This window comes from Lemur catta, chromosome 26 (assembly GCF_020740605.2).
Source record: "Lemur catta isolate mLemCat1 chromosome 26, mLemCat1.pri, whole genome shotgun sequence".
In the NCBI taxonomy this organism is placed as follows: Eukaryota; Metazoa; Chordata; class Mammalia; order Primates; family Lemuridae; genus Lemur; species Lemur catta.
The window spans coordinates 7,856,827-8,001,005 of record NC_059153.1 but is presented as its reverse complement, the minus strand read 5'-3'; the positions used below and the strand labels follow the sequence as shown (position 1 = coordinate 8,001,005).

General features: G+C 39.5%; 2 protein-coding genes, 1 long non-coding RNA gene and 4 other non-coding genes across 7 annotated transcripts in view; 5 read left to right on the top strand and 2 right to left on the bottom strand.

Annotated features, from left to right (window-relative positions):
• The window catches only part of LOC123627656, a 9,698-nt gene extending 1,246 nt beyond the window's left edge, over window positions 1–8,452 (bottom strand). Inside the window, exons 1-2 of the long non-coding RNA XR_006731399.1 lie at window positions 8,160–8,452; window positions 8,000–8,058 (exon numbers count right to left, since the gene is read on the bottom strand). This is a non-coding gene — a long non-coding RNA (uncharacterized LOC123627656). The remainder of the gene's footprint in view (window positions 1–7,999; window positions 8,059–8,159) is intronic.
• Window positions 8,453–23,027: 14,575 nt separating this feature from the next.
• On the bottom strand, window positions 23,028–45,967 carry LOC123627643 (synaptonemal complex protein 2-like). Its single transcript, XM_045537319.1, has 11 exons — window positions 45,800–45,967; window positions 34,365–34,458; window positions 33,780–33,877; window positions 33,217–33,274; window positions 33,035–33,119; window positions 29,110–29,158; window positions 25,902–26,049; window positions 25,268–25,323; window positions 23,329–23,458; window positions 23,222–23,244; window positions 23,028–23,095 (listed from the first exon to the last, which is right to left on the bottom strand). Exons 1-11 carry the CDS (start codon window positions 45,965–45,967, stop codon window positions 23,066–23,068), a joined length of 939 nt encoding a protein of 312 aa, XP_045393275.1. The 3' UTR covers window positions 23,028–23,065.
• A 380-nt stretch (window positions 45,968–46,347) lies between these two features.
• On the top strand, window positions 46,348–70,661 carry LOC123627642 (synaptonemal complex protein 2-like). Its single transcript, XM_045537317.1, has 12 exons — window positions 46,348–46,497; window positions 47,664–47,888; window positions 59,232–59,325; window positions 59,813–59,910; window positions 60,416–60,473; window positions 60,571–60,655; window positions 64,531–64,579; window positions 67,640–67,787; window positions 68,366–68,421; window positions 70,231–70,360; window positions 70,445–70,467; window positions 70,594–70,661. The coding sequence occupies exons 1-12, from the start codon at window positions 46,348–46,350 to the stop codon at window positions 70,621–70,623; spliced, it is 1,146 nt and encodes a 381-aa protein (XP_045393273.1). The 3' UTR covers window positions 70,624–70,661.
• Window positions 70,662–113,654: 42,993 nt separating this feature from the next.
• On the top strand, window positions 113,655–113,761 carry LOC123627783. Its single transcript, XR_006731492.1, has one exon. It is a non-coding gene; the product is annotated as a U6 spliceosomal RNA (small nuclear RNA).
• Window positions 113,762–123,466: 9,705 nt separating this feature from the next.
• LOC123627781 lies at window positions 123,467–123,573 on the top strand. The gene has a single exon (XR_006731491.1). It is a non-coding gene; the product is annotated as a U6 spliceosomal RNA (small nuclear RNA).
• A 9,704-nt stretch (window positions 123,574–133,277) lies between these two features.
• On the top strand, window positions 133,278–133,384 carry LOC123627780. Its single transcript, XR_006731490.1, has one exon. It is a non-coding gene; the product is annotated as a U6 spliceosomal RNA (small nuclear RNA).
• A 10,083-nt stretch (window positions 133,385–143,467) lies between these two features.
• On the top strand, window positions 143,468–143,574 carry LOC123627779. Its single transcript, XR_006731489.1, has one exon. It is a non-coding gene; the product is annotated as a U6 spliceosomal RNA (small nuclear RNA).
• The last annotated feature ends 605 nt before the right edge of the window (window positions 143,575–144,179 follow it).

Genomic DNA, 144,179 nt, shown 5'->3' with positions numbered 1-144,179 from the left:
TACCTGGATGTCTTGTCCTCTCTAGACCAAGTTCCTAACAGCTAAGATCATGTCTTACCCATCCTGGCATCCTCCACACAAGCCAACTCAAAGGTCTGTAGAGGAAAGTGCTCAAATGTATGCTCACTAGTCACTGGAAGTCATATATATTCTTCAGATTTACTTCAGTGAGGACAGTCAATGCAATGGCACTGAGATCCTGAAAACGCCCACTCACCAGAAACTGTGAGCCCTGAACTGGATATACCTAAGTGGAATGAAGTTAGTTAACCTCATTCATTTTTTTACCTTAAACAATAAGTGCTCTTACACTTTAATAAAGCCTACAATAAGGTACTAAAACACAGCTCATTAAAAAAATTCTAAAGAAAACAGATGACAAAAGTGGAGTTATAAACATTTGTTTCAGGCAAATTAAACTAGAAATTAAACTACATGATGTAACTAAGATCATATAATGAATAAACTGTGAAGTCGACAGTCTTTAATTTCACTTATCCGATCACGAAGGGATAAGATCATGATGACTTTGTAGATGATCTTAAATTATGTAGGTTTCATTTTTCTAAAATAAATTTAAACACTCAACTGTATATGCAGTTTCTTGCACTCAAGCTTCACTAGAGCATTTATTTAGTAATTATCACATGACAAATATTTCTCCTCTGCTAAAGATGACAATTTTGTTAAAGTGCTGGAGAAACTAGAATGTTTCCAGATCAAATGAGACCTCCCAGTAACTTTATTTTCAAAACATCAACACCATTTCCACCTCAACTATTTTCATCATTTTCAAATTAAATTTCTCCTTCCAAGAGAGGAAGACATTTTTCAAAAAATCAATTTTACTTTTAAAATCGTAAGAAAGAGAGACCACTCCAAGTTGCTGAATATCCTAAACTTTTTACTATCAGACCAAATTTTAATACTAAAGGTTAACTTTTATGAACAAATGGATAATAACACAATTATAACTACCAACATGCTATATTCTATTCCAACTCTGCAGTTCCCAGGGATTCTGTTTGGAGTGGAGCAAATTGAATGAGCACAGAGCCCCAAAGGATGGCTTGTGTGGCTGAGCCAACAGCAAACTTGCTTTTTATCTTCCTCTTTGGGCGTTCAGACTGGTGGAAAAGGAGAATGGGAATTAGTCAAGGCTGACCTGCTCATCTCTTGGTCCCTCAGAACCCAGTGAGCCAATAGGAATGTCATTTCTTTTTGTTGGCTATGGCACTAACTCAGAAATTCCATGAAGTCGCATCTTACATTAAGGCCGCTGAGAGCTCAAGTCAGTGCCCCAGGTGGAAACTGCCTGGCATCAACATTATCCCCCCCAAAACTCTTAAAGACGTGCCACGTTGGAGATACATATGCCTTCTCTTGACAGTCTAACACAGCAAGTGGTTTTTCCTCGGGTGTTGGAGAAAAGACAGTTCTTGGTTAGGGCATCAGATAAAGTGGCTGGCCTGGCTTCAGGTGCCACACTGTTGTTGTTAATAACCAGATTGGCATTCAGCCTAATTAGATGCTCATAAACAAGAGGTAGGTAGGAGCTGATATCAACTGAGGGAACAGATGCTCCCATCCTATCCAAACCCCAGGGCACATGCCCACGGAGAATAGCACACAGAATCTCCATGTGATTTCAGTTATTTCTCCATGTTTTCTGTGTGCAGCACATATAACTTAATTCAGGCATGGCAGACATTACTAGTTACCTACCCAAGACCTATTCTCCCCTGCTTCGGTATTAAGAGAACCCCACTTTTAGGGGGTGTGGTGACACACTCAGTCAAATTCTCACCTCCCTACATTCCTTTGCAACTAGGGCGAGCCATGTGACCCAGTTCCGGCCAATAAAATACAGACAAAAATCTATGGGTTTGGGCTTCCAAGAGAAGTGCTTCCAATTTAAAAAGAGGGAGGTGCTGGCACATGTATTTTTCCTTTTACTTTTACTCAATCCCTTCCTCCTGCCTGGTGTGGCAGAGAGAACTAGAGGTAGAGCAGCCATTCTGTGACTACACAATCCCGTCCCACAAAGGATGGCAAAACAGAAAGCTCAGAGAACTGCAGTCCCTGCTGCCGCACCACCAGCCTGGACACCTCACTCTGAGATGCTTCTCACAGGGGAAAAACAAAACCCCTATCTGGTTTAGCTGCTGGAGTCCAACTTCTGTTACGTGTGACCAAACGTAACATGTACCTTAATTCGCAGTTGATCCAATTCTCCATTAGAACTGGGATTTATTCCAATATTTTTAGTCCAGATTAGTCTTTTCTTCATAACCTCTTTTAGTCTTATTTTGATTTGGAGATTTATTATTCTTGCTTCCTCAAAAGAAAATAGTATCTTTTTCCAATAATGTAAATAACTCAAGATATGCGTGCAATGGTATTCACTACAGGATTTTCTGTTTTGTTTTTTGTTTTTTTTTGAGACAGACTCTTGGTCTGCTGCCCTGGGTAGAGTGCAGTGGCATCATGGTTCACTGAAACCCAAACTTCTGGACTCAAGTGATCCCCTTGCCTCAGCCCCCCGAGTAGCTGGGACTACAGGCCTGTGCCATGACACCAGGCTAATTTTTGTATTTTAAGTAGAGATGGGGTCTCGCTCTTGCTCAGGCTGGTCTTGAACTCCTGACCTCAAGCCATCCTCCTGCCTCGGCCTCCCAGAGTACTAGGATTACAGGCATAAGCCACCACACCCGGCCAAGGATGGGCTTTTTTACACTACCAATTTTATTTCTTTATTGATTGCTCTTCTTAAGTAACTTCTGGTAATGCATATTCATCTAGAAAGTTATGCATTTCATCTAAGTTTTCAAATTTATTAACATCTTGCTGTCCTTCATCTATGCTTATGACTTTTAATATCTCTATAAATATGTTATTTGTACATTTCATTACAAATTCCAGTCGTGCCTTTGATATAATCATTATTATTTTTCCTTGCTTTCTATTTTGTTTATTTCAGATTTAAAGATTATTACTGCCTTTTCAGTTGTTGTGGACTTGCACCATTGCTTTTTTTTCTAATTTGTCAATCATGTCTTAATTTTTGCCCCAGGCTTGCCCTTATACATTAGAATAATCAGCTTATCAAGTTTCAAAAAAAAATCAAACCCTGCCAGGCCTTTGAGAGTGGTGGATTGAATTCCTTTATTAATTTAGGGATAATTGACACCTTTATGTTATTGAGTCTCCTTATCCACTGGTCCTGATTTTACTGATAATGCATTTACAGTTTCTCTATCAAGCAGAACACTAGCTTTGGGGCTGAGATTTCTCATATTACAGAATAACTAGTTACTATCTTACTAGGTTTTATAAAAATTCAAAAGCAGATGTAAAATACTTCTCAAATGCTTTTTGAAATTTATAAAGATAATCATAATGATTTTTCTCCCTAGATCTATGACTAATTAACATATTAACAGATTCCCTAATATCAAACTATCTTTGCATTCCTGGAATAAATCTCACTTGGTTATGACATCCTATTCCTTTCATAAGCTCCTAAATTCTGTTTGCCAATTTTTTTTTTTTTTTTTAGAATTTTGGCTTATTTTAAGTGAGATTTTTCTGTACTTCTTTGTGTAATTTTTGTTGGATTCTTCTGTGTGCTGGAATGGTTTCAACAGCACCCAAATTATCCTTCTTTTAAGGATGAGCAGAGCTCCTCTGAGCTGCTGGGTGGTTCAGGAAAGCACAACTTTGGCAACTTTCTCTATCTCTTTTACGAACATTTGTCTGTTAAGGTTTCTCATCTATTCGGGAGTCCGTTTTGTTAAATTGTATTTTCCTGGAAAATCTTCCAGTTACTCCAGGTTCTCATCAAAACGTGGATGTGCACAGACACCTGACAGTTAACCTGTTAAATGCGCTACAGTTTCTGCTTGATCCACACATTCCTCCCACCCTGAGTCTTCCCTCTCTAACTGGCAACACCATCCATCTCACTGCCACAGGCAGAAACCTAGGAGACATCCTTAAGTCTCCTTCCTTTACTTATTACTTCTATCTATCAGTGATTTATTAATTCTAGCTCTAAAATATATCTGGAATCTCTCCATCTCTCACCTTCTCTACTGCTACTCTCCTGCTTAGAGCCACCATCTTGGACTCCAAAAGCCTTCCAGCTGGGTTCACCTCTTCTATTCTTCACTCCTCAAACCAATTTTCAACACAGAAGGTAGAATAATTTTCGTAAAACATTAATCAGATTGTATTGCCCTCACCCAAAATGCCTTTGCTTAAAACTCATGTACATTTTCCCTCATCCTTAGTGTAAAATTCAAACGCCTCAACATGGTCAATGAGGCCATACCTCATTGAGAGACTACTATGCTCCCAACTTCAAGTAACTGTCCCCCTCACATTCTCTGTTTCTCAAAGACGTCAATTTCTCCCCCAACCAATCCCACTGCTTTAAACTGTCCCCAAGTCTCGTTCCTTCTTATCCTTGGGACTTCCTCTTAAGTGTCACTTCCTCAGAGAGACCTTTGATAACCACCCTATTCTTAAGGTGACACTTCACACCATCGCTCTCTGCCAAAGCACCTCGTTAGGATCCCTCAAGGCACTTACTAACCTGCAATTATTTTATCTTTTTTCTGTCTTCCTTCAAAACATTTATTTTTTAATGGGGGCAAGAACATGTCTCTGTGTGTTAACCATTATACAGGTTGAGCATCGCTAATCCAAAAATCTGAAATCCAAAATGCTCCCAAATCTGAAATGTTCTGCATGCTGACTCAAAGGAAACGTTCACTGAAGCATTTTGGATTTCAGATTTTCAAATTAGTGATGCTCCATTGGTACTTATTCTGCAACTATTCCAAAATCTAAAACAATTCTAGTCTCAAGCACTTCAGATAAGGGATACTCAACCTGCTTCTCCTGTTTAGCACAGTGCTTGATGCAGGGCAAGCACTCATTTATAAATGCCCAGACCCAAAAGGATAGTTTCTGGGATGGGGGAGATTGTGAGAGAGGAACAAGTTCAGCTGCAGAAATGTAATATGGAAAAAGCAGTATGGTATCTTTCAGAACTTGTTTTCCTCCACCCCAATTCACCTTGACTGAACAATGCAAATCTTTATACCTACCTGAGGGATGCAATAATCAAACCAGGCTTCGGTTTTCCTTATGAAAACTGCATTGGATTAAGCCTGGAAGAAAGTGGTCCATCTCTTCTTATTATATTCACATTAGGCCATTTTAAAACAAGAACATACATCTATGTACATACATTTATCACAGAGTTATTTCACAGATCATTTATTACTTGATAATGGAAGAGGAACAATTCAGGATATCAACATCACTGACCCACAACATTTGTAGAGGTATTTCATGGCCACCATTCAGAGCACTGAATTCCTAATTCCTTGTAGCTCTGTGCTAGGGGCCGAAATAATCTAGTGGAGGGATGTTCTTCTCATTTCTCTTTCAAAACAGTTAAGGCCATCATCACTGACATGAAAACATGGTAGAAGGACAGACACTGAATACCTGTTCGACCTTGATTGAGCAAATTAACCTCTCATAAGGCCCTCGCACAAGCATGCAGCCCAGGGCCAGGCATTCACAGGTATTCAGGGTGAGCTAAGAGAACCACCACCATCCCTCACTGGCAAAGCAAAGGGCAATTTTTTTCGGTGTTTGCCAGGGAAGAGAGCAAAGGCAAAACCCTGAAGGAGGCATATTTAGAAGAGATGTTTTCTCTGAGGTATTCTAAATTCACACAGGGGCCTCTTATCAAAGGGAGATAAATACAAATAATGATTAATATCTTACAACGTTAGAAAAGACAATTGCCTAAAATTTGAGGTTCAGCCAAAATAAATGAATTCTACAGGTTACAGAAGACTAGGGGATATAATCTTCTCCAAAGTTTAATGGCTTTTTATCAGCCATTGTCAAAGTGTAGTCTGGGAACCCCCTAAGGAACCAAAGGTTCTGTGAAGTCAAGACTATTTTGGGGGCCAGGTGCGGTGGCTCACGCCTGTCATCCCAGCACTCTGGGAGGCCAAGGTGGGCAGATCCTTTGAGCTCAGGAGTTCGAGACCAGCCTGAGCAAGAGCAAGACCCCCGTCTCTACTAAAAATAGAAAGAAATTATATGGACAGCTAAAATACATATAGAAAAATTAGCCGGGCATGGTGGTGCATGCCTGTCCCAGCTACATGGGAGGCTGGGGCAGGTGGATCACTTGAGCCCAGGAGTTTGAGGTTGCTGTGAGCTAGGCTGATGCCGTGGCACTCTAGCCCCGGCAACAGAGTGAGACTATGTCTCAAAAAAAAAAAAAAAAAAAAGCTATTTTGGTAACAATGATAATGGCATTAAGACATTATTTGCTTTTTTCATTTTTACTGTCTCACAAATGTACAGTGGAACGTCCGAGACGCCAGAAGACTCACAACAGATTAAGCTGAGAAGCAGATACGACAATCCAGCTATCTTCTATGAGCCAGACATCAAAGAGATTCAGAAAAACAAAAAGCAATGCTTCTCTTCTCACATGTTTATTACACAAAGTCGTTATTTTTCATAAAAATGTTATTTCTATCAATATGTAAATATATTTTTGAAATCTCAGTCTCAATTTTTAATATGGAGAATATTCACAGATATAGCCCACAGAAGCAGAAGCTCCTTGGGGATCCTGCAATAAATGTTAAATATGTAAAGAGTTCCTGACTCCAAATTTGAGAACCATGCACAACCAACCATGGGCCTTCAATGAAGATGTTTTAAAAGGGTATCATCAGGCCAGGTGTAGTGGCTCATGCCTATAATCCTAGCACTCTGGGAGGCCAAGGTGGGAGGATCGCTCGAGGTCAGGAGTTCGAGACCAGCCTGAGCAAGAGCGAGACCCCATCTCTACTAAAAATAGAAAAAAATTAACCTGACTACTAAAAATATACAGAAAAAATTAGCCAGGCATGGCGGCGCATGTCTGTCGTTCCAGCTACTTGGGAGGCTGAGACAGAAGGATTGTTTGAGCCCAGGAGTTTGAGGTTGCTGTGAGCTAGGCTGATACCACGGCACTCTAGCCTGGGCAACAGAGTGAGACTCTGTCTCAAAAAAAAAGGGGGTATCATCACCTTTAATCATGTATAATGCCAGAGAGAGAGAGACAAGGAGAGAGAGAAAGGATTTTGAAAATGGTCCATACAGTCATTATTATTAATTGTGTTAACTGAAATAAATGGTAGGATGGATAAGTCAAATTTGAAGAGTTTTTTTTTTTGGCTTTAAAATATATGGCATGACCAGAATTATATCCTTCCTAAAACCATCTGAATTTCTGTAAAAGCAGCTTATTCTTAACTGGAAGATAAAGATTGAGCCATGAAAAATTTATAGACGGATTCCTTCTGATTATTCAAGTGGGGCGAGAACACTAGAATCTTCCCTGAGGGCAGAGATAGAGACGTAACAGTCTCCACTCTCTGTTTCCCCAGAAGAGAGGGCAATATTCCAGAGGGACAGACACAGCAGCCTCAGGACGTACACTAATTACAACGAAGGGAACTGTGGTGGGTAAAACCATTTGTTTTTTAAAAAAATCTGTGCATATATATGTTGAAAATATATACAAATATAAACAAAACATACAGAATATAGCCTGTCAAAAGCACAATTTGATGTATAACAAAAATCAACTGTTTACTCAGAAACTGAAACATTCTGCTCAAAATCTAATCATTTTAATTTTTTAAAATACTGCTTAAAAATAAACTATTGAAATCAAAAACACAGAAATTTGGATGATCCTGGTGGGCTTTTCAAAATTTCCCATTCTCCACTGGTATCATTGGCCACACTCTGTCCTCATGGAGGGGCCTCAGAAGTGGCCAAGTTTGAAAAGAAGTAGCTACTCAGCTGCTTACATGAGTTGTACCAATACCGACAGCCCATACTCTAGCTAAAGCACTACCTCATGCTTCAACTAAAATGCTTCTAGAAAGAACACTTTCAAAAGTACCTCAGCACTTGCAGATCACAGAACAATTTCAGATCAGCAGACTGTTTCCCCTCGAACTCCTAAAATTGAACAAAAGATTTGTTTAAGTAGTTAGCAGTTATTTTTCTCTGGAAAAGATCTTCTCAAAGTACAGAGAACATTCCGAACAAAGAGAACTTACCAGAGCGTCCTTTTCAAGGTGTTCCAGGGGCTGAATATCCTTCTCAAGATTGCTCAACCCTTGAAGAACAAAATTCTGAAACTTCTCTAGCTTATTGAGTCTGACAAATGTAAAAACCAACAAACTTCATTAGGACTACTTGGATGTGACAAAAGATACTCTTAATTAATCCTCTAATTATAAGATTAATTCAGATTCCTCTCCAGACATTAACTGTCTTGAAAACATGTGGGCATTTCCTGTCTCTTCCTGCCCTTCCCTGTTCACTCATTCCCAGCCTCAGAAACCTAACCACAGTCTTTCAGCAGCAGCGCAAAGACAGCTGGTGTTTCAACATTAACTCTTAGCAGAGCACAGGACAGACGACTCCATGGAAGAGGAGTGGAGGCCGACCATCCCTTCCTACCTTCCACTCACTCCCCTTCCTCTTGCCTTACGCTGGCCTGACAGCTGTCGTCAGGTAAGGGCTAATACATTCTTTTCCCACCTCTAGGTTTTCGCTCTAAAACTCTTAACAGTTGCTATTCTGTGTCTGAGCTCCATGTACATTGCTTATTTGCTTATTGTTTGTGTTCCCCATTAGACTACATGTTCCCTGAAGACAGGAGCTCCTGGTGCTTGTCCCTACTGCGCTCCCACGTGGAGCACAGGGCCTGGCACCCAGCATTGCTCGGCGTGCCTTTGTTGAACCAATACATGACGGAGTGTATCCCCACCAAAGATAATGAGAATTCCACAAATCCAAAGCCCTTCTGGGGCTTGTTTCGACTATCAAATGACATTACATGTATATAAGAATTTGAAAAGTCTTACAAATTTCTATTAAAACCATAATGGTATTATTCTACCCCAAGAAACTTTCTCCTTCAGTTGAATAAACTGACTCTTCATTCCTTTCTTCCCTTCTTTATTTAGAGACCATTCTCCCCAACAAGGAGCAATTTCTATACTCACCTTCCCTGTACCATTCAAATTTTCGTTTCTAGAACCTGACTCAAGAAGTGCTTCCATTGTAATGGCTCTGGATTAACTCTGATCACTATAGGCACCGTCCCTCTACCCCCTTTCACAGCACTTTGGTACATGGTCATAAGGGTGTGTGTGTGTGTGTGTGTGTGTGTGTGTGTGTGTGTGTGTGTGTGTGTGTGTGTGTGTGTGTGGTGTTCCCTCTATCCCCTTTCACAGCACCTTTGTACTTCTTGCTATATGGTCATAAGGGTGTGTGTGTGTGTGTGTGTGTGTGTGTGTGTGTGTGTGTAGTATGTGTGTGTGTGTAGTGTTCCCTCTACCCCCTTTCACAGCACCTTTGTACTTCTTGCTATATGGTCATAAGGGTGTGTGTGTGTGTGTGTGTGTGTGTGTGTGTGTGTGTGTGTAGCATTTCCGAACTGGGGTAAAATATACATAACATAAAATTTACCCTTTTAACCACTTTTAAGTGCACAATTCAGTGGCATTACCTATATTCACAGTGTTTTCCAACCATCATCAATATCCATTTCCAGAACTTTTCCATCATCCCAAAGAGAAACTCTGTCCCCATTAAACAATAACTCCCCCATCCCCCAACCTCTGGCAGCCTCTATTGTACTTTCTGTCTCTACGAATTTGACTACTTAGGTACCTCACATAAGTGGAATCATACAATATTTGTCCCTTTGTGTCTGGCTTCTTTCCTGTAGCATAATGTTTTTGGGGTTCATCCATGCATTAGAATTTAATTTCTTTTAATAACAGTCCATTGTATGGATATATTAACACCATCATTTATCCAGCATTTTTTAAATATACATCCGTGCTTGCCCTGTCTTTACAATTGGATTAAAAATTCTTTAAGAATAGCGTTTTAGGATCATACAATGGTAGACCACGAAGAGACTTAAGGAGGGCATTTAAGTCACCCCCTCTTCATATAGATGAAGAACCACAAACCTAGAAGGGCTAAGTGACGTACATGAGATAAATGCTGTTGGTGGGTGATCACACATCTGTCACCTTGTTTTGAAATCTAATACTTACCTGCACAGGTACATCTGGTTTAAAAGTTTCATTATGCAATTCGGTGCTTTCTTTGCATCTTTTGAATAAAGTGGACTCCTTCTGTACCTAACCTAAACCACCACCACAACAGCAAAATGATCACATTTTGGTTAAATATAAATATGTAAGTTGAGTGCATGGTTTGTGTTAAAAAGACGCTGCCAGCACATGGTAAATATTCATAGCTAGCATCAGTGTTCAAGAACTATGATAAGGCATCCCCCTACACACCTTTCAGGCATTAGCAATACAGAACAAGCTAAAATGGGAAAATTTATATTCATGCTACCAATACGCATATTGAATACTGTGAACAAATACCCATAATAAATCGGCTTACTTTGGTATCACAGAAAGTAAGACAGGACTTTGAAGATCTTCCAAGTTAGTTAAATGAATTTGGTTAGGATAAGATACTTTTCTCGAAAGTGCTAATAAGTCATTAGAGATTTATAAATAACAGGACAGAAAAAGGAGGGGACTAAAATGGCTCTAATGTTCATCCCGTAGACAAGATTTTAGGACAACCTGTACATGCATGTGTCTCAAGACCTGCCACAACTCAGCTGACCAACCAGCCACAGTCTACCTCCTTCTTTGTCCCCAACTCCTCTCCAGTCCCTCGCTTGGTCCCCTCTTTTCTCTTCCTTATCTATTAGCATGACCAAATCATTGTTTTCCGGTAGTTCAGCTGTGTGAAAACACTACCATTGAAACCAAACCATGCTTCTGATTTCCACATAGGTCCCTTTGGTCCTATTGGAGCAAATGGACATGGAACAGATATAAATACAAACTACAATTCACAAAGACATTAAAATCAGTGGTCACATCTATGACAAATACTTCTCCCCAAAGATGCAGGAGCATCTTCGGATAACACCATTGATGAATGACATGAACTTGTGACTTTAAGCTTTTAATGAACTAATTTTTTCTTTTTTTCAGCTTTCTGGAGGTATAATTGACAAATAAAAATTATATATGTTCAAGGCATACATATGATATATGTGCACTCTGTGAAGTGATTACTACAAGCAAGCTAATTAACATATCCATCACCTCACCAAACTGTGTGTGTGTAAGAATAATGAAGAGCTCAAATCTCAAGTATACAGTAACATCACCATTAACCACAGTTACCACACTGTACATTAGGTCTCCAGAATTTACTCATCTTGTAACTGAAAGTCTGTACCCTTTGGCCAGCATCTCCCATTTCTTCTACCCCAACCCCTGGCAACAGCCCTTCCACTCTGTTTCTATGAGATCAACTTTTTTAGATTCCACAGGTAAGTGAGCTTGTGCAGTGTTTGTCTGGCTTGTATTACTTAGCAGAACGTCCTTCAGATTCATGGCAAGTTCGCTTTCCACTTTTAGTGCTATTAGGACTATTACCTTGTATTTTCTTCTCAGTTCTCTAGTGAAGTTTTCAAAGGTTGTGAGAAGGGCAGACTCATTCAAGCTCTCTGGCACAACTTCTCAGGATGGAGTGAAGATGCCTTATGAACAACAAACATAACACATTACATAAAACTAACCGCTTCTCCATCCTCAAGGCCTGAGGTCCCCCCAATGCCCACACTGTGACCCTGCCCAAGGCCACCTCTCTGGAGGATCTCCTCAGTTCCACGCCTTCGACTATCAGCTTCTCACCCTCCCTCTCGCCTGAGCTCTCGCTAGTGGCAAACAAGTTCCCAATGGACTGTCGAGCATCCCCGTCTCAAAACCCACCCAATTCTTTTCTTCCCCATCTAAACCGCTCTCTTCCTTTCTATACCCTCAGCTATGACATCATCTCACTTCTTCTTTCTTCCCATACCCACCCTATTCACTACTGATTTTCCCTTTGAAAATTCTGGAATCCAATTTCACTAAATCACTCAATGAATATTTGGATGTTACTAAGCACAAGGAGTTGTGTACTGGGGCCAACAGGCAGTGGGCAGCAAAGAGGCAAGTGTCCTTTCTTCCCCCTGCTCCTGCTACCCTGGTCTCCCTGTGGATCCCCGGACACGCCAGGCATATTCTCGCCTCAAGGCCTTTGCACCTGAGGTTCCTTCTGACTATAGCACTTCCCCATACATCTGCACTAAGGACTTCTCTGGCCACGCAATCTAAAATTTCAACACAGCCTCCCAACTTTTTAAACCCCTTTCCCTGCTTAATTTTTTCTTAGCTTTCCTCATATAGAACATACTACATGTTTTACTTTTCTTGTGCATTATCTGTCTCCCCACTGGGAGGTCAACTCCAATGAGGGCAGGCATCTTGCCTGTTTTCTTCCCTACAATATCCTTGCCACCTAGAAAAGTGTCTGGCATGGAGTAGACACTCAATAAACATTTGCTGAATAAATGAAGGAATACCCAGCTCCTACAAATAAGATACTGGACATGCCCAAAGGAGATCTCGATAAAATAGACAAGAATTGATTTCAGTTCTCTTATTCTGATTCTCTTACTGGTGAGGATAGAGGTAGAGAAGCAACACAAAATTTAGAGACCTAAATACCAACTATATAAACAGATAAACAGAAATTAATAAATTTGGTATTTTAAGATCTACTAGAACTACTTTTGGGGGAAAGCTCTAAACATACTAATTTTTAGAACTTGCACCACAGCAGGAAATACCAGTTACCAACTTCAAGGTGACAAAACGAATAGGAAAATTGTGTTAAAATTATATCAAAGAACAGTCAATCTTAAAATAGTTCATGCTCTGTGGTATATATATAATAAAGGTGTTTTTTTTAAGAAAAATTAATAACCTAGGTTTAAATATCAAGTTAGATTATTTTTATTAAAAGGAAAAAGAAAAACAAGAGAGGTAATAAATACTAATTGAGAGAAGGAAGATCCAAAAGCCAAAAGGTCTAAACTAGTAATAAGAGATATGCAAATAAATGATCATATATGAATGATCAACTTCATGAGACACCTTAATTTGTATTCTATAATAGAATTATCATAAACTAGAAATCTCACTAGAGATCACATTCCTACTCTGCAGAACTTGGAAGAGCCAATATCCAGCGTCTTTGAAATAAAAATATAAATTAATAAAATTAAAAACATAAGAAATACTCTCAACTGTGAGAGGTACTTTATACAAGTTAGTATCCTGTTCTTCTCACTGTACTTATATTTAGGTGTGTTCATTTATTTGAAAGGTTTGGATGGATATTTTCTATAGGGTCACATTGTTTCAAGAGCAAAAGATTTTGAAAAATCAGTGAAGGAACCCAGGTACAGCTCCATCCTCCTCTTCCAGACTCAAGGCAAACAGCACTCATGCCTGAATCTTCTGTGGTGTCTATACCCCAAGTCAGGGCCCAAAGGAACCACTTAGAAGGGATTCCAGATAGCCTCAATTAGGCACCGATAAGTGACCATTGCATTTCCTTCTTTGCTGAGTGTTCTGCCCTTTCTGGGACATTTTATTTTCTTCTTCTTCCTCCTTTATAGCAAATTTGTAGCAAAAGCCCAAAGCACAGGCTTGAATTTGGACATATCATATCCATACACTACCCAGGGTAAAGCAGGGCATCTGCCAGCACAGATACTAGTTATATGCACCAGAAAGAGAAATCCAGGAACACAGCATAAACAACCTGGTGAGCCCTTGAATTAATTATATGGAATTTGTGACCCTACTAACTAGGATCATCCAGACGGATGACTTCATGGACGTGGAAGTAGTCTGACACACAGAACCCTCCTCTGAAGTGGCGATGCTGGTACAGTGCTTTACCAGTACCCAAGGTATGGCTCTCCAGAGGAACCCGTGCTATGTCATGAAAGGCTACAAGTCCTAAGTGATGTCCTTGGCTAGGTTCTGTTTCCATGGTAACTGCATACCTCTTTTAACCAGCACTTTTCAGCATTCTCAGAGAAGAGTTAAAGCTACACACGGAGAACATCGCAAAAATGAACACAAACATAGTAACGGTCATCTCCAAAGAATGCGAAATCCGTGTGTTTGTTGGTGGCTGGCAGAGGGGGTGTGTCCTTGCTCTCACAAGAACAGAGCTTTCTTTATTTCCATGATAACTGAAGACTTTGGCAATCTGCGGAGCTTCTGAACTTGTTTGGGGTGGCCTCCAAGACACAAGTTTTAGAGAACACAGTCTGGTGTTCACACTGCATTTTTAAACTCATATTTCTGGCAAAAACAATTGTTAACGCTCGACAAGAACCAATCCTATGGTTAACAGCCAGGTCGCCTAAGTGAAGGCATTTTTTTTAAACATTGCTCTGAAGCGACACCGTGTGGCACAGAATGATAAAGGCCAACAGAATAGCGTCTTCACCAAAAGTTCTCCTATGTGATATTTACAGCACTTCCTCACTGCCAAGTCCTTTGTTTATTCTACCAACGTTTATCAAGTGCCGAGAATATGAAAAATTAAGGACCCTCTTTACCATTGAATTACTCAGTCTGATGGGAACTGCTAAAATATCTTTTGTATGCATTAATGCATTTTAAAAATCTATAAACCAATTGACAAATATTTGTGACCACGTATAATTGCTTATTCAAATATGGAATCATGCAGAAGTACATCATTAAATGTTGGGTTTTTTATAAGTTTCTTACTCGGTTACCTTGGCAAATACAGAATGCCTCTACATGGGAGGCACTGAACTAGGCATTCACAGCACTGAATGGAATGAAGGAGCTAAGCACCTAACTCCTTTCTGATTCTGGGGGCCTCTCTAAGAAGGCAGATGAGGGCAAAATGCTATACCATAAATAAAATTGCCCTGCTTGCTTTCAGTTCTGGAAGCACAGCACATCAAAAGTTCTAGGGTAAACATTAAAACACAAGTAAGGCTGGGTACAGTGGCTCACACCTGTAATCCTAGGACTTTGGGGGGCTGAGGTCAGAAATTTGAGACTAGCCTGAGCAAGAATTAGACCCATGTCTCTCCAAAAAATAGAAAAATTAGCTGGGCATGGTGGCACATATGCCTGCAGTCCCAGCTACCCAGGAGGCTGAGGCAGGAGGATCACTTGAGCCTAGGAGTTTGAGGTTGCTGTGAGCTATGATGATGCCATTCACTCTAGCCCAGGTGACAGAGTGAGACCCTGTTTCAAATAATAATAATCATGGTGATGATGATGATGATTATAATAAAGACTTCCTATCCCCAAAATTCCCAGGTAATTTGACAGGTGATTTCTACCAAACTTCTAAGAAACAGTTACCTTATTGTAGATGAACTTTCCCAGAAAAGCAGAGAGAGAGGTGCTCAGCCTCCCTCCACAGGCTGCTGTGACACCGATTTCAATGATAGCAGGAGAAAAGCTTAAGTCTGTTCCTCATGAATGTAGATGTAAAGCTCATTAATAAATTATGAGCTAAAAACACCCAAGAGTATATATTTTTTTAAACGCACCATGATCAAGTGAGGTTCATCCCAGGAACACAAGTGTGGTTCGACAACATAATACCTATCAGTGTAACTTGCCACATTAATAAACAAAAAAGACCACCCCTCTACTCTTTGTTTCTATGCGTTTGACTTTTTAAAATTCCACATGTAAGTACAGTCATGCAGTGTTGGTCTTTCTGCGTCTGTCTTACTTCACTTAACATAGAAGGGTGGTTACTAGGGCCCAGTGGGTGGAGAAAATGGGAGATATTGGTCAAAGGGTACAAACTTTCAGTTATGAGTAAGTTCTGGAGACTTAATGCACAGCATGATGACTGCAGTGAATAATAATGTACATGGACTTAAAATCTGCTGGGAGAGTAGATCTTAACTATTACGACACACACAGAAAAGATAACTATGTGAGGTGATGAATATGTTCGTTAGTTTGATTATAATCATTTAACAATGCATATGGATATCAAAACATCACCAATACATACCTTAAATATATACAATGTTTATTTGCCACCTATACCTCAATAAATTTGGAAGGAAAAAAATGAACTAAAGGAGAAAATTCATTTGATTATCTCAGTTGATGCAGGAAACACATTTCGTAAAGTTCAATACTATTTATGATTCAAAAAAACTCAGAGCAAATTCTGAATGGAAAGGAACTTCTTTAACTTGGTAAAGATTATATACCAAAAATATACAGCAAGTATATATTTTACTTAACGGAGAGACTTCAGATTCATTTGTTACAAAGTTAAAAATAAGAAAAAAATGCAGACTTTCACTGCTATGTTTAACATATACTGAAGATACTAGCCAATGCTATGAAGAATGGAAAACAAAAGATCTAAGTAGCAGAAGGGGAGAGATAATCTCTTATTTTTTGCAAATAATAGAATCATCAACTTAGAACCAAGAGAATCAACAGAGAAATTATTATAAGAGCCCAGAAGGTTGTCAGATGCAGGATTGTAACAGGCAAAAGCATTTCTCTGCTTTAGCAGTAACAAATTTAAAAACAACAGTAACAAAATCATAACAAAATCACAAATATCTAGGAACTAACATCAACAATACATAAGCCCTTCATGGAGAAAACTTTAAAATTCTATAAAACACACAGACAATACAAATCAATGGAAAGACATTTCGTTCTCTAGCTAAAGAAATCCTGTATTATTGAGAATTAACTTTTAAGTACACTAGATCAATGAAAAAATCAAAATAAAAAATAGAAAATATTTTAAACCAAATAACAAATGTTATATATTAAAGAATATTTCAAACTAAACAATAACAAATGTTATATATTGTAGAATATATTATATCCTACAACGTAGGATTCACCTAAAGCAGTACTTAGAAATGTACAGCATTATGTATTAAAACAGTAAGGAATATATGATAATATGACTTTTTGGTAGAAAAGAATTTCACATGACTAACCACAGAAGAAAGATTGATGAATTAGAATTCACTAAAATTAAAACCTTTTATCAAAACAGCAATTATAAATACAGAGAGATAAGTGCAAACCACAAAGCAGAAGATATTTATAACATATATAACCAAGGACTCATGTCCAGAATATGCAAAGAATTCCTAGGAATCAATTTTGTATTTGATTCCACTACTTTTTTTCCCCACTTGTGCGTTCTGAAAAAATACTGTACGTTCAGAAGAGCTTGTCAGATGTGGGCAGTTTAAAGAAGGATTATAAAGCAAACATCTGCAAAGTGGATGGTGATTTGTAGATATTTATTGTGTTACTATTTGAAAAACAATTTATAACTATTTGAATCTTTCTGATACATAATTTAAAATGTAAAGAAAAAACACGCAGTTAAGAAACACCATAAAGAGTAGAGAGGTGTTATATTAATTCATTATGTTATATTCTACACATTATATACCGTTATCATAGACAACACTGTGAACTAGACTGGAAACTTTCATAGCACTGTGATTATGAGAAAATGAATTCAGAAGTTTTAATAATTTGTCCAGACAACCTTTTAGAACACTTCTTATAAATTGCAAGTGACTTACACACTTGGGGATGGAATAAGCTCTAGACCAAATCCTTAGGTGCCCCCACCATGCCCTCCTCTGAGACAGGAGAGGAGGTGTGAACAGCTGGTGGATTCTGGTCTCAGGCTGTATTTTCCTTGGCACAAGCAGTTCTGGTTCCCGAGTGAACTGAATGAAGCCCCCGTTTCTCCTCTTAACCTGCATGAACACCTACCTGGACCTCTGCTCACCCCATGGCCTGACAATAGTCACTCTATAAAGTGATTTTATCTGCTCCAATGTAACAGCCCAGCCTGCCAAAATCAGATCTCATTGTATTCTACAAGAAAAAGAGTTTATTATTCTCTCACCTCTATCTTCCAAGTTTTGCAGCATATGTTTGAAGCTAGTACTCTCCAGTAATGACTCTTGGTTCACAATCTTAAAAACAAAACAGACCACAAACATATGTATTTTATGGCAAAATAAGAAACAAGTGGTGCTGTGTTACCCCTTAATATTAATTCTGGAAAACCAGATGAATTACCAACAATTAAGTAGTGCCTTATATACATTTTCTTCATCTTCTGAGCGCTCTGAGGAAGAGAACTTGCTTAGTGGGTGAGGACCTCGAAGCCCTAAGTGTTAGAAAAGTTTCAAGTGAATAAATACACCAAGTAAAACCTGGAAGCAGTAACATTTCACTATCGCTCTAGATATTAAATCTCATCATCAAATAAAAAAAAAAGAAACACAGTCCTAAATAAAACAAAAAACTACTGACTGTATCTTTCTGGGCATAGATGCCTATTAGGTTTGTAGCTCTGTAGATAAAATGAATAGCCTGGTACCTCGACTGGATCAGCACCTTCAGTAGCTGCCCATCTGGCCCAACTACATTGGCAAGGATTCTTCAACCTCAATCTTGTGATTCTTTCCCTGGTCTCCCTCAGATACCCCTTCCTTATTTCCTTTTATTCTTTATGAATTGAAATATATATATATAGTGTAATGATTATCACCATCAAATTAATTAACACATCACTACTCACGCTGTACATTAGATCCCCAGAACTTGTTCATCTTATAACTCAAGTTTGTATCCTTTAATAACTCCCATTACCCCACCTCCCAGTCCCTGGCAACCGCTGTTCTACCCTCTGCTTCTATCAGTTCGACATTTTTAGAATCTACATATGAGATCACATGGTATTTATCTTTCTGTGTATGGTTTATTTCACTTAGCATAGTATTCTCCAGGTTCATCCATGTTGTCACAAATGACAGACTTTCCTTTTTTTATGGCTGAATAATATTTCTGTGTGTATGTGTGTGTACACCACATTTCTTCATCCATTTATCCATTGATGAACATCTGTGATGATTTCATTTCTTGGCTCTTATAAGCAATGCTGCAATGAACATAGGGGTACAAAATTCTCTTTGAGATACTGATGTTATTTCCTTCAGAAGGGGGATTGATGGACTGCATGATAGTTCTATTTTTAACTTTTTGAGGAAACTCCATAATGTACTCCGCAATGAGTATACCAATTTATATTCCCACCAACAGTGTACAAGGGTTCCCTTTTCTCCACACCCTTGGCAATACTTGTTATCTCTTATCTTTTTGATAAGAGCCATCCTAACAAGAATGATATCACATTATGGTTTTGATTTGCATTTCTCCAACAATTAGCAATGTTGATCACCTTTTCATATACCCATTGGTCATTTGTACATCTTCTTTGGAAAAATTTCTACTCAGGCCCTTTGCCCATTTTTAATTGAATTGTTTTCTTGCCATTGAGTTGTGTAAGTTCTTGATATATTCTAAATACTAACCCCTTATCAAATATAGAGCTTGCAAAAATTTTCTTCCATTGTGTAGGTTGCCTTTCCCTTTTATTGTTTTCTTTGCTGTGCACAAGGTTTTGAGTTTGATGTAGTCCCACTGGTTTATTTTGCTTCTGTTCCCTGTGCTTCTGGGGTCATCAAAAAATCATTGCCAAGAGCAATGTCAAGGAGTTGTTTTTTCCCTCTATTTTCTTCTAGTAATTTTACAGTTTCAGATCTTAAAGCCTTTAATCCATGTTGAGTTAATTTTTGTATACAGTGTAAGACAAAGGTTTCATTCTTTAGCACGTGGATATCCAGTTTTCCCAATACCATTTATTGAAGAGACTTTCTTTTCCCCATTATGTATTCTTGGTGCCCTTATCAAAGAGTAATTGATTGGATGTGTGGGTTATTTCTGGACTCTCTATTCTGTTACCTTGGTCTATGTGTCTGCCTCTATGCCAGGACCATCTTGTGTTAATTACTATAATTGTTAAATATAATTTGAAATCAGGAAGTGTGATGCCTCTGGCTTTGTTCTTGCTCAAGATTGCTTTGGTTATTAGGAATCTTTTGTAGTTCCACATGAATTTGGCGATTGTTTTTTTCTATTTTTGTGGAAAATGCCACTGGACTTTTAATAGAGATTACATCAAATCTGTAGATGGCTCTGAGTAATATGACATTTTAATAATACTAATTCTTCCAATCCATGCACGAGGACTATTTTTCCATTTTATGTCTTTAATTTCTTTCATCAATGTTTTCAGTGTACAGGTCTTTCACCTTCTTGGTTAGATACATTCTTAAGTATTTTTCTGAGCTATTGTAAATGGTATTTTCTTGATTTCTTTTTCATATTGTTCACCGTTAGTGTTTAGAAACACAACTGATTTTGTTGTTGTTGATTTTGTATTCTGTAACTTTACTGAATTCATTTATTTTAATTCTAACAGTTTTTTGGTGAAGTCTTTAGGGTTTTCTATTTATAAGATCATGTAATCTGCAAACAGAGACAATTTAACTTCTTCCTCTCAAATCCGGATGCCTTTTATTCCTTTTCTTGCCTAACTGCTCTGGCTAGGACTTCCAGTACTATGTTGAACAGAAGTGGTGAGAGTGGGCACCTTGGTCTTACTCTTGATCTTAGAGGAAAAGCTTTCAGCTTTTCATCATTGAGTAGGATGTTAGCTGTGGGCTTGTCATATGTGGCCTTCAAGTTGAGGTACCTTCTGTACCTAATTTGTTGAGTTTTTTAAAACATAACATCATGTTAAATTTTGTCAAATGCTTTTTCTGTATCTATTGAGATGATTCTATGAAATTTATCCTTCATTCTGTTAATGTAGTTTATCACATTTATTGATTTGCATATGTTAACCATCCTTGCATCCCACTGATAAATCCCACTCGAACATGATGTATGATCCTACTACTGTGCTGAATATGGTTTGTCAGTATTCTTTGAGGCTGTTACATCTATCTTCACCAGAAATATTGGCCTGTAATTTTCTTTTCTTGTAGCATTGGTATCTGGCTTTGGTAATAGGGTAATGTTGGCCTTGTAAAATGAGTTTGGAAGCGTTCCATCCTCCTCAATTTTTTGGAAGAGTTTGAGAAGGATTGGTACTAATTCTTTAAATGCCTGGTGTAATTCACCAGTGAAGCCATTTAGTCTTAGACTATTCTTTATTGGGAGGTTTGATTACTGATTCAATCTTCTTACTCATTATTCAGATTTTCAATTTCTTCATATTTAGTCTTGGAAGGTTGACTGTTTCTAGGAATTCATCCATTTCTTCTAGGTTTTCTAATTTGTTGGAGAATAATTTGCCCAGTTCATAGTACTGTCTTATGATCCTTTGTATTCCTGCGGTGTATGTTGTACTATCTCCTTTTCCATTTACAAATTTTATTTGAGTCCTCTCTCTTTATCTCTTGGTTAGTCTAGCTAAATATTTGTCAATTTTGTTTATCTTCTCAAAAAAACCAACTCTTAGTTTCACTGATCATTTCTGTTGTCTTTTTAGTCTCTATTTCTTTTATTTATGCTCTAATATTTATTATTCCCATCCTTCTGCTGACTTTGGGTTTACTTTGTTCTTTTCCAGGTTCCTGAGGTGTGAAGTTAGGTTGCTTGAGATTTTTTTTTCTTACTGTAGGTACTTAATTGCCACAAAATTCCCTATTATTATAATAACACTGCTTTTGCTGTGTCCCATAAGTTTTGGTATATTGTGTTTCTGTTTTCATTTGTCTCAAGATACTTTTTAATTTCTCTTTGATTTTTTCTTTGATCCACTGTTTATTCAGGAGTGTGTTGTTTAATTTCCACATATTTATGGATTCTCCAGTCTTCCTCCTATTACTATTTCTAGTTGCATACCCTCATGGCCATAAAAGACATTTGAGATTATTTAAAGCTTATCAAATTTGTTAAGATGTGTTTTGTGGCCCAACATATGATCTATCCTGGAGAATGTTCAATGTACACTTGAGAAGAATGTGTGTTCCACCGTTGTTGAATGGAACGTCCAGCATATGTCTGTTAGGTTCATTTGGTCGACAGTATTATTCAAGTCCACTGTTTCCTTATTGATTTTCTGTCTGCATGATCTATCCCTTTTTGAAAATGGCATGTTAAAGAACTTTACTAGGTTTCTATAGCTGTCTATTTCTCTTTTCAGTTCTGTTAATATTTGCATTATATATTTAGGTGCTGTAATGTTGAGTGCATATATATTTACAATTGCTCCACCCTCTTGATGAAGTAAGCCCTTTTATCATCATACAGTAACCTTGTCTCTTGTGACAGATTTTGACTGAAAGTCTACTTTGTCTGATATAGGCATAGCCAACAACTGTGCTATCTGTTGGTTATCATTTGCAGGGAATATCTTTTTCCATTCCTTCACTTCCAGTTTATGTTTGTCTTTAAGGCTAAAGGGAGTCTCTTATAAACAACATACTGTTGGATCTTGTTTCTTCTATCCATTCAGCCACTCTGTGTCTTTTGATAGGAGAATTTAATCCACCTATGTTTACAGTGATTATTGATAAGGACTTACTACTGCCATTTTGTTAACTGTTTATTGACTATTTTGTAGTCCCTTTGTTCCTTTTTTCCCCATCTTGCTGTCTTCCTTCCTTTTCCTCTTTAATGCTATATTTTTCTCTCTCCTTTTTTTTTCTTTTCTCTACTTCTTTTCTTCCAGTGGCAGCTCCACTAAAAGTTGTCAGTGAAGTGTTTACTAAGTGTCATTGTATGCCTGGCAATGTGCTAAGCTGCAGAATAACAAAGGGGAACAATACGATATCACTACTCTTAATAAACTTAAAAGATACAGACAGTTAAAATAAAATACAATGAGAGTTAAGATAAAGCTTCTAAGTCAAGAGTTGGCAAACTCTGGCCCCCAAGCCAAATATAGTCTGCTACGTGATTTTATAAATAAAATTTTATGGAAACACAGCCACAGTTGTTGGTTTACATCTTGTCTGAGGTCAGTTTTGTGCAATAACTGGAGAGTTGAAGAGCTACAATAGAAACTATATGGATCAAAAAACAAAAACTACTTACCATCCGGTCCTTCACAGACAAAAGTTTACCAACCCCTGCTACAGGTCATCATTTGAGTCGTCTTGCTTCTTTAAAAGAGGAAGAACACCAGCAATTCTTGTACATAAGCTGATCTCCAATGTCAAAGCAAAATTAAAACACAACATCTTCCATCATTTGCTAATAAAGACATTAAAAGGGAAGAACAATCTTACCTTCACACTTTCTTCAATAGATACTAAAAGAAAAATGTTTTGTTTATCTCAAACTACTTTTCCCAAAATACAATTTTTTCTGTGTAAATCAACAGAAAATCACGTACCTGTTTTTTTCGCAGAATCTTCAAGAGTTAAAAAGGTAGAACTACTTGGGAATTTTGTTTCAGAAATTTGCGGAGGCATGGTGTCATTTTGCCTGGACACGTCTTTCCGTAATGGTCTTAGAAGTTTAGCCTAAAATACAGAACCTTTTTAAAGTATTAGTATTCATAATCATTTAAAACAAAAATTCCAAGACATTTTCTTTTATTTATTTTTGTAGAGACAAGGTCTTGCTATGTTACCCAGGCTAGCCTCAAACTCCTGGGCTCAAGTGATCCTCACACCTCCGCCTTTCAAAGTGCTGGGATTACAGGCACGAGCTACTCTGTCCAACCCAAGACATTTCCAATATCCTTTTAAGAAACTTAAAAATTGGATTTACTCCATTTAAAGATAAATGTGAAGACCACAGATCCCTGAATCAGAAGAACATTAGGTCATATTTCAATTGATAACTTTAAATTAGTGGTTCTCAAACTGTGGCCCAGACCGGAGCATCAGCAATACCCGGGAATGTGGCAGAAATGCAAATTCGCAAACCCCAACTATAACCTGCTCAATCAAAAACACTAGGGATAGGACTAAGGAATCTGTGTTTTAGCAAGCCATTCTGGTCATTCTGATGACCATGAATGTTTGGGAACCACTGCTCTAAATCAGGGGCCAGCAAACTACAGCTGCTGCCTGTTCTTGTAAATAAAGTTTTATTGGAACACAACACATCCATTTCTTTCCATGTTGTCTATAGCTGTCCTCTGGCTACAAAGGCAGAACCGAGTAGTTGCCACTGAGACTGTACGGCTCTCAAAGCCTAAAATATTTTACTATCTGGCCTTTTACAGAAAAAGTTTACCAATCCCTGCTCTAAATTATTCTCATATACAGAGAAAACTGTATTTAGAATACTAATATTTGCACAAGACCAGCAATGTCCTCATTGAAAATCAGCATAGACTTCTTGACAGTTGCACGGTCTACGTTTATGGATTTCTGAAGCTGTGATGTTTCTTTGGTGCTTATTTAAGACAAATGCTGTATTTATTAGAAACTGTTCTTTTGGCCCATTTCTAACTGATAACTCATTGTTTCAGGCTGAACTGGTCAATGAATAGTTAAGAGATTACTCTGGCTCACAGGTTTAGCCTACCTCTGTCCTTACAGGACATGAGAGCCCTTTAGATTCACATAGGGCAACATGCCCCAGGCTGACTCAAGAAAGCAGACAGAGCTATGGCTGGAGCGCCAGCTGCACGGTATTTCTGCAGGGGCAGGCAGGGTGCTGTTGACACCCTCAGAATCACAGCAGCTGCCCTTTATAAAATCCCTAGGTATGTGGCACTATACTCTGTAGTCCTTATATATCTCATTTGATGAGAAACAAAAACCAACTGCTGAGAGAGGTAATTCAGCTAGTAAGAGGCAAAATTTGGTTTTGAATGAGTGCAGACACTGAAAACCAAATTCTTAACTACTCTGATGTAACAAAAAGGATAAGTGAAGAAAAATTAAGAAAGCTTTGAGGCTTTATTCAATATTTATATAAGCTTAAAGGCATCCCAACCACTGACAAAGGAAATAAATGATTAAATCATTAAAAGCTTTGGAAGTGACATGTCAACAAACAAAACTAAGGGAAGAACTTAATGAGTTTACTTTAAAATGTAAATTCAAAAGAGCATATATTTGCAGGAAATTGGCCCAGATTTTTAGCATCATTCATAGTAAACATCCTTTGGCAACGTTTGGGAACAATGAAAAAACAGCCGAAATCTTTACCCAAGATTCATATGAAATGTTCAGAAGTCCTTGCAGTTTCTATTGGCAGTGATTCACATACCAGTAAACCAATGGTTTGTTATTCTCGTATTCCTGAAAATTATTTGAGAAATAAATGCAGTCTAACCCACAGGGCATGTGACAGCCAAGATAAAATTTACTTACTTGGTCTTTCTTGTGGTCATGGTCACTGCCACTACTGAGAGGGAAAAGTGGCAAGACTGAAATGAAAGAAAACAAATACATCCTGGATACGTTGACTTACAAGACATAAATTCATTTTCCCCCTTCCAACATGCAAATACTAAAAAGCAACTCCCACTTATGTTCAAATGTCTAAAGTTCCCTTTCTAATCATTCAACCTTGTTCCTCACCACCCAGAATGAATTCTCTGCCCCAGACCTGCCCCGAATGTCAGTCTCATATCCTTGTTTTGTCCTTGTAGTTTTTCCTAACTAATAACGCTTCCCTGTCTCCTCTTCAGATCCTACGCTTTTTCCCAAGCATCAGCTAAGGTCCCACCCGTCTCTTCCTTGCAGATTTTCGTGATGATTCCAGCTCATGCCAGATTCCTTTCATCTGAACTCCTACTCCATTTATCCATAGCTCATATTTAATTGCTGGTTAATCCCATATTCTTCTGTTTCATGTTTCATTTCGCCTTTCCAATGTAATTATAGCAGGGAAAGAGACCTCATGATCATATATTTCTTTGGTACCTTTTCCTACCACATACTAAAAAATAAATACCTACTGATTTATTTGAAAAGTGACTCAAAAGACATATGCCAAACTTACTTCTTATACTACTCCTGGTTCTTATCTTTTTTCTACTAGAGTATGATTTTAGGGATTTCTTCTTTTGGTTACTGGTCCAAGATAGTTCACTGGTACTGGTACTTGAATCTTGACTACTCTCAGAGAAGAGATGTTTCCTGTAATTAAACTTTTACAAACACAGATGAGAAATGAGAACTTTTAAAGGGATGTTAGTGCCACTTATGGACAACTGAACATATTACCACAAAGCTAGACACAGAAGTAACTCCTTCTAGAAAACTGGGCTCTCACATAATAAAAAGACAAAGAAGTAAGGAGGCGAAGAAAAAGAAGAAAAGGATTATTCCACTACTAAATTCTCAACCAAGTTGCTATTGTAAAGGATGACAAAATCCTCTTAAACCAAATGTTTGCAACTGAAGAGAGGTTAGAGAACTGTTCAAAAGCTGAGGCACTTTAATATTGTGCCAACATTACAACTTCAAAATACTAAATCAAATGACAAAAGAAAGTATCAAAATATTTTTTGCAAAGACATGCTTCTCTGTACACTTTAGAAGAACTAAAACCAAACAGGGGGGTCATTTCTGTTTAAACCTTAAAGCATTTTGAGATTAAGCCTGGACTATAAAAGGTTAGAGATTTAGGGCAAGTTTAATCTTTCCAGTGGATTATTCAACTATATCTTGATATTTATATGAGTATTTTAAAAATCTTTTTCTGTTTTTCTATTAGTTTTTATAATGCTGAGACAAATAAATGTTTATGTTCAATTTTAATAGGGAGTTTGTTTGGATTTTAACAAAAAAGCACACTCTATTTGAGCTCTATCTCTTGGGCCCTGTCTCCAAACTGCCCTGCCTCTCCAGGGACTGCTAACAATTCATTCTCATCTCAGGCAAGGGAGGATTCTTGTGGATCCAAACACACTAAGTTGTGACAGTATCTAACATTACCTTCTCAGACAGGAAACGCATCACCCAGAGACACACCTCCTGCCTGGAATGACGAAACACAGAATCAACTCCCAACACTCACTAGGGTGACATTGTTTATGACAGCATGACCCATGAGATTTAAGGTGGGTGATGGTTAATTATCTAGTTTTCAAATGAATTCATGTTTTGAAGACGAAATTACTTTTCCTTTAAAATATTTAGCCATTCAACGTTTTATAGAAAAGGTCATTTTTCTTAATTGATAAAAATTGTATTTATTTGTGGTGCACAACATGACATTTTGAAATACATATGCATTGTGCAATGGCTAAATCAAGCTAATTAACAGATGTTAATGTTGTTTTGGTAAGTTCACCTAAAATCTCTCTTATCAATTTTCAAGTATACAATACATTGTTATTAACCACAGTCACAATACACAATAGGTCTTTTAAACTTATTCCTATCTAACTTTTTGTGTCCTTTAACCTCTCCCCAATTCGCCACCCCCACTCTCACCCACCCCCTGGTAACCACTGTCCTGCTCTCTGCTTTTCTGAGTTTGACGTCCTTAGATTTCACACAGAGGTGAGATCATGGAGTATTTGTCTTTCTGTGCCTGCCTCCTTAGCATGATGTCCTCCAGGTTCATCCATATTGTTGCGAATGACAAGATTCCCTCCCTTGTTAAGACTAAATAGTACTCCACTGCACATATATACGCCACATCTGCTTTACCCATTTGTCTATCCATAGACACTTAGGTAGATTGAGAAGGTAATTTCTAAAAGGACCTTTGTGAGCCAGTCCTATTTGCATCTTACACTTTCTTTAAGTTAAAGAAATGGTTGGAGGAACCTGCACATTTGTTCCAGTGTTCTCCAACCCAGTGTATTGTAAAGTAAAAGTATCAATGCATTTAATACATCCTGCATTGGATGTATTAAAGCCATGCAGCAAGGCTTTCCCAGTTTCTCTGGTTTTATATCAAAAGGTGTTGAAAGTTATTTACAGAAACAAAAGTATCTAGAGAGCAGTGGTTCTCAAGTTTGGCTGCACAGCACATTAGAATCACCAGTAGGGGGCTTTAAAAACAAACCCCCATGCCTGGCCATTGTCCTTGTCAATAAAGTCAGATTCTCTGGCGAAGGGACCCAGATCATAGTAGTTGCTCCAGCTCCCCAGGTGATGCCAATCTGAGGCCTGAGTAGCAGCAAGTGAGAACCATTGTTAGGAGGAAGCCAGAATAAGTCTTAACTCATTTGTTTGAAGCTCATGATCTCAATTTTAGAAAAACTGTTCATTGAATATTCATTATAGAGATTTAAAAAAAAAATACACTGACTACAGGCATAGAGCACTGTGCTTCCCAAGGTGAGAGGCCACCAGTGAGGGCACACTGGACAGGTGTCATATGACACACATAGGCACAAAACCATGTCACTGAACAACACTGACTCAGAGGGAAACATCTCAATTCTTTTAAAAGCCTGCTCTATTGAGGATAAGGCTTGGGTGCTAGGTCTTTAACACTTCTACTCACTAATCTTTTTTTAAAAATAAATCAAGAACAAGATTTGGACTCAAAGCCTAATAAAGGTTGTTTTTTTTCTTCTTCTTCTTTTAAAGAGTTTTAAGAAGTGCAGAGGCATGACCAAGTCTGCATTTTTGGTAGATGTCTCCGGCTGTGAGTTTCAGTGTGGGGTCCATGGGCAGTGCCCATTCTCACCCATGCTGCCACCTTGGTCACAGTAAGAGGGCGTAACCATCTCTCATCTAAGATCAGGGGCTCTTTACAAAGCTAAATGAGCACTTACTACAGTAGCAAAGGATTGACTGAAGGAGTCTATCTTTCAATATTCCCTTACCTATATGCCATCAAATGAGACTTAACATGAAATGTTCTCTCCTGATGAGTTTATTGACTGGGCACATTTCTCTGTCCACCTAACTAGATGATCCTGGGTACGGCAGATTTACCTTTTCATAGTTTATAGTTAATAAGGCCCATTGTATGCAATGAATTAAAAATGTAAATCAAGTGAAAGTATAGTTCAAGAGGCTAACCTTGTTATTTTCAACTGTATTTATTTTGGGGCTTACCGACTATTTGTTACAAATAATTCTGATTTTCCATTTGAAAGTGAAATGATTCCTTTTCAAATAAGTCTAAGATAAATTTAATTAAGAAAAATATAGAAAGTAAAGAGTAGAGCATTGGCATATTTTGAAGAAGGTATGCAAACAACCAAAATTCGGGAAGTATTGCTTTAAATTTACTATATTACCGACACACTTGTTTCTTGCTTTCTGTCATCCCTGGAAGCAGAATCTGCCCTAAAACACAATACATGAAATTAATGGAACTGGTAAAACCAGCACCCTCCTCTGTCCCTCACTTCACATGCCTAACTTGTCTTTCCTTCCTGTGCCCTCTGTCTGATCATGAACTCACTGCATGGGAAGTACCCCACTCTGCATGCAACTTCTTATTGTGCAACCTATTTCCATATATTCTATGGCAGACAACATCTGTTTATCTAAAAAAAAAATAAAAAATAAAAAAAACCTTTGTTGAGCCCATTGCCTGTCAGGCATACAAAGAAAAAAGCGGCAAAGTGGGATCAGCAAATAACCAGCCCACTGGGCCAGTGCTGAAGAGCTGTGTTTCCAAAGCCTAGATCTACCTTAGAATCCCCTGAGGTGCTGTAAACAAAAGCTCTTGCTGTGATGCGTGAGGCTCAGCATCTTCCATAGACCTGTCGGCCATTTGTACATCTTCTTTGGAGAAATGTCTATTCAAGTCTTTTGCCCCGTTTTAATTGCTCTGATTTTTTTTACTATTGATTTATAGGAGTTACTCATATATTTTAATGTTAATTTCTTATCAGATATATGGTCTGCTAGTATAAAACACACAAAAGACAACAAGTGCTGCTGAGGATGTGAAACAATTGGAACCCTGTACACTGTTGGTGGAATGTAAAATAGTGTAGCTGCTATGGAAAACAGTTTGATGGGTCCTCAAAAAAAATTAAAAATAGAGCTACAGTATGATCCAGCAATCCCACTCCTGAGTATACATCCAAAGGAAATGAAATCAGTATGTGGAAGAGACATCTGCACTCCCATGTTCATTGCAGCGTTATTCACAACAGCTGGGATATAGAATCAACCTAAGTGTCCACCAACAGATGAATGGATAAATAAACGTGGCATAAGAAAACAATGGATACTATTCAGCCATAAGAAAGAAAGAAATCCAACAATGTGTGACAACACAGATGAACCTGGAGGACATCATGTTAAGTGAGACAAGCCACTCACAAATGGACAAATACTTCATGATCCCACTTATACAGGTATCTAAAACAGTCAAACTGACAGAAACAGTAGATTGGCAGTTGCCAGAGGCTGGGGAGAAGGGGAAATGAGGAGTTGTTCTACAAGTGTAAGGTGTCAGTTATACAAACAAGATGAGTAAGTTCTAGAGATCTGCTGTACAACATTTGCCTATAGTTAACAATACTGTATCATGCACTTAAAAAGGGGTTAAGAGGATAGATGTCATATTAAGTGCTCTTACCACGATAAAAATGGACAAAAGAAAAAAGCTAATACACCATTTCCAGGCAGCCACTGATCTGTCTCTATAGTTTCAGGAATTTTCTAGGCTTCCATATTCTATCCATACTGTAGAATTTTATGCAAATGGAATCATACAGTATGTACTCTTTCTGTCTGGCTTCTTTTACTGGAAATAGTTATTTCGAGATTCATTCATGTTACGTATTTCAACAGTTTATTCCTTTTCATTTCTGTGTAGTATTCCATTGTGTGTATATACTGAAATTTGCTTATCCATTCGTCTACTGATGGACATTTGGGTTATTTCCAGTTTGGAGCTATCACAAAGAAAGTGGGTATAAACATTCACGTACATCCCTTTGTGTGGACTAATGTTGTCACTTCTCCTGTGTAAATACCTAGAATTGGAATACTGGGTTAGGATGGGTACACGTTTAACATTTTTTTTTTTTTTGAGGCAGAGTCTCACTCTGTTGCCCACGTTAGAGTGCCGTGGCATCAGCCTAGCTCACAGCAACCTCAAACTCCTGGGCTCAAGCGATCCACCTGCCTCAGCCTCCCAAGTACCTGGGACTACAGGCATGTGCCACTATGCCCAGCTAATTTTTTCTACATGTATTTTTAGCTGTCCATATAATTTCTATTTTTAGTAGAGACGAGTCTCGCTCTTGCTCAGGCTGGTCTCGAACTCCTGAGCTCAAACAATCTGCCCGCCTCAGCCTCCCAGAGTGCTAGGATTACAGGCGTGAGCCATCACGCCCAGCCCACGTTTAACATTTTAAGAAACTACCAGCAGTATGTAAGAGTTCCAGATGTTTCACATTTCCACCATTTGTACTGACTTGGTACAGTCTGTCTTCCTAATTTTAGCCTTTCTAATAGATCTGTAGTATAACCATTCTAGTTTTAATTTACATTTCCCTGATAACTAATGATGCTGGGCAACTTTTCATGTGCTTATCTGCCGTCTGTGTATCATCCTTGGTAAAGAAGCTGCTTGAATCTTCTGCCAGTATTTTTATTGGGTTGTATTTTTATTATTGAATTTTGTGAGTCTGTAACATAATTCAGAAATGAACCCTTTATCACAGCAATCCCCAACCTTTTTGGCACCAGGGACCAGTTTCATGGAAGACAATTTTTCCAAGGACAGGGTTGGGGAGTGCGGAAGCAGAGCTCAGGTGATGATGCAATGGGGAGCAGGCGTAAATACAGATGAAGCTTGCTCGTTTGCCACTGCTCACCCTTCACTGCTTCTTTGTTGTTAGTGTCATGTCTAAATTTAAAGCATGACTCAGTGGTCCCCAGCCTTTTTGGCACCAGGGAGTGGTTTCATGGAAGACAATTTTTCCATTGATGGGAGGCGGCGGGAGACGGAGCTCTGCAGCTGGGTTCCTAACAGGAGCCCACAGCTTTATCAAATATATGTTTTATAAATTTTTTCTGCAAGGGTGTGGTTTGTTCTGTTCTTCCCCTAAACACTGGTTTTCAAGCAGCGTAAGGTTTTTTTTATTTTAATGAAGTCTAAGATTTATCAATTTATTTTTTTACTGTGTTTTGGGTGTTATATTTCAGAAATCTTTGCCTACACCAAGGTCATAAAGATATTTTTTCTTATGTTTTCTTGCAAATAGGTTTTACATTTAGGTCTATAATCCATTTTTAGTTAATTTCTTACAAGGTGGAAAGTAAAGATCAAAGGTCATTTATTTTTTCTTATATATGGATATTTAATTGTTCTAGCACCATTTATTGAAAAACATATCCTTTCTTCACAGAATTGTCTTTGCATTTTTGTCATAGACTAGCTGTCCGTATATATGTAGGTCCTATTTCTGGATTTCCTAGTCTGTTTTGTTTATTGATCTTTATGCAAATACCACACTCTCTTGATTAATGTAGCTTTATAGTACATCTTAAAAGTAGCATTTAAGCCCTTCCACTTTGTGTTTTCTGTTGAAATTTATCTGGGCTATTGTAGGTCCTTTAAATTTCCACATGACATTTCAAAAAAGCTTGCCAATATCTTTAAAGAAAAAAAAAAACCTACTGGGATTTGAATCAGGGACTGTACTGAATCCTTAGGTCAATTTGGGAAGAACTGGCATCTTAACATTGAGTCTTCCATCTCATGAGCACATATCTGTCTCCACATATTTAGGTCTTCCTTAATTTCTTTAGTTTTCAGTGTAGGGGGCGTTGGGGAGGTCTTACAAATCATTTGTCCAATTAATCCCTAAGTATGTCATATCTTAATACTATTTTAAATGCTACTGCTTTTCATTTCAATTTCTGATTAACATATAGAAAGAAAATTAATTTTTGGTTATTGACCTTGGGTCCTTCAATTTCAAATTCAGTGTTTTGCTGCAGGAAAAAAAGTTGCCAAAGAGACCCCTAGAGGTATAATGGCAGAGGCCAGTAGGCTAGGAGAGTTTGCCAACTGTCAAATTATTCTACAGAAGACTTCACGCAATGCTCTCTCCTTGTGTGTGTGTTGGGGGTGGGGCGGGGGGGGGGGGGGCAGGTAGCCAGACATAGGAAAGGGGAAAACCTAGATGGTCAACTTGTGGTACTCACGTTAACAATCATCTACATAGTTTATTAGTTTTGAAAACCACTTACCTAGATTTGCCACTTAATTTAGGAGACTGAATTTTAACTGATGGTTCTTGTAAATCGGAAGAATGCTCATGTTTTGAAGTAATTTCTAGTGACAAAAATTAAAAACAAAGAATGTTAAGCATTTCAAGTAAACATTTAAACATACCACTCAAATCTTATTTATGGTAGGTAATGTATCTGACCTTGTTGTGTATCATCCAGTTTCAGTTTTTCAGATGGACTCTCAGCTGTATTTCTTTGCTACAGAAAAATAAAAACTTATATTATGGCACCTTTGAAGCTTCTCTTTGGAAGTCTTGGAACTACTTTACACCTCATAAGAATGGACTACCCATTGAACACTAAGATATCATGCCCCTTAGACACTGACAACTGAATTTATTGGCACCAAATGACTGTGAACTAGCTGGATGAGAAGCCTCAAGCTCCTCGATGTTAAGTAATGTGCCCAAGTTCCTACAGTAAGTGTAAACCGGGTCTGACTGCAAATATTAGGCTCCTTTCCCTACATCTCAGTCTCCAGATCCCAAATGAGTCACGCATTCATTCCCTGGGAAAGTGAGTTGCATGAAAGGAGAGAATAAACAAACACAGCAGGCAAAAACAATCCCCAAGAGGAGATGGTCAAAAAATTGACAGATGGGTGGCCAGCAGAAAATGGTCCACAAACCAGGAGAGGTGCTTCCACCTGTCAGCATCCTAGTGGACACTGATCGGAACTCTGAGCCCAGCTCCTTGTACTCACAGGCGGTGCAGACTGGTCATTCAAGGGGAGAGTTATCAGGCAACAGTCATCTCCTGCACTCATGATCTCCTCCAGGTCAGTAGATTCTTCTAGCGGCTCTATACACATTAAGAACAGAACATTTAAAATAATAATAACCATGCCCACACTGACACACTTACCATCACTATTCATGGAACGCTAACGTCTGGCACCTTGCCGTCCCTTGGAAAGAGCTGGTAATGAGGGCCTGCCTCAAACCTCAAATCAGAAATCTGAAAGCACTTGGGAAAACATCCTTGGGGTGAACTCTAGTGCAGAGCCGCTTTGTGGGCCAGCAAGACCCTCCCTTTCCCCACCTCCTGCCTCCCCATCCAGGTTTCCCTTTGTCCCTTCCAGCTGACCCACAAGAGAGACTTTATCAAGCATGGAAACTGATTCAAGGCTACCAGCCGCTCTTCCTTCTCCAGAGGCACAATCAGACACTTATTCCTCTTACATGAACACTTAGATGAACACACGTTTCCAGTGCCCTGTCCCAAGTGAGGTTTCAGCACTGCTTAGGAAGGGAATTCACAGTCAGAATTTTGTTATTTCCCAATGTACCTGTCTCTCTTCCATGGCTATTAGGAATCTCAGTGTCTTCTTTCTCAGACTTACTAAAAAGTTCTGAGGAAGTTTTCACCTGGCCAGGGACCATCTGAAATGAAAGCCAAAAGTCACATGACTTTTAAAAGCAGTAATCTTTAAAAAGAAACATTTTTTTAACGAAAACGTAAAGCTTAGAACATAGCACATTGATAAATCAGAAGTTAGTCTTCAGTTTGTCGTCTCTTGAAGGATCATTTTACTGTTTTTGGCTTCTCTCCACACCGCCTTCCACCAGGACCAGCTCTGGCCAACCACTGCCCAACCTCTGCCTAACAGGGGCCTCACATTCCAGGAACTGCAGCTTCACCACATGCAAACCTCAAGTCTCCTCCCGCCAAAACATTTTATTCATTTTGTGAAACATGGAAAGACATAAGATTTTGATGTTTTCTGAAGGCAAACCTATCATGTCAGGGAAATTCATATGTAAAGTGGTGGAGGAGGTTTTCAAGTGATTGATTCTCCTTTAGTTCTCATCCTCACCCATGAAATGGTCTTTTCCTTAAAAGATATTTCATTAAAATAAGGTGAGTTTTGGGAAACTATATTTGCAGAGCACTTTATGACACGTAAACGCCTTCACATAAAACACAGACCAAAAGAACGCTGGCCCAAGACTTCCTCCCTCAGGAAGAAGAGGTCCTCTGAAGTCTTAACTCCCTAGTGGCCATTACAATAGTATTTTTTGTCTTCTTGTCACAAATTTCATTGCCCTGCCTGCCAGCTATGATACAGAAAGGTTTCTTATTCTTATGAATAAATAAGAAATATTATAGTCAGAGAGTGGGCAACTGCAGCAATCTAGAGATGGGCAGGCCATTTCTACAAGGTGAGACCCGTAGGTAGAACGTTGGCAAAACTCCCCAAGAAACCCTATTCTCAATGGCTTCCTCTAGGTTCCGGAGGAGCTGAGAGAGAAGGTAGCTCCAACAGGCCCACACTAAGTACCCTCAGAACACCAGGAAGAATAGGGTGAGAAAGTGATGTTATCCCAGAAAACCTTTCAGCTGTTCACAATAAATGAAATAAAGCGTGACAAGGCACAAAGAGGCTTTGTGCCCTACATTGTTAAGGCAATAACACATGAAAGGGAAGAACTGGGACTGGAATCCAGAACCCTCCACTCTTTTTACATGCCACTCAAAAGACTAGGTCTTCTGCTTGATCAAATATTCCCATTTAAACCCAACAAGGAAATTGAAGAGATGTGAAACATATTAAAACATTTTCAGGTAATCAAAAAGAATAAAACCTGCCATCTGTTTGTCTTCTCCTAAAGCTTGCATGGAAGGTTGTGATATGTTGAATTGCAAATCAAAATGGATTTCTCTTTTCATCACTGCTTTTTTGCTAATAATAACAGGCTTCTTCAGGTAAATGATAAAAATCTTCATCTTCTCAGTTTCTAATGAAATATATCAATGCACATCAACATACTGAAAAGTTCTATTTTAAAGTTTTATAACTTTAAGTAACTGAACTGAGATATTTGTCAACTGTCCAGATTTTTCTGTGATAAGTTGAAATCATATTAAGTGAAATTACTTTGAAATTCTATTTATTAAACGCACGTGTGTGTTTATACACACTAACAAGATATGATTAAATGGTTGACCTTGCAAAAAATAGGAAGTACCTTACCTTAGCAAAGAAATGGAGATAATTTTGTCTTCTGCAATTCAGTCGGTTTTTCTAAGAACATTTTGTTTACAAAAAGCTATCAACTGCAACAGGTATTTTATTTCCAAACATACTAAGCACAATAGTCATTCTTTCTCTCTCTCTGAAATCCTTATTTCTAAAATTCAAAATAAATTCACTGTTCCCAATATGCAAAATGGAGTAATCCTTTGCCATTTCAATAATCTCTGCTTGAAGAGAAGAAATGGAAGCACCTTACAGAAGTCCGTGTCTCAGACAACAGCCTCCTTGAGTGCTCCTACCAGGTCACCAGCCCTTTCCTGACAAATAGTAATTAGGTTTAGAAGAGGAAATAGCTTAAACCAAATTAATAAAGAGCAATAAAGAATCAGCTACAGTCAAGTACAAGGTAAACTGGAATCAGCAGAAGAGCAAAGGCAATAAAGTCCATGAAACGACAGGCAAAGCTAATGGCCACAAACTGATAGAACAGAAAGAGGAAAAAAAAGAGCGAAGCATACACAGGTGCGATCCATGCCGTCTAGTACAGCAGAGAACCTGAACATGGCTAGTACCAATTGGGATGCCCTGTGAGCATAACACAGGTTTCATGTCGTCAGATTGCGAAGACTCAGTACAAAAACGAAAATGTAAAATACCTCATTAAAAATTTTTATATTGGCCACATGTTAAAATAATACTTTTGATCTACTGGGTTAAATAAAATGTTATTAAAATTATTTTTTATTTAATATGATTACTAGAAAATTTTAAATTAAGTTGGTGGCTCATATTTTATTTCTATAGGGCAGCATGAGTCTAGAGTAAAGCTCAGCGATCTCCCCAAAATGCTGACTTTACTCAATATTTACTCATCACTGCAGGGAGGGGGCCAAGTCTATCAAACCTTGCAATAAAAGTAATTTTGTTAATAAAAATACCTGAAAAAGTAACTAGCTAGTTGGGCTGTAAGGATCAGTGCAAACATGTAAGGGTCAGAAGAAACACCCTGAGGGCTACAGCAAACTTCCCGCATACTACATTGCCAACTCTAAAGCCGCGAGGGCTATGATGCAAAAGTCTTGTTTGTAGAATTTACTAGACATAGAAGCCGTACCACTTACTTCCTCCAGCTACTGCGAGACATTTTTTCAATTATAAGGTCTCCCAGAAGTGTGATATATTAATGAAATATAGAATATGAACTTTAGCAAGTTGGTTTCTGAAGACCACCATAGTAGCAAAGTTTACAGTTAAGAGACTTAAAATAGGAAGAGTAATAGTTAGAAGTACCCTAGTCAGAAAACTCATGCAAGTACTTATAAAATATTTACATTTACTCTAAATAACTATCATAGACATTTTATATATCCTGAATTACATAATAGTAACAAATAATGACTACATATATTAAGAAACTATAAAGGTCATAAAGCAAACCCTACTTGATCTGAACCAAATGATAGATAACGATACTGTAATAGCTGGAGGCTTTAACACCCCACTGACAGTACAGGACAGATCCTCCAAACAGAAAATAAACAAAGAAATAATGGACTTAAATAGAATGCTAGAACAAATGGGCCTGACTGACATCTACAGGACATTCTACCCAAAATCCACTGAATATACATTCTTCTCATCAGCTCATGGGACATTCTCTAAGATTGACCATATCCTAGGACATAAAGCATGTCTTAAAAAATTTAAAAAAATAGAAATTATAGCATGCATCTTCTCAGATCTCAGCAGAATAAAGATAGAAATTAACTCTGACAGACATTCTCATTCCTACCCAAAGTCATGCAAGTTAAACAACCTTCTCCTGAATGATTATTTTATAAATGAAGAAATCAAGACAGAAATCAAAAGATTCTTTGAATTAAACGAAAAAGGAGACACAACTTATCAAAATCTGTGGGACACACAGCTAAAGCAGTTCTGAGAGGAAAATTCATTTCCATAAATGCTTATCTCAAAAAGACATAAAACTTACAAATAGACAACCTAATGAATAGAATCAAAGAGCTGGAGAAAGAACAGACTGATCTCAAACCCAGCAGAAGGCGAGAAATTATGAAGATCAAATAAGAACTAAACGAAAAGGCCAACAAAAAAAACCATAAGGGAAATTAATAAAACAAAAAGTTGGTTCTTTGAAAAGATAAACAAAATAGACACACCTCTGGCTAGACTAACCAAGAGCAGAAAAGAAAAATCTCTAATAACCTCCATCAGGAATATGAAAGGAGAAATCACAACTGATGCCACAGAAATACATGATATCATCTATGAATTCTACAAAAATCTTTATGAACGCAAACTGGAAAATGTGGAGGAAATGGGCAAGTTTTTAGAAACACATAGCCTTCCCAGGCTCAACCAGGAAAAAATAGAATTCCTGAATAGACCAATAGCAAGCACTGAAATCGGGAAATCCATACCATGCTCGTGGATTGGAAGAATCAACATTGTTAAAATGTCTACACTACCCAAAGAGATCTATAGATTCAATGAAATTCCTATTAAATTACCAACATCACTTTTCACAGATTTAGAAAAAATAATTATACACTTTGTATGGAATCAGAGAAGACCCCGTATAGCAAAACCAATTTTAAGCAATAAAAACAAAATGGGAGGTATTGGTTTGCCAGACTTCAAACTATACTACAAAGCAGTGGTTCTTAAAACTGCCTGGTATTGGCACAAGGGCAGGGACACAGACCAGTGGAACAGAACAGAAAACCCAAATATAAAACCATCCTCATATAGCCATCTAATCTTTGACAAAATAGACAAAAACATACTCTGGGGACAAGAATCCCTATTCAATAAATGGTGCTGGGAAAACTGGATAGCCACATGTAGAAGACTGAAACAGGACCCACAGATTTCACCTCTCACAAAAATCAACTCATGGTGGATAACAGATTTAAACCTTAAATGGGAAACGATTAGAATTCTAGAAGAAAATATAGGAAAGACTCTTACAGACATTGGTCTAGGCAAAGAATTTATGAAGAAAACCCCTAAGGCAATCACAGCAACAACAAAAATAAATGAATGGGACCTGATTAAATTAAAAAGCTTCTGCACAGCCAAAGAAACAGTCACGAAAATAAACAGACAGCCTACAGAATGGGAAAAAATTTTCGCATACTACACATCAGATAAAAGACTGATAACAAGAATCTATTTAGAACTCAGGAAAATCAGCAAGAAAAAATCAAACAATCCTATCAAAAACTGGGCAAATGACATGAATAGAAATTTTTCAAAAGAAGATATAAGAATGGCTAACAAACATATGAAAAAATGCTCAACATCCCTAATCATCAGGGAAATGCAAATCAAAACCACAATGAGATACCACCTAACTCCGGTGAGAATGGCCTTTATCAAAAAATCTCAAAACAACACATGTTGGCGTGGATGCGGACGGACATGAACACTCATACACTGCTGGTGGGAATGCAAACTAGTGCAACCCCTGTGGAAAGCATTATGGAGATACCTTAAACAGATTCAAGTAGACCTACCATTTGATCCAGCAATCCCATTATTGGGCACATACCCAGAAGAACAAAAGTCATTCTATAACAAAGACACCTGTACCCAAATGTTTACAGCAGCACAATTCACAATCGCAAAGATGTGGAAACAACCCAAGTGCCCATCAATCCACGAATGGATTAGTAAACTGTGGTATATGTATACCATGGAGTACTACTCAGCTATAAGAAATAACGGTGATACAATATCTCTTTGGTTCTCCTGGAGAGAGTGGGAACCCATTGTATTAAGTGAAATATCCAAAGAATGGAAAAACAAGCATCACATGTACTCACCAGAAAACTGGTTTCCCTGATCATCACCTAAATGCACATTGGGGAAGGATACCAATTGGATATCAGACTGAGACTGGGAGTGGGGGGCGGAGATGTATGCCTACATGATGAGTGCGTTGCGCACCGTCTGGGGAATGGGGAATGGTCATGCTTGAAGGTGCTGACTCGGGGAGGTGGGGGGAGAGGGGATGGAGGTATGACTACATGGTGAATGCCAGGAGCACTGTCTGGAGAATGGACACGCCTGAGGCTCTGACTCAGGGGGATGGGCAGGACACGGACAATGTATATAACCTGAGCTTTTGTAGCCCCATGAAGAGCTGAAATGAAAAAGAAAAAAAAAAGAAAAAAAATTGAAACAGCAATAAAAAACCTTCCCAAAAAGAAAAGCCCTGGTCCAGATGGGTTCACACCCGAATTTTACCACACCTATAAAGAAGAACTGGTGCCCATCCCACATAAACTATTCTCCAATATCGAGAAGGATGGAATTCTCCCCAACACATTTTACCAAGCCAACATAACATTGATACCAAAACCAAGAAACGATGCAAAAAAAAAAGAAAACTACAGACCAATATCTTTTATGAATATAGATGCAAAAATTCTCAATAAAATCCTACCAAATCGAATCCAAGTGCCTATCAAAAAAATAATCCATCACGACCAAGTGGGCTTCATCCCAGAGATGCAGGGATGGTTTAACATATGCAAATCTATAAATGTAATTCACCACATAAATGGAAGCAAAAATAAAGACCATATGATCCTCTCAATAGATACAGAAAAAGCGTTTAACAAAATTCAACACCCTTTTGTGATAAGAATGCTTAACAAAATAGGCATAGATGGGACCTACCTAAAAATGATACAAGCCATATATGACAAACCCACAGCCAACATCATACTGAATGGGGAAAAACTGAAAGCATTCCCACTCAGAACTGGAACGAGACCAGGCTGCTCACTCTCCCCATTACTTTTCAACATAGTATTGGAAGTCCTTGCGAGAGCTATCAGGCAACAGAGCAGAATCAAGGAAGTCCAAATAGGGAAAGAAGAGCTCAAACTCTCACTCTTTGCTGATGATATGATGTTAGATCTGGTAAACCCCAAGGATTCAACCAACAGACTCCTGGAATTGATCAATGAATTCAGTAAAGTCTCACGTTACAAAATCAATACACACAAATCAGAGGCATTCACATATGCCAATAACAGTTAATCAGAGAACCAAATTAAGGACTCAATACCCTTCAAAATAACAACAAAGAAAACAAAATACCTAGGAATATATTTAACTAAAGAGGTAAAGGACCTCTACAGGGAGAACTATGAAACACTGAGGAAGGAAATTGCAGAGCATGTAAATAGGTGGAAAACCATACCATGCTCGTGGATCGGAAGAATCAACATTGTTAAAATGTCTATACTACCCAAAGTGATCTACAGATTGAATGCAATCCCTATTAAATTACCAACATCATTTTTCACAGATATAGAAAAAATAATTTTATGCTTTGTATGGAACCAGAGAAGACCCCGTTTAGCAAAAGCAATTTTAAGCAATAAAAACAATATGGGAGGTATTAATTTGGCAGACTTCAAACTATACTACAAGGCTGTGGTTCTTAAAACTGCTTGGTATTGGCACAAGTGTAGGGACACAGACCAGTGGAACAGAACAGAAAATCCAAATATAAAACCATCCTCATACACCCATCTAATCTTTGACAAAGAAGACAAACACATACTCTGGGGACAAGAATCCTTATTCAATAAATGCTGCTGGGAAAATTGGACAGCCACATGTAGAAGACTGAAACCGGACCCACAGCTTTCACCTCTCACAAAAATCAAATCACGGTGCATAATAACAGACTTAACTCTTAGGTGTGAAACGATTAGAATTTTAGAAGAGAATGTAGGAAAGACTCTTACAGACATTGGCCTAGGCAAAGAATTTATGAGGAAGACCCTAAGGCAATCACAGCAACAAAAATAAATGGGACCTGATTAAATTAAAAAGCTTCTGCACAGCCAGAGAAACAGTCACAAGAATAAACAGACAACCTACAGAAAGGGAAAAAATTTTCACATACTACACATCAGATAAAGGACTGATAACAAGAATATATTTAGAACTCAGGAAAATCAGTAAGAAAAAATCAAACAACCCTATCAAAAAATGGGCAAACGACATGAATAGAAATTTTTCAAAAGAAGATATAAGAATGGCTAACAAACATATGAAAAAATGCTCAACATCTCTAATCATCAGGGAAATGCAAATCAAAACCACAATGAGATATCACTTAATTCCAGTGAGAATGGCCTTTATCAAAAAGTCCCAAAACAACACATGTTGGCGTGGATGTGGATGCAGAGACACAGCTCATACCCTGCTGGTGGGACAGCAAACTAGTGCAACCCTAGTGGAAAGCAATATGGAGATAACCTTAAACAGATTCAAGTAGACCTACCATTCGATCCAGCAATCCCATTATTGGGCATCTACCCAAAAGAACAAAAGTCATTCTATAAAAAAGACACCTGCACCCGAATGTTTATAGCAGCACAATTCACAACTACCAAGATGTGGAAAGAACCCAAATGCCCATCAATTCATGAATGGATTAGTAAAATGTGGTATATGTACACCATGGAGTATTACTCAGCTATCAGAAATAATGGTGATACAGAATCTCTTTTGTTCTCCTGGAGAGAGTTGGAACCCATTCTATTAAGTGAAGTATCCCAAGAATGGAAAAATAAGCACCACATGTACTCACCAGCAAATCGGTTTCCCTGATCATCACCTAAGTGCACATTTGGAATAACACCAATTGGGTATCTGACAGAGGTGGGGGGTGGGGGGAGGGGATGGGTGTATACCTACATGACGAGTGTGATGTGCACCGTCTGGGGAATGGACACGCTTGAAGCTCAGACTCTGGGGAATGGGGGGGCATGGGCAATATATGTTAACCTGAACTTTTGTACCCTCATAATAAGCTGGAAAAAAAATAATAAATTAAAAAAAAATAAAAAAGAAGCCTTGAACGATACCAGAATCTTACATTAAAGCCACCGATAATCTGAAAAGATAAAATCTGATAAAAAAAAATCTAAAGGACCTGTGTGGATATACTGCAGTTCTGCTACACACTGCCATTGATTGTTGATTGAGACGGGGTTTCAGCATGTTCCCCTGGCTGGATTCGATCCCCCCACCTCAGCCTCTACAGTAGCTAGGACTACAGGCACCTGCCACTGACTTCACTTACACACTGCTTTTTGGCTACAGATGTATAAGTGACTGTCTTTTTCAAATTAGTGAAATGCTTTAAAACTGGATTGTTCACCAACAAGAAGGGTATTCTTATGTAGACTCTAAGGAAGTTTTTGACCCGTAACCAAAAGAGAATCACAAATACTAAGAAAGATTCTGCCAATTAGCTCTACTATGTCAACATGATCAGCCACTTATAAATTTGGGGCAGCAATTGGGTCTCCCTATATTACTAAATCAACATCAAAGGCCCATTCCATGTCACAATACCATGAAAGAGCGTTAAGAGGAAAGAGGCAGAAGTAGAGCACAGTGTCAGTAAGAATACAAACCAGAGTCAGACAGACCTACGTCAAGTCCTGACTCACAATGGGTTTACATTCATCTTTAAGGCTTAAGTTTCCTCATTTATAAAATGCTGATATCTACCTGACAAGTTTGGTGTGAGGATTAAATGAGACAACACATACAAAGCACAGTGCCCACAACATTATTAGCATTCAACACTATTTTTCTTCTGCAGCTACAAATCTCTAAATCTTTCAGTTTCTGTAGTTTCCATAAAACTAGAAACCAAAAGACAATTCTTTAGTCCCAAACAAATATTAGTTTTCATTTTCAGTAATTTTACATTAAAGTAAATGAGGGGAACTACTGCTCTAAAACATGGCAGTTAGCTTCATCAGCCACTGCTTTAGGATGCTGTGATGTTTACTTACTATACACAATCCTATAAAAGAAAAATTTTTGTCTCCAGAAAGCTGAGTGCAAATAAAATATTTTATTTCATTTTAGCAAGTCATTTCTTCATTTGTTTGGTCCTAATACATCTGTCTCCTCATAATCAAAATTTGCCTCATAAAACTATATACCACCACCAGAGAATCACCAGTAAAACCCTTTTTGGATATAAGGAGACACTAATTTCTGTATTGTTACATCGCCACATGTTTGTAGCAAATAATTGTGAAAGAAAATGACTATGTCTAATGATTCCTCCCCTGCTACTATTTTACATTTAAAACTGCATCAGCTATTTAACTGAACTTTGGGTTATGGAGAACAGCATCATACAATACAAACCTAGCATACAGAGTATGAAAAAAACCTTATCCTTCTAGTAACTGAAGGCTAAAAGTTGTAATATGATTTCACATCAGGTAATCTGCACCTTTAATGAGAAAGAATTTTCTTTACTGTTTTTGAAACACATAAAATTTCAAACAAAAAAATTTTATGGGATCAAATAAAAACTCAATCGTTTCGGCCAATACAAAAAAGTTTAAAAAATGCACATGTAATATACATCAGAAATTGCTTTCCTAAGTTTTGGACTTAAGGAATAAGAAAGCTGCTGACTAACACAGATGACTACCTTCTGTCGACCTTGTCTCCACTTCAAACTATACCCTCTTTCCTTCTCTTCTAGCTCAAACTTTTCCAATTTTTCTTCAGCCTTCTTAAATGACTGCCTTGACAGCAACTAAAAAAAAAAAAAAAAAAAAAAAAAAAACCACCAGCACCACCTTCAAAACCTTTTGGTCAATGGCCAAGTGAGTTCGCACAGCCTATAAAACTGCTTTGCAGTGGCAAGTTATAGTGTACTGTGAAAAATACAAAGTGCCATATTACACATCACCTTATTTTTCACGTATTCATATTCACTCTCTTCCTCTCAAAGTTAAATTCCCAGACGCAAGTAGGCAAGAAGATTTCAGGACTAGCAGTAAGGGCACAGCCACCTGGAAAACGGGGACTCTAATTCAAGCAGATCATTTAAACAAGGTCAATTTAACACACCACCACAAATCCAAAAAGGTCAAGGAAGGCCAGCATTCACAATGTTGTCATGGGCACTAACAATTAAAGAAAATAAAGTCACAGGTGTTGGTTAGCAGACTCTTTGTGGAAAGTGAAGGAGGAAAAGAGTTAAGGGAAAAATAAGTTTCCCAAAAAAGTAAAGTTGGTGTTGAAAAATAAAAAGGAGAGAGGAGATTCGGGTTACCGGAGAATATTGCTTCAAAAAATTAGTACTACCCCTGAGCCCTCAGCAAAACTGTCATTAAATCTCTCTGTCTAGTGCCCAGTGCTGCCTTAACCATGCGATCCCCTCCCGCCCTCCCGCTCTCCCACCCAAGTTCTGCGTCTAAATGAATTTCAGGTGAGTCCGGGCCGAGTGGACAGTTTCCCGCTTGGGGTAACTGTAACCGCGGCGTGGGAAACTCCCCCGGCCACAGCGCGCCAGCCCACAGAGGCGCTCCTGGGCAGGTGCCACCCACGGCGGCCCCCGTCGCGGACAGGGACACGTCCCCTCCACGTGGCCAGGGCAGGTCCACGAGCCCAGACGCGAGGCCGCCCCGCTCTGAGCGCCACCGCCTTCAATCGGAGTCTGGGCCTCGGGGCGGGACGGCCGGGGGAGGGGCGGGGTCGCGACCCTCCCGCGTCCCGGGCCCACAGCCGCCAGCGCCGCCGCACGGCGACCGCCACCCGCGAGGCCAAGGCTGCCTGTGACCGAGCCCGGCGCGCCGCCGGCCCCGCGGGCACGACCGACCGGGGGTGCGTGCGCAGCAGCAGCGCCCGGCCGGGCTCCGGGCCCTCTCGCTCACCTCACGGTGCGCCGCCTCCTCCCGGTGCCCGAGCGCCGCGGGGTCCGCGCAGGGGAGCGTCCAGGGTGTCCGCCCGCTGCCGCAGCGCCGCCGTGTGCTCCCCTCCGAGCGCTGCCGCCTCAGCAGCCGGAGGGGCCGCCACGACGCGCTCATCTCTGCGCCTGCCATCTTCGTCTCTGCAGCACCGCCAAGGCCGCCACGGACGCCGCCGACGCCTACTCTTCCCTGTCGGCGCAGCGGGGTCCGCGCTGGGGAAACTCCACGCGAGCTCTGCCCGCCGCCACCCGCTTCAGCTGCCTCCTCAGTGACTTGACCCAGCGGCCTCGTCCATGCACCTGCACCTCGCTGGCGCCACCCGTGCCTCCTCCATTTGCCTGTGCCCCGGGGCCGCCCGCGCCTCCTCCATTTGCCTGTGCCCTGGGGCCACCCGCGCCTCCTCCGTGCGCCTGTGCCCTGGGGCCGCCCGCGCCTCCTCCGTGCGCCTGCGCCCTGGGGCCGCCCGCGCCTCCTCCGAGCGCCTGCGCCCTGGAGCCACCCGCGCCTCCTCCATGCGCCTGCGCCCTGGGGCCGCCTGCACCCTGGGGCCGCCCGTGCCTCCCCCGTGCGCCTGCGCCCTGGGGCCGACCGCGCCTCCTCCGTCCGCCTGTGCCCTGGAGCCGCCCGCGCCTCCTCCGTGTACCTGCACCCTGGGACCACCCGTGCCTCCTCCATGCGCCTGCGCCCTGGGGCCGCCCGTGCCTCCTCCGTGCGCCTGCGCCCTGGAGCCACCCGCGTCTCCTCCATGCGCCTGCGCCCTGGGGCCGCCTGCACCCTGGGGCCGCCCGCGCCTCCTCCGTCCGCCTGCGCCCTGGGGCCGCCCGCACCTCCTCCGTCCGCCTGTGCCCTGGAGCCGCCCGCGCCTCCTCCGTGTACCTGCGCCCTGGGACCACCCGTGCCTCCTCCATGCGCCTGCGCCCTGGGGCCGCCCGTGCCTCCTCCGTGCGCCTGCGCCCTGGAGCCACCCGCGTCTCCTCCATGCGCCTGCGCCCTGGGGCCGCCTGCACCCTGGGGCCGCCCGCGCCTCCCCCGTCCGCCTGCGCCCCGGGGCCGCCCGCGCCTCCCCCGTGCGCCTGCGCCCCGGGGCCGCCCGCGCCTCGTCCGTGTGCCTGCGCCCTGGGTCGGCCCAGGCGGCCCCAGGGCGCAGGCGCACGGAGGAGACGCGGGCGGCCCCGGGGCGCAGGCGCACGGACGAGGCGCGGGCGGCCCCGGGGCCCAGGCTGCGCCAGGGTGCAGGTGCACGGAGGAGGCGCGGGCGGCCCCGGGGCGCAGGCGCACGGACGAGGCGCGGGCGGCCCCGGGGCCCAAGCTGCGCCACGGTGCAGGTGCACGGAGGATGCCCGGGCGGCCCCAGGGCACAAGCGGACGGGAGGAGGCGCGGCGGCCCCCGGGCGCAGGCGCAGGGCGGAGGCGCGGGCGGCCCCAGGGCGCAGGCACACGGAGGAGGCGCGGGCTGCCCCAGGGCGCAGGCGCACGGAGGAGGCGCGGGCGGCCCCAGGGCGCAGGCGCACGGGGGAGGCGCGGGCGGCCCCAGGGCGCAGCGGCACGGAGGAGGCGCAGGCGGCCCCAGGGCGCAGGCAAATGGAGGAGGCGCGGGCGGCCCCAGGGCGCAGGCGCACGGGGGAGGCGCGGGTGGCCCCAGGGCACAGGCAAATGGAGGAGGCGCGGGCGGCCCCGGGGCACAGGCAAATGGAGGAGGCACGGGTGGCGCCAGCGAGGTGCAGGTGCATGGACGAGGCCGCTGGGTCACTGAGGAGGCAGCTGAAGCGGTGGCGGCGGGCAGAGCTCGCGTGGAGTTTCCCCAGCGCGGACCCCGCTGCGCCGACAGGGAAGAGTAGGCATCGGCGGCGTCCGTGGCGGCCTTGGCGGTGCTGCAGAGACGAAGATGGCAGGCGCAGAGATGAGCGCGTCGTGGCGGCCCCTCGGGCGGCTGAGGCGGCAGCGCTCGGAGGGGAGCACACGGCGGCGCTGCGGCAGCGGGCGGACACCCTGGACGCTCCCCTGCGCGGACCCCGCGGCGTTCGGGCACCGGGAGGAGGCGGCGCACCGTGAGGTGAGCGAGAGGGCCCGGAGCCCGGCCGGGCGCTGCTGCTGCGCACGCACCCCCGGTCGGTCGTGCCCACGGGGCCGGCGGCGCGCCGGGCTCGGTCACAGGCAGCCTTGGCCTCGCGGGGTGGCGGTCGCCGTGCGGCGGCGCTGGCGGCTGTGGGCCCGGGACGCGGGAGGGTCGCGACCCCGCCCCTCCCCCGGCCGTCCCGCCCCGAGGCCCAGGCGCCGATTGAAGGCGGTGGCGCTCAGAGCGGGGCGGCCTCGCGTCTGGGCTCGTGGACCTGCCCTGGCCACGTGGAGGGGACGTGTCCCTGTCCGCGACGGGGGCCGCCGTGGGTGGCACCTGCCCAGGAGCGCCTCTGTGGGCTGGCGCGCTGTGGCCGGGGGAGTTTCGCACGCCGCGGTTACAGTTACCCCAAGCGGGAAACTGTCCACTCGGCCCGGACTCACCTGAAATTCATTTAGACGCAGAACTTGGGTGGGAGGGTGGGAGGGCGGGAGGGGATCGCATGGTTAACGCAGCACTGGGCACCAGACAGAGAGATTTAATGACAGTTTTGCTGAGGGCTCAGGGGTAGTACTAATTTTTTGAAGCAATATTCTCCGGTAACCCGAATCTTCTCTCTCCTTTTTATTTTTCAACACCAACTTTACTTTTTTGGGAAACTTATTTTTCCCTTAACTCTTTTCCTCCTTCACTTTCCACAAAGAGTCTGCTAACCAACACCTGTGACTTTATTTTCTTTAATTGTTAGTGCCCATGACAACATTGTGAATGCTGGCCTTCCTTGACCTTTTTGGATTTGTGGTGGTGTGTTAAATTGACCTTGTTTAAATGATCTGCTTGAATTAGAGTCCCCGTTTTCCAGGTGGCTGTGCCCTTACTGCTAGTCCTGAAATCTTCTTGCCTACTTGCGTCTGGGAATTTAACTTTGAGAGGAAGAGAGTGAATATGAATACGTGAAAAATAAGGTGATGTGTAATATGGCACTTTGTATTTTTCACAGTACACTATAACTTGCCACTGCAAAGCAGTTTTATAGGCTGTGCGAACTCACTTGGCCATTGACCAAAAGGTTTTGAAGGTGGTGCTGGTGGTTTTTTTTTTTTTTTTTTTTTTTTTTTTAGTTGCTGTCAAGGCAGTCATTTAAGAAGGCTGAAGAAAAATTGGAAAAGTTTGAGCTAGAAGAGAAGGAAAGAGGGTATAGTTTGAAGTGGAGACAAGGTCGACAGAAGGTAGTCATCTGTGTTAGTCAGCAGCTTTCTTATTCCTTAAGTCCAAAACTTAGGAAAGCAATTTCTGATGTATATTACATGTGCATTTTTTAAACTTTTTTGTATTGGCCGAAACGATTGAGTTTTTATTTGATCCCATAAAATTTTTTTGTTTGAAATTTTATGTGTTTCAAAAACAGTAAAGAAAATTCTTTCTCATTAAAGGTGCAGATTACCTGATGTGAAATCATATTACAACTTTTAGCCTTCAGTTACTAGAAGGATAAGGTTTTTTTCATACTCTGTATGCTAGGTTTGTATTGTATGATGCTGTTCTCCATAACCCAAAGTTCAGTTAAATAGCTGATGCAGTTTTAAATGTAAAATAGTAGCAGGGGAGGAATCATTAGACATAGTCATTTTCTTTCACAATTATTTGCTACAAACATGTGGCGATGTAACAATACAGAAATTAGTGTCTCCTTATATCCAAAAAGGGTTTTACTGGTGATTCTCTGGTGGTGGTATATAGTTTTATGAGGCAAATTTTGATTATGAGGAGACAGATGTATTAGGACCAAACAAATGAAGAAATGACTTGCTAAAATGAAATAAAATATTTTATTTGCACTCAGCTTTCTGGAGACAAAAATTTTTCTTTTATAGGATTGTGTATAGTAAGTAAACATCACAGCATCCTAAAGCAGTGGCTGATGAAGCTAACTGCCATGTTTTAGAGCAGTAGTTCCCCTCATTTACTTTAATGTAAAATTACTGAAAATGAAAACTAATATTTGTTTGGGACTAAAGAATTGTCTTTTGGTTTCTAGTTTTATGGAAACTACAGAAACTGAAAGATTTAGAGATTTGTAGCTGCAGAAGAAAAATAGTGTTGAATGCTAATAATGTTGTGGGCACTGTGCTTTGTATGTGTTGTCTCATTTAATCCTCACACCAAACTTGTCAGGTAGATATCAGCATTTTATAAATGAGGAAACTTAAGCCTTAAAGATGAATGTAAACCCATTGTGAGTCAGGACTTGACGTAGGTCTGTCTGACTCTGGTTTGTATTCTTACTGACACTGTGCTCTACTTCTGCCTCTTTCCTCTTAACGCTCTTTCATGGTATTGTGACATGGAATGGGCCTTTGATGTTGATTTAGTAATATAGGGAGACCCAATTGCTGCCCCAAATTTATAAGTGGCTGATCATGTTGACATAGTAGAGCTAATTGGCAGAATCTTTCTTAGTATTTGTGATTCTCTTTTGGTTACGGGTCAAAAACTTCCTTAGAGTCTACATAAGAATACCCTTCTTGTTGGTGAACAATCCAGTTTTAAAGCATTTCACTAATTTGAAAAAGACAGTCACTTATACATCTGTAGCCAAAAAGCAGTGTGTAAGTGAAGTCAGTGGCAGGTGCCTGTAGTCCTAGCTACTGTAGAGGCTGAGGTGGGGGGATCGAATCCAGCCAGGGGAACATGCTGAAACCCCGTCTCAATCAATCAATCAATGGCAGTGTGTAGCAGAACTGCAGTATATCCACACAGGTCCTTTAGATTTTTTTTTATCAGATTTTATCTTTTCAGATTATCGGTGGCTTTAATGTAAGATTCTGGTATCGTTCAAGGCTTCTTTTTTATTTTTTTTTAATTTATTATTTTTTTTCCAGCTTATTATGAGGGTACAAAAGTTCAGGTTAACATATATTGCCCATGCCCCCCCATTCCCCAGAGTCTGAGCTTCAAGCGTGTCCATTCCCCAGACGGTGCACATCACACTCGTCATGTAGGTATACACCCATCCCCTCCCCCCACCCCCCACCTCTGTCAGATACCCAATTGGTGTTATTCCAAATGTGCACTTAGGTGATGATCAGGGAAACCGATTTGCTGGTGAGTACATGTGGTGCTTATTTTTCCATTCTTGGGATACTTCACTTAATAGAATGGGTTCCAACTCTCTCCAGGAGAACAAAAGAGATTCTGTATCACCATTATTTCTGATAGCTGAGTAATACTCCATGGTGTACATATACCACATTTTACTAATCCATTCATGAATTGATGGGCATTTGGGTTCTTTCCACATCTTGGTAGTTGTGAATTGTGCTGCTATAAACATTCGGGTGCAGGTGTCTTTTTTATAGAATGACTTTTGTTCTTTTGGGTAGATGCCCAATAATGGGATTGCTGGATCGAATGGTAGGTCTACTTGAATCTGTTTAAGGTTATCTCCATATTGCTTTCCACTAGGGTTGCACTAGTTTGCTGTCCCACCAGCAGGGTATGAGCTGTGTCTCTGCATCCACATCCACGCCAACATGTGTTGTTTTGGGACTTTTTGATAAAGGCCATTCTCACTGGAATTAAGTGATATCTCATTGTGGTTTTGATTTGCATTTCCCTGATGATTAGAGATGTTGAGCATTTTTTCATATGTTTGTTAGCCATTCTTATATCTTCTTTTGAAAAATTTCTATTCATGTCGTTTGCCCATTTTTTGATAGGGTTGTTTGATTTTTTCTTACTGATTTTCCTGAGTTCTAAATATATTCTTGTTATCAGTCCTTTATCTGATGTGTAGTATGTGAAAATTTTTTCCCTTTCTGTAGGTTGTCTGTTTATTCTTGTGACTGTTTCTCTGGCTGTGCAGAAGCTTTTTAATTTAATCAGGTCCCATTTATTTTTGTTGCTGTGATTGCCTTAGGGTCTTCCTCATAAATTCTTTGCCTAGGCCAATGTCTGTAAGAGTCTTTCCTACATTCTCTTCTAAAATTCTAATCGTTTCACACCTAAGAGTTAAGTCTGTTATTATGCACCGTGATTTGATTTTTGTGAGAGGTGAAAGCTGTGGGTCCGGTTTCAGTCTTCTACATGTGGCTGTCCAATTTTCCCAGCAGCATTTATTGAATAAGGATTCTTGTCCCCAGAGTATGTGTTTGTCTTCTTTGTCAAAGATTAGATGGGTGTATGAGGATGGTTTTATATTTGGATTTTCTGTTCTGTTCCACTGGTCTGTGTCCCTACACTTGTGCCAATACCAAGCAGTTTTAAGAACCACAGCCTTGTAGTATAGTTTGAAGTCTGCCAAATTAATACCTCCCATATTGTTTTTATTGCTTAAAATTGCTTTTGCTAAACGGGGTCTTCTCTGGTTCCATACAAAGCATAAAATTATTTTTTCTATATCTGTGAAAAATGATGTTGGTAATTTAATAGGGATTGCATTCAATCTGTAGATCACTTTGGGTAGTATAGACATTTTAACAATGTTGATTCTTCCGATCCACGAGCATGGTATGGTTTTCCACCTATTTACATGCTCTGCAATTTCCTTCCTCAGTGTTTCATAGTTCTCCCTGTAGAGGTCCTTTACCTCTTTAGTTAAATATATTCCTAGGTATTTTGTTTTCTTTGTTGTTATTTTGAAGGGTATTGAGTCCTTAATTTGGTTCTCTGATTAACTGTTATTGGCATATGTGAATGCCTCTGATTTGTGTGTATTGATTTTGTAACGTGAGACTTTACTGAATTCATTGATCAATTCCAGGAGTCTGTTGGTTGAATCCTTGGGGTTTACCAGATCTAACATCATATCATCAGCAAAGAGTGAGAGTTTGAGCTCTTCTTTCCCTATTTGGACTTCCTTGATTCTGCTCTGTTGCCTGATAGCTCTCGCAAGGACTTCCAATACTATGTTGAAAAGTAATGGGGAGAGTGAGCAGCCTGGTCTCGTTCCAGTTCTGAGTGGGAATGCTTTCAGTTTTTCCCCATTCAGTATGATGTTGGCTGTGGGTTTGTCATATATGGCTTGTATCATTTTTAGGTAGGTCCCATCTATGCCTATTTTGTTAAGCATTCTTATCACAAAAGGGTGTTGAATTTTGTTAAACGCTTTTTCTGTATCTGTTGAGAGGATCATATGGTCTTTATTTTTGCTTCCATTTATGTGGTGAATTACATTTATAGATTTGCATATGTTAAACCATCCCTGCATCTCTGGGATGAAGCCCACTTGGTCGTGATGGATTATTTTTTTGATAGGCACTTGGATTCGATTTGGTAGGATTTTATTGAGAATTTTTGCATCTATATTCATAAAAGATATTGGTCTGTAGTTTTCTTTTTTTTTTGCATCGTTTCTTGGTTTTGGTATCAATGTTATGTTGGCTTGGTAAAATGTGTTGGGGAGAATTCCATCCTTCTCGATATTGGAGAATAGTTTATGTGGGATGGGCACCAGTTCTTCTTTATAGGTGTGGTAAAATTCGGGTGTGAACCCATCTGGACCAGGGCTTTTCTTTTTGGGAAGGTTTTTTATTGCTGTTTCAATTTTTTTTCTTTTTTTTTTCTTTTTCATTTCAGCTCTTCATGGGGCTACAAAAGCTCAGGTTATATACATTGTCCGTGTCCTGCCCATCCCCCTGAGTCAGAGCCTCAGGCGTGTCCATTCTCCAGACAGTGCTCCTGGCATTCACCATGTAGTCATACCTCCATCCCCTCTCCCCCCACCTCCCCGAGTCAGCACCTTCAAGCATGACCATTCCCCATTCCCCAGACGGTGCGCAACGCACTCATCATGTAGGCATACATCTCCGCCCCCCACTCCCAGTCTCAGTCTGATATCCAATTGGTATCCTTCCCCAATGTGCATTTAGGTGATGATCAGGGAAACCAGTTTTCTGGTGAGTACATGTGATGCTTGTTTTTCCATTCTTTGGATATTTCACTTAATACAATGGGTTCCCACTCTCTCCAGGAGAACCAAAGAGATATTGTATCACCGTTATTTCTTATAGCTGAGTAGTACTCCATGGTATACATATACCACAGTTTACTAATCCATTCGTGGATTGATGGGCACTTGGGTTGTTTCCACATCTTTGCGATTGTGAATTGTGCTGCTGTAAACATTTGGGTACAGGTGTCTTTGTTATAGAATGACTTTTGTTCTTCTGGGTATGTGCCCAATAATGGGATTGCTGGATCAAATGGTAGGTCTACTTGAATCTGTTTAAGGTATCTCCATAATGCTTTCCACAGGGGTTGCACTAGTTTGCATTCCCACCAGCAGTGTATGAGTGTTCATGTCCGTCCGCATCCACGCCAACATGTGTTGTTTTGAGATTTTTTGATAAAGGCCATTCTCACCGGAGTTAGGTGGTATCTCATTGTGGTTTTGATTTGCATTTCCCTGATGATTAGGGATGTTGAGCATTTTTTCATATGTTTGTTAGCCATTCTTATATCTTCTTTTGAAAAATTTCTATTCATGTCATTTGCCCAGTTTTTGATAGGATTGTTTGATTTTTTCTTGCTGATTTTCCTGAGTTCTAAATAGATTCTTGTTATCAGTCTTTTATCTGATGTGTAGTATGCGAAAATTTTTTCCCATTCTGTAGGCTGTCTGTTTATTTTCGTGACTGTTTCTTTGGCTGTGCAGAAGCTTTTTAATTTAATCAGGTCCCATTCATTTATTTTTGTTGTTGCTGTGATTGCCTTAGGGGTTTTCTTCATAAATTCTTTGCCTAGACCAATGTCTGTAAGAGTCTTTCCTATATTTTCTTCTAGAATTCTAATCGTTTCCCATTTAAGGTTTAAATCTGTTATCCACCATGAGTTGATTTTTGTGAGAGGTGAAATCTGTGGGTCCTGTTTCAGTCTTCTACATGTGGCTATCCAGTTTTCCCAGCACCATTTATTGAATAGGGATTCTTGTCCCCAGAGTATGTTTTTGTCTATTTTGTCAAAGATTAGATGGCTATATGAGGATGGTTTTATATTTGGGTTTTCTGTTCTGTTCCACTGGTCTGTGTCCCTGCCCTTGTGCCAATACCAGGCAGTTTTAAGAACCACTGCTTTGTAGTATAGTTTGAAGTCTGGCAAACCAATACCTCCCATTTTGTTTTTATTGCTTAAAATTGGTTTTGCTATACGGGGTCTTCTCTGATTCCATACAAAGTGTATAATTATTTTTTCTAAATCTGTGAAAAGTGATGTTGGTAATTTAATAGGAATTTCATTGAATCTATAGATCTCTTTGGGTAGTGTAGACATTTTAACAATGTTGATTCTTCCAATCCACGAGCATGGTATGGATTTCCCGATTTCAGTGCTTGCTATTGGTCTATTCAGGAATTCTATTTTTTCCTGGTTGAGCCTGGGAAGGCTATGTGTTTCTAAAAACTTGCCCATTTCCTCCACATTTTCCAGTTTGCGTTCATAAAGATTTTTGTAGAATTCATAGATGATATCATGTATTTCTGTGGCATCAGTTGTGATTTCTCCTTTCATATTCCTGATGGAGGTTATTAGAGATTTTTCTTTTCTGCTCTTGGTTAGTCTAGCCAGAGGTGTGTCTATTTTGTTTATCTTTTCAAAGAACCAACTTTTTGTTTTATTAATTTCCCTTATGGTTTTTTTTGTTGGCCTTTTCGTTTAGTTCTTATTTGATCTTCATAATTTCTCGCCTTCTGCTGGGTTTGAGATCAGTCTGTTCTTTCTCCAGCTCTTTGATTCTATTCATTAGGTTGTCTATTTGTAAGTTTTATGTCTTTTTGAGATAAGCATTTATGGAAATGAATTTTCCTCTCAGAACTGCTTTAGCTGTGTGTCCCACAGATTTTGATAAGTTGTGTCTCCTTTTTCGTTTAATTCAAAGAATCTTTTGATTTCTGTCTTGATTTCTTCATTTATAAAATAATCATTCAGGAGAAGGTTGTTTAACTTGCATGACTTTGGGTAGGAATGAGAATGTCTGTCAGAGTTAATTTCTATCTTTATTCTGCTGAGATCTGAGAAGATGCATGCTATAATTTCTATTTTTTTAAATTTTTTAAGACATGCTTTATGTCCTAGGATATGGTCAATCTTAGAGAATGTCCCATGAGCTGATGAGAAGAATGTATATTCAGTGGATTTTGGGTAGAATGTCCTGTAGATGTCAGTCAGGCCCATTTGTTCTAGCATTCTATTTAAGTCCATTATTTCTTTGTTTATTTTCTGTTTGGAGGATCTGTCCTGTACTGTCAGTGGGGTGTTAAAGCCTCCAGCTATTACAGTATCGTTATCTATCATTTGGTTCAGATCAAGTAGGGTTTGCTTTATGACCTTTATAGTTTCTTAATATATGTAGTCATTATTTGTTACTATTATGTAATTCAGGATATATAAAATGTCTATGATAGTTATTTAGAGTAAATGTAAATATTTTATAAGTACTTGCATGAGTTTTCTGACTAGGGTACTTCTAACTATTACTCTTCCTATTTTAAGTCTCTTAACTGTAAACTTTGCTACTATGGTGGTCTTCAGAAACCAACTTGCTAAAGTTCATATTCTATATTTCATTAATATATCACACTTCTGGGAGACCTTATAATTGAAAAAATGTCTCGCAGTAGCTGGAGGAAGTAAGTGGTACGGCTTCTATGTCTAGTAAATTCTACAAACAAGACTTTTGCATCATAGCCCTCGCGGCTTTAGAGTTGGCAATGTAGTATGCGGGAAGTTTGCTGTAGCCCTCAGGGTGTTTCTTCTGACCCTTACATGTTTGCACTGATCCTTACAGCCCAACTAGCTAGTTACTTTTTCAGGTATTTTTATTAACAAAATTACTTTTATTGCAAGGTTTGATAGACTTGGCCCCCTCCCTGCAGTGATGAGTAAATATTGAGTAAAGTCAGCATTTTGGGGAGATCGCTGAGCTTTACTCTAGACTCATGCTGCCCTATAGAAATAAAATATGAGCCACCAACTTAATTTAAAATTTTCTAGTAATCATATTAAATAAAAAATAATTTTAATAACATTTTATTTAACCCAGTAGATCAAAAGTATTATTTTAACATGTGGCCAATATAAAAATTTTTAATGAGGTATTTTACATTTTCGTTTTTGTACTGAGTCTTCGCAATCTGACGACATGAAACCTGTGTTATGCTCACAGGGCATCCCAATTGGTACTAGCCATGTTCAGGTTCTCTGCTGTACTAGACGGCATGGATCGCACCTGTGTATGCTTCGCTCTTTTTTTTCCTCTTTCTGTTCTATCAGTTTGTGGCCATTAGCTTTGCCTGTCGTTTCATGGACTTTATTGCCTTTGCTCTTCTGCTGATTCCAGTTTACCTTGTACTTGACTGTAGCTGATTCTTTATTGCTCTTTATTAATTTGGTTTAAGCTATTTCCTCTTCTAAACCTAATTACTATTTGTCAGGAAAGGGCTGGTGACCTGGTAGGAGCACTCAAGGAGGCTGTTGTCTGAGACACGGACTTCTGTAAGGTGCTTCCATTTCTTCTCTTCAAGCAGAGATTATTGAAATGGCAAAGGATTACTCCATTTTGCATATTGGGAACAGTGAATTTATTTTGAATTTTAGAAATAAGGATTTCAGAGAGAGAGAAAGAATGACTATTGTGCTTAGTATGTTTGGAAATAAAATACCTGTTGCAGTTGATAGCTTTTTGTAAACAAAATGTTCTTAGAAAAACCGACTGAATTGCAGAAGACAAAATTATCTCCATTTCTTTGCTAAGGTAAGGTACTTCCTATTTTTTGCAAGGTCAACCATTTAATCATATCTTGTTAGTGTGTATAAACACACACGTGCGTTTAATAAATAGAATTTCAAAGTAATTTCACTTAATATGATTTCAACTTATCACAGAAAAATCTGGACAGTTGACAAATATCTCAGTTCAGTTACTTAAAGTTATAAAACTTTAAAATAGAACTTTTCAGTATGTTGATGTGCATTGATATATTTCATTAGAAACTGAGAAGATGAAGATTTTTATCATTTACCTGAAGAAGCCTGTTATTATTAGCAAAAAAGCAGTGATGAAAAGAGAAATCCATTTTGATTTGCAATTCAACATATCACAACCTTCCATGCAAGCTTTAGGAGAAGACAAACAGATGGCAGGTTTTATTCTTTTTGATTACCTGAAAATGTTTTAATATGTTTCACATCTCTTCAATTTCCTTGTTGGGTTTAAATGGGAATATTTGATCAAGCAGAAGACCTAGTCTTTTGAGTGGCATGTAAAAAGAGTGGAGGGTTCTGGATTCCAGTCCCAGTTCTTCCCTTTCATGTGTTATTGCCTTAACAATGTAGGGCACAAAGCCTCTTTGTGCCTTGTCACGCTTTATTTCATTTATTGTGAACAGCTGAAAGGTTTTCTGGGATAACATCACTTTCTCACCCTATTCTTCCTGGTGTTCTGAGGGTACTTAGTGTGGGCCTGTTGGAGCTACCTTCTCTCTCAGCTCCTCCGGAACCTAGAGGAAGCCATTGAGAATAGGGTTTCTTGGGGAGTTTTGCCAACGTTCTACCTACGGGTCTCACCTTGTAGAAATGGCCTGCCCATCTCTAGATTGCTGCAGTTGCCCACTCTCTGACTATAATATTTCTTATTTATTCATAAGAATAAGAAACCTTTCTGTATCATAGCTGGCAGGCAGGGCAATGAAATTTGTGACAAGAAGACAAAAAATACTATTGTAATGGCCACTAGGGAGTTAAGACTTCAGAGGACCTCTTCTTCCTGAGGGAGGAAGTCTTGGGCCAGCGTTCTTTTGGTCTGTGTTTTATGTGAAGGCGTTTACGTGTCATAAAGTGCTCTGCAAATATAGTTTCCCAAAACTCACCTTATTTTAATGAAATATCTTTTAAGGAAAAGACCATTTCATGGGTGAGGATGAGAACTAAAGGAGAATCAATCACTTGAAAACCTCCTCCACCACTTTACATATGAATTTCCCTGACATGATAGGTTTGCCTTCAGAAAACATCAAAATCTTATGTCTTTCCATGTTTCACAAAATGAATAAAATGTTTTGGCGGGAGGAGACTTGAGGTTTGCATGTGGTGAAGCTGCAGTTCCTGGAATGTGAGGCCCCTGTTAGGCAGAGGTTGGGCAGTGGTTGGCCAGAGCTGGTCCTGGTGGAAGGCGGTGTGGAGAGAAGCCAAAAACAGTAAAATGATCCTTCAAGAGACGACAAACTGAAGACTAACTTCTGATTTATCAATGTGCTATGTTCTAAGCTTTACGTTTTCGTTAAAAAAATGTTTCTTTTTAAAGATTACTGCTTTTAAAAGTCATGTGACTTTTGGCTTTCATTTCAGATGGTCCCTGGCCAGGTGAAAACTTCCTCAGAACTTTTTAGTAAGTCTGAGAAAGAAGACACTGAGATTCCTAATAGCCATGGAAGAGAGACAGGTACATTGGGAAATAACAAAATTCTGACTGTGAATTCCCTTCCTAAGCAGTGCTGAAACCTCACTTGGAACAGGGCACTGGAAACGTGTGTTCATCTAAGTGTTCATGTAAGAGGAATAAGTGTCTGATTGTGCCTCTGGAGAAGGAAGAGCGGCTGGTAGCCTTGAATCAGTTTCCATGCTTGATAAAGTCTCTCTTGTGGGTCAGCTGGAAGGGACAAAGGGAAACCTGGATGGGGAGGCAGGAGGTGGGGAAAGGGAGGGTCTTGCTGGCCCACAAAGCGGCTCTGCACTAGAGTTCACCCCAAGGATGTTTTCCCAAGTGCTTTCAGATTTCTGATTTGAGGTTTGAGGCAGGCCCTCATTACCAGCTCTTTCCAAGGGACGGCAAGGTGCCAGACGTTAGCGTTCCATGAATAGTGATGGTAAGTGTGTCAGTGTGGGCATGGTTATTATTATTTTAAATGTTCTGTTCTTAATGTGTATAGAGCCGCTAGAAGAATCTACTGACCTGGAGGAGATCATGAGTGCAGGAGATGACTGTTGCCTGATAACTCTCCCCTTGAATGACCAGTCTGCACCGCCTGTGAGTACAAGGAGCTGGGCTCAGAGTTCCGATCAGTGTCCACTAGGATGCTGACAGGTGGAAGCACCTCTCCTGGTTTGTGGACCATTTTCTGCTGGCCACCCATCTGTCAATTTTTTGACCATCTCCTCTTGGGGATTGTTTTTGCCTGCTGTGTTTGTTTATTCTCTCCTTTCATGCAACTCACTTTCCCAGGGAATGAATGCGTGACTCATTTGGGATCTGGAGACTGAGATGTAGGGAAAGGAGCCTAATATTTGCAGTCAGACCCGGTTTACACTTACTGTAGGAACTTGGGCACATTACTTAACATCGAGGAGCTTGAGGCTTCTCATCCAGCTAGTTCACAGTCATTTGGTGCCAATAAATTCAGTTGTCAGTGTCTAAGGGGCATGATATCTTAGTGTTCAATGGGTAGTCCATTCTTATGAGGTGTAAAGTAGTTCCAAGACTTCCAAAGAGAAGCTTCAAAGGTGCCATAATATAAGTTTTTATTTTTCTGTAGCAAAGAAATACAGCTGAGAGTCCATCTGAAAAACTGAAACTGGATGATACACAACAAGGTCAGATACATTACCTACCATAAATAAGATTTGAGTGGTATGTTTAAATGTTTACTTGAAATGCTTAACATTCTTTGTTTTTAATTTTTGTCACTAGAAATTACTTCAAAACATGAGCATTCTTCCGATTTACAAGAACCATCAGTTAAAATTCAGTCTCCTAAATTAAGTGGCAAATCTAGGTAAGTGGTTTTCAAAACTAATAAACTATGTAGATGATTGTTAACGTGAGTACCACAAGTTGACCATCTAGGTTTTCCCCTTTCCTATGTCTGGCTACCTGCCCCCCCCCCCCCGCCCCACCCCCAACACACACACAAGGAGAGAGCATTGCGTGAAGTCTTCTGTAGAATAATTTGACAGTTGGCAAACTCTCCTAGCCTACTGGCCTCTGCCATTATACCTCTAGGGGTCTCTTTGGCAACTTTTTTTCCTGCAGCAAAACACTGAATTTGAAATTGAAGGACCCAAGGTCAATAACCAAAAATTAATTTTCTTTCTATATGTTAATCAGAAATTGAAATGAAAAGCAGTAGCATTTAAAATAGTATTAAGATATGACATACTTAGGGATTAATTGGACAAATGATTTGTAAGACCTCCCCAACGCCCCCTACACTGAAAACTAAAGAAATTAAGGAAGACCTAAATATGTGGAGACAGATATGTGCTCATGAGATGGAAGACTCAATGTTAAGATGCCAGTTCTTCCCAAATTGACCTAAGGATTCAGTACAGTCCCTGATTCAAATCCCAGTAGGTTTTTTTTTTTCTTTAAAGATATTGGCAAGCTTTTTTGAAATGTCATGTGGAAATTTAAAGGACCTACAATAGCCCAGATAAATTTCAACAGAAAACACAAAGTGGAAGGGCTTAAATGCTACTTTTAAGATGTACTATAAAGCTACATTAATCAAGAGAGTGTGGTATTTGCATAAAGATCAATAAACAAAACAGACTAGGAAATCCAGAAATAGGACCTACATATATACGGACAGCTAGTCTATGACAAAAATGCAAAGACAATTCTGTGAAGAAAGGATATGTTTTTCAATAAATGGTGCTAGAACAATTAAATATCCATATATAAGAAAAAATAAATGACCTTTGATCTTTACTTTCCACCTTGTAAGAAATTAACTAAAAATGGATTATAGACCTAAATGTAAAACCTATTTGCAAGAAAACATAAGAAAAAATATCTTTATGACCTTGGTGTAGGCAAAGATTTCTGAAATATAACACCCAAAACACAGTAAAAAAATAAATTGATAAATCTTAGACTTCATTAAAATAAAAAAAACCTTACGCTGCTTGAAAACCAGTGTTTAGGGGAAGAACAGAACAAACCACACCCTTGCAGAAAAAATTTATAAAACATATATTTGATAAAGCTGTGGGCTCCTGTTAGGAACCCAGCTGCAGAGCTCCGTCTCCCGCCGCCTCCCATCAATGGAAAAATTGTCTTCCATGAAACCACTCCCTGGTGCCAAAAAGGCTGGGGACCACTGAGTCATGCTTTAAATTTAGACATGACACTAACAACAAAGAAGCAGTGAAGGGTGAGCAGTGGCAAACGAGCAAGCTTCATCTGTATTTACGCCTGCTCCCCATTGCATCATCACCTGAGCTCTGCTTCCGCACTCCCCAACCCTGTCCTTGGAAAAATTGTCTTCCATGAAACTGGTCCCTGGTGCCAAAAAGGTTGGGGATTGCTGTGATAAAGGGTTCATTTCTGAATTATGTTACAGACTCACAAAATTCAATAATAAAAATACAACCCAATAAAAATACTGGCAGAAGATTCAAGCAGCTTCTTTACCAAGGATGATACACAGACGGCAGATAAGCACATGAAAAGTTGCCCAGCATCATTAGTTATCAGGGAAATGTAAATTAAAACTAGAATGGTTATACTACAGATCTATTAGAAAGGCTAAAATTAGGAAGACAGACTGTACCAAGTCAGTACAAATGGTGGAAATGTGAAACATCTGGAACTCTTACATACTGCTGGTAGTTTCTTAAAATGTTAAACGTGGGCTGGGCGTGATGGCTCACGCCTGTAATCCTAGCACTCTGGGAGGCTGAGGCGGGCAGATTGTTTGAGCTCAGGAGTTCGAGACCAGCCTGAGCAAGAGCGAGACTCGTCTCTACTAAAAATAGAAATTATATGGACAGCTAAAAATACATGTAGAAAAAATTAGCTGGGCATAGTGGCACATGCCTGTAGTCCCAGGTACTTGGGAGGCTGAGGCAGGTGGATCGCTTGAGCCCAGGAGTTTGAGGTTGCTGTGAGCTAGGCTGATGCCACGGCACTCTAACGTGGGCAACAGAGTGAGACTCTGCCTCAAAAAAAAAAAAAATGTTAAACGTGTACCCATCCTAACCCAGTATTCCAATTCTAGGTATTTACACAGGAGAAGTGACAACATTAGTCCACACAAAGGGATGTACGTGAATGTTTATACCCACTTTCTTTGTGATAGCTCCAAACTGGAAATAACCCAAATGTCCATCAGTAGACGAATGGATAAGCAAATTTCAGTATATACACACAATGGAATACTACACAGAAATGAAAAGGAATAAACTGTTGAAATACGTAACATGAATGAATCTCGAAATAACTATTTCCAGTAAAAGAAGCCAGACAGAAAGAGTACATACTGTATGATTCCATTTGCATAAAATTCTACAGTATGGATAGAATATGGAAGCCTAGAAAATTCCTGAAACTATAGAGACAGATCAGTGGCTGCCTGGAAATGGTGTATTAGCTTTTTTCTTTTGTCCATTTTTATCGTGGTAAGAGCACTTAATATGACATCTATCCTCTTAACCCCTTTTTAAGTGCATGATACAGTATTGTTAACTATAGGCAAATGTTGTACAGCAGATCTCTAGAACTTACTCATCTTGTTTGTATAACTGACACCTTACACTTGTAGAACAACTCCTCATTTCCCCTTCTCCCCAGCCTCTGGCAACTGCCAATCTACTGTTTCTGTCAGTTTGACTGTTTTAGATACCTGTATAAGTGGGATCATGAAGTATTTGTCCATTTGTGAGTGGCTTGTCTCACTTAACATGATGTCCTCCAGGTTCATCTGTGTTGTCACACATTGTTGGATTTCTTTCTTTCTTATGGCTGAATAGTATCCATTGTTTTCTTATGCCACGTTTATTTATCCATTCATCTGTTGGTGGACACTTAGGTTGATTCTATATCCCAGCTGTTGTGAATAACGCTGCAATGAACATGGGAGTGCAGATGTCTCTTCCACATACTGATTTCATTTCCTTTGGATGTATACTCAGGAGTGGGATTGCTGGATCATACTGTAGCTCTATTTTTAATTTTTTTTGAGGACCCATCAAACTGTTTTCCATAGCAGCTACACTATTTTACATTCCACCAACAGTGTACAGGGTTCCAATTGTTTCACATCCTCAGCAGCACTTGTTGTCTTTTGTGTGTTTTATACTAGCAGACCATATATCTGATAAGAAATTAACATTAAAATATATGAGTAACTCCTATAAATCAATAGTAAAAAAAATCAGAGCAATTAAAACGGGGCAAAAGACTTGAATAGACATTTCTCCAAAGAAGATGTACAAATGGCCGACAGGTCTATGGAAGATGCTGAGCCTCACGCATCACAGCAAGAGCTTTTGTTTACAGCACCTCAGGGGATTCTAAGGTAGATCTAGGCTTTGGAAACACAGCTCTTCAGCACTGGCCCAGTGGGCTGGTTATTTGCTGATCCCACTTTGCCGCTTTTTTCTTTGTATGCCTGACAGGCAATGGGCTCAACAAAGGTTTTTTTTATTTTTTATTTTTTTTTTAGATAAACAGATGTTGTCTGCCATAGAATATATGGAAATAGGTTGCACAATAAGAAGTTGCATGCAGAGTGGGGTACTTCCCATGCAGTGAGTTCATGATCAGACAGAGGGCACAGGAAGGAAAGACAAGTTAGGCATGTGAAGTGAGGGACAGAGGAGGGTGCTGGTTTTACCAGTTCCATTAATTTCATGTATTGTGTTTTAGGGCAGATTCTGCTTCCAGGGATGACAGAAAGCAAGAAACAAGTGTGTCGGTAATATAGTAAATTTAAAGCAATACTTCCCGAATTTTGGTTGTTTGCATACCTTCTTCAAAATATGCCAATGCTCTACTCTTTACTTTCTATATTTTTCTTAATTAAATTTATCTTAGACTTATTTGAAAAGGAATCATTTCACTTTCAAATGGAAAATCAGAATTATTTGTAACAAATAGTCGGTAAGCCCCAAAATAAATACAGTTGAAAATAACAAGGTTAGCCTCTTGAACTATACTTTCACTTGATTTACATTTTTAATTCATTGCATACAATGGGCCTTATTAACTATAAACTATGAAAAGGTAAATCTGCCGTACCCAGGATCATCTAGTTAGGTGGACAGAGAAATGTGCCCAGTCAATAAACTCATCAGGAGAGAACATTTCATGTTAAGTCTCATTTGATGGCATATAGGTAAGGGAATATTGAAAGATAGACTCCTTCAGTCAATCCTTTGCTACTGTAGTAAGTGCTCATTTAGCTTTGTAAAGAGCCCCTGATCTTAGATGAGAGATGGTTACGCCCTCTTACTGTGACCAAGGTGGCAGCATGGGTGAGAATGGGCACTGCCCATGGACCCCACACTGAAACTCACAGCCGGAGACATCTACCAAAAATGCAGACTTGGTCATGCCTCTGCACTTCTTAAAACTCTTTAAAAGAAGAAGAAGAAAAAAAACAACCTTTATTAGGCTTTGAGTCCAAATCTTGTTCTTGATTTATTTTTAAAAAAAGATTAGTGAGTAGAAGTGTTAAAGACCTAGCACCCAAGCCTTATCCTCAATAGAGCAGGCTTTTAAAAGAATTGAGATGTTTCCCTCTGAGTCAGTGTTGTTCAGTGACATGGTTTTGTGCCTATGTGTGTCATATGACACCTGTCCAGTGTGCCCTCACTGGTGGCCTCTCACCTTGGGAAGCACAGTGCTCTATGCCTGTAGTCAGTGTATTTTTTTTTTAAATCTCTATAATGAATATTCAATGAACAGTTTTTCTAAAATTGAGATCATGAGCTTCAAACAAATGAGTTAAGACTTATTCTGGCTTCCTCCTAACAATGGTTCTCACTTGCTGCTACTCAGGCCTCAGATTGGCATCACCTGGGGAGCTGGAGCAACTACTATGATCTGGGTCCCTTCGCCAGAGAATCTGACTTTATTGACAAGGACAATGGCCAGGCATGGGGGTTTGTTTTTAAAGCCCCCTACTGGTGATTCTAATGTGCTGTGCAGCCAAACTTGAGAACCACTGCTCTCTAGATACTTTTGTTTCTGTAAATAACTTTCAACACCTTTTGATATAAAACCAGAGAAACTGGGAAAGCCTTGCTGCATGGCTTTAATACATCCAATGCAGGATGTATTAAATGCATTGATACTTTTACTTTACAATACACTGGGTTGGAGAACACTGGAACAAATGTGCAGGTTCCTCCAACCATTTCTTTAACTTAAAGAAAGTGTAAGATGCAAATAGGACTGGCTCACAAAGGTCCTTTTAGAAATTACCTTCTCAATCTACCTAAGTGTCTATGGATAGACAAATGGGTAAAGCAGATGTGGCGTATATATGTGCAGTGGAGTACTATTTAGTCTTAACAAGGGAGGGAATCTTGTCATTCGCAACAATATGGATGAACCTGGAGGACATCATGCTAAGGAGGCAGGCACAGAAAGACAAATACTCCATGATCTCACCTCTGTGTGAAATCTAAGGACGTCAAACTCAGAAAAGCAGAGAGCAGGACAGTGGTTACCAGGGGGTGGGTGAGAGTGGGGGTGGCGAATTGGGGAGAGGTTAAAGGACACAAAAAGTTAGATAGGAATAAGTTTAAAAGACCTATTGTGTATTGTGACTGTGGTTAATAACAATGTATTGTATACTTGAAAATTGATAAGAGAGATTTTAGGTGAACTTACCAAAACAACATTAACATCTGTTAATTAGCTTGATTTAGCCATTGCACAATGCATATGTATTTCAAAATGTCATGTTGTGCACCACAAATAAATACAATTTTTATCAATTAAGAAAAATGACCTTTTCTATAAAACGTTGAATGGCTAAATATTTTAAAGGAAAAGTAATTTCGTCTTCAAAACATGAATTCATTTGAAAACTAGATAATTAACCATCACCCACCTTAAATCTCATGGGTCATGCTGTCATAAACAATGTCACCCTAGTGAGTGTTGGGAGTTGATTCTGTGTTTCGTCATTCCAGGCAGGAGGTGTGTCTCTGGGTGATGCGTTTCCTGTCTGAGAAGGTAATGTTAGATACTGTCACAACTTAGTGTGTTTGGATCCACAAGAATCCTCCCTTGCCTGAGATGAGAATGAATTGTTAGCAGTCCCTGGAGAGGCAGGGCAGTTTGGAGACAGGGCCCAAGAGATAGAGCTCAAATAGAGTGTGCTTTTTTGTTAAAATCCAAACAAACTCCCTATTAAAATTGAACATAAACATTTATTTGTCTCAGCATTATAAAAACTAATAGAAAAACAGAAAAAGATTTTTAAAATACTCATATAAATATCAAGATATAGTTGAATAATCCACTGGAAAGATTAAACTTGCCCTAAATCTCTAACCTTTTATAGTCCAGGCTTAATCTCAAAATGCTTTAAGGTTTAAACAGAAATGACCCCCCTGTTTGGTTTTAGTTCTTCTAAAGTGTACAGAGAAGCATGTCTTTGCAAAAAATATTTTGATACTTTCTTTTGTCATTTGATTTAGTATTTTGAAGTTGTAATGTTGGCACAATATTAAAGTGCCTCAGCTTTTGAACAGTTCTCTAACCTCTCTTCAGTTGCAAACATTTGGTTTAAGAGGATTTTGTCATCCTTTACAATAGCAACTTGGTTGAGAATTTAGTAGTGGAATAATCCTTTTCTTCTTTTTCTTCGCCTCCTTACTTCTTTGTCTTTTTATTATGTGAGAGCCCAGTTTTCTAGAAGGAGTTACTTCTGTGTCTAGCTTTGTGGTAATATGTTCAGTTGTCCATAAGTGGCACTAACATCCCTTTAAAAGTTCTCATTTCTCATCTGTGTTTGTAAAAGTTTAATTACAGGAAACATCTCTTCTCTGAGAGTAGTCAAGATTCAAGTACCAGTACCAGTGAACTATCTTGGACCAGTAACCAAAAGAAGAAATCCCTAAAATCATACTCTAGTAGAAAAAAGATAAGAACCAGGAGTAGTATAAGAAGTAAGTTTGGCATATGTCTTTTGAGTCACTTTTCAAATAAATCAGTAGGTATTTATTTTTTAGTATGTGGTAGGAAAAGGTACCAAAGAAATATATGATCATGAGGTCTCTTTCCCTGCTATAATTACATTGGAAAGGCGAAATGAAACATGAAACAGAAGAATATGGGATTAACCAGCAATTAAATATGAGCTATGGATAAATGGAGTAGGAGTTCAGATGAAAGGAATCTGGCATGAGCTGGAATCATCACGAAAATCTGCAAGGAAGAGACGGGTGGGACCTTAGCTGATGCTTGGGAAAAAGCGTAGGATCTGAAGAGGAGACAGGGAAGCGTTATTAGTTAGGAAAAACTACAAGGACAAAACAAGGATATGAGACTGACATTCGGGGCAGGTCTGGGGCAGAGAATTCATTCTGGGTGGTGAGGAACAAGGTTGAATGATTAGAAAGGGAACTTTAGACATTTGAACATAAGTGGGAGTTGCTTTTTAGTATTTGCATGTTGGAAGGGGGAAAATGAATTTATGTCTTGTAAGTCAACGTATCCAGGATGTATTTGTTTTCTTTCATTTCAGTCTTGCCACTTTTCCCTCTCAGTAGTGGCAGTGACCATGACCACAAGAAAGACCAAGTAAGTAAATTTTATCTTGGCTGTCACATGCCCTGTGGGTTAGACTGCATTTATTTCTCAAATAATTTTCAGGAATACGAGAATAACAAACCATTGGTTTACTGGTATGTGAATCACTGCCAATAGAAACTGCAAGGACTTCTGAACATTTCATATGAATCTTGGGTAAAGATTTCGGCTGTTTTTTCATTGTTCCCAAACGTTGCCAAAGGATGTTTACTATGAATGATGCTAAAAATCTGGGCCAATTTCCTGCAAATATATGCTCTTTTGAATTTACATTTTAAAGTAAACTCATTAAGTTCTTCCCTTAGTTTTGTTTGTTGACATGTCACTTCCAAAGCTTTTAATGATTTAATCATTTATTTCCTTTGTCAGTGGTTGGGATGCCTTTAAGCTTATATAAATATTGAATAAAGCCTCAAAGCTTTCTTAATTTTTCTTCACTTATCCTTTTTGTTACATCAGAGTAGTTAAGAATTTGGTTTTCAGTGTCTGCACTCATTCAAAACCAAATTTTGCCTCTTACTAGCTGAATTACCTCTCTCAGCAGTTGGTTTTTGTTTCTCATCAAATGAGATATATAAGGACTACAGAGTATAGTGCCACATACCTAGGGATTTTATAAAGGGCAGCTGCTGTGATTCTGAGGGTGTCAACAGCACCCTGCCTGCCCCTGCAGAAATACCGTGCAGCTGGCGCTCCAGCCATAGCTCTGTCTGCTTTCTTGAGTCAGCCTGGGGCATGTTGCCCTATGTGAATCTAAAGGGCTCTCATGTCCTGTAAGGACAGAGGTAGGCTAAACCTGTGAGCCAGAGTAATCTCTTAACTATTCATTGACCAGTTCAGCCTGAAACAATGAGTTATCAGTTAGAAATGGGCCAAAAGAACAGTTTCTAATAAATACAGCATTTGTCTTAAATAAGCACCAAAGAAACATCACAGCTTCAGAAATCCATAAACGTAGACCGTGCAACTGTCAAGAAGTCTATGCTGATTTTCAATGAGGACATTGCTGGTCTTGTGCAAATATTAGTATTCTAAATACAGTTTTCTCTGTATATGAGAATAATTCAGAGCAGGGATTGGTAAACTTTTTCTGTAAAAGGCCAGATAGTAAAATATTTTAGGCTTTGAGAGCCGTACAGTCTCAGTGGCAACTACTCGGTTCTGCCTTTGTAGCCAGAGGACAGCTATAGACAACATGGAAAGAAATGGATGTGTTGTGTTCCAATAAAACTTTATTTACAAGAACAGGCAGCAGCTGTAGTTTGCTGGCCCCTGATTTAGAGCAGTGGTTCCCAAACATTCATGGTCATCAGAATGACCAGAATGGCTTGCTAAAACACAGATTCCTTAGTCCTATCCCTAGTGTTTTTGATTGAGCAGGTTATAGTTGGGGTTTGCGAATTTGCATTTCTGCCACATTCCCGGGTATTGCTGATGCTCCGGTCTGGGCCACAGTTTGAGAACCACTAATTTAAAGTTATCAATTGAAATATGACCTAATGTTCTTCTGATTCAGGGATCTGTGGTCTTCACATTTATCTTTAAATGGAGTAAATCCAATTTTTAAGTTTCTTAAAAGGATATTGGAAATGTCTTGGGTTGGACAGAGTAGCTCGTGCCTGTAATCCCAGCACTTTGAAAGGCGGAGGTGTGAGGATCACTTGAGCCCAGGAGTTTGAGGCTAGCCTGGGTAACATAGCAAGACCTTGTCTCTACAAAAATAAATAAAAGAAAATGTCTTGGAATTTTTGTTTTAAATGATTATGAATACTAATACTTTAAAAAGGTTCTGTATTTTAGGCTAAACTTCTAAGACCATTACGGAAAGACGTGTCCAGGCAAAATGACACCATGCCTCCGCAAATTTCTGAAACAAAATTCCCAAGTAGTTCTACCTTTTTAACTCTTGAAGATTCTGCGAAAAAAACAGGTACGTGATTTTCTGTTGATTTACACAGAAAAAATTGTATTTTGGGAAAAGTAGTTTGAGATAAACAAAACATTTTTCTTTTAGTATCTATTGAAGAAAGTGTGAAGGTAAGATTGTTCTTCCCTTTTAATGTCTTTATTAGCAAATGATGGAAGATGTTGTGTTTTAATTTTGCTTTGACATTGGAGATCAGCTTATGTACAAGAATTGCTGGTGTTCTTCCTCTTTTAAAGAAGCAAGACGACTCAAATGATGACCTGTAGCAGGGGTTGGTAAACTTTTGTCTGTGAAGGACCGGATGGTAAGTAGTTTTTGTTTTTTGATCCATATAGTTTCTATTGTAGCTCTTCAACTCTCCAGTTATTGCACAAAACTGACCTCAGACAAGATGTAAACCAACAACTGTGGCTGTGTTTCCATAAAATTTTATTTATAAAATCACGTAGCAGACTATATTTGGCTTGGGGGCCAGAGTTTGCCAACTCTTGACTTAGAAGCTTTATCTTAACTCTCATTGTATTTTATTTTAACTGTCTGTATCTTTTAAGTTTATTAAGAGTAGTGATATCGTATTGTTCCCCTTTGTTATTCTGCAGCTTAGCACATTGCCAGGCATACAATGACACTTAGTAAACACTTCACTGACAACTTTTAGTGGAGCTGCCACTGGAAGAAAAGAAGTAGAGAAAAGAAAAAAAAAGGAGAGAGAAAAATATAGCATTAAAGAGGAAAAGGAAGGAAGACAGCAAGATGGGGAAAAAAGGAACAAAGGGACTACAAAATAGTCAATAAACAGTTAACAAAATGGCAGTAGTAAGTCCTTATCAATAATCACTGTAAACATAGGTGGATTAAATTCTCCTATCAAAAGACACAGAGTGGCTGAATGGATAGAAGAAACAAGATCCAACAGTATGTTGTTTATAAGAGACTCCCTTTAGCCTTAAAGACAAACATAAACTGGAAGTGAAGGAATGGAAAAAGATATTCCCTGCAAATGATAACCAACAGATAGCACAGTTGTTGGCTATGCCTATATCAGACAAAGTAGACTTTCAGTCAAAATCTGTCACAAGAGACAAGGTTACTGTATGATGATAAAAGGGCTTACTTCATCAAGAGGGTGGAGCAATTGTAAATATATATGCACTCAACATTACAGCACCTAAATATATAATGCAAATATTAACAGAACTGAAAAGAGAAATAGACAGCTATAGAAACCTAGTAAAGTTCTTTAACATGCCATTTTCAAAAAGGGATAGATCATGCAGACAGAAAATCAATAAGGAAACAGTGGACTTGAATAATACTGTCGACCAAATGAACCTAACAGACATATGCTGGACATTCCATTCAACAACGGTGGAACACACATTCTTCTCAAGTGTACATTGAACATTCTCCAGGATAGATCATATGTTGGGCCACAAAACACATCTTAACAAATTTGATAAGCTTTAAATAATCTCAAATGTCTTTTATGGCCATGAGGGTATGCAACTAGAAATAGTAATAGGAGGAAGACTGGAGAATCCATAAATATGTGGAAATTAAACAACACACTCCTGAATAAACAGTGGATCAAAGAAAAAATCAAAGAGAAATTAAAAAGTATCTTGAGACAAATGAAAACAGAAACACAATATACCAAAACTTATGGGACACAGCAAAAGCAGTGTTATTATAATAATAGGGAATTTTGTGGCAATTAAGTACCTACAGTAAGAAAAAAAAATCTCAAGCAACCTAACTTCACACCTCAGGAACCTGGAAAAGAACAAAGTAAACCCAAAGTCAGCAGAAGGATGGGAATAATAAATATTAGAGCATAAATAAAAGAAATAGAGACTAAAAAGACAACAGAAATGATCAGTGAAACTAAGAGTTGGTTTTTTTGAGAAGATAAACAAAATTGACAAATATTTAGCTAGACTAACCAAGAGATAAAGAGAGAGGACTCAAATAAAATTTGTAAATGGAAAAGGAGATAGTACAACATACACCGCAGGAATACAAAGGATCATAAGACAGTACTATGAACTGGGCAAATTATTCTCCAACAAATTAGAAAACCTAGAAGAAATGGATGAATTCCTAGAAACAGTCAACCTTCCAAGACTAAATATGAAGAAATTGAAAATCTGAATAATGAGTAAGAAGATTGAATCAGTAATCAAACCTCCCAATAAAGAATAGTCTAAGACTAAATGGCTTCACTGGTGAATTACACCAGGCATTTAAAGAATTAGTACCAATCCTTCTCAAACTCTTCCAAAAAATTGAGGAGGATGGAACGCTTCCAAACTCATTTTACAAGGCCAACATTACCCTATTACCAAAGCCAGATACCAATGCTACAAGAAAAGAAAATTACAGGCCAATATTTCTGGTGAAGATAGATGTAACAGCCTCAAAGAATACTGACAAACCATATTCAGCACAGTAGTAGGATCATACATCATGTTCGAGTGGGATTTATCAGTGGGATGCAAGGATGGTTAACATATGCAAATCAATAAATGTGATAAACTACATTAACAGAATGAAGGATAAATTTCATAGAATCATCTCAATAGATACAGAAAAAGCATTTGACAAAATTTAACATGATGTTATGTTTTAAAAAACTCAACAAATTAGGTACAGAAGGTACCTCAACTTGAAGGCCACATATGACAAGCCCACAGCTAACATCCTACTCAATGATGAAAAGCTGAAAGCTTTTCCTCTAAGATCAAGAGTAAGACCAAGGTGCCCACTCTCACCACTTCTGTTCAACATAGTACTGGAAGTCCTAGCCAGAGCAGTTAGGCAAGAAAAGGAATAAAAGGCATCCGGATTTGAGAGGAAGAAGTTAAATTGTCTCTGTTTGCAGATTACATGATCTTATAAATAGAAAACCCTAAAGACTTCACCAAAAAACTGTTAGAATTAAAATAAATGAATTCAGTAAAGTTACAGAATACAAAATCAACAACAACAAAATCAGTTGTGTTTCTAAACACTAACGGTGAACAATATGAAAAAGAAATCAAGAAAATACCATTTACAATAGCTCAGAAAAATACTTAAGAATGTATCTAACCAAGAAGGTGAAAGACCTGTACACTGAAAACATTGATGAAAGAAATTAAAGACATAAAATGGAAAAATAGTCCTCGTGCATGGATTGGAAGAATTAGTATTATTAAAATGTCATATTACTCAGAGCCATCTACAGATTTGATGTAATCTCTATTAAAAGTCCAGTGGCATTTTCCACAAAAATAGAAAAAAACAATCGCCAAATTCATGTGGAACTACAAAAGATTCCTAATAACCAAAGCAATCTTGAGCAAGAACAAAGCCAGAGGCATCACACTTCCTGATTTCAAATTATATTTAACAATTATAGTAATTAACACAAGATGGTCCTGGCATAGAGGCAGACACATAGACCAAGGTAACAGAATAGAGAGTCCAGAAATAACCCACACATCCAATCAATTACTCTTTGATAAGGGCACCAAGAATACATAATGGGGAAAAGAAAGTCTCTTCAATAAATGGTATTGGGAAAACTGGATATCCACGTGCTAAAGAATGAAACCTTTGTCTTACACTGTATACAAAAATTAACTCAACATGGATTAAAGGCTTTAAGATCTGAAACTGTAAAATTACTAGAAGAAAATAGAGGGAAAAAACAACTCCTTGACATTGCTCTTGGCAATGATTTTTTGATGACCCCAGAAGCACAGGGAACAGAAGCAAAATAAACCAGTGGGACTACATCAAACTCAAAACCTTGTGCACAGCAAAGAAAACAATAAAAGGGAAAGGCAACCTACACAATGGAAGAAAATTTTTGCAAGCTCTATATTTGATAAGGGGTTAGTATTTAGAATATATCAAGAACTTACACAACTCAATGGCAAGAAAACAATTCAATTAAAAATGGGCAAAGGGCCTGAGTAGAAATTTTTCCAAAGAAGATGTACAAATGACCAATGGGTATATGAAAAGGTGATCAACATTGCTAATTGTTGGAGAAATGCAAATCAAAACCATAATGTAATATCATTCTTGTTAGGATGGCTCTTATCAAAAAGATAAGAGATAACAAGTATTGCCAAGGGTGTGGAGAAAAGGGAACCCTTGTACACTGTTGGTGGGAATATAAATTGGTATACTCATTGCGGAGTACATTATGGAGTTTCCTCAAAAAGTTAAAAATAGAACTATCATGCAGTCCATCAATCCCCCTTCTGAAGGAAATAACATCAGTATCTCAAAGAGAATTTTGTACCCCTATGTTCATTGCAGCATTGCTTATAAGAGCCAAGAAATGAAATCATCACAGATGTTCATCAATGGATAAATGGATGAAGAAATGTGGTGTACACACACATACACACAGAAATATTATTCAGCCATAAAAAAAGGAAAGTCTGTCATTTGTGACAACATGGATGAACCTGGAGAATACTATGCTAAGTGAAATAAACCATACACAGAAAGATAAATACCATGTGATCTCATATGTAGATTCTAAAAATGTCGAACTGATAGAAGCAGAGGGTAGAACAGCGGTTGCCAGGGACTGGGAGGTGGGGTAATGGGAGTTATTAAAGGATACAAACTTGAGTTATAAGATGAACAAGTTCTGGGGATCTAATGTACAGCGTGAGTAGTGATGTGTTAATTAATTTGATGGTGATAATCATTACACTATATATATATATTTCAATTCATAAAGAATAAAAGGAAATAAGGAAGGGGTATCTGAGGGAGACCAGGGAAAGAATCACAAGATTGAGGTTGAAGAATCCTTGCCAATGTAGTTGGGCCAGATGGGCAGCTACTGAAGGTGCTGATCCAGTCGAGGTACCAGGCTATTCATTTTATCTACAGAGCTACAAACCTAATAGGCATCTATGCCCAGAAAGATACAGTCAGTAGTTTTTTGTTTTATTTAGGACTGTGTTTCTTTTTTTTTTATTTGATGATGAGATTTAATATCTAGAGCGATAGTGAAATGTTACTGCTTCCAGGTTTTACTTGGTGTATTTATTCACTTGAAACTTTTCTAACACTTAGGGCTTCGAGGTCCTCACCCACTAAGCAAGTTCTCTTCCTCAGAGCGCTCAGAAGATGAAGAAAATGTATATAAGGCACTACTTAATTGTTGGTAATTCATCTGGTTTTCCAGAATTAATATTAAGGGGTAACACAGCACCACTTGTTTCTTATTTTGCCATAAAATACATATGTTTGTGGTCTGTTTTGTTTTTAAGATTGTGAACCAAGAGTCATTACTGGAGAGTACTAGCTTCAAACATATGCTGCAAAACTTGGAAGATAGAGGTGAGAGAATAATAAACTCTTTTTCTTGTAGAATACAATGAGATCTGATTTTGGCAGGCTGGGCTGTTACATTGGAGCAGATAAAATCACTTTATAGAGTGACTATTGTCAGGCCATGGGGTGAGCAGAGGTCCAGGTAGGTGTTCATGCAGGTTAAGAGGAGAAACGGGGGCTTCATTCAGTTCACTCGGGAACCAGAACTGCTTGTGCCAAGGAAAATACAGCCTGAGACCAGAATCCACCAGCTGTTCACACCTCCTCTCCTGTCTCAGAGGAGGGCATGGTGGGGGCACCTAAGGATTTGGTCTAGAGCTCATTCCATCCCCAAGTGTGTAAGTCACTTGCAATTTATAAGAAGTGTTCTAAAAGGTTGTCTGGACAAATTATTAAAACTTCTGAATTCATTTTCTCATAATCACAGTGCTATGAAAGTTTCCAGTCTAGTTCACAGTGTTGTCTATGATAACGGTATATAATGTGTAGAATATAACATAATGAATTAATATAACACCTCTCTACTCTTTATGGTGTTTCTTAACTGCGTGTTTTTTCTTTACATTTTAAATTATGTATCAGAAAGATTCAAATAGTTATAAATTGTTTTTCAAATAGTAACACAATAAATATCTACAAATCACCATCCACTTTGCAGATGTTTGCTTTATAATCCTTCTTTAAACTGCCCACATCTGACAAGCTCTTCTGAACGTACAGTATTTTTTCAGAACGCACAAGTGGGGAAAAAAAGTAGTGGAATCAAATACAAAATTGATTCCTAGGAATTCTTTGCATATTCTGGACATGAGTCCTTGGTTATATATGTTATAAATATCTTCTGCTTTGTGGTTTGCACTTATCTCTCTGTATTTATAATTGCTGTTTTGATAAAAGGTTTTAATTTTAGTGAATTCTAATTCATCAATCTTTCTTCTGTGGTTAGTCATGTGAAATTCTTTTCTACCAAAAAGTCATATTATCATATATTCCTTACTGTTTTAATACATAATGCTGTACATTTCTAAGTACTGCTTTAGGTGAATCCTACGTTGTAGGATATAATATATTCTACAATATATAACATTTGTTATTGTTTAGTTTGAAATATTCTTTAATATATAACATTTGTTATTTGGTTTAAAATATTTTCTATTTTTTATTTTGATTTTTTCATTGATCTAGTGTACTTAAAAGTTAATTCTCAATAATACAGGATTTCTTTAGCTAGAGAACGAAATGTCTTTCCATTGATTTGTATTGTCTGTGTGTTTTATAGAATTTTAAAGTTTTCTCCATGAAGGGCTTATGTATTGTTGATGTTAGTTCCTAGATATTTGTGATTTTGTTATGATTTTGTTACTGTTGTTTTTAAATTTGTTACTGCTAAAGCAGAGAAATGCTTTTGCCTGTTACAATCCTGCATCTGACAACCTTCTGGGCTCTTATAATAATTTCTCTGTTGATTCTCTTGGTTCTAAGTTGATGATTCTATTATTTGCAAAAAATAAGAGATTATCTCTCCCCTTCTGCTACTTAGATCTTTTGTTTTCCATTCTTCATAGCATTGGCTAGTATCTTCAGTATATGTTAAACATAGCAGTGAAAGTCTGCATTTTTTTCTTATTTTTAACTTTGTAACAAATGAATCTGAAGTCTCTCCGTTAAGTAAAATATATACTTGCTGTATATTTTTGGTATATAATCTTTACCAAGTTAAAGAAGTTCCTTTCCATTCAGAATTTGCTCTGAGTTTTTTTGAATCATAAATAGTATTGAACTTTACGAAATGTGTTTCCTGCATCAACTGAGATAATCAAATGAATTTTCTCCTTTAGTTCATTTTTTTCCTTCCAAATTTATTGAGGTATAGGTGGCAAATAAACATTGTATATATTTAAGGTATGTATTGGTGATGTTTTGATATCCATATGCATTGTTAAATGATTATAATCAAACTAACGAACATATTCATCACCTCACATAGTTATCTTTTCTGTGTGTGTCGTAATAGTTAAGATCTACTCTCCCAGCAGATTTTAAGTCCATGTACATTATTATTCACTGCAGTCATCATGCTGTGCATTAAGTCTCCAGAACTTACTCATAACTGAAAGTTTGTACCCTTTGACCAATATCTCCCATTTTCTCCACCCACTGGGCCCTAGTAACCACCCTTCTATGTTAAGTGAAGTAAGACAGACGCAGAAAGACCAACACTGCATGACTGTACTTACATGTGGAATTTTAAAAAGTCAAACGCATAGAAACAAAGAGTAGAGGGGTGGTCTTTTTTGTTTATTAATGTGGCAAGTTACACTGATAGGTATTATGTTGTCGAACCACACTTGTGTTCCTGGGATGAACCTCACTTGATCATGGTGCGTTTAAAAAAATATATACTCTTGGGTGTTTTTAGCTCATAATTTATTAATGAGCTTTACATCTACATTCATGAGGAACAGACTTAAGCTTTTCTCCTGCTATCATTGAAATCGGTGTCACAGCAGCCTGTGGAGGGAGGCTGAGCACCTCTCTCTCTGCTTTTCTGGGAAAGTTCATCTACAATAAGGTAACTGTTTCTTAGAAGTTTGGTAGAAATCACCTGTCAAATTACCTGGGAATTTTGGGGATAGGAAGTCTTTATTATAATCATCATCATCATCACCATGATTATTATTATTTGAAACAGGGTCTCACTCTGTCACCTGGGCTAGAGTGAATGGCATCATCATAGCTCACAGCAACCTCAAACTCCTAGGCTCAAGTGATCCTCCTGCCTCAGCCTCCTGGGTAGCTGGGACTGCAGGCATATGTGCCACCATGCCCAGCTAATTTTTCTATTTTTTGGAGAGACATGGGTCTAATTCTTGCTCAGGCTAGTCTCAAATTTCTGACCTCAGCCCCCCAAAGTCCTAGGATTACAGGTGTGAGCCACTGTACCCAGCCTTACTTGTGTTTTAATGTTTACCCTAGAACTTTTGATGTGCTGTGCTTCCAGAACTGAAAGCAAGCAGGGCAATTTTATTTATGGTATAGCATTTTGCCCTCATCTGCCTTCTTAGAGAGGCCCCCAGAATCAGAAAGGAGTTAGGTGCTTAGCTCCTTCATTCCATTCAGTGCTGTGAATGCCTAGTTCAGTGCCTCCCATGTAGAGGCATTCTGTATTTGCCAAGGTAACCGAGTAAGAAACTTATAAAAAACCCAACATTTAATGATGTACTTCTGCATGATTCCATATTTGAATAAGCAATTATACGTGGTCACAAATATTTGTCAATTGGTTTATAGATTTTTAAAATGCATTAATGCATACAAAAGATATTTTAGCAGTTCCCATCAGACTGAGTAATTCAATGGTAAAGAGGGTCCTTAATTTTTCATATTCTCGGCACTTGATAAACGTTGGTAGAATAAACAAAGGACTTGGCAGTGAGGAAGTGCTGTAAATATCACATAGGAGAACTTTTGGTGAAGACGCTATTCTGTTGGCCTTTATCATTCTGTGCCACACGGTGTCGCTTCAGAGCAATGTTTAAAAAAAATGCCTTCACTTAGGCGACCTGGCTGTTAACCATAGGATTGGTTCTTGTCGAGCGTTAACAATTGTTTTTGCCAGAAATATGAGTTTAAAAATGCAGTGTGAACACCAGACTGTGTTCTCTAAAACTTGTGTCTTGGAGGCCACCCCAAACAAGTTCAGAAGCTCCGCAGATTGCCAAAGTCTTCAGTTATCATGGAAATAAAGAAAGCTCTGTTCTTGTGAGAGCAAGGACACACCCCCTCTGCCAGCCACCAACAAACACACGGATTTCGCATTCTTTGGAGATGACCGTTACTATGTTTGTGTTCATTTTTGCGATGTTCTCCGTGTGTAGCTTTAACTCTTCTCTGAGAATGCTGAAAAGTGCTGGTTAAAAGAGGTATGCAGTTACCATGGAAACAGAACCTAGCCAAGGACATCACTTAGGACTTGTAGCCTTTCATGACATAGCACGGGTTCCTCTGGAGAGCCATACCTTGGGTACTGGTAAAGCACTGTACCAGCATCGCCACTTCAGAGGAGGGTTCTGTGTGTCAGACTACTTCCACGTCCATGAAGTCATCCGTCTGGATGATCCTAGTTAGTAGGGTCACAAATTCCATATAATTAATTCAAGGGCTCACCAGGTTGTTTATGCTGTGTTCCTGGATTTCTCTTTCTGGTGCATATAACTAGTATCTGTGCTGGCAGATGCCCTGCTTTACCCTGGGTAGTGTATGGATATGATATGTCCAAATTCAAGCCTGTGCTTTGGGCTTTTGCTACAAATTTGCTATAAAGGAGGAAGAAGAAGAAAATAAAATGTCCCAGAAAGGGCAGAACACTCAGCAAAGAAGGAAATGCAATGGTCACTTATCGGTGCCTAATTGAGGCTATCTGGAATCCCTTCTAAGTGGTTCCTTTGGGCCCTGACTTGGGGTATAGACACCACAGAAGATTCAGGCATGAGTGCTGTTTGCCTTGAGTCTGGAAGAGGAGGATGGAGCTGTACCTGGGTTCCTTCACTGATTTTTAAAAATCTTTTGCTCTTGAAACAATGTGACCCTATAGAAAATATCCATCCAAACCTTTCAAATAAATGAACACACCTAAATATAAGTACAGTGAGAAGAACAGGATACTAACTTGTATAAAGTACCTCTCACAGTTGAGAGTATTTCTTATGTTTTTAATTTTATTAATTTATATTTTTATTTCAAAGACGCTGGATATTGGCTCTTCCAAGTTCTGCAGAGTAGGAATGTGATCTCTAGTGAGATTTCTAGTTTATGATAATTCTATTATAGAATACAAATTAAGGTGTCTCATGAAGTTGATCATTCATATATGATCATTTATTTGCATATCTCTTATTACTAGTTTAGACCTTTTGGCTTTTGGATCTTCCTTCTCTCAATTACTATTTATTACCTCTCTTGTTTTTCTTTTTCCTTTTAATAAAAATAATCTAACTTGATATTTAAACCTAGGTTATTAATTTTTCTTAAAAAAAACACCTTTATTATATATATACCACAGAGCATGAACTATTTTAAGATTGACTGTTCTTTGATATAATTTTAACACAATTTTCCTATTCGTTTTGTCACCTTGAAGTTGGTAACTGGTATTTCCTGCTGTGGTGCAAGTTCTAAAAATTAGTATGTTTAGAGCTTTCCCCCAAAAGTAGTTCTAGTAGATCTTAAAATACCAAATTTATTAATTTCTGTTTATCTGTTTATATAGTTGGTATTTAGGTCTCTAAATTTTGTGTTGCTTCTCTACCTCTATCCTCACCAGTAAGAGAATCAGAATAAGAGAACTGAAATCAATTCTTGTCTATTTTATCGAGATCTCCTTTGGGCATGTCCAGTATCTTATTTGTAGGAGCTGGGTATTCCTTCATTTATTCAGCAAATGTTTATTGAGTGTCTACTCCATGCCAGACACTTTTCTAGGTGGCAAGGATATTGTAGGGAAGAAAACAGGCAAGATGCCTGCCCTCATTGGAGTTGACCTCCCAGTGGGGAGACAGATAATGCACAAGAAAAGTAAAACATGTAGTATGTTCTATATGAGGAAAGCTAAGAAAAAATTAAGCAGGGAAAGGGGTTTAAAAAGTTGGGAGGCTGTGTTGAAATTTTAGATTGCGTGGCCAGAGAAGTCCTTAGTGCAGATGTATGGGGAAGTGCTATAGTCAGAAGGAACCTCAGGTCCAAAGGCCTTGAGGCGAGAATATGCCTGGCATGTCCGGGGATCCACAGGGAGACCAGGGTAGCAGGAGCAGGGGGAAGAAAGGACACTTGCCTCTTTGCTGCCCACTGCCTGTTGGCCCCAGTACACAACTCCTTGTGCTTAGTAACATCCAAATATTCATTGAGTGATTTAGTGAAATTGGATTCCAGAATTTTCAAAGGGAAAATCAGTAGTGAATAGGGTGGGTATGGGAAGAAAGAAGAAGTGAGATGATGTCATAGCTGAGGGTATAGAAAGGAAGAGAGCGGTTTAGATGGGGAAGAAAAGAATTGGGTGGGTTTTGAGACGGGGATGCTCGACAGTCCATTGGGAACTTGTTTGCCACTAGCGAGAGCTCAGGCGAGAGGGAGGGTGAGAAGCTGATAGTCGAAGGCGTGGAACTGAGGAGATCCTCCAGAGAGGTGGCCTTGGGCAGGGTCACAGTGTGGGCATTGGGGGGACCTCAGGCCTTGAGGATGGAGAAGCGGTTAGTTTTATGTAATGTGTTATGTTTGTTGTTCATAAGGCATCTTCACTCCATCCTGAGAAGTTGTGCCAGAGAGCTTGAATGAGTCTGCCCTTCTCACAACCTTTGAAAACTTCACTAGAGAACTGAGAAGAAAATACAAGGTAATAGTCCTAATAGCACTAAAAGTGGAAAGCGAACTTGCCATGAATCTGAAGGACGTTCTGCTAAGTAATACAAGCCAGACAAACACTGCACAAGCTCACTTACCTGTGGAATCTAAAAAAGTTGATCTCATAGAAACAGAGTGGAAGGGCTGTTGCCAGGGGTTGGGGTAGAAGAAATGGGAGATGCTGGCCAAAGGGTACAGACTTTCAGTTACAAGATGAGTAAATTCTGGAGACCTAATGTACAGTGTGGTAACTGTGGTTAATGGTGATGTTACTGTATACTTGAGATTTGAGCTCTTCATTATTCTTACACACACACAGTTTGGTGAGGTGATGGATATGTTAATTAGCTTGCTTGTAGTAATCACTTCACAGAGTGCACATATATCATATGTATGCCTTGAACATATATAATTTTTATTTGTCAATTATACCTCCAGAAAGCTGAAAAAAAGAAAAAATTAGTTCATTAAAAGCTTAAAGTCACAAGTTCATGTCATTCATCAATGGTGTTATCCGAAGATGCTCCTGCATCTTTGGGGAGAAGTATTTGTCATAGATGTGACCACTGATTTTAATGTCTTTGTGAATTGTAGTTTGTATTTATATCTGTTCCATGTCCATTTGCTCCAATAGGACCAAAGGGACCTATGTGGAAATCAGAAGCATGGTTTGGTTTCAATGGTAGTGTTTTCACACAGCTGAACTACCGGAAAACAATGATTTGGTCATGCTAATAGATAAGGAAGAGAAAAGAGGGGACCAAGCGAGGGACTGGAGAGGAGTTGGGGACAAAGAAGGAGGTAGACTGTGGCTGGTTGGTCAGCTGAGTTGTGGCAGGTCTTGAGACACATGCATGTACAGGTTGTCCTAAAATCTTGTCTACGGGATGAACATTAGAGCCATTTTAGTCCCCTCCTTTTTCTGTCCTGTTATTTATAAATCTCTAATGACTTATTAGCACTTTCGAGAAAAGTATCTTATCCTAACCAAATTCATTTAACTAACTTGGAAGATCTTCAAAGTCCTGTCTTACTTTCTGTGATACCAAAGTAAGCCGATTTATTATGGGTATTTGTTCACAGTATTCAATATGCGTATTGGTAGCATGAATATAAATTTTCCCATTTTAGCTTGTTCTGTATTGCTAATGCCTGAAAGGTGTGTAGGGGGATGCCTTATCATAGTTCTTGAACACTGATGCTAGCTATGAATATTTACCATGTGCTGGCAGCGTCTTTTTAACACAAACCATGCACTCAACTTACATATTTATATTTAACCAAAATGTGATCATTTTGCTGTTGTGGTGGTGGTTTAGGTTAGGTACAGAAGGAGTCCACTTTATTCAAAAGATGCAAAGAAAGCACCGAATTGCATAATGAAACTTTTAAACCAGATGTACCTGTGCAGGTAAGTATTAGATTTCAAAACAAGGTGACAGATGTGTGATCACCCACCAACAGCATTTATCTCATGTACGTCACTTAGCCCTTCTAGGTTTGTGGTTCTTCATCTATATGAAGAGGGGGTGACTTAAATGTCCTCCTTAAGTCTCTTCGTGGTCTACCATTGTATGATCCTAAAACGCTATTCTTAAAGAATTTTTAATCCAATTGTAAAGACAGGGCAAGCACGGATATATATTTAAAAAATGCTGGATAAATGATGGTGTTAATATATCCATACAATGGACTGTTATTAAAAGAAATTAAATTCTAATGCATGGATGAACCCCAAAAACATTATGCTACAGGAAAGAAGCCAGACACAAAGGGACAAATATTGTATGATGCCACTTATGTGAGGTACCTAAGTAGTCAAATTCATAGAGACAGAAAGTACAATAGAGGCTGCCAGAGGTTGGGGGATGGGGGAGTTATTGTTTAATGGGGACAGAGTTTCTCTTTCGGATGATGGAAAAGTTCTGGAAATGGATATTGATGATGGTTGGAAAACACTGTGAATATAGGTAATGCCATTGAATTGTGCACTTAAAAGTGGTTAAAAGGGTAAATTTTATGTTATGTATATTTTACCCCAGTTCGGAAATGCTATACACGCAAACACACACACACACACACACACACACACACACACACACACACACACACACCCTTATGACAATATAGCAAGAAGTACAAAGGTGCTGTGAAAGGGGGTAGAGGGAACACCACACACACACACACACACACACACACACACACACACACACCCTTATGACCATGTACCAAGGTGCTGTGAAGGGGTAGAGGGACGCTTCCTATAGTGATCAGTTAATCCAGAGCCATTATAATGGAAGCGCTTCTTGAGTCAGGTTCTAGAAACGAAAATTTGAATGGTACAGGGAAGGTGAGTATAGAAATTGCTCCTTGTTGGGGAGAATGGTCTCTAAATAAAGAAGGGAAGAAAGGAATGAAGAGTCAGTTTATTCAACTGAAGGAGAAAGTTTCTTGGGGTAGAATAATACCATTATGGTTTTAATAGAAATTTGTAAGACTTTTCAAATTCTTATATACATGTAATGTCATTTGATAGTCGAAACAAGCCCCAGAAGGGCTTTGGATTTGTGGAATTCTCATTATCTTTGGTGGGGATACACTCCGTCATGTATTGGTTCAACAAAGGCACGCCGAGCAACGCTGGGTGCCAGGCCCTGTGCTCCACGTGAGAGCGCAGTAGGGACAAGCACCAGGAGCTCCTGTCTTCAGGGAACATGTAGTCTAATGGGGAACACAAACAATAAGCAAATAAGCAACGTACATGGAGCTCAGACACAGAATAGCAACTGTTAAGAGTTTTAGAGTGAAAACCTAGAGGTGGGAAAAGAATGTATTAGCCCTTACCTGACGACAGCTGTCAGGCCAGCGTAAGGCAAGAGGAAGGGGAGTGAGTGGAAGGTAGGAAGGGATGGTCGGCCTCCACTCCTCTTCCATGGAGTCGTCTGTCCTGTGCTCTGCTAAGAGTTAATGTTGAAACACCAGCTGTCTTTGCGCTGCTGCTGAAAGACTGTGGTTAGGTTTCTGAGGCTGGGAATGAGTGAACAGGGAAGGGCAGGAAGAGACAGGAAATGCCCACATGTTTTCAAGACAGTTAATGTCTGGAGAGGAATCTGAATTAATCTTATAATTAGAGGATTAATTAAGAGTATCTTTTGTCACATCCAAGTAGTCCTAATGAAGTTTGTTGGTTTTTACATTTGTCAGACTCAATAAGCTAGAAAAGTTTCAGAATTTTGTTCTTCAAGGGTTGAGCAATCTTGAGAAGGATATTCAGCCCCTGGAACACCTTGAAAAGGACGCTCTGGTAAGTTCTCTTTGTTCGGAATGTTCTCTGTACTTTAAGAAGATCTTTTCCAGAGAAAAATAACTGCTAACTACTTAAACAAATCTTTTGTTCAATTTTAGGAGTTCGAGGGGAAACAGTCTGCTGATCTGAAATTGTTCTGTGATCTGCAAGTGCTGAGGTACTTTTGAAAGTGTTCTTTCTAGAAGCATTTTAGTTGAAGCATGAGGTAGTGCTTTAGCTAGAGTATGGGCTGTCGGTATTGGTACAACTCATGTAAGCAGCTGAGTAGCTACTTCTTTTCAAACTTGGCCACTTCTGAGGCCCCTCCCTGAGGACAGAGTGTGGCCAATGATACCAGTGGAGAATGGGAAATTTTGAAAAGCCCACCAGGATCATCCAAATTTCTGTGTTTTTGATTTCAATAGTTTATTTTTAAGCAGTATTTTAAAAAATTAAAATGATTAGATTTTGAGCAGAATGTTTCAGTTTCTGAGTAAACAGTTGATTTTTGTTATACATCAAATTGTGCTTTTGACAGGCTATATTCTGTATGTTTTGTTTATATTTGTATATATTTTCAACATATATATGCACAGATTTTTTTAAACAACAAATGGTTTTACCCACCACAGTTCCCTTCGTTGTAATTAGTGTACGTCCTGAGGCTGCTGTGTCTGTCCTTCTGGAATATTGCCCTCTCTTCTGGGGAAACAGAGAGTGGAGACTGTTACGTCTCTATCTCTGCCCTCAGGGAAGATTCTAGTGTTCTCGCCCCACTTGAAGAATCAGAAGGAATCCATCTATAAATTTTTCATGGCTCAATCTTTATCTTCCAGTTAAGAATAAGCTGCTTTTACAGAAATTCAGATGGTTTTAGGAAGGATATAATTCTGGTCATGCCATATATTTTAAAGCCAAAAAAAAAAACTCTTCAAATTTGACTTATCCATCCTACCATTTATTTCAGTTAACACAATTAATAATAATGACTGTATGGACCATTTTCAAAATCCTTTCTCTCTCTCCTTGTCTCTCTCTCTCTGGCATTATACATGATTAAAGGTGATGATACCCCCTTTTTTTTTGAGACAGAGTCTCACTCTGTTGCCCAGGCTAGAGTGCCGTGGTATCAGCCTAGCTCACAGCAACCTCAAACTCCTGGGCTCAAACAATCCTTCTGTCTCAGCCTCCCAAGTAGCTGGAACGACAGACATGCGCCGGCATGCCTGGCTAATTTTTTCTGTATATTTTTAGTAGTCAGGTTAATTTTTTTCTATTTTTAGTAGAGATGGGGTCTCGCTCTTCCTCAGGCTGGTCTCAAACTCCTGACCTCGAGCGATCCTCCCACCTTGGCCTCCCAGAGTGCTAGGATTATAGGCATGAGCCACTACACCTGGCCTGATGATACCCTTTTAAAACATCTTCATTGAAGGCCCATGGTTGGTTGTGCATGGTTCTCAAATTTGGAGTCAGGAACTCTTTACATATTTAACATTTATTGCAGGATCCCCAAGGAGCTTCTGCTTCTGTGGGCTATACCTGTGAATATTCTCCATATTAAAAATTGAGACTGAGATTTCAAAAATATATTTACATATTGATAGAAATAACATTTTTATGAAAAATAACGACTTTGTGTAATAAACATGTGAGAAGAGAAGCATTGCTTTTTGTTTTTCTGAATCTCTTTGATGTCTGGCTTATAGAAGATAGCTGGATTGTCGTATCTGCTTCTCAGCTTAATCTGTTGTGAGTCTTCTGGCGTCTCGGACGTTCCACTGTACATTTGTGAGACAGTAAAAATGAAAAAAGCAAATAATGTCTTAATGCCATTATCATTGTTACCAAAATAGCTTTTTTTTTTTTTTTTTTTTGAGACAGAGTCTCACTCTGTTGCTGGGACTAGAGTGCCACGGCATCAGCCTAGCTCACAGCAACCTCAAACTCCTGGGCTCAAGTGATCCACCTGCCCCAGCCTCCCATGTAGCTGGGACAGGCATGCACCACCATGCCCGGCTAATTTTTCTATATGTATTTTAGCTGTCCATATAATTTCTTTCTATTTTTAGTAGAGACGGGGGTCTTGCTCTTGCTCAGGCTGGTCTCGAACTCCTGAGCTCAAAGGATCTGCCCACCTTGGCCTCCCAGAGTGCTAGGATTACAGGCATGAGCCACCGCGCCTGGCCCCCAAAATAGTCTTGACTTCACAGAACCTTTGGTTCCTTAGGGGGTTCCCAGACTACACTTTGACAATGGCTGATAAAAAGCCATTAAACAATGGAGAAGATTATATCCCCTAGTCTTCTGTAACCTGTAGAATTCATTTATTTTGGCTGAACCTCAAATTTTAGGCAATTGTCTTTTCTAACGTTGTAAGATATTAATCATTATTTGTATTTATCTCCCTTTGATAAGAGGCCCCTGTGTGAATTTAGAATACCTCAGAGAAAACATCTCTTCTAAATATGCCTCCTTCAGGGTTTTGCCTTTGCTCTCTTCCCTGGCAAACACCGAAAAAAATTGCCCTTTGCTTTGCCAGTGAGGGATGGTGGTGGTTCTCTTAGCTCACCCTGAATACCTGTGAATGCCTGGCCCTGGGCTGCATGCTTGTGCGAGGGCCTTATGAGAGGTTAATTTGCTCAATCAAGGTCGAAGAGGTATTCAGTGTCTGTCCTTCTACCATGTTTTCATGTCAGTGATGATGGCCTTAACTGTTTTGAAAGAGAAATGAGAAGAACATCCCTCCACTAGATTATTTCGGCCCCTAGCACAGAGCTACAAGGAATTAGGAATTCAGTGCTCTGAATGGTGGCCATGAAATACCTCTACAAATGTTGTGGGTCAGTGATGTTGATATCCTGAATTGTTCCTCTTCCATTATCAAGTAATAAATGATCTGTGAAATAACTCTGTGATAAATGTATGTACATAGATGTATGTTCTTGTTTTAAAATGGCCTAATGTGAATATAATAAGAAGAGATGGACCACTTTCTTCCAGGCTTAATCCAATGCAGTTTTCATAAGGAAAACCGAAGACTGGTTTGATTATTGCATCCCTCAGGTAGGTATAAAGATTTGCATTGTTCAGTCAAGGTGAATTGGGGTGGAGGAAAACAAGTTCTGAAAGATACCATACTGCTTTTTCCATATTACATTTCTGCAGCTGAACTTGTTCCTCTCTCACAATCTCCCCCATCCTAGAAACTATCCTTTTGGGTCTGGGCATTTATAAATGAGTGCTTGCCCTGCATCAAGCACTGTGCTAAACAGGAGAAGCAGGTTGAGTATCCCTTATCTGAAGTGCTTGAGACTAGAATTGTTTTAGATTTTGGAATAGTTGCAGAATAAGTACCAATGGAGCATCACTAATTTGAAAATCTGAAATCCAAAATGCTTCAGTGAACGTTTCCTTTGAGTCAGCCTGCAGAACATTTCAGATTTGGGAGCATTTTTTTTGTTTGTTTGTTTGTTTTTTTTTTTTTTTTTTTTTTTTTTTTATATATTTTTTTTTTATTTCAGCTCATCATGGGGGTACATAAGTTTAGGTTATATACATTTTCCATGTCCCACCCATCCCCCCGAGTCAGAGTCCCAAGCGCGTCCATTCTCATTCTCCCGACAGTGCACCTGGCACTCATCATGTAGTCATACCTCCATCCCCTCCCCCCCCCCACCTCCCCGGGTCTGCACCTTCAAGCATGACCATTCCCCAGAGGGTGTGCAACGCACTCATCATGTAGGCATACACCCATCCCCTCCCCCCACCCCCCATCCCAGTCTGATATCCAATTGGTATCCTTCCCTGATGTACATTTAGGTGATGATCAGGGAAACCAGTTTTCTGGTGAGTACATGTGATGCTTGTTTTTCCATTCTTTGGATACTTCACTTAGTATAATGGGTTCCAGCTCTCTCCAGGAGAACCAAAGAGATGTCGTATCATTGTTATTTCTTATAGCTGAGTAGTACTCCATGGTATACATATACCACAGTTTACTAATCCATTCGTGGATTGATGGGCACTTGGGTTGTTTCCACATCCTTGCGATTGTAAATTGTGCTGCTATAAACATTCGGGTACAGGTGTTTTTGTTAAAGAATGACTTTTGTTCTTCTGGGTATATGCCCAATAATGGATTTCAGATTTTTGGATTAGCGATGCTCAACCTGTATAATGGTTGACACACAGAGACATGTTCTTGCCCCCATTAAAAAATAAATGTTTTGAAGGAAGACAGAAAAAAGATAAAATAATTGCAGGTTAGTAAGTGCCTTGAGGGATCCTAACGAGGTGCTTTGGCAGAGAGCGATGGTGTGAAGTGTCACCTTAAGAATAGGGTGGTTATCAAAGGTCTCTCTGAGGAAGTGACACTTAAGAGGAAGTCTCAAGGATAAGAAGGAACGAGACTTGGGGACAGTTTAAAGCAGTGGGATTGGTTGGGGGAGAAGTTGACGTCTTTGAGAAACAGAGAATGTGGGGGGGACAGTTACTTGAAGTTGGGAGCATAGTAGTCTCTCAATGAGGTATGGCCTCATTGACCATGTTGAGGCGTTTGAATTTTACACTAAGGATGAGGGAAAATGTACATGAGTTTTAAGCAAAGGCATTTTGGGTGAGGGCAATACAATCTGATTAATGTTTTACGAAAATTATTCTAGCTTCTGTGTTGAAAATTGGTTTGAGGAGTGAAGAATAGAAGAGGTGAACCCAGCTGGAAGGCTTTTGGAGTCCAAGATGGTGGCTCTAAGCAGGAGAGTAGCAGTAGAGAAGGTGAGAGATGGAGAGATTCCAGATATATTTTAGAGCTAGAATTAATAAATCACTGATAGATAGAAGTAATAAGTAAAGGAAGGAGACTTAAGGATGTCTCCTAGGTTTCTGTCTGTGGCAGTGAGATGGATGGTGTTGCCAGTTAGAGAGGGAAGACTCAGGGTGGGAGGAATGTGTGGATCAAGCAGAAACTGTAGCACATTTAACAGGTTAACTGTCAGGTGTCTGTGCACATCCACGTTTTGATGAGAACCTGGAGTAACTGGAAGATTTTCCAGGAAAATACAATTTAACAAAACGGACTCCCGAATAGATGAGAAACCTTAACAGACAAATGTTCGTAAAAGAGATAGAGAAAGTTGCCAAAGTTGTGCTTTCCTGAACCACCCAGCAGCTCAGAGGAGCTCTGCTCATCCTTAAAAGAAGGATAATTTGGGTGCTGTTGAAACCATTCCAGCACACAGAAGAATCCAACAAAAATTACACAAAGAAGTACAGAAAAATCTCACTTAAAATAAGCCAAAATTCTAAAAAAAAAAAAAAAAAAATTGGCAAACAGAATTTAGGAGCTTATGAAAGGAATAGGATGTCATAACCAAGTGAGATTTATTCCAGGAATGCAAAGATAGTTTGATATTAGGGAATCTGTTAATATGTTAATTAGTCATAGATCTAGGGAGAAAAATCATTATGATTATCTTTATAAATTTCAAAAAGCATTTGAGAAATATTTTACATCTGCTTTTGAATTTTTATAAAACCTAGTAAGATAGTAACTAGTTATTCTGTAATATGAGAAATCTCAGCCCCAAAGCTAGTGTTCTGCTTGATAGAGAAACTGTAAATGCATTATCAGTAAAATCAGGACCAGTGGATAAGGAGACTCAATAACATAAAGGTGTCAATTATCCCTAAATTAATAAAGGAATTCAATCCACCACTCTCAAAGGCCTGGCAGGGTTTGATTTTTTTTTGAAACTTGATAAGCTGATTATTCTAATGTATAAGGGCAAGCATGGGGCAAAAATTAAGACATGATTGACAAATTAGAAAAAAAAGCAATGGTGCAAGTCCACAACAACTGAAAAGGCAGTAATAATCTTTAAATCTGAAATAAACAAAATAGAAAGCAAGGAAAAATAATAATGATTATATCAAAGGCACGACTGGAATTTGTAATGAAATGTACAAATAACACATTCATAGAGATATTAAAAGTCATAAGCATAGATGAAGGACAGCAAGATGTCAATAAATTTGAAAACTTAGATGAAATGCATAACTTTCTAGATGAATATGCATTACCAGAAGTTACTTAAGAAGAGTAATCAATAAAGAAATAAAATTGGTAGTGTAAAAAAGCCCATCCTTGGCCGGGTGTGGTGGCTTATGCCTGTAATCCTAGTACTCTGGGAGGCCGAGGCAGGAGGATGGCTTGAGGTCAGGAGTTCAAGACCAGCCTGAGCAAGAGCGAGACCCCATCTCTACTTAAAATACAAAAATTAGCCTGGTGTCATGGCACAGGCCTGTAGTCCCAGCTACTCGGGGGGCTGAGGCAAGGGGATCACTTGAGTCCAGAAGTTTGGGTTTCAGTGAACCATGATGCCACTGCACTCTACCCAGGGCAGCAGACCAAGAGTCTGTCTCAAAAAAAAACAAAAAACAAAACAGAAAATCCTGTAGTGAATACCATTGCACGCATATCTTGAGTTATTTACATTATTGGAAAAAGATACTATTTTCTTTTGAGGAAGCAAGAATAATAAATCTCCAAATCAAAATAAGACTAAAAGAGGTTATGAAGAAAAGACTAATCTGGACTAAAAATATTGGAATAAATCCCAGTTCTAATGGAGAATTGGATCAACTGCGAATTAAGGTACATGTTACGTTTGGTCACACGTAACAGAAGTTGGACTCCAGCAGCTAAACCAGATAGGGGTTTTGTTTTTCCCCTGTGAGAAGCATCTCAGAGTGAGGTGTCCAGGCTGGTGGTGCGGCAGCAGGGACTGCAGTTCTCTGAGCTTTCTGTTTTGCCATCCTTTGTGGGACGGGATTGTGTAGTCACAGAATGGCTGCTCTACCTCTAGTTCTCTCTGCCACACCAGGCAGGAGGAAGGGATTGAGTAAAAGTAAAAGGAAAAATACATGTGCCAGCACCTCCCTCTTTTTAAATTGGAAGCACTTCTCTTGGAAGCCCAAACCCATAGATTTTTGTCTGTATTTTATTGGCCGGAACTGGGTCACATGGCTCGCCCTAGTTGCAAAGGAATGTAGGGAGGTGAGAATTTGACTGAGTGTGTCACCACACCCCCTAAAAGTGGGGTTCTCTTAATACCGAAGCAGGGGAGAATAGGTCTTGGGTAGGTAACTAGTAATGTCTGCCATGCCTGAATTAAGTTATATGTGCTGCACACAGAAAACATGGAGAAATAACTGAAATCACATGGAGATTCTGTGTGCTATTCTCCGTGGGCATGTGCCCTGGGGTTTGGATAGGATGGGAGCATCTGTTCCCTCAGTTGATATCAGCTCCTACCTACCTCTTGTTTATGAGCATCTAATTAGGCTGAATGCCAATCTGGTTATTAACAACAACAGTGTGGCACCTGAAGCCAGGCCAGCCACTTTATCTGATGCCCTAACCAAGAACTGTCTTTTCTCCAACACCCGAGGAAAAACCACTTGCTGTGTTAGACTGTCAAGAGAAGGCATATGTATCTCCAACGTGGCACGTCTTTAAGAGTTTTGGGGGGGATAATGTTGATGCCAGGCAGTTTCCACCTGGGGCACTGACTTGAGCTCTCAGCGGCCTTAATGTAAGATGCGACTTCATGGAATTTCTGAGTTAGTGCCATAGCCAACAAAAAGAAATGACATTCCTATTGGCTCACTGGGTTCTGAGGGACCAAGAGATGAGCAGGTCAGCCTTGACTAATTCCCATTCTCCTTTTCCACCAGTCTGAACGCCCAAAGAGGAAGATAAAAAGCAAGTTTGCTGTTGGCTCAGCCACACAAGCCATCCTTTGGGGCTCTGTGCTCATTCAATTTGCTCCACTCCAAACAGAATCCCTGGGAACTGCAGAGTTGGAATAGAATATAGCATGTTGGTAGTTATAATTGTGTTATTATCCATTTGTTCATAAAAGTTAACCTTTAGTATTAAAATTTGGTCTGATAGTAAAAAGTTTAGGATATTTAGCAACTTGGAGTGGTCTCTCTTTCTTACGATTTTAAAAGTAAAATTGATTTTTTGAAAAATGTCTTCCTCTCTTGGAAGGAGAAATTTAATTTGAAAATGATGAAAATAGTTGAGGTGGAAATGGTGTTGATGTTTTGAAAATAAAGTTACTGGGAGGTCTCATTTGATCTGGAAACATTCTAGTTTCTCCAGCACTTTAACAAAATTGTCATCTTTAGCAGAGGAGAAATATTTGTCATGTGATAATTACTAAATAAATGCTCTAGTGAAGCTTGAGTGCAAGAAACTGCATATACAGTTGAGTGTTTAAATTTATTTTAGAAAAATGAAACCTACATAATTTAAGATCATCTACAAAGTCATCATGATCTTATCCCTTCGTGATCGGATAAGTGAAATTAAAGACTGTCGACTTCACAGTTTATTCATTATATGATCTTAGTTACATCATGTAGTTTAATTTCTAGTTTAATTTGCCTGAAACAAATGTTTATAACTCCACTTTTGTCATCTGTTTTCTTTAGAATTTTTTTAATGAGCTGTGTTTTAGTACCTTATTGTAGGCTTTATTAAAGTGTAAGAGCACTTATTGTTTAAGGTAAAAAAATGAATGAGGTTAACTAACTTCATTCCACTTAGGTATATCCAGTTCAGGGCTCACAGTTTCTGGTGAGTGGGCGTTTTCAGGATCTCAGTGCCATTGCATTGACTGTCCTCACTGAAGTAAATCTGAAGAATATATATGACTTCCAGTGACTAGTGAGCATACATTTGAGCACTTTCCTCTACAGACCTTTGAGTTGGCTTGTGTGGAGGATGCCAGGATGGGTAAGACATGATCTTAGCTGTTAGGAACTTGGTCTAGAGAGGACAAGACATCCAGGTAACTGTAAATCAAAGCTTTACGTGGCAAGTGCTGTAAACGAGCTGTAAACTCAGCATGGGTAAAGGAGTTGTGAGAAGGAAAGAGACATATTTTTGGGGAGATCAGAGATGGCTTCTTGGAAGAGAGGTGCCATTTGAAATAGAGCGTGAAGGATGAGGGGTTTTCTAGGATTATGGAAAAGGGACTAACATGAATATAGGAACAGGGGCAGAAAAATGCAGAATTTGTGTGAGGCCATAATATTATGGAGTATTTAGCAGGAATTAAATTTGGCTAGGCCCAAACTAAGATGCGTTCACTAGCTTGATTAGAAGGATTTTACTCTGTAGGTGAGAACAAGCCACTGAAGACCTTTAGCTGGGAATAATAAAATGAACACAGTGGTTTGGGGAGATTAATCTGGTGGCAGCATGAAGGCAGAATTCAATATTCTAGGGGAGATTATTGCCACAATAAAGGCTTCCATGAGAGTAGTGATACCAGGAATGAAAAAGAGGACAGCTCTGAGAGAGTGTGGCAGGTGTAAGATTCAAAGAGCTGATACAGAGGATAGGTTGATGTAAGTTTCAAAAACCATGAGTTTGAGATATTGGGAAACATCTCTTTGAAAATACCAGTGAGTCTCCATTGAACACTGTCGTACTCAGCGTATCCTTCCCAAGTACCTACTGTGTGCCGGGTGCTGTGCTTGGTGCTGAGGATTCAAGGTGATGTTGCCCCTGCCCCCAAGGGGTGGCAGTCTGAAGCAGGGGAGACTGATGTGAGTCCGGCGGTTACACAGACCAGTGTGAAAGCGGGCTGAGCAGTGCCATGCCCAGTGGCGTGTGAGCTGCCCTGGCCTGGGCAGTGGCAGGAAGCAGGAATTTTTGGGCAATGTGGAGAGAAGGAGGGGCTGACAGTCAGCCCTTGGGGGAGGAAGAGATGATCTGCTCCCTCGTTCCGCCTTGCTCCGACCCTGGAGACTGCCACACTTCTGGGCCTGTCCCCAGCTCTGGCCCAAGGCTCCCTTCCTTTTTGACTGGTGGGGAGCCCCGTACCCACCCCCGCAGACTCTTTTGCCCTGTGTGCCTCATTGGTCTTCGCAGGTGTTCCTCTGCACCCTGATCGTCTGTCCTCTGAGGACCCGTTTCGTCTTCAGGCGGTAGGTGAACTCTGGCTTCTGCACCTGCACAGCCGCGCAGACCGTGTGAGCCACCCTCCCTCTGTGCATCCCTCCAGCCCCTGGCTGCTTCCCATGACAAGGAGAGAGCAAGGCCACTTCTCTCCAAGGTTCAGGCTCCCACAGGCTGCTTTCAGGGGCATTTGTTGGAGACCATAGATAACTACAGGGTGACTCAGAAGGAAAGTATATTCTGAGTGTTTTACCCGTGGTGACAAAGGGACCAGAGGCACCCTTTGTCTCTGCCCCATAAACGTAGTGAGTGGCTGGCTGTTGCGTCTTCCTCCCCTGCGGGTCCTTAACTTCAGCTCACTTGGGTGCTCCTGCAGCTGTTCAACACAGCCCTTAGCGGCTCCTCCCATTCAGCAGCTGCTGTTTCTGTTCCCTGTATCCCCAGGTCTTAGCAGGGATTTCCACGTGGCTTGCTTGACCTTTTGTTTTTTTTGTTTGACTTCCCATTCACTCTAAAGCCCCTGCAATTTGCTAGCTGCCTCCCAAGGTCTGAACCCAGGGCCTTTTTGGTTTTTTCTTCAGTTGTTGCCCAGGCTCACCTCCTTTTAGCATTTGACTTTGTTTAAATGATCTCTTTTTCCTTGGCTTCTCCTCTTTCTCTGGCTGCTTGCCCAGCCCCCATTTCTGGTTAGTCATCTGGGAGGTGTCTGGCTTTCTCTTTACTTTCTTGTGTTCCTGTCTCTTCTTGGCACAGATGGCTTCCTGAGGCCAGCAGGTGCTAACACACACCTCAGGTGAGTGTGTCCACAACTGACTCCTGTCCTCTGCTTCCCCGCCCTGTCCCAGTTCAGACCCTCCCCTGCAGAGCTGTGGCATCGCCGCCTGGTCCTGCAACTCAGAATTTTACATTTGACTCTCTCCCTGCCAATGTTTTGTGGCGTCTCCCAGTGAAATCTCCTATAGGATCTAGCCTACATCTTCCCTAATTCTGTGGGGGGAAATGCCACAACTGTGCCTCTTCCCCTGCCGTCTCCTAGCTCTTCTCCTTTTCCCAGTAACAATAATTTGGCTGCTTGTGGTTCTTGGTCCACACCAACATCTAGCCCACTCACCCTGCTGGATACCATGACAGCTCCCGCTTAGCGAGGCACTCCAGGCTGTACTCTTTCAGCCTCATCTTCTGCCCCGACCTTACTTACCCTGTACTTACTTACCCTGTACCGAAGCCTCCTCTTTACTATTAGAGTTTTCTAGAATGTGCCATGACACACTGTCACTTCTCCTCTCCCTGATATTCTTGCTTTTGTAGGAAACACTTTTCACCCAGTTCTCCCCCAAGTGAGCCCCTAAATGTGCCTCCACGCCCAGCTCCAGCTCCTCGTGCAAGGTCTTCCTCCCACCTCTGCCCACCCTGGGCCATGCTTAGGCAGCCGCCTCTCGAGGCTGGCATGGTGCCATGCTCATCTCTGAGGGTGTGCGTTTCCTGGTGTGGCGATGGCTGATTTACCAGTCTGCAGCCAGAGCCTGTTGCCCACATACTTCTCTAGCCTCGCTCACCTGTGTGCCTTGGCAGAAATGGTAGAGGAATGAATTCAAAGTCTTGGGAGGAGACAGAAGCAGGGGAACCTCTGGGTTTGTACAAGGTCTCAGAAACCAAAGGACAAGGGCAGTTTGAGAATGGCGCTGTTAACACTGTCAAGTGGCAACAGAGTCACAAAAGGTATGCACAGGTCCCAGGGGCTTGGTTGTTTTACAAAGGGGGAATGGGATGGTCAGTTTTATGTGTCAGTGTGGCCAGGCTATGATGCCCTGTTGTTTGGTCAAATGTCAGTCTAGATGCTTTGTTTTATGGATGTGATCAATGTTTCGGTCAGTAGACTTTGTTTTAAATTTCAGAATATTATGGGGATACAAGCATTTTGGTTACATGAATTACTTTTGTACAGTTTGAGTCAAAGTTATAAGTCTGTCCATCACCCAGATAATGTGCACTGAACACATTAGGTGTGACTTAGCCCATCTGTTCTTCCCCGCTCTCACCTGCTTGATTTCCATTGAATTTTACTGCATATATCACATGAGTGTTGATCATTTAGTTCCTGTTTAATAGTGGGTACTTGTGGTGTTTGTTTTTCCATTCTTTCAATACTTGCCTTAGGAGGATGGTCTCCAGTTCCATCCAGGTTGTTACAAAAGATATTAGTTCACCTAAGGCGCGAAACTATAAGAATTCTAGAAGAAGAGGTTGGAAAAACTCGTATAGATATCACCCTAGGTGAAGAATTTATAAAGAAGACCCCAAAGGCAATCACAGCAACAACAAAGATAAATAAATGGGATGTGATTAAATTAAAAAGCTTCTGCACAGCCAGGGAAACAATCAACAGCCAATAGACAACCTACAGAATGGGAGAAAATATTTGCATGCTATACATCTGATAAAGGACCAATAATTAGAATCTACAAAGAACTCAATGCTCACCAGCATTTATTTCTTGTATTTTTGATAATAGCCATCATAACTGGGGTGAGATGAAAGCTCCTTATGATTTTGATTTGCATTTCCCTGATTAGTAATGTTGAGCATTTTTTTATATACGTATTGGTCATTTCTGTGGTGTCTTTTGAGAGATGTCTATTTGGTTCATGTGCCCATTTTTAATTGGATTATTTGCTTTTTTGCTGTTGAGTTCCGTGTATATTTTAAATATTAGATATTAATCCCTTATTGAATGGTTTGCCGTATTTTCTCCCATTCTGCTGGTTGTCTCTCTCTCTCTCCCCTTCTTTCTCTCTCTCTCTCTGTTTTTTTTATTTTTAAGACAGGGTCTCACTCTGTCACCCAGGCTGGAGTACAGTGGTGTTATCATAGCTCACTGCAGCTTCGAACTCCTGGGCCCAAGTGATCCTCCTTCCTCAGCGTCCGAAAGTGCTGGGACTACAGGCATGAGCCACTGGGCCAATCCAGTTGTCTCTTTACTCTGTTCACTGTTTCCTTTGCTGCGGCAAAGCTTTCTAGTGTGATATAATTCCATTTGTATATTTTTGCTTTTATTGCCTGTGCTTATGAGGTGTTCTCCATAAAACCTCTGCCCAGAAGCCTGCTCCATACCAACATCTTGAAGCATTTCCTCTGTGTTTTTTTTTTTTTTAAAAGTGGTTTCTTAGTTCAGGGTCTTACATTTAAATCTTTAGCCTAATTTGAGTTGATTTTTGTATATAGTGAGAGATAGGCTAGGGTGCTGGTTTCATTCTTATGCACATGGATATCCAGTTTTCCCAGCACCATTTGTTGAAGAGACCATCGTTTCCCCACTGAATATTAGAGGTACCTTTGTTGAAAATCAGTTGGCTGTAAACATGTGGATTTATTTCTGGGGTCTCTGTTGTGTTCCATTGGTCTGTGTGTCTTTCTATGCCAGTACCACGCTATTTTGGTTACTATAGCTTTGTAGTATATTTTAAAGTCAGGTAGTGTTTTGCCTCCAAAACTCTTTCTGTTTAAGTTTATTTTATAAGCTCTCATTCTGAAATGGCTTATTCAAAGTTTTTCTTTCTTTCTGTTTTATAGACATCATTACAGAGTTTACATTTGTTTATTTTGTATGATCATTTATTCAAATGATGTTTGCTGCTTGTGCTAGTTTGCATTGTATTTGTCATAGACCATGTTAAGGAACCTTGGATAGAGTTTTTTTTCAAAAGGTATTATCTTACTGATGTAAAGTTACCACTACAATGCCTGGCACATAATACTTAAAAAAATGTAGGCTGTGTCCAGAAAAAAACTTATGATCTGGGTTATAGACTTCCAGATGGAGGTTTGAAATCTACCTATAGTAGATCTCCATTTGCAGGTTTGAAACCCCCTCCATACCCTGTACAAGGAGCCTTAATGGCATACCCTAGTTGCAGAACATCTGTGGTAACCCTGAGGCAGCCCATGGCGAGCCTCCCCAGCTTGCACAGGTGTCTGAGCTGCAGCATCCAGACCCACACCGCGAAGGCCGTGGAGCTGGGCAACCGGATCCCGCTTCGCGCGGGTAAAACGGTTTTGTCCGTTAGCATTGGCGGGCATGCGCAGGGCCGGTGTTCCGAGGTGCGCATGCGCAGGGCCGGTGTTCCGAGGTGCGCATGCGCACTTGTGTCTAACGGCTCAGGTTGACTCGGCTTGGCTTGGCTCGGCTCGGCTCGGCTCGGCTTGGCTCAGCTCTCTTCTGCCTGTCACTTCACTTTGTGTCGGAAACAAGCTTTCTTGGAGCTTGTGTCCGGACCGTGTTCTCTGAGTTGGATTGGGCTGGGGGGTGGGGGGGGAGAGGAGTAGGTGAGGTGTCTGGAAGCCCACAACCGGCACCATGAAGAAGTTCTTTACCTCCTCGAGGAAGGAGGGCGAGGGCAAGTCGCCCTCCAAGGGCAGCCTGTGGAAGGCTGTGGTGGCCCACAGGGGCGAGATTCCTGAGAAGGCCTACACGGAGACCTGCTATAACATCAATACCAAAGAGCTAAGCAACCTCCACCACGCTGTTTGCTTTGAGGAGGCATGTAAAGTTGAGACCGTCCTGAGGAAAGATCCAACATGGTTGAACAGCAGAGATGAGAAGCGCAGGTAATGGGAATCACCAGCTGGGACAGGGGGTTGTGGGATGGGTGCTGGGGCCGGGGCCAGGGCCGGGAGGGTGTGGGGGAAACGCTCTTTCCTGGACTTGGCCTCCCCGGCCCTCCTGTCCCCCACGGGGCTGGGCTCTCCTCCCTCCACAGGCCCCACACCGCCTGGGAGGTGGACTCCTTGGAGGGGTCCCTCCCACCAGGTCATCTTTATGAGTAGCAACAGAAAAACAGAAATTTAGCTGCTTTCTAATATACTCATCATTCCCCTTCTAGAGGTCTTTATTAACAATTTTAAAGTGATTTAACAAATGAAATTAAGTATATATAGCATTTTATTTTTAATGTACACGTTTTAGAACATGTTATATGCATTATTGAAAGGTGCTTAAGGAGAGAAATAATTCCCATACTATATTGACTTCTGGGCAAAAAATTTTCACAGAAAATCCAATATCCATGTCATATGGAGGTACAGCTGTGTATATGTGTTCTTTACCAAGGGAACTTGGAGGGAAACTTTGATGTGAGGAGATGATTCTGTGTTCTTGAAGAGGAAAACTCATTTTTTCTGAAAGTGTGAACTCTTTTTATATCAATTCTACATAAAGCAAATAAATATATGAAGGTTTTAAAATTTTTGAGTGACACATGGTGTCTGTCTTTTACTATTGTGATAATGTGAAGGACATTTTGGAATGGAGTGAGCAACCCTGGCCCTCTGGATGTGAAAAGATACCATGGATTCCATAGGTTAATGATTTACTAACAGCTGAAGAGATAGATAAATGAAGGGAACAGACTAGAAAATCCAGAAACACCCAAAAATATATACAAGTATTTAGAACTTGATGATGGTGACATTTTGTATTAGAAGACAAAGATGAATCATTGATAAATGAAATGTCTGTTACCTGTTTGGAGAACCCTAGATAGATTTTTATGTCACAAAAATAAGTTCTTGATGGGATAAAGATCACGAATTTTGAAAAGAGGAAATGAGAAATATATTAGAAGAGAACACTAATGCCTATTCATTCTGATACATTTCCATGTTGATGGAGACTTTCCTGAAAAGGAACTCATGAGCAAGTATTCTCAAGGTTGATTTAGTGGAAAAAAAATTTAAACCCCCTGTATATCAGAAAAAAAGTTAACAACTTAAAAGACAACATACTTGCACCATATTTGCCACACACATACACACACATATGTGTATATCAGATGAAAAAAATGTATGTTTATTTTACAGTGAATTCTTTCAAATCAGCAAGAGAAAACCTGAACTCTAATTTAAAATTGGGCACAGTACTTTATTACAGACCTACAAATGACTTGTCCACATAGGAGAAAATATTTAGTGTCCCTTCTAAGAGAAGGCTTTGGATTTAAGAGAGGAACAAGATACTGTTTCCTACCCACAAAGTGTGTCATTCCGTTGTACAAAAATATTCTTAGGAAATAATTAGGTATACATGCAATTTGTTTTTCTCCACACTGTTAAAAATAGCAGTGTATTACGAAGAACCCATATAATGGATTTTTTTTTTTACTTTTTCACTTAGAATTTACCATACATTTTCATATAAAAATGAATTCATTTAATTTTTATATAAAAGAGCTCTTTTATACTTCCAGGATGTTTTTATATATCACTTATGGGTATATATAAAAAGGAAAATGAAAGCAGAATAAAATACTTAAGGAATTGCTAAGCAATTTCTTCATATTTAGAGTCCTACTCTTTTCTGAATCATTCTCTGTGCCTCACAAGAACACTGGTAATAGAGCATTTCTTAAAACCAAACATCACCTCATATTTTGGCTTTGCAATTCTGTAGCGCTATCTTACTTTTGACTCTGACTTTAGAGAGATTGCTTAACTCATCTGATTGAACACCCAGGCCTCCTCACGACCATTCAGTTCTTAGCAGTTACAAGAGTGGTCCACTTATGTCGCCAAGATTTTCTTCCAAGTTACCAACACCTACACAATTTGCAAATTTTGATTCTGGTTTTGGTGTTTACTCATGTACAGACAATGAAGACCAAATTAGGATGTTATCTGTCCAGGTAACAGCATCAAGATGCTATCACTTTAAAAATGAAACAGTATCTTAGAGTTAATGAACTACAGTAAGTAAGTTCCCATTTACAATTTAAATAATTCCACACATACACCATCTCATTTTCACAAAAACTCTGTGAAGCTAGGATTACCCACATTTTAAGAGAAAAAAGTGAAGCTCATACCAGTTAAGTGGTAAGTAGTGAAGCCAGGAAAAGAATCCTAGTTTGCTGATTTTCAAATCTATCTTCTTTCTTCTACAAGACCGTAGAAGTACAGAACTAATACTAAGTTGGCAAACTATGGTCTGTGGGCAAATCCAGCCCATCATCTATTTTTTTTTTTTATGGCCCATGAGCTGATAATGATTTTTACATTTTTAGAAAGGGGGGAGACTATTTAATGACATGAAAATTATATGAAATTCAAATTTCAGTGTCTACAAATAAGGTGTTGGAATGCAGTCACATTCATTTACATATTGTCTGTGGCTGCTTTCACCCTACAACAGCAGAGTTAAGTAGCTGCAACAGAGATTACAGTGGAACACAAAGCCTGAAATACTATGTGGCCCTTTATAGAAAAAGTTCGCTGATCCCTGGTATAAATGATGGGTGCCACAAAAGGACAGAAATAGAAGATCAGTGCAGGCTGGACTTAACTGGAAAAACTTCAAGATCTCATTTTGAGTGAATGTTGTATGCCACATATCCATTAAATTAAATCTCATAAAAACATCTATTTAACTGTGCTACTATAGAAGGCACAAAGAAATATAAACAAAGGCCCTTGCACTCCAGGAGCTGTAATGTTTTATTGGGGAAACACAAAAATATTTTCATAAAACTACCAGAGATAACTGTGACATAACTATGAAAAAATGCAATGCCAAGTAGTAATGTACAAAAATTGATGAGTGGAAATGACAAAAGTATTACAGGTGCTTAGGAAATATAATTTATGCCAATACTGGTGGTCTGAAGTATTTTTCCTTCAAAAGGGATTCATACAAATTAAAAGGTACCACATTTCTTCAAGGAACACTCAGCATCATAAAAAAATATTTATTTCTAAATTAATTTATATACTTAATGTAATCTCAAAAATACTATCAGGGTTTTTTTCACAGTACTAGTCAATTAGAAAGTTTATTTGTGAGAATAAACAAATAAGGAGCCAGGAAAATCCTAAAAAAGAGTGATGGAGAAGCTACCTTTACCAAGTGTAGAGTAGCACATGAATAAAAAGGCCAATGGAAAAAGAAATTCCATAAATAGACCAAAATCTATTTGGAAATTCAGTATATGACAAAGATGTCATTTTAATCAGGGAGAAAAAGGACTATTCTTTTATTGAAGTGAAATTCACATAATGGGAAAAGGACTTTTAGTAAATGGTGTTACAACACTGGATAGCCTGTGGATAAAGATAAAATTTGATGTGTTCCTCACTTTGCATATCAAGATAAACTTCAAACAGATGTAAAAAAAAATCAAAAATACAGGTACTAGAAAAACAAACATGAATTCCTTTATGATCTCAAAAAAGGTGGGTGTCTCAAAACCCAGAAGTAATGTATGCTAGGTATAAGGGATAGTGATTGCGAATGGGTAAGGAATTTCTTTATGGCATGATCAAAAATCTTCTGTAATTAGTGGTGATAACTGTACAACCTGGTCAATATACTAAATACCACTGACTTGTACATTTTAAAAGGATGATTTCTCTGGTGTATGAATTATAACTTAATTTTTAAAAAATTAAACAAAAACCCAGATACTGAAATACTGGGATTTGATTCTTTTACTAACTAAATCTGTGACCTTGAGCAAATCACTTCACTTTGCCCTTTATTTCTCCACCTGTGTGACTAGTTCAATAAAGCCTTCCTAAGAGGCATGATATCCATAATAAATTTAAGATGGATGAAAGACTATCCAATCAGATATGAATAAACATGCAGCTTGAGAGGAAAAAAGCTGACATAAGAAATTGAAAGAAAAACTTCTACTTTTAAAGTATGAACCATTCTCACAGTTCTCAATATATGATAATCTACTATCTATTATACCTTAAAAAGCTTATGTGTCAGAAACCCTAAGTGCTTTTCATGTATTGTATTATTTTCACAGCCCTCTAAGGTAAGCAGAGGTATCCTCATTTTAGAGATAACGGAAATAGACGACGAGAGGTTAAATGACCTAACCAATGTAAATACTCAAGCTAGGCTGGAAACTCTGATCTATGTCCCTTCAAGCAACAAACTCTTTGATCCAAAGTATAATAAGAATGAGAACGGACTAAAAATATAAAGTTCTAGGTCTGAATGATGTTTCTGTCACTTAATCATTCTGTGATCTTAGGCAAGTCAATGAACATTTGAGTTTTCTCAGTTATTAACAGAAAATATTAACTCTGGCCCTAGTTTACCTCATGGAATACAAAAAGGCATGAAAAAGCACAGAAATATGAATCTTGTGCAGATAGAAATAATTTCTTACTTTCTATTTATTTTTTATTTTTTGTGGATTGGAATCTTCTGCCAACTTCTAGCCTCTTCAGATGTAAAGGGAATCTTTTCATCTCTGCTTGTAAATTTTCATTGTGTATCCATGTGATCATATACAGATGTTTTTATTATATATATGCAAGCAGTTATAGATGAATCCTTTTATTTTAGTTGTACCCTTAAGAACATGAACAAAGTAGCATATAAAAATGGTCATTCTTGTTGCAAAAGTAGTGCTTTACTTTCTAAGAGTTTAATTTCAAACTGTTGAACTCTTCAACTTAATTTATCCATTCTTTCAACCACCTATCATCAAACATAACCTGAATACCTGTTATGTAGCAAGCATATTCTACTGTCTCTAAGGGCCCAGCCAACCCTTAAAAACTACCCGTTCATCTGCCCATCCTGAGCAAGTTGAGAGATTTAAAATTGGAGGATTAGGACTTAATCTCAATCAAAGCTTTTCCTCCCTCCCTTCAAACAAAAGAATTTTGAAGGTAGAAAATTATAAAAGATCACATTTAATTGCCCTTTTAAAATTTGTAACAGTATTAAATGCTAATGTTAACACTGGACATATTTAATTTGCATATATTCTGTAAATCTAAATAGTGAAAAAAATGAGCCATGCCCATTCGTTTGAATCCTGACTTTCCTTTATGTTAAGAGTTTTTGAAAATCAAAGTAAGAACTACTTCTCCAGGGATTAGGGGGTTGGGGGGCTAAACTCACAACTAATGGAGTGGTGAGCATTGTAGAGGAGAAGGGCGTGCCTCTAGTCCTCGCTTGGGTGAGGCAAAGTCATAAAATGTAACCAAAATGTTTGTACCCTCATAATATCCTGAAGTAAAAAGGATGATAAGTGATCACACCTAAGCTACAACTGTCAGCAGCAAATAGAAGCCCAAAGGAAGAACAGTCCTGCACATATGAATTTCCAAGGTCAAACACTTCCATATGCTCTTAAGTATTCAGCAGTTGAAATAAGTGACCTTATCAAAGACAAAAAAAAAAAAGAACTACTTTGTTTTAAAAAAGTTTTTTTGTTCTTTCAGCCTTCTTTTTCCATAGTATTAAGAAGTAAAATTTATTTAAATGCCTACCATATGATTAGAACTGCCGTAGACCTGTTGTATATACCATATTTCCCTTAAAGTGAGACACCATGGATCGTGTGATGCCGCATTATTTTTTTATCAATAAGAGAAGGTTCAAAATGCTGCCCAATGTGTTTTAAATAAATCATGAATGACAAGTAGCATTCCAACATCAGAAATGTTGAAATGTGAGAAAATGACCATCTTAGAATCTTTGAACTACAGTGTTATCTCTGATTCTTAAAATAAACCACAAAGTTGGTACAGTTGTATCATTTTACTTAATTCAAGTGTTGTCTTTGTTAAATAGCAGTAATAGTAATAGTGATAATATCTAACAATCATTGGGTTGCCATTTGCACTAGGAACAGTTCTAAATAACTTTGTATAGTTTCTTATTTTAGCATCACGCTGGTGTCTTGTGAGATAGCTGCTATTTTGGTCCCCATTTTATTGATAGGCTTTCTGTGCTTCAATTTCCCTAAGTGACAGCTAGTAAGTGACAACCTTTAAAGTAGGATTCAAACCCAAGTTGAACTGAATCCAAAGGCCAAGCCGGTTCTATTCCAGTAGGCTGCTCTTTCATTAATGTAGTGAGTAGTAAGAGCTAAAAAGTATTATACTTTCTTCACAGGAACATCAGATATTTGTTTTGAAGCCCAAGGAATCACATGCTATTTATTGTTCACAATTATGTGAATCATTGTATGTTTTGAGATAATGCACTACAATTTTCTAAAATGTCCTCTCACTTTCATAGGACTGCTCTACATTTTGCCTGTGCCATGGGCCGGGAAGAAGTGGTGAGACTCCTCATCAAGAGAAAGTGCAAACTTAACTTGTCTGACAACAAAAACAGGACAGCTCTGATGAAGGTATAGAGCAGCCGGGTATTTTAGCATGTAATGGATTTGACTTAAATACATAGAATAAAACTGAATGTATCTCCCTTAAGTATGAATCAGTGATCTGTTGAGAGTTTATGTTGAATTCCTAGAATTTTCTCTCTATTTCTTGTTCTAATACTGACAGGCCGTCCAGTGCCAGGAGGAGGAGTGTGTAACCGTACTGCTGGAGGCTCTGGCTAAGGTAGATCTTCAGGATACCTATGGCAACACTGCTCTTCACTATGCTGTTTCTCACCAGAATGTATCAATAGCAAAACAACTGCTCGCACGTGGTGCATCTATTGATCGCCAAAACAAGGTATAGATCAACCAACTTTATTTTCAAAATATTTGAAATGCATTTGTTTTAACATTGACACTTGTAACTGTCAGTTTTCCATATTTGAGATCTCAAGCATTCCCTGAATGAATATATTTTAAAATAACTTAATTGTCTAAGGTTTTGTTTGAAATATTGATTCTTTTAAAGAAGCATTAGCCGGTACGGCTTTCCTTTATGCACTTATGGTCAGTGTGTGTGACAACGCTGAATTTGTTAAAGGTAAAACTTGTTTATTCAAGAGTTTTTTTGAACCCAAGGGTTTTTTTCTGGGTAGTGTAAAGCAAGGCAGGAAGGTGAAATTTGCCCTGGCAGTAGGCTTTATCTTAAAACTCAAACAAAACTAACTCATTTTACAATAAACGGAAGTCTTGCTGCTACTGACAAGTTCCTTAAAAAAGCGATTTGTGTAAAAGTGATTTATCTCTCAGTGGCAAGATTTAAGAGGGACAAATGGAAAGGGAAAAGGAGACCAGTCATATACAGGCTAGTCTGGAAATTAGGTGATTGAGGGGAAATACCAAGAAGAGGGGTGTGTGTGTGTATGTGTGTGTGTGCGCGTGCACGCACATGCGTGCGTGTGCATGTGCGTGTTTGTTTCCAGTTTCTATGTTTAGAGCAAGTGATGTTCAGTTTTGAGACTAAGAATTCTCTTTTTGGGAAAGAGAATTAGTGAGTTGTAAACTTGCCTAGAGATGAGTTTCAGGAGGTCACTGGGGAAGCCAGATTGGCAGTAAATAGGTGTTGATGCACGGGAGAAGCCTTCAGATGGGGGAAGAATGAATAATTAACTGAGTCATTATCCTATTCTTGGAGAAACAGCCACTTAGACAAGAGTCTACTGGAATGCCTTGATGGGGAGGTGGGAGATAAGGAGCTTATAACTAGCACAGTCCAGTTGCATTTTGAGTATTTTAGTCCCTACTCTACCCGTATGCAGGAAAATTAAATGCAGTCTCCTGCTCTTTCCTGTTTTTGGCCAAGTCCCCAGTGATAACTGGAATTGGCCATTTGACTGAGAAATAACACCAAAGTGATTACCTGCTGCACTAGTTCTCAGCTAGAACTGTACACCACAGTGACGTTTGGAAATTTTTAAAAAATCTATAGGGTCTCCCCTGAAGATTTTGCTTTAGTAAATCTAATAAGGCCTGGACATGTATTTTTAAAAATATTTCCTCACAGCTGGGCAGAGTGGCACGTGTCTGTTCTCCCAGCCACATGGGAGGCTGAGGTGGGAGGATCACATGAGTGCAGGAGTTCGAGTTCAGCACAGGCAACATAGTGAGACCCTCTCTCTAAGAAAAATATTTTTTTTTACCTGAAGATTCTGAAACACTTTTGGTTTGAAACACTGGATAGATAAATATAAAGTATAAATTTCCATATTTCAAAACTTAAGAATTATCTCTGGAATATTTGGAGTTTGGTAAGTGCTGTGTCCTTCCAATCTCTCCTTTCCAATAATATTAGCCTGACATTTGTCTGTCTGTCTATACCTCTGTGGTTGTAAAATTAAAAGGAATATTATTGGTAATATCTATCAACATCCAGAATAACAGCCTTTTCCTTCTAACTGCCAATCATTCACTGCCATTCAGAGGGTCTTTAGAAATTTGCTTATGGGGAGCCTTTCAGTAAGTAGAGGTGGACTCTTTCTGGTGTTCGTGTCTCTTTGCTAGTGTTCAGATGGTTAGGTTGTATTATGGATTATGTCAGTATGTCTGTTGTGTTCATAGAGCTTGAGTATAATCAGGATGGCAGTTTAAAAGACTGAAAACTATGAAGTTCATAAGAATACAGATAGGAATTCATTTAACAATTTGGTTTCAGCAGTCCTAAGAACTGAGTAACCATTTGGTTAACAATCTGGGAAAATCAAGTATCAATAGATTGTAAATGAATAGGTGTTTGAAAAATTCTTGAAGTGAGTATTATGAGCGATAGTAGCAATTTTTATTACATGTTGGGCCTGATGTTTTGGCAAAACCTATGATGGTAAAGAAAGGAAAGCCTTTACCTATAAGTACTTGCTTTATGTACAACCATTTGGAAATGTCCATAGCAAATGTTCAAAACACAAAGGCTGTAGTCTAAATGCAGCCTGTAGGTAGGTTGAGTTTGCCTCCATAAATTGAGTCAACATGTGAAAGTTAGGAGACTTGCAGAAACCTGGATTTCAGGCTATTCTTAATGAAGCAAATCTGGTGCCTCTGGAGCCCATATTCCCATTTGGTAACTGTACAGAGGTTGCCCCTTTACAGGAGGTGTATGTTCTCCAGTTTGCTCCTGTGCCCCCCAGGGACTTGCCTCTGTAAGTATTTGAGGGTAGAACTCCTGTTTTATAGTACATTTTGATAAAGATTTGAAGGTTTTCATGAGAGTTTATACTTGTTCACACTACATAGTGCATATTATATATTAGTCCTTTAGTAATGGGGTTGAATGTTAGAATTTAGAAGTTTTCTTAAAAATCTCTTTTCTTTATGTATATGATAAATATTCAGCCTCCCATTAGAATGCCTCTAAGCCTTTTGAGGTTAATTGTAGTCATAGCTGGATAGGTTATCATGTTGCAGACCCAGTTATATCTTTCTCCTGAGCATTGTCCCTTGACAATGCAAGTGATTTAGGGGCTTGCATTATGATAGAAAAAATAATCCATATAGATCAGTATTAGAACTTTTATTGATAAGCCATTGTATTTTTATTTGTGACTTACATTTTTCCTAAGATAAAACATCATTGTATGTAGCAATTAAAATGGAAACCACAATAAAAATAGATTAAAATAAAGTAGATATGCATTACGGTCCCAGATTGTCATCATAGTTGAGAAGAAAATTTCAGACCGAACTAAGATATTATTAAACAGGAATCATCTTGTCATAGGAGAAGCCACATGCACCATTTAATAGTAAGGAATCCAAGCTGCTTTGAAGCCTATCTCTTTTAATTCAGAGCCTATTTCTTTAGTGATCCATTTGGAGCAGGAGTGCCTGCTGTTGGCACCTGGGTTCCTCACACCATTGAGGGAGGAGAATCAAGCGAGTTTGTGTCACCTGGAGGAAACCTCCACCTTTATTGGAAAGCTGTCAAAAGTGTATCCCTGAAGGTCTAATTCCTCACATGTTAATGTTCCACAGAAAATTATTGCCAAATAGGGATTAGGCAAAGTTCAAGAGATTTCTTTGGTACTGGTCATATAATGCACAGTTTTGTTAATATTTCTCTAAAGTAGATGGATGGCCATGGAATCTTTCTGTTGGGGTATAGTCCTTAACTTCTGGTAAAGTAGATATTCTTTGGAATGTTGTTTAAGAAACACTGTTGTGGAGATAACAATTTAGATCCTTAATTCAATAAAAATACTTAAAGCACTTACTACTGTGTCTTAGGGTTTGGGGATGTGGAGGTAAAAGATACAGCCCCTGCCCTCAAGAAGCTCTTGGTGTAGATGGGAAACAATAAAATAATGCCAGTGTACTGTGATAAATGCTGTGACAGAAGCAAAGATCCTTGCAGCCCATGAATGTTTGCAGTGACTGTGCAGATGGTGGGAGTTAATGTGGAGAGGCAGAGGAGGGGTGTTTCCAAGGGAGGGAGCAGCACATTCGGAAGGCACACAGGGGTGAGCAGGAAAGGAATACCTTGGGTTTCCTTTCTCTACTATATGTTTAGGTTCACAGGATCTTATATAAGATTTGTAATTCAGTTGAGAAATACGTAATTTTGTGAATGATGAAGTGTTCTTGGTATGTTACAGAGTCACCTCACACCACTTTTACTTGCTGTAAGTCGAAAAGAAGAGGAAATGGTGAAGTTTTTACTAGCGTTTGGAGCAAACATAAATGCAGTTGATAAGTGGAAAAGGTACAGTGGTCAGTTCTTTTTTTTTTTTTTCCCAATAAACATGAGTATTATTCTAGAGCGTTTAACAGTCACTGATGTCAGAAGTATTACCTTAAGGAAAAGATTAACTTATAATTATTGGGATATAGTGAGAAGCATCAATACAAATGATCTGTTAGGTAGAAAAGGAATTATTTGGACCAGGCAACATAAAGAACAGTATATAGTAGGATTCCTTTGCTTTTATAATAGTGAGTGATGTTTATTATTTATAATCTGATGTTTTTAGTGATGTGACATTATATTAGCCAAAGGGGGTTCCTGTTACTTTTTACAGTCTTCTGAAGAGTGGAGTTTAACTTTTAGTTCATTTTCTGCTTTAATACTGAATTTCTTAATGCTTTTATAGCATTTTTTAAACACTGCTTCTTATATACCTCTTTTAAAATGCTCTATAGGAAACATAAATTGGAGTTGAAAGTCATTTTTGTCGTTTGGATGACTCTGCTTTTAGTTGCTTTCTTTGAAGAATATTGATGTTAGGTTAATCCCTAAAAGACGTGATTGCTGTTACCAGATAGTATGGGTTCATCAAGTGTTTTTCTTTTTCATTTCTGGTGGTACTTTGATGCTTTTCTTTTTAATTGTTATGGGCAAGGGAAGAAAGCTTAAATTGGACAAACTTTTCTTTTAATGAAGGCAAACCATATGTGGGTGACAAAGAGAAAAGAGAGAGGCTTTAGAGTCATACAGACGGTTTAATTCCTGGCTTCCTCACTCGCTAGGCTTATGATCTTGGGAACATGATTTATCACCATATATGGTTTCTGATATGAAAATAATAATAATAATATATCCTTTCAGGGTGGTTGTGCATAATACAATATATTATATCAGACTGAGGAAGACATAGAGAATTCCTCATTTAATTTTATGCCTACTTTAGAGAAGTGATCTCAGCAAAGAATTAGCAACTTCTACTGTCATATCCCTGTGCATCAGACAAGAGGCTTCCTTTTTGTCACTTCGTTTTAGCCTTGGTGCTAATTTACAAAGATGAATGCTTGAGTATCCAAGACGCTTAAGTTTGTTAGTACATGTAAATGGTTAATTCTGTACTAACAGTCAAGGTATTAAATGGGTAAAGCCTAACAACCTAGCCTTTGATGTAACTTTACTAAAGCTCTGAAGGTTGAAGTTATCTCTCTGTTATTTTAGAAATGCTTTCATGCTGGCAGAAGAATCTCAGTCATCACGTATACTCAGTCTTCTTCAGGACCATGTTGATAGGATGGCTTTAGGATGGAATCCAGACGACACTTTTGCTAGTGGTTTTAATAGGTAAGTGTTTCCATGAAAAGACTAGTTAACACTAAATGGAGGTTTAACATAATTAGAAGTATTATATCTTATACATAAGGTGAGTGAGATTTCATAATCTGGTTCAGGTAGTTTTGCAATGGCAGAGAGTTAGTCCACTTCATCAGCCAGAATTCAAAAAAAAGACTAACTAGTTAGAAGGACCAAAGGGTACAGCATTCTTTTTCCCATGACTTTTAAGACCTTTATCCTAAGGCATGCCAATGTCGTACTTTCCACTCCATGTGTAACCTGTATTCCTGGGGAGAAAAATCATTGCACCTGTTTGATATTGCTAATTTGTTATTTGGGTCTTGAAATGGCCAATTTAGAAGAAAATCTTCCACTATCCTTTGGGCATTATGTCCTCTACCCTCCTGCTTGAATTTTTCAAGAAACGAAGGGTTTCCCTAAGTACAAGGAAGACAGTTCTAATTACAGGTTAGAAGGAGGGGAAAACTAGGTGTGAAGGCTCACGCCTATAATCCCAGCACTTTGGGAGGCTTAGGCAGGATGATTACTTGAGGCTAGGTGTTCAAGAACAGCCTGGGTGGCATAGGTAGACCCCATCTCTTAAAAAAAAAAAATAGGCATTGGGTGGTGGTGCCTGCCTGTATTCCTAGGTAGTCAAGGGGCTGAGGCAGGAGGATCACTTAATCCCAGGAGTTTGAAGCACCAGTAAGCTATGATTGTGCCACTGCATCCCACCTTGGGTGACAGAGTGAGAACATGTCTCTAAACAATTTGGTAAAATCTAAAAAAAGGAAGGGAATTAAAGGACCTTTCAATCATTCTGTCGGTTCTGGTGCTGCCTTATGCTATTGAGACTGGTCCTGCAGTCTGGGAAGGATTGACCTTTGCTACCAGGGTGCCCTAACTGACCCAGATCCCACAGTCTTCATGGTGATACGTACTTAGATTTCAAAGTTATTTTTTTTAGATCACATTCAAATGCTTAATTGCTCAGCCATCATTCCCAAAACACCAGTACTCTGCTCTGGCAGTCGGGCCTCATAGCTTTAGCCACACACATAGTGAGCAAGTTGACCTTTCCCTCACACTCAGAACTGTCTGTGGAGTACTCATGTTAGCCTGGACTTAGCCTAGACCTTTGAGCAAGGTCTCAAAGGTAATGGTCAGTTACCCTTTGAGGCCTTTGTCTGTCTTTTCTACAGCAAGTAGTAGTTGGGATTGTTCTAAAGTTCAGAGAAGTTCAAATAATGTTACAGGAAGAGATGAGAATTTCCCTACTTCTTTGCTACCACATCTGTATCCTGAGGGCCCTTTCTATCCCATGTAGCACCTTTTCTTAGGTAGTAGAAGTTCCCATATTGTCCTTCCCCAGAGTAGTGGTCACCAACTCACAGTTGGCCTGGCAAGTGACCTGTTTACTGTTAGCAATGAAAACCTCCCAAGCCACTTGCGTGTGTGTGTCATGTTCTAAAATTATTTTCAGATTCTTCCTAGCAAGAAAGCCATTCAACAGAATTCTCTGAATCTAAAGTAGAATAGTTGAATTTAACAGAGCCAAGCTTCATCCATGAGTCTTCAGTATCCACAAAGAAAAGTAGGGCTTTGTGTTTGCTCCGGCAGCATATACACTAAAATTGGAACCCTGCAGAGAAGATTAGCATGGTCCCTGCCCAAGGTAGACATGAACATCGGTGAAGCATTCCGTGTTTTATCCAGTCCCTGAAACATCATTGGCCCATTTGCTGACTAGCTCCAAGGTAACAGTGTGTGTCAAGGCAAAAACAGGTGACACCCAATATTAAAATTGTGTTGGGACTTTCAGTACAGAGATAGGCCCATAATATGATCTATGAAATGCAAATGGAGCTCAGTAGTGTGGAATGTTGTGTGCAAATATGTTGTTAGTAGTCAGAAATGAGAAAATGTCAACTTGCATTGCCTTTGTTCAACTTAAATAAAAATAGGGTTTTGCCTTCCACGTCAGTTGGAGACGGGCATGGAGATTAAGCATCATTCTAGCAAAGATCTGCTGATTCAGAGTTTGAGCAGGTAGGGGAGGAACAGTAGTAGTCCAAGTTAGGTTATGACATCCATTAATTTTCTGCCCTTGCTGTGATTAAGTAGCTCAGTAACAGTGGACAATTATGTTATCCCATTTACTGAAGTAATATTTATAATAAATTTTGTTAAAATTATGAAACCGATGAGATTCCCTGAATTGCAAGCCACAAACAGTAGAACAAGTAATAAACAAGGGTGGGGCTTAGTAACATTTTTGAAAACTGTATCATTTGAGTATTAGTACCTATGGAAAAATACAATTGTGTTTTGTTTGGGATTCCAAAATCATTTCAGCCATAAAGTTCAAGGACAAATTATTCCATTGATTCCCTATCTTTCTGAGCCTTGTAAAACTGTTCTCTCATTAAATGTTGTTTTAGAACCCAGTGAACTAAGGCAGTAAAATCCTTAGTTTTAGAAGGCAATGAGCCTGAGAGAAGCAACTTGTCCAAGAACAAATAGCCATTGCTTACAGAGAGCTAGGACTTCTTCTGAGTTCAGGACACGGTGCATCATGTCAAGGGACCTCTGGTTAATTCACTGCTCTATACTCCCTTCATGAGTACTTCGCCTTACTTTTCTTCTTTAACTAGAAGCTTAATAAGAAGTTTGTTGAGCTTACAAACTTGAGGTATATGGGATAATTAAAGATCTGTTATTATAATAGCTCTGATATTGTCTGAAATACTCTTCAGAATTTAATTTATTCGGTAAATGATTTTCATGTCAGTATTAAAATAGTAATTTTATTCATTACATTTTTAGAAATAGAATTCCCCAAGAAATTTCACAAGATAAAGAAGAAAAGATTCTGGAAAATCCTTCTCAAATTAGCAATCCAGGTAAGCCTTCTGACAGTGACTGCCTCTTTGGTGGGCGTACAATAGATACATAAGTAGGAATAGTGAAGTTTTGAGTATAAAGGAGGAGTTTAAAAGGTCAATGTGTAAACTGCATGCATATTTCTTCTTGAATGTTTTTTAGTAGTCTGGAATGCGGAGTTACTTTAAGTTAGGCGTACGTCATTTATTATCTCAAACAATATTGTCTGGAAAGAAATCATTTATTTAATTTTGGTCCCTAAAATGCTGTTTGATATTTTTGGCTAAATAAGAAAGAAGATTTTTAAGTTAGTATATTCCGTTTCCAGTCACATTATAATGAATTGCACTTGGTATAAAAATGCATCTTCTATTTAATTTTTATAATAAATGGTTTGCATTTAGTGAACAGTAGTTACAGTTGACCTTGAACCATGGGAGGGTTAGGGACGTCAATCCCCTTTCATCCGAAAATCTGTGTATAACATTTTACTTTGCAAAACTTTACTTACAGCCTACTGTGGACTGGAAGCCTTGTGATAACATAAATAGCCAATTAACACATGGGTTGTATGTCATATGTGTTCTATATTGTATTCTCACAATTAGGTAAGCTAGTGAAAAGCCACTGTTATGAAGAAAATCATAAGGAAGAAAAAATACATTTCCTATTCATGAACTGGAAGTGGATCATCATAAAGGTCTTTATCCTCTTTATCTTCACATTGACTAGGCTGATAAAGAGGAGGGGGAATAGGAGAGGTTGGTCCAGCTGTGTCTGGGTGACAGAGCAGAAGAAAATCTGCATCTAAGTGGACCCCTGCAGTTCAAACACCTGTTGTCAAAGGGAGACTATGTATTTGTATTACATAGTGATTTGTGTCACAGAAAAGTAACTATTTTTAAAACCGAGAACTCAAAAATACCTTTGTGATAGCATGAACAAATGACAATATTAACTGCAAATTGTGGCCAGTGTGCAGCAATACTAATAGGAGAATATTATTTTATGTATTTATTTTTGGAGACAAGGTCTCACTCACTCTGTTGCCCAGGCTAGAGTGCAGGGCCTAGAGTGCAGTCAGTGCAGTAGGATCATCATAGCTCACTGTAACCTCAGACTCCAGGGCTCAAATGATCCTCCTGCCTCAGCCTCCCGAGTAGCTGGAACTACAGGTGCATGGCACCAAGCCCAGCTTATTTTTAAATTTTTTTTGCAGAGATGGTTTCTTTCTTTTTTTGAGAGAGAGAGAGACTCACTTTGTTTCCCAGGCTAGAGTGCCATGGCATCAGCCTAGCTCACAGCAATCTCAAACTGCTGGCCTCAAGCAATCTTCCTGCCTCAGCCTCCTGAGTAGCTGGGACTACAGGTGCTTGCCACTGCACCCAACTACTTTTTTCATTCTATTTTTAGTTTGCTGGCTAATTTTTTCTATTTTTAGTAGAGATGGGGTCTGACTCTTGCTCAGACTGGTCTGGAACTCTTGCCCTCAAGGATCCTCCTGCCTCAGCCTCCTATAGTGCTAGGATTACAAGCATCATGGGCCACCATACCAAGCCAGTGGATTATTTTATAAAGATACCTGTTGAATGAAGATGTCAGAAAAGCAATTCTTTGTTGAGAAGTACAGATTATGTTAGAAATCCGTATACCAACAAGGTCTCACTATTATTGAATTCATTCCCCATAGGTTAAAACCAAATGATATATATTTACTTCACTAGAACGAGATGTGTTCTCCTATCTGCTGGATAATTGTCATGATAACAGTGACTTTGTGTCCCTTAGCCAAATGATTTTCCTAAGAAATATTCCAGTAGCCCAACCGTGGGCTAAACCAATAATAATAAAAGTAGAGAAGTATTTCACAATAACAAAAATGCTACTGTGCTACCTACGTGGGACACCTACATCCTTGTACAATCTGAGGTATATGAGGGCACCTTTAATGTAGTATATATTCATCAAAGAAATTCCATAATTTAGGTATTGTAAGTAGTAGGAGACAAAGGTCGAGTAGGCATAGTTTTTGTCTTTGAGGTGCTTGTGATAAGCTAGACCTGTTCCTGTTTAACTTCTGTGTTTCTTCAACGGGACTGTCAAACCATTTTTATTCATCGTATTCACTTGCCCACCTCACAAATAGCTATGAAATGTCTTTTGGGTGATAAGTATTGTTCCGATGTAACTAAACACGTACATTTTACAAATACAGTCAGGAACTTATTTTTATTGTTACTTATATTATTTACTACTTTATTCAGTGGTTACTGGGTGCCAGATGCCCTCTGGGAGCTTATTAATATAATCATCATTTACCTTGTGCTTATCGTGTTAAATGTGTGCCAGACACTTTAAGTCTATCATGCAGAATTAATTCTTTAGACATTGACTAGGATTGAAGGTAAGCAAGGCAGAGTGAGTAGAAGTTTGCCAGGTAAAGAGGCAGAAAGATGGTGCTTGGCAGAAGGAACACCTAGCAGGATTGCACATGAGGTCCAAGAACAGCAAGTGCAAAAGCTGAGACTCATGGGTCAGATTTGCAAGGTTTTCCAGCAGTTCCATTTTCCTGGGAGTCACAGGATTAGAATTGAGTATGAGGGCATTGTGGTTATGGTGTAAAGCAGGGATGGTCAAGCTTTCTCTGTAAAGGGTTGAGGTAGTACACCTTTTAGGCCAGGTGGTCTCAGTCATATCTATTCAACCCTGCCATTGTAGTATGAAAGCAGTCATAGATAAGAGGTAAGCAAATAGACATGACTGTGCTCCGACGAAGCTTGGTTTAAATAACCGTGTGGCAGGGTAGATGTGGCCTGTGGCCTGTAGTTTGCTGACCCCCCATGTAGAAGGTAGATGGCAGGTTACCATCTAATGAGACTGGAGGACAAGAGAAGGAAGCTTTTACAATAGTCAAAGTTGTAGTTTCCTTGTCACACAAAGCTTGGATTAGTAGCAATCTAGTGGTTACCCATCCACAGCGAAGGAAATAGTTAGGAAGGTCAGTTTATTCATTTTAAGATGTTGTTCTTTTTCTTGCCTTTTCCTTTTTTTACTTATTATTTTTTTAAATTTAAGAAGTAATGATAATAGTTGGTGGGTTTTTCCCCCTGTGAGAGCCAGAAGTTAAGAGTCCATGCTGAATCTTGAAATAAAACCTTGGTGGTAGACATGTAACGAGGAGTTAGAAGAGAAAGACAGTTCATATGATTTAGTGGTTACTGAATGTTCAAATTTAAGGGCAGAGAGAAATCTCAGCTGTCTGACTCACAGGTTTCCAGGTGATGCAGTCACGTTTAAATTGGACACGAGGAAAGAGTAGCAAACTGTCAGGTGTATAGAGAAGAGCAGCAGGTCAACAGGGAAGATTAACTGTTTTCTATCCATGTTGAGTTTAACGGGATATTCATGTGGGATATTTTCAGTTGGTAATTGGATGACAGGCATTTCTACCAGGAGATGGGACCCTGAGATTGTTGTCACAGACTTGGAATACTGTTACTGTAATTACCAAAGTCATAGATCTGAATGAGCTTCTCCTTGATAGGGAAGATGTAGAATGAGAAGGCGGCCAGTGCCAAAACCCTTGGCGCATCCACGTTTCCCAAAGGAAAAGGAGTCAACAAAGAAGACTGAGCAGTGGGTAGAGAAATGTCGGAGAGGAATCAGAGCAAGTTATGTTGTAAAGATTTTTTAAAACATGAGAATTTCAAGTAGGAGACTATAAATTCTGACAAGTAAGATTACTAAAGCGAGTTGGAGTGAACTTTCTCATGTGTGGTGGTTCCCTTTTCAAAACAACAATTTTAAAATTGTAAGGTCTACTTTGTATGTGACTCGTACTTGTGGTGTCCAGATGTGGAAGGACACATCTTTAAGATGCTACCTAAAAGTTTTGTAACTGCAGCAGGTATCCACATAGGGTCAGGAAAATTGTCTAGACTGGTGAGTCCAATGTGCCAATATTACTCCAAAATTGTTAAAACCTGAAGATCACCTGTAAGGGGAAGTGGTGTCTCTCTTATCTGCTTGTTGTGGAAATGCTTGCTTTATACTCACGGCTTTGATGAGCTCTTGTGCACGCATTCTGAAACAAAACCTGGCAGCAACACTGGAAGCCACTGTGGAACACACATACCCTCCCTCTGACGTGGAATCATAACACAGCCATTTTGGGACTGGGTTTCAAATTTTGGTCAGCAATGGATTACAGACCTGCAAGTTGGAGAAACTGACATCGTTTAAATACTATACTGCAGAAAACTGAAAGAATATATGGAGGAAACTGTAAGGGGATATGCTGAATATACTGGTTCTCAGTACTTGGGGAATTCTGGGGACTTCAGTAGAAAAGTCAGTACCTGAAAGTCTTCATTAGTGCAGTTCTCCTTCCATTTGCCTTCTTCTGATATCTCTGCTTTTCCTGCTTTCTTTTTAATTTCATCTCCAACGAGAAAATAGTGTGAGAACATATTACTAACATGTGTATGTCTTACAAGTGTTTATTATTTCCTTTGAAGACAGTTGGCTACTTGTCCTAAAGTGTACCTGGTATTCTCTTAGATTCTAACGGCAAATGTCTGTACCACAATGACAGTGTCACTGATGGTGGGCTGCCAAGATTTTAGGTGTCTTCTGGGTTGTCAAATACTATGTGTTCTATCTGGCATAGTTTTCATGTGAAATGCTTTCCTGGTATTATATTTGTTCAGAAGTTGCTAATCTGTGATTTAACTAGAATACTTGGTGGCTTGGATCACAACACTTTTAACCTTCTATCTATATCTATATCTATATCTGTCTATCTATCTGTCTGTATGATAAACCCCCATTACCCTCGAAATAACTTGGAGGTCCTAGTGGTCCTTAATGGTCACAACCATCTGTCTTGGAGCAGTGCATAACTCTTCCTATGCTTCGGAGGCAACTGTATGCACTTTTTGACTTGTTCTTTCAAGAGCCTCCTTTAGTAGGTGAACAGTGTTTTTAGTTTCAGAAGAAATGAACAGAAATCTTAGAAACGAATAAGAGGAGCTTGTGATCAGCAATACAGTATCTTAGCATATCCAATGATTTTATGTGATCATAGCGCACTGCAGGGTTAAAGTGTCAGCCTTAAGCAATACGCTCACTTCAGCCTCCTAATTACCTTGGGATTATAGGCCAGCATGCTATCGTAGGCTTTTAATGTTCCATAATTTTATATGGTTGATTTAAAATATATTTTACTTTTTTCTTTAGTAGTGGATGAGATTGCTGGAGACCCCGTGTTCAGGTAGGATCTTACATATTTTTTAAAAATTATGTGTTCACTAAGGGAATACAAAGCAAAGAAACTAATATTTGATGAGTGTTCTACTATGAGCTAGATGCCATATCATGTACTTAACATTGATCATCTCATATAATCTCCACAAATACTTGCAAAGTACTTGTGCTATTCCTGTTTAGGAATTAGGCTACTGTGGTTCTGAAGTTGACTAATTGTCCCATGATCCCATAGCGAACAAGTAGCTGACCCATGATTTGACAATAAACCTGCCTGGCTCCCAAATCCCTACTTCTTCCCCTGAGCATATGATAAAGAACTGTGCAGCACTGGGATCCAGGTACAGGTCCAACTGAGATCGATGCAGAAAGTCAGATTTAGTTATTCGTTAACTCTCCTCAAAAGTGTTCCTTAGAAGCCTGGTTAGTCAACAGCTTGTCCTGATATGTTCAACAATTGCAGTGGTCATTGTTTTCACCATCAAAAGTTTGAGGGCAGATCTCACTTTGCCATGGCCACAGGACCATAGGTTTAACATAAGCAAGACCAAGCAAGTCCTAGAAGGAGTTAATTTCCTGTAAGTGAAGGATGTCTACAGGTATGCCATGTTTTGTTAATTACAGTTAGCGTCTATTTAGAGGATTTTTCTGATTGATCTTTCTACTTACTGACTTCCCAGTAAGTAGACAGTAAGACTATCCTCAGCTACTGCACATGCCTAGTTCATGAAGATTTTTCTTTTTTCCTAGCATCTTTTTTCTTCTTCTGTGACTTTTCCCTAATCTTGTCTTGATTTTGTTTTCTTTCTTCTCTGCCTTTTTTGGTATTTCTTTTGTTGTGTTTTTTTTCCTTTCCATTCTGCCAGCTAAGTCTTCCACATTTTCCTATAGAGGAAATCCAAAGCACACAGAATTTCAGGATTTTAAGCAATCTTAAGAGACCAAGCAAAGTATTCTCTAGGAATTCCACCTGTGCTTAACATCCTGCCCTAGTAATTGCTCAGGTGGAGAACCTGAAAGTCAAAGAGATTAAAGTGACTCATTTGGAGATAGTGAGTGTTAGAACTCAGGTTTCTTAATCGAAAGCCCAGTACTCTTCCTTGTTTATCATCCTGTAGGTGAGTGTTTTAATAATAGACAGTAGGTGTGGGTCTAGTGAAGCCAACGGAAAAGGATAAGAATGGAATTAGCTGATGAACTCAGTGTTAGTGGATATGAATGGAATTAGCAGGCGAACGCCAAGTTTGAAGAGAAACAACACTGGGTTGTATAGGAATAAGCGTTTTAGAAAAGAAATCAGAATATTGGAGTATCTGAGAAGTTTGATAAAGATGAATCATAGGAATGAAGGACACAGGGTGTCGGGAGTTACCTGGAAGAGTGTCTTAAAATAGAGGACTCAAAGGGAGTCCTGAAGAGCTTGCTGTTTTTTTGTTTAATTGGAGGAACTGACAGATTTGGAGGTTGCTATTGAAAGATGTTTGAAGAATTTTGGAAGAATCTGTAGAGCAGATCAGAATGTGGTATGATCTGCCACCACCTCAAGTTACAGAGGACTGGCTGAGAGCCCCTCGATTCCTAGGGTCTGGAAGTTCCTGAAAGACAGATGTGTGTCCCAGGTCCGGTGTCTCCGCCACCTCTTTTCCCAATTCACTGATGTCCTTCCCATGTACATGTAGGGAAGGCAGGGGTGGGAATGGCTGGGAGATCCCTCATGGAGCTTCAGTTGGGTAGTTTGTAACATGTCTCTGCTAGGAGAGTGTGACTGAGCGTCCCTTTCACTTGTTTTCTAGGAGCAGGGAAATAGAGATCTCCTGCTCTTGGTCACTTGGGCCCATCCTTTCAGGAATCTGTGCTTTCTTAGGCTGAATATTTAGAGGTTGGAGACTGCCATGGAGCCCTGCAGAAGAGGGAGGGATCTGGAAGTGGGAGCCCATAGGAAGGAAGACGTTTAGATAATACTATGGGAAATAGAAGTACAATTTCCAGGATTCTGTTTTTCCAGGAGTCTCTCTGCTTGGGTATCTGAGTGCCTGTGAATCCTTTGGGCATTATGTCCTCTACCCTCCTGCTTGAATTTTTCAAGAAAGGAAGGGTTTCCCTAAGTACAAGGAAGACAGTTCTAATTACAGGTTAGAAGGAGGGGAAAACTAGGTGTGAAGGCTCACGCCTATAATCCCAGCACTTTGGGAGGCTTAGGCAGGATGATTACTTGAGGCTAGGTGTTCAAGAACAGCCTGGGTGGCACAGGTAGACCCCATCTCTTAAAAAAAAAAATAGGCATTGGGTGGTGGTGCCTGCCTGCATTCCTAGGTAGTCAAGGGGCTGAGGCAGGAGGATCACTTAATCCCAGGAGTTTGAAGCACCAGTAAGCTATGGTTGTGCCACTGCATCCCAGCTTGGGTGACAGAGTGAGACCATGTCTCTAAACAATTTGGTAAAATCTAAAAAACGGAAGGGAATTAAAGGACCTTTCAATCATTCTGTCGGTTCTGGTGCTGCCTTGTTGCTATTGAGACTGGTCCTGCAGTCTGGGAAGGATTGACCTTTGCTACCAGGGTGCCCTAACTGACCCAGATCCCGCAGTCTTCATAGTGATACGTACTTAGATTTCAAAGTTATTTTTTTTAGATCACATTCAAATGATTAATTGCTCAGCCATCATTCCCAAAACACCAGTACTCTGCTCTGGCAGTCGGGCCTCATAGCTTTAGCCACACACATAGAGAGCAAGTTGACCTTTCCTTCACACTCAGAACTGTCTGTGGAGTACTCATGTTAGCCTAGACTTAGCCTAGACCTTTGAGCAAGGTCTCAAAGGTAATGGTCAGTTACCCTTTGAGGCCTTTGTCTGTCTTTTCTACAGCAAGTAGTAGTTGGGATTGTTCTAAAGTTCAGAGAGGTTCAAATAATGTTACAGGAAGAGATGAGAATTTCCCTACTTCTTTGCTACCACATCTGTATCCTGAGGGCCCTTTCTATCCCGTGTAGCACCTTTTCTTAGGTAGTAGAAATTCCCATATTGTCCTTCCCCAGAGTAGTGGTCACCAACTCACAGTTGGCCTGGCAAGTGACCTGTTTACTGTTAGCAATGAAAACCTCCCAAGCCACTTGCGTGTGTGTGTCATGTTCTAAAATTATTTTCAGATTCTTCCTAGCAAGAAAGCCATTCAACAGAATTCTCTGAATCTAAAGTAGAATAGTTGAATTTAACAGAGCCAAGCTTCATCCATGAGTCTTCAGTATCCACAAAGAAAAGTAGGGCTTTGTGTTTGCTCCGGCAGCATATACACTAAAATTGGAACCCTGCAGAGAAGATTAGCATGGTCCCTGCCCAAGGTAGACATGAACATCGGTGAAGCATTCCGTGTTTTATCCAGTCCCTGAAACATCATTGGCCCATTTGCTGACTAGCTCCAAGGTAACAGTGTGTGTCAAGGCAAAAACAGGTGACACCCAATATTAAAATTGTGTTGGGACTTTCAGTACAGAGATAGGCCCATAATATGATCTATGAAATGCAAATGGAGCTCAGTAGTGTGGAATGTTGTGTGCAAATATGTTGTTAGTAGTCAGAAATGAGAAAATGTCAACTTGCATTGCCTTTGTTCAACTTAAATAAAAATAGGGTTTTGCCTTCCACGTCAGTTGGAGACGGGCATGGAGATTAAGCATCATTCTAGCAAAGATCTGCTGATTCAGAGTTTGAGCAGGTAGGGGAGGAACAGTAGTAGTCCAAGTTAGGTTATGACATCCATTAATTTTCTGCCCTTGCTGTGATTAAGTAGCTCAGTAACAGTGGACAATTATGTTATCCCATTTACTGAAGTAATATTTATGATAAATTTTGTTAAAATTATGAAACCGATGAGATTCCCTGAATTGCAAGCCACAAACAGTAGAACAAGTAATAAACAAGGGTGGGGCTTAGTAACATTTTTGAAAACTGTATCATTTGAGTATTAGTACCTATGGAAAAATACAATTGTGTTTTGTTTGGGATTCCAAAATCATTTCAGCCATAAAGTTCAAGGACAAATTATTCCATTGATTCCCTATCTTTCTGAGCCTTGTAAAACTGTTCTCTCATTAAATGTTGTTTTAGAACCCAGTGAACTAAGGCAGTAAAATCCTTAGTTTTAGAAGGCAATGAGCCTGAGAGAAGCAACTTGTCCAAGAACAAATAGCCATTGCTTACAGAGAGCTAGGACTTCTTCTGAGTTCAGGACACGGTGCATCATGTCAAGGGACCTCTGGTTAATTCACTGCTCTATACTCCCTTCATGAGTACTTCGCCTTACTTTTCTTCTTTAACTAGAAGCTTAATAAGAAGTTTGTTGAGCTTACAAACTTGAGGTATATGGGATAATTAAAGATCTGTTATTATAATAGCTCTGATATTGTCTGAAATACTCTTCAGAATTTAATTTATTCGGTAAATGATTTTCATGTCAGTATTAAAATAGTAATTTTATTCATTACATTTTTAGAAATAGAATTCCCCAAGAAATTTCACAAGATAAAGAAGAAAAGATTCTGGAAAATCCTTCTCAAATTAGCAATCCAGGTAAGCCTTCTGACAGTGACTGCCTCTTTGGTGGGCGTACAATAGATACATAAGTAGGAATAGTGAAGTTTTGAGTATAAAGGAGGAGTTTAAAAGGTCAATGTGTAAACTGCATGCATATTTCTTCTTGAATGTTTTTTAGTAGTCTAGAATGCGGAGTTACTTTAAGTTAGGCGTACGTCATTTATTATCTCAAACAATATTGTCTGGAAAGAAATCATTTATTTAATTTTGGTCCCTAAAATGCTGTTTGATATTTTTGGCTAAATAAGAAAGAAGATTTTTAAGTTAGTATATTCCGTTTCCAGTCACATTATAATGAATTGCACTTGGTATAAAAATGCATCTTCTATTTAATTTTTATAATAAATGGTTTGCATTTAGTGAACAGTAGTTACAGTTGACCTTGAACCATGGGAGGGTTAGGGACGTCAATCCCCTTTCATCCGAAAATCTGTGTATAACATTTTACTTTGCTAAAGTTTACTTACAGCCTACTGTGGACTGGAAGCCTTGTGATAACATAAATAGCCAATTAACACATGGGTTGTACGTCATATGTGTTCTATATTGTATTCTCACAATTAGGTAAGCTAGTGAAAAGCCACTGTTATGAAGAAAATCATAAGGAAGAAAAAATACATTTCCTATTCATGAACTGGAAGTGGATCATCATAAAGGTCTTTATCCTCTCTATCTTCACATTGACTAGGCTGATAAAGAGGAGGGGGAATAGGAGAGGTTGGTCCAGCTGTGTCTGGGTGACAGAGCAGAAGAAAATCTGCATCTAAGTGGACCCCTGCAGTTCAAACACCTGTTGTCAAAGGGAGACTATGTATTTGTATTACATAGTGATTTGTGTCACAGAAAAGTAACTATTGTTAAAACCGAGAACTCAAAAATACCTTTGTGATAGCATGAACAAATGACAATATTAACTGCAAATTGTGGCCAGTGTGCAGCAATACTAATAGGAGAATATTATTTTATGTATTTATTTTTGGAGACAAGGTCTCACTCACTCTGTTGACCAGGCTAGAGTGCAGGGCCTAGAGTGCAGTCAGTGCAGTAGGATCATCATAGCTCACTGTAACCTCAGACTCCAGGGCTCAAATGATCCTCCTGCCTCAGCCTCCCGAGTAGCTGGAACTACAGGTGCATGGGACCAAGCCCAGCTTATTTTTAAATTTTTTTTGCAGAGATGGTTTCTTTCTTTTTTTGAGAGAGAGAAAGACTCACTTTGTTTCCCAGGCTAGAGTGCCATGGCATCAGCCTAGCTCACAGCAATCTCAAACTGCTGGCGTCAAGCAATCTTCCTGCCTCAGCCTCCTGAGTAGCTGGGACTACAGGTGCTTGCCACTGCACCCAACTACTTTTTTCATTCTATTTTTAGTTTGCTGGCTAATTTTTTCTATTTTTAGTAGAGATGGGGTCTGACTCTTGCTCAGACTGGTCTGGAACTCTTGCCCTCAAGGATCCTCCTGCCTCAGCCTCCTGTAGTGCTAGGATTACAAGCATCATGGGCCACCATACCAAGCCAGTGGATTATTTTATAAAGATACCTGTTGAATGAAGATGTCAGAAAAGCAATTCTTTGTTGAGAAGTACAGATTATGTTAGAAATCCGTATACCAACAAGGTCTCACTATTATTGAATTCATTCCCCATAGGTTAAAACCAAATGATATGTATTTACTTCACTAGAACGAGATGTGTTCTCCTATCTGCTGGATAATTATCATGATAACAGTGACTTTGTGTCCCTTAGCCAAACGATTTTCCTAAGAAATATTCCAGTAGCCCAACCGTGGGCTAAACCAATAATAATAAAAGTAGAGAAGTATTTCACAATAACAAAAATGCTACTGTGCTACCTAGGTGGGACACCTACATCCTTGTACAATCTGAGGTATATGAGGGCACCTTTAATTAGTATATATTCATCAAAGAAATACCATAATTTAGGTATTGTAAGTAGTAGGAGACAAAGGTCGAGTAGGCATAGTTTTTGTCTTTGAGGTGCTTGTGATAAGCTAGACCTGTTCCTGTTTAACTTCTGTGTTTCTTCAACGGGACTGTCAAACCATTTTTATTCATCGTATTCACTTGCCCACCTCACAAATAGCTATGAAATGTCTTTTGGGTGATAAGTATTGTTCCGATATAACTAAACACGTACATTTTACAAATACAGTCAGGAACTTATTTTTATTGTTACTTATATTATTTACTACTTTATTCAGTGGTTACTGGGTGCCAGATGCCCTCTGGGAGCTTATTAATATAATCATCATTTACCTTGTGCTTATCGTGTTAAATGTGTGCCAGACACTTTAAGTCTATCATGCAGAATTAATTCTTTAGACATTGACTAGGATTGAAGGTAAGCAAGGCAGAGTGAGTAGAAGTTTGCCAGGTAAAGAAGCAGAAAGATGGTGCTTGGCAGAAGGAACACCTAGCAGGATTGCGCATGAGGTCCAAGAACAGCAAGTGCAAAAGCTGAGACTCATGGGTCAGATTTGCAAGGTTTTCCAGCAGTTCCATTTTCCTGGGAGTCACAGGATTAGAATTGAGTATGAGGGCATTGTGGTTATGGTGTAAAGCAGGGATGGTCAAGCTTTCTCTGTAAAGGGTTGAGGTAGTACACCTTTTAGGCCAGGTGGTCTCAGTCATATCTATTCAACCCTGCCATTGTAGTATGAAAGCAGTCATAGATAAGAGGTAAGCAAATAGACATGACTGTGCTCCGACGAAGCTTGGTTTAAATAACCGTGTGGCAGGGTAGATGTGGCCTGTGGCCTGTAGTTTGCTGACCCCCCATGTAGAAGGTAGATGGCAGGTTACCATCTAATGAGACTGGAGGACAAGAGAAGGAAGCTTTTACAATAGTCAAAGTTGTAGTTTCCTTGTCACACAAAGCTTGGATTAGTAGCAATCTAGTGTTTACCCATCCACAGCGAAGGAAATAGTTAGGAAGGTCAGTTTATTCATTTTAAGACGTTGTTCTTTTTCTTGCCTTTTCCTTTTTTTACTTATTATTTTTTTAGATTTAAGAAGTAATGATAATAGTTGGTGGGTTTTTCCCCCTGTGAGAGCCAGAAGTTAAGAGTCCATGCTGAATCTTGAAATAAAACCTTGGTGGTAGACATGTAAAGAGGAGTTAGAAGAGAAAGACAGTTCATATGATTTAGTGGTTACTGAATGTTCAAATTTAAGGGCAGAGAGAAATCTCAGCTGTCTGACTCACAGGTTTCCAGGTTATGCAGTCACGTTTAAATTGGACACGAGGAAAGAGTAGCAAACTGTCAGGTGTATAGAGAAGAGCAGCAGGTCAACAGGGAAGATTAACTGTTTTCTATCCATGTTGAGTTTAACGGGATATTCCTGTGGGATATTTTCAGTTGGTAATTGGATGATAGGCATTTCTACCAGGAGATGGGACCCTGAGGTTGGAGTCACAGACTTGGAATACTGTTACTGTAATTACCAAAGTCATAGATCTGAATGAGCTTCTCCTTGATAGGGAAGATGTAGAATGAGAAGGCGGCCAGTGCCAAAACCCTTGGCGCATCCACGTTTCCCAAAAGAAAAGGAGTCAGCAAAGAAGACTGAGCAGTGGGTAGAGAAATGTCGGAGAGGAATCAGAGCAAGTTATGTTGTAAAGATTTTTTAAAACATGAGAATTTCAAGTAGGAGACTATAAATTCTGACAAGTAAGATTACTAAAGCGAGTTGGAGTGAACTTTCTCATGTGTGGTGGTTCCCTTTTCAAAACAACAATTTTAAAATTGTAAGGTCTACTTTGTATGTGACTCGTACTTGTGGTGTCCAGATGTGGAAGGACACATCTTTAAGATGCTACCTAAAAGTTTTGTAACTGCAGCAGGTATCCACATAGGGTCAGGAAAATTGTCTAGACTGGTGAGTCCAATGTGCCAATATTACTCCAAAATTGTTAAAACCTGAAGATCACCTGTAAGGGGAAGTGGTGTCTCTCTTATCTGCTTGTTGTGGAAATGCTTGCTTTATACTCACGGCTTTGATGAGCTCTTGTGCACGCATTCTGAAACAAAACCTGGCAGCAACACTGGAAGCCACTGTGAAACACACATACCCTCCCTCTGACGTGGAATCATAACACAGCCATTTTGGGACTGGGTTTCAAATTTTGGTCAGCAATGGATTACAGACCTGCAAGTTGGAGAAACTGACATCGTTTAAATACTATACTGCAGAAAACTGAAAGAATATATGGAGGCAACTGTAAGGGGATATGCTGAATATACTGGTTCTCAGTACTTGGGGAATTCTGGGGACTTCAGTAGAAAAGTCAGTACCTGAAAGTCTTCATTAGTGCAGTTCTCCTTCCATTTGCCTTCTTCTGATATCTCTGCTTTTCCTGCTTTCTTTTTAATTTCATCTCCAACGAGAAAATAGTGTGAGAACATATTACTAACATGTGTATGTCTTACAAGTGTTTATTATTTCCTTTGAAGACAGTTGGCTACTTGTCCTAAAGTGTACCTGGTATTCTCTTAGATTCTAACGGCAAATGTCTGTACCACAATGACAGTGTCACTGATGGTGGGCTGCCAAGGTTTTAGGTGTCTTCTGGGTTGTCAAATACTATGTGTTCTATCTGGCATAGTTTTCATGTGAAATGCTTTCCTGGTATTATATTTGTTCGGAAGTTGGTAATCTGTGATTTAACTAGAATACTTGGTGGCTTGGATCACAACACTTTTAACCTTCTATCTATATCTATATCTATATCTGTCTATCTATCTGTCTGTATGATAAACCCCCATTACCCTCGAAATAACTTGGAGGTCCTAGTGGTCCTTAATGGTCACAACCATCTGTCTTGGAGCAGTGCATAACTCTTCCTATGCTTCGGAGGCAACTGTATGCACTTTTTGACTTGTTCTTTCAAGAGCCTCCTTTAGTAGGTGAACAGTGTTTTTAGTTTCAGAAGAAATGAACAGAAATCTTAGAAACGAATAAGAGGAGCTTGTGATCAGCAATACAGTATCTTAGCATATCCAATGATTTTATGTGATCATAGCGCACTGCAGGGTTAAAGTGTCAGCCTTAAGCAATACGCTCACTTCAGCCTCCTAATTACCTTGGGATTATAGGCCAGCATGCTATCGTAGGCTTTTAATGTTCCATAATTTTATATGGTTGATTTAAAATATATTTTACTTTTTTCTTTAGTAGTGGATGAGATCGCTGGAGACCCCGTGTTCAGGTAGGATCTTACATATTTTTTAAAAATTATGTGTTCACTAAGGGAATACAAAGCAAAGAAACTAATATTTGATGAGTGTTCTACTATGAGCTAGATGCCATATCATGTACTTAACATTGATCATCTCATATAATCTCCACAAATACTTGCAAAGTACTTGTGCTATTCCTGTTTAGGAATTAGGCTACTGTGGTTCTGAAGTTGACTAATTGTCCCATGATCCCATAGCGAACAAGTAGCTGACCCATGATTTGACAATAAACCTGCCTGGCTCCCAAATCCCTACTTCTTCCCCTGAGCATATGATAAAGAACTGTGCAGCACTGGGATCCAGGTACAGGTCCAACTGAGATCGATGCAGAAAGTCAGATTTAGTTATTCGTTAACTCTCCTCAAAAGTGTTCCTTAGAAGCCTGGTTAGTCAACAGCTTGTCCTGATATGTTCAACAATTGCAGTGGTCATTGTTTTCACCATCAAAAGTTTGAGGGCAGATCTCACTTTGCCGTGGCCACAGGACCATAGGTTTAACATAAGCAAGACCAAGCAAGTCCTAGAAGGAGTTAATTTCCTGTAAGTGAAGGATGTCTACAGGTATGCCATGTTTTGTTAATTACAGTTAGCGTCTATTTAGAGGATTTTTCTGATTGATCTTTCTACTTACTGACTTCCCAGTAAGTAGACAGTAAGACTATCCTCAGCTACTGCACATGCCTAGTTCATGAAGATTTTTCTTTTTTCCTAGCATCTTTTTTCTTCTTCTGTGACTTTTCCCTAATCTTGTCTTGATTTTGTTTTCTTTCTTCTCTGCCTTTTTTGGTATTTCTTTTGTTGTGTTTTTTTTCCTTTCCATTCTGCCAGCTAAGTCTTCCACATTTTCCTATAGAGGAAATCCAAAGCACACAGAATTTCAGGATTTTAAGCAATCTTAAGAGACCAAGCAAAGTATTCTCTAGGAATTCCACCTGTGCTTAACATCCTGCCCTAGTAATTGCTCAGGTGGAGAACCTGAAAGTCAAAGAGATTAAAGTGACTCATTTGGAGATAGTGAGTGTTAGAACTCAGGTTTCTTAATCGAAAGCCCAGTACTCTTCCTTGTTTATCATCCTGTAGGTGAGTGTTTTAATAATAGACAGTAGGTGTGGGTCTAGTGAAGCCAACGGAAAAGGATAAGAATGGAATTAGCTGATGAACTCAGTGTTAGTGGATATGAATGGAATTAGCAGGCGAACGCCAAGTTTGAAGAGAAACAACACTGGGTTGTATAGGAATAAGCGTTTTAGAAAAGAAATCAGAATATTGGAGTATCTGAGAAGTTTGATAAAGATGAATCATAGGAATGAAGGACACAGGGTGTCGGGAGTTACCTGGAAGAGTGTCTTAAAATAGAGGACTCAAAGGGAGTCCTGAAGAGCTTGCTGTTTTTTTGTTTAATTGGAGGAACTGACAGATTTGGAGGTTGCTATTGAAAGATGTTTGAAGAATTTTGGAAGAATCTGTAGAGCAGATCAGAATGTGGTATGATCTGCCACCACCTCAAGTTACAGAGGACTGGCTGAGAGCCCCTCGATTCCTAGGGTCTGGAAGTTCCTGAAAGACAGATGTGTGTCCCAGGTCCGGTGTCTCCGCCACCTCTTTTCCCAATTCACTGATGTCCTTCCCATGTACATGTAGGGAAGGCAGGGGTGGGAATGGCTGGGAGATCCCTCATGGAGCTTCAGTTGGGTAGTTTGTAACATGTCTCTGCTAGGAGAGTGTGACTGAGCGTCCCTTTCACTTGTTTTCTAGGAGCAGGGAAATAGAGATCTCCTGCTCTTGGTCACTTGGGCCCATCCTTTCAGGAATCTGTGCTTTCTTAGGCTGAATATTTAGAGGTTGGAGACTGCCATGGAGCCCTGCAGAAGAGAGAGGGATCTGGAAGTGGGAGCGCATAGGAAGGAAGACGTTTAGATAATACTATGGGAAATAGAAGTACAATTTCCAGGATTCTGTTTTTCCAGGAGTCTCTCTGCTTGGGTATCTGAGTGCCTGTGAATCCTTTGGGCATTATGTCCTCTACCCTCCTGCTTGAATTTTTCAATAAAGGAAGGGTTTCCCTAAGTACAAGGAAGACAGTTCTAATTACAGGTTAGAAGGAGGGGAAAACTAGGTGTGAAGGCTCACGCCTATAATCCCAGCACTTTGGGAGGCTTAGGCAGGATGATTACTTGAGGCTAGGTGTTCAAGAACAGCCTGGGTGGCACAGGTAGACCCCATCTCTTAAAAAAAAAAATAGGCATTGGGTGGTGGTGCCTGCCTGCATTCCTAGGTAGTCAAGGGGCTGAGGCAGGAGGATCACTTAATCCCAGGAGTTTGAAGCACCAGTAAGCTATGGTTGTGCCACTGCATCCCAGCTTGGGTGACAGAGTGAGACCATGTCTCTAAACAATTTGGTAAAATCTAAAAAACGGAAGGGAATTAAAGGACCTTTCAATCATTCTGTCGGTTCTGGTGCTGCCTTGTTGTTATTGAGACTGGTCCTGCAGTCTGGGAAGGATTGACCTTTGCTACCAGGGTGCCCTAACTGACCCAGATCCCGCAGTCTTCATAGTGATACGTACTTAGATTTCAAAGTTATTTTTTTTAGATCACATTCAAATGCTTAATTGCTCAGCCATCATTCCCAAAACACCAGTACTCTGCTCTGGCAGTCGGGCCTCATAGCTTTAGCCACACACATAGAGAGCAAGTTGACCTTTCCTTCACACTCAGAACTGTCTGTGGAGTACTCATGTTAGCCTAGACTTAGCCTAGACCTTTGAGCAAGGTCTCAAAGGTAATGGTCAGTTACCCTTTGAGGCCTTTGTCTGTCTTTTCTACAGCAAGTAGTAGTTGGGATTGTTCTAAAGTTCAGAGAGGTTCAAATAATGTTACAGGAAGAGATGAGAATTTCCCTACTTCTTTGCTACCACATCTGTATCCTGAGGGCCCTTTCTATCCCGTGTAGCACCTTTTCTTAGGTAGTAGAAATTCCCATATTGTCCTTCCCCAGAGTAGTGGTCACCAACTCACAGTTGGCCTGGCAAGTGACCTGTTTACTGTTAGCAATGAAAACCTCCCAAGGCACTTGCGTGTGTGTGTCATGTTCTAAAATTATTTTCAGATTCTTCCTAGCAAGAAAGCCATTCAACAGAATTCTCTGAATCTAAAGTAGAATAGTTGAATTTAACAGAGCCAAGCTTCATCCATGAGTCTTCAGTATCCACAAAGAAAAGTAGGGCTTTGTGTTTGCTCCGGCAGCATATACACTAAAATTGGAACCCTGCAGAGAAGATTAGCATGGTCCCTGCCCAAGGTAGACATGAACATCGGTGAAGCATTCCGTGTTTTATCCAGTCCCTGAAACATCATTGGCCCATTTGCTGACTAGCTCCAAGGTAACAGTGTGTGTCAAGGCAAAAACAGGTGACACCCAATATTAAAATTGTGTTGGGACTTTCAGTACAGAGATAGGCCCATAATATGATCTATGAAATGCAAATGGAGCTCAGTAGTGTGGAATGTTGTGTGCAAATATGTTGTTAGTAGTCAGAAATGAGAAAATGTCAACTTGCATTGCCTTTGTTCAACTTAAATAAAAATAGGGTTTTGCCTTCCACGTCAGTTGGAGACGGGCATGGAGATTAAGCATCATTCCAGCAAAGATCTGCTGATTCAGAGTTTGAGCAGGTAGGGGAGGAACAGTAGTAGTCCAAGTTAGGTTATGACATCCATTAATTTTCTGCCCTTGCTGTGATTAAGTAGCTCAGTAACAGTGGACAATTATGTTATCCCATTTACTGAAGTAATATTTATAATAAATTTTGTTAAAATTATGAAACCGATGAGATTCCCTGAATTGCAAGCCACAAACAGTAGAACAAGTAATAAACAAGGGTGGGGCTTAGTAACATTTTTGAAAACTGTATCATTTGAGTATTAGTACCTATGGAAAAATACAATTGTGTTTTGTTTGGGATTCCAAAATCATTTCAGCCATAAAGTTCAAGGACAAATTATTCCATTGATTCCCTATCTTTCTGAGCCTTGTAAAACTGTTCTCTCATTAAATGTTGTTTTAGAACCCAGTGAACTAAGGCAGTAAAATCCTTAGTTTTAGAAGGCAATGAGCCTGAGAGAAGCAACTTGTCCAAGAAAAAATAGCCATTGCTTACAGAGAGCTAGGACTTCTTCTGAGTTCAGGACACGGTGCATCATGTCAAGGGACCTCTGGTTAATTCACTGCTCTATACTCCCTTCATGAGTACTTCGCCTTACTTTTCTTCTTTAACTAGAAGCTTAATAAGAAGTTTGTTGAGGCCGGGCGCGGTGGCTCACGCCTGTAATCCTAGCTCTGGGAGGCCGAGGCGGGTGGATCGCTCGAGGTCAGGAGTTCGAGACCAGCCTGAGCAAGAGTGAGACCCCGTCTCTACTAAAAATAGAAAGAAATTATCTGGCCAACTAAAAAAAATATATATACAAAAAAATTAGCCGGGCATGGTGGCTCATGCCTGTAGTCCCAGCTACTCGGGAGGCTGAGGCAGTAGGATCGCTTAAGCCCAGGAGTCTGAGGTTGCTGTGAGCTAGGCTGATGCCACGGCACTCACTCTAGCCCGGGCAACAAAGTGAGACTCTGTCTCAAAAAAAAAAAAAAAAAAAAAAAAAAAAGAAGTTTGTTGAGCTTACAAACTTGAGGTATATGGGATAATTAAAGATCTGTTATTATAATAGCTCTGATATTGTCTGAAATACTCTTCAGAATTTAATTTATTCGGTAAATGATTTTCATGTCAGTATTAAAATAGTAATTTTATTCATTACATTTTTAGAAATAGAATTCCCCAAGAAATTTCACAAGATAAAGAAGAAAAGATTCTGGAAAATCCTTCTCAAATTAGCAATCCAGGTAAGCCTTCTGACAGTGACTGCCTCTTTGGTGGGCGTACAATAGATACATAAGTAGGAATAGTGAAGTTTTGAGTATAAAGGAGGAGTTTAAAAGGTCAATGTGTAAACTGCATGCATATTTCTTCTTGAATGTTTTTTAGTAGTCTAGAATGCGGAGTTACTTTAAGTTAGGCGTACGTCATTTATTATCTCAAACAATATTGTCTGGAAAGAAATCATTTATTTAATTTTGGTCCCTAAAATGCTGTTTGATATTTTTGGCTAAATAAGAAAGAAGATTTTTAAGTTAGTATATTCCGTTTCCAGTCACATTATAATGAATTGCACTTGGTATAAAAATGCATCTTCTATTTAATTTTTATAATAAATGGTTTGCATTTAGTGAACAGTAGTTACAGTTGACCTTGAACCATGGGAGGGTTAGGGACGTCAATCCCCTTTCATCCGAAAATCTGTGTATAACATTTTACTTTGCAAAACTTTACTTACAGCCTACTGTGGACTGGAAGCCTTGTGATAACATAAATAGCCAATTAACACATGGGTTGTATGTCATATGTGTTCTATATTGTATTCTCACAATTAGGTAAGCTAGTGAAAAGCCACTGTTATGAAGAAAATCATAAGGAAGAAAAAATACATTTCCTATTCATGAACTGGAAGTGGATCATCATAAAGGTCTTTATCCTCTCTATCTTCACATTGACTAGGCTGATAAAGAGGAGGGGGAATAGGAGAGGTTGGTCCAGCTGTGTCTGGGTGACAGAGCAGAAGAAAATCTGCATCTAAGTGGACCCCTGCAGTTCAAACACCTGTTGTCAAAGGGAGACTATGTATTTGTATTACATAGTGATTTGTGTCACAGAAAAGTAACTATTTTTAAAACCGAGAACTCAAAAATACCTTTGTGATAGCATGAACAAATGACAATATTAACTGCAAATTGTGGCCAGTGTGCAGCAATACTAATAGGAGAATATTATTTTATGTATTTATTTTTGGAGACAAGGTCTCACTCACTCTGTTGCCCAGGCTAGAGTGCAGGGCCTAGAGTGCAGTCAGTGCAGTAGGATCATCATAGCTCACTGTAACCTCAGACTCCAGGGCTCAAATGATCCTCCTGCCTCAGCCTCCCGAGTAGCTGGAACTACAGGTGCATGGCACCAAGCCCAGCTTATTTTTAAATTTTTTTTGCAGAGATGGTTTCTTTCTTTTTTTGAGAGAGAGAGAGACTCACTTTGTTTCCCAGGCTAGAGTGCCATGGCATCAGCCTAGCTCACAGCAATCTCAAACTGCTGGCGTCAAGCAATCTTCCTGCCTCAGCCTCCTGAGTAGCTGGGACTACAGGTGCTTGCCACTGCACCCAACTACTTTTTTCATTCTATTTTTAGTTTGCTGGCTAATTTTTTCTATTTTTAGTAGAGATGGGGTCTGACTCTTGCTCAGACTGGTCTGGAACTCTTGCCCTCAAGGATCCTCCTGCCTCAGCCTCCTATAGTGCTAGGATTACAAGCATCATGGGCCACCATACCAAGCCAGTGGATTATTTTATAAAGATACCTGTTGAATGAAGATGTCAGAAAAGCAATTCTTTGTTGAGAAGTACAGATTATGTTAGAAATCCGTATACCAACAAGGTCTCACTATTATTGAATTCATTCCCCATAGGTTAAAACCAAATGATATATATTTCCTTCACTAGAACGAGATGTGTTCTCCTATCTGCTGGATAATTGTCATGATAACAGTGACTTTGTGTCCCTTAGCCAAATGATTTTCCTAAGAAATATTCCAGTAGCCCAACCGTGGGCTAAACCAATAATAATAAAAGTAGAGAACTATTTCACAATAACAAAAATGCTACTGTGCTACCTACGTGGGACACCTACATCCTTGTACAATCTGAGGTATATGAGGGCACCTTTAATGTAGTATATATTCATCAAAGAAATTCCATAATTTAGGTATTGTAAGTAGTAGGAGACAAAGGTCGAGTAGGCATAGTTTTTGTCTTTGAGGTGCTTGTGATAAGCTAGACCTGTTCCTGTTTAACTTCTGTGTTTCTTCAACGGGACTGTCAAACCATTTTTATTCATCGTATTCACTTGCCCACCTCACAAATAGCTATGAAATGTCTTTTGGGTGATAAGTATTGTTCCGATGTAACTAAACACGTACATTTTACAAATACAGTCAGGAACTTATTTTTATTGTTACTTATATTATTTACTACTTTATTCAGTGGTTACTGGGTGCCAGATGCCCTCTGGGAGCTTATTAATATAATCATCATTTACCTTGTGCTTATCGTGTTAAATGTGTGCCAGACACTTTAAGTCTATCATGCAGAATTAATTCTTTAGACATTGACTAGGATTGAAGGTAAGCAAGGCAGAGTGAGTAGAAGTTTGCCAGGTAAAGAGGCAGAAAGATGGTGCTTGGCAGAAGGAACACCTAGCAGGATTGCACATGAGGTCCAAGAACAGCAAGTGCAAAAGCTGAGACTCATGGGTCAGATTTGCAAGGTTTTCCAGCAGTTCCATTTTCCTGGGAGTCACAGGATTAGAATTGAGTATGAGGGCATTGTGGTTATGGTGTAAAGCAGGGATGGTCAAGCTTTCTCTGTAAAGGGTTGAGGTAGTACACCTTTTAGGCCAGGTGGTCTCAGTCATATCTATTCAACCCTGCCATTGTAGTATGAAAGCAGTCATAGATAAGAGGTAAGCAAATAGACATGACTGTGCTCCGACGAAGCTTGGTTTAAATAACCGTGTGGCAGGGTAGATGTGGCCTGTGGCCTGTAGTTTGCTGACCCCCCATGTAGAAGGTAGATGGCAGGTTACCATCTAATGAGACTGGAGGACAAGAGAAGGAAGCTTTTACAATAGTCAAAGTTGTAGTTTCCTTGTCACACAAAGCTTGGATTAGTAGCAATCTAGTGTTTACCCATCCACAGCGAAGGAAATAGTTAGGAAGGTCAGTTTATTCATTTTAAGACGTTGTTCTTTTTCTTGCCTTTTCCTTTTTTTACTTATTATTTTTTTAGATTTAAGAAGTAATGATAATAGTTGGTGGGTTTTTCCCCCTGTGAGAGCCAGAAGTTAAGAGTCCATGCTGAATCTTGAAATAAAACCTTGGTGGTAGACATGTAAAGAGGAGTTAGAAGAGAAAGACAGTTCATATGATTTAGTGGTTACTGAATGTTCAAATTTAAGGGCAGAGAGAAATCTCAGCTGTCTGACTCACAGGTTTCCAGGTTATGCAGTCACGTTTAAATTGGACACGAGGAAAGAGTAGCAAACTGTCAGGTGTATAGAGAAGAGCAGCAGGTCAACAGGGAAGATTAACTGTTTTCTATCCATGTTGAGTTTAACGGGATATTCCTGTGGGATATTTTCAGTTGGTAATTGGATGATAGGCATTTCTACCAGGAGATGGGACCCTGAGGTTGGAGTCACAGACTTGGAATACTGTTACTGTAATTACCAAAGTCATAGATCTGAATGAGCTTCTCCTTGATAGGGAAGATGTAGAATGAGAAGGCGGCCAGTGCCAAAACCCTTGGCGCATCCACGTTTCCCAAAAGAAAAGGAGTCAGCAAAGAAGACTGAGCAGTGGGTAGAGAAATGTCGGAGAGGAATCAGAGCAAGTTATGTTGTAAAGATTTTTTAAAACATGAGAATTTCAAGTAGGAGACTATAAATTCTGACAAGTAAGATTACTAAAGCGAGTTGGAGTGAACTTTCTCATGTGTGGTGGTTCCCTTTTCAAAACAACAATTTTAAAATTGTAAGGTCTACTTTGTATGTGACTCGTACTTGTGGTGTCCAGATGTGGAAGGACACATCTTTAAGATGCTACCTAAAAGTTTTGTAACTGCAGCAGGTATCCACATAGGGTCAGGAAAATTGTCTAGACTGGTGAGTCCAATGTGCCAATATTACTCCAAAATTGTTAAAACCTGAAGATCACCTGTAAGGGGAAGTGGTGTCTCTCTTATCTGCTTGTTGTGGAAATGCTTGCTTTATACTCACGGCCTTGATGAGCTCTTGTGCACGCATTCTGAAACAAAACCTGGCAGCAACACTGGAAGCCACTGTGGAACATACATACCCTCCCTCTGACGTGGAATCATAACACAGCCATTTTGGGACTGGGTTTCAAATTTTGGTCAGCAATGGATTACAGACCTGCAAGTTGGAGAAACTGACATCGTTTAAATACTATACTGCAGAAAACTGAAAGAATATATGGAGGAAACTGTAAGGGGATATGCTGAATATACTGGTTCTCAGTACTTGGGGAATTCTGGGGACTTCAGTAGAAAAGTCAGTACCTGAATGTCTTCATTAGTGCAGTTCTCCTTCCATTTGCCTTCTTCTGATATCTCTGCTTTTCCTGCTTTCTTTTTAATTTCATCTCCAACGAGAAAATAGTGTGAGAACATATTACTAACATGTGTATGTCTTACAAGTGTTTATTATTTCCTTTGAAGACAGTTGGCTACTTGTCCTAAAGTGTACCTGGTATTCTCTTAGATTCTAACGGCAAATGTCTGTACCACAATGACAGCGTCACTGATGGTGGGCTGCCAAGATTTTAGGTGTCTTCTGGGTTGTCAAATACTATGTGTTCTATCTGGCATAGTTTTCATGTGAAATGCTTTCCTGGTATTATATTTGTTCAGAAGTTGCTAATCTGTGATTTAACTAGAATACTTGGTGGCTTGGATCACAACACTTTTAACCTTCTATCTATATCTATATCTATATCTGTCTATCTATCTGTCTGTATGATAAACCCCCATTACCCTCGAAATAACTTGGAGGTCCTAGTGGTCCTTAATGGTCACAACCATCTGTCTTGGAGCAGTGCATAACTCTTCCTATGCTTCGGAGGCAACTGTATGCACTTTTTGACTTGTTCTTTCAAGAGCCTCCTTTAGTATGTGAACAGTGTTTTTAGTTTCAGAAGAAATGAACAGAAATCTTAGAAACGAATAAGAGGAGCTTGTGATCAGCAATACAGTATCTTAGCATATCCAATGATTTTATGTGATCATAGCGCACTGCAGGGTTAAAGTGTCAGCCTCAAGCAATACGCTCACTTCAGCCTCCTAATTACCTTGGGATTATAGGCCAGCATGCTATCGTAGGCTTTTAATGTTCCATAATTTTATATGGTTGATTTAAAATATATTTTACTTTTTTCTTTAGTAGTGGATGAGATTGCTGGAGACCCCGTGTTCAGGTAGGATCTTACATATTTTTTAAAAATTATGTGTTCACTAAGGGAATACAAAGCAAAGAAACTAATATTTGATGAGTGTTCTACTATGAGCTAGATGCCATATCATGTACTTAACATTGATCATCTCATATAATCTCCACAAATACTTGCAAAGTACTTGTGCTATTCCTGTTTAGGAATTAGGCTACTGTGGTTCTGAAGTTGACTAATTGTCCCATGATCCCATAGCGAACAAGTAGCTGACCCATGATTTGACAATAAACCTGCCTGGCTCCCAAATCCCTACTTCTTCCCCTGAGCATATGATAAAGAACTGTGCAGCACTGGGATCCAGGTACAGGTCCAACTGAGATCGATGCAGAAAGTCAGATTTAGTTATTCGTTAACTCTCCTCAAAAGTGTTCCTTAGAAGCCTGGTTAGTCAACAGCTTGTCCTGATATGTTCAACAATTGCAGTGGTCATTGTTTTCACCATCAAAAGTTTGAGGGCAGATCTCACTTTGCCGTGGCCACAGGACCATAGGTTTAACATAAGCAAGACCAAGCAAGTCCTAGAAGGAGTTAATTTCCTGTAAGTGAAGGATGTCTACAGGTATGCCATGTTTTGTTAATTACAGTTAGCGTCTATTTAGAGGATTTTTCTGATTGATCTTTCTACTTACTGACTTCCCAGTAAGTAGACAGTAAGACTATCCTCAGCTACTGCACATGCCTAGTTCATGAAGATTTTTCTTTTTTCCTAGCATCTTTTTTCTTCTTCTGTGACTTTTCCCTAATCTTGTCTTGATTTTGTTTTCTTTCTTCTCTGCCTTTTTTGGTATTTCTTTTGTTGTGTTTTTTTTCCTTTCCATTCTGCCAGCTAAGTCTTGCACATTTTCCTATAGAGGAAATCCAAAGCACACAGAATTTCAGGATTTTAAGCAATCTTAAGAGACCAAGCAAAGTATTCTCTAGGAATTCCACCTGTGCTTAACATCCTGCCCTAGTAATTGCTCAGGTGGAGAACCTGAAAGTCAAAGAGATTAAAGTGACTCATTTGGAGATAATCAGTGTTAGAAATGAGATGTGAACTCAGGTTTCTTAATCGAAAGCCCAGTACTCTTCCTTGTTTATCATCCTGTAGGTGAGTGTTTTAATAATAGACAGTGGGTGTGGGTCTAGTGAAGCCAACGGAAAAGGATAAGAATGGAATTAGCTGATGAGCTCAGTGTTAGTGGATATGAATGGAATTAGCAGGGGAACACCAAATTTGAAGAGAAACAACAGTGGGTTGTACAGGAATGAGCGTTTTAGAAAAGAAATCGGAATATTGGAGTGTCTGAGAAGTTTGATAAAGATGAATCATAGGAATGAAGGACACAGGGAGTCGGGAGTTATCTAGAAGAGTATCTTAAAATAGAGGACTCAAAGGGAGTCCTGAAGAGCTTGCTGTTTTTTTGTTTAATTGGAGGAACTGACAGATTTGGAGGTTGCTATTGAAAGATGTTTGAAGAATTTTGGAAGAATCTGTAGAGCAGATCAGAATGTGGTATGATCTGCTTCCACCTCAAGTTACAGAGGACTGGCTGAGAGCCCCTCAATTCCTAGGGTCTGGAGGTTCCTGAAAGACAGATGTGTGTCCCAGGTCCGGTGTCTCCGCCACCTCTTTTCCCAATTCACTGATGTCCTTCCCATGTACATGTAGGGAAGGCAGGGGTGGGAATGGCTGGGAGATCCCTCATGGAGCTTCAGTTGGGTAGTTTGTAACATGTCTGTGCTAGGAGAGTGTGACTGAGCGTCCCTTTCACTTGTTTTCTAGGAGCAGGGAAATAGAGATCTCCTGCTCTTGGTCACTTGGGCCCATCCTTTCAGGAATCTGTGCTTTCTTAGGCTGAATATTTAGAGGTTGGAGACTGCCATGGAGCCCTGCAGAAGAGGGGAGGGATCTGGAAGTGGGAGCCCATAAGAAGGAAGACGTTTAGACAATACTATGGGAAATAGAAGTACAACTTCCAGGATTCTGTTTTTCCAGGAGTCTCTCTGCTTGGGTATCTGAGTGCCTGTGAATCCTTTGGGCATTATGTCCTCTACCCTCCTGCTTGAATTTTTCAAGAAAGGAAGGGTTTCCCTAAGTACAAGGAAGAGAGTTCTAATTAAAGGTTAGAAGGAGGGGAAAACTAGGTGTGAAGGCTCACGCCTATAATCCCAGCACTTTGGGAGGCTTAGGCAGGATGATTACTTGAGGCTAGGTGTTCAAGAACAGCCTGGGTGGCATAGGTAGACCCCATCTCTTAAAAAAAAAAAAAATAGGCATTGGGTGGTGGTGCCTGCCTGCATTCCTAGGTAGTCAAGGGGCTGAGGCAGGAGGATCACTTAATCCCAGGAGTTTGAAGCACCAGTAAGCTATGATTGTGCCACTGCATCCCAGCTTGGGTGACAGAGTGAGACCATGTCTCTAAACAATTTGGTAAAATCTAAAAAAAGGAAGGGAATTAAAGGACCTTTCAATCATTCTGTCGGTTCTGGTGCTGCCTTGTTGCTATTGAGACTGGTCCTGCAGTCTGGGAAGGATTGACCTTTGCTACCAGGGTGCCCTAACTGACCCAGATCCCGCAGTCTTCATAGTGATACGTACTTAGATTTCAAAGTTATTTTTTTTAGATCACATTCAAATGCTTAATTGCTCAGCCATCATTCCCAAAACACCAGTACTCTGCTCTGGCAGTCGGGCCTCATAGCTTTAGCCACACACATAGTGAGCAAGTTGACCTTTCCCTCACACTCAGAACTGTCTGTGGAGTACTCATGTTAGCCTAGACTTAGCCTAGACCTTTGAGCAAGGTCTCAAAGGTAATGGTCAGTTACCCTTTGAGGCCTTTGTCTGTCTTTTCTACAGCAAGTAGTAGTTGGGATTGTTCTAAAGTTCAGAGAGGTTCAAATAATGTTACAGGAAGAGATGAGAATTTCCCTACTTCTTTGCTACCACATCTGTATCCTGAGGGCCCTTTCTATCCCGTGTAGCACCTTTTCTTAGGTAGTAGAAATTCCCATATTGTCCTTCCCCAGAGTAGTGGTCACCAACTCACAGTTGGCCTGGCAAGTGACCTGTTTACTGTTAGCAATGAAAACCTCCCAAGGCACTTGCGTGTGTGTGTCATGTTCTAAAATTATTTTCAGATTCTTCCTAGCAAGAAAGCCATTCAACAGAATTCTCTGAATCTAAAGTAGAATAGTTGAATTTAACAGAGCCAAGCTTCATCCATGAGTCTTCAGTATCCACAAAGAAAAGTAGGGCTTTGTGTTTGCTCCGGCAGCATATACACTAAAATTGGAACCCTGCAGAGAAGATTAGCATGGTCCCTGCCCAAGGTAGACATGAACATCGGTGAAGCATTCCGTGTTTTATCCAGTCCCTGAAACATCATTGGCCCATTTGCTGACTAGCTCCAAGGTAACAGTGTGTGTCAAGGCAAAAACAGGTGACACCCAATATTAAAATTGTGTTGGGACTTTCAGTACAGAGATAGGCCCATAATATGATCTATGAAATGCAAATGGAGCTCAGTAGTGTGGAATGTTGTGTGCAAATATGTTGTTAGTAGTCAGAAATGAGAAAACGTCAACTTGCATTGCCTTTGTTCAACTTAAATAAAAATAGGGTTTTGCCTTCCACGTCAGTTGGAGACGGGCATGGAGATTAAGCATCATTCTAGCAAAGATCTGCTGATTCAGAGTTTGAGCAGGTAGGGGAGGAACAGTGGTAGTCCAAGTTAGGTTATGACATCCATTAATTTTCTGCCCTTGCTGTGATTAAGTAGCTCAGTAACAGTGGACAATTATGTTATCCCATTTACTGAAGTAATATTTATGATAAATTTTGTTAAAATTATGAAACCGATGAGATTCCCTGAATTGCAAGCCACAAACAGTAGAACAAGTAATAAACAAGGGTGGGGCTTAGTAACATTTTTGAAAACTGTATCATTTGAGTATTAGTACCTATGGAAAAA

What these genes read in the sequence shown, in the direction of transcription:
- LOC123627642 (XM_045537317.1), top strand. Translation starts at nt 46,348, where the DNA reads ATGCGCCTGCGCCCTGGGGCCGCCTGCACCCTGGGGCCGCCCGTGCCT. An exon ending in AACCAGGAGTAGTATAAGAA is followed by an intron (nt 67,788 to 68,365) that starts GTAAGTTTGGCA and finishes CTTTCATTTCAG; the next exon opens with TCTTGCCACTTTTCCCTCTC. An exon ending in ATGACCACAAGAAAGACCAA is followed by an intron (nt 68,422 to 70,230) that starts GTAAGTAAATTT and finishes TCTGTATTTTAG; the next exon opens with GCTAAACTTCTAAGACCATT.
- LOC123627643 (XM_045537319.1), bottom strand. Translation starts at nt 45,967, where the DNA reads ATGGCAGGCGCAGAGATGAGCGCGTCGTGGCGGCCCCTCCGGCTGCTG. An exon ending in ACTGGATGATACACAACAAG is followed by an intron (nt 33,120 to 33,216) that starts GTCAGATACATT and finishes TTTTGTCACTAG; the next exon opens with AAATTACTTCAAAACATGAG. An exon ending in AAATTAAGTGGCAAATCTAG is followed by an intron (nt 29,159 to 33,034) that starts GTAAGTGGTTTT and finishes ATTGTGTTTTAG; the next exon opens with GGCAGATTCTGCTTCCAGGG.